Source organism: Rhinoderma darwinii, chromosome 1 (genome assembly GCF_050947455.1).
Source record: "Rhinoderma darwinii isolate aRhiDar2 chromosome 1, aRhiDar2.hap1, whole genome shotgun sequence".
In the NCBI taxonomy this organism is placed as follows: domain Eukaryota; kingdom Metazoa; phylum Chordata; class Amphibia; order Anura; family Rhinodermatidae; genus Rhinoderma; species Rhinoderma darwinii.
The window spans coordinates 303,297,395-303,441,573 of NC_134687.1; the positions used below are offsets into that span (position 1 = coordinate 303,297,395).

The following is a 144,179-nucleotide window of genomic DNA, read 5'->3' on the forward strand; positions in this document are numbered from 1 at the left end:
ATAATAACATCCCCTTCCCTATGTACAAATACGTCCAAGCCCCCACTTAAGGTTAGGTTATATAAATAAAGATTTATGTTCTGACCTTATATTCTGCATTACCTACACAAGTCTTATTTATATGCTGAGTGCAATGACATGAAATGATCGCCCTTTGTAAAGCTGCATATTTCCTCTTAGGCCTCAGAAAATCAGTTATGATTGTTGAATCCATAAACAGCATTTGTTATTGTGACGGCAGGTATTGAAAAACCAATCAAAACCTGTTTTTTTTCTCCATTTTTAACGTTGCATGGGCTACTGGATTGTTACTGATATGTCAATATTATGACCCTACACATAGTCACACCCCACATTTGCAACCATTTTTTTTATTGCTCTAAAGCCTCTTAAATATAAAAAAAAATGAAAAATAAATTTAAAAAAAGCAACTTTGCAAATAATCCTTATTAAAAATATTGCACCTTTTGTGTATACGGTGTATGATTTTATGATTAGATTCTACAAACAAACCCTGTGTAGTCTGATCCTGTAGACATACTCCCTTGCTTCTCTCCCCAAGTACTGGTTAACGTACATTGGTTAGGCTAATAAGAAGTAGGGGACAGTCCGAAGGGAGTATGACTGTACTATGTAAGTATGGGGACGCATGAGTTTACATAGGAGCTGTAGACACAAAGCGATAGGACATGTTTATTTAAGGCTATTAGTAAAGTTGCTTTATGTTTTGTGTTTGATGCATTAGAGCAATAAAAAAATGGTTGCAAAGTTGAATAACAAATCAGATTATTCTGGAACTGATTGTTACTTTTTTCATTCTTTTGCTATCACATTCTTTTGCTAAAGACAATTGACAGTTTCATGCAACTCCTATATAACTGACAAACCCGTATATTGCTGGAGTGCAGGGTGAAACCACATTAAAAAAAACATGAAAACACAAATGCGGTTTTACCGCGATTTGCGGTGGTTTTCGATGTTGCTGTTTTTACAGGTGAAACACATTTAACATGTTTCACTTGCAACTGCATTGAAAAATGCAGTAAAACCACTTGTGTTTTTTATACTTTTTTACGTTTTTTTTTATATGGCATGTCTTAATCCCCCCTTATAAAACTTATTGCATATCCTAAAGATATGCCATAAACATCTGATAGATGCGATCCCAACTCTAGGGTCACCTCTCTATTTGTTTTTTCCACTTAAATGTGGTGGACAGAGGCCACATCGCCACGCGGGTTCGGAGTTTAGTGACCCCTGCTCATGAGATACCTATCACACATTTTTGGATCATCCCATGGATAGGAATAACCCTTTCAGTCATATGACACAGGGGAAGTAATCACGCTTTAATTTGGAGGAACTTTCTATTAAAATATATGTAAGAGCACTTGAGAATTAGGGTATGTTCACACGCACTGTTTTCAGACGTAATTCGGGCGTTTTACACCTCGAATTACGCCTGAAAAAACGTCTCCATTACACCTACAAACATCTGCCCATTGCTTGCAATGGGTTTGACGATGTTCTGTTCCCACGAGGTGTAATTTTAAGCGTCGCTGTCAAAAGACGGCGCGTAAAAGGACGCCCGCGAAAAAGAAGTGCATGTCACTTCTTGGGACGTTTTTGGAGCTGTTTTTCATTGACTCCATTGAAAAACAGCTCCAATAACGTCCATAAAATACGCAGCGAAAAACATGAGTAGTTACAAAAATGTCTGAAAATCAGGAGCTGTTTTCAGGCAGATACAGCTCCGTCATTTCAGACGTATTTTGCTACTGCGTGTGAACATACCCTTATGGTTGTGTGTGCATATATAATTTACATATCGTCCAACAGCAGTGTAGGGAAAAAAATTATTGACAGAAAGTTCACAGGTAAACATAAATTTCCACTCTGAATAATAGTCTGAAATAATATTCATGTAAACAAGGTAAAGCAAAAAAAGAAATATTCATGCAAATGGATATCCATGCGTAAAATAATTGATATTTACAACTCCATTTATAATTGTACATAATGACATGCGATATTATTATTAGGTTATTAATGGGTATTCAAGCCACCTCTCAATAATAGCTTCTAGCAATATGTGGGGATTGTATTAGAAAAAGCGAAGGTAAAATAATTCAGATAATCATTGGGAAGGTAAAATTGCTTCAGCGATCACATGGAATAAAACTACGTCATCTCAGGAGGCTTGGCTGGAGGTCTCCTGAGATGACGTCATTTTGTCTCATGGGGTAGCTGCAGCTTGTGATTGGTAGGCCAGGGTAGAGTGAGTATGGTATTTTTTATTTTAGGGGAGGGTTTGCAAGTACCCCGATTGCCGTGTCTGACTCTCTGATGTCTTTTAGGACTGTATCAAACTTGGATACAGTCCTAGAAATATTAGAGAGTCAGACAAGACAATTGGAGTTTTGCGATTTGCGGCTTATTTATTTGTACTAAATTGAATTTCAGGGCCAACTCGATAGATCTTTAGAAAGGTCCCTAAGATGAGAATTGGGAGATTTTTTTTTTTTAACAAGGCCAATTTACAGAAAGATTGGACACACTTAGGCCTCATTAAGATGGGAGTGTTGTAATTACGTTTAACTGTCTGTATTCCAGATGTCACAACCAATTCTCACAGTTCTACTGAACTAAACTTACAGCAACATAGGGATCTTTAGGACTGTAAGTCCAGTTGAGTGGAACTGTGGCGGGGTCAAGAAATTACATCTGGACTATGAACGGTTAAACATGAGCTCAATAGGCCCTGTAAATGAGGCCTAAGGCCCCATGCACACGAACGTGCTTTTGCGGCCGCAATTCCCCCGAAAATCCACGGGAGAATTGTGGCCCCATTCATTCCTATGGGGCTATGCACATGACTGTGGTTTCCATGGTCCGTGCATGGCCCAGGAGCCCGGACCGCAGAAAGAACGGGCATGTCTTATTACGGCCGTGTTTTGCGGTCCAGGCTCATAGCAAATAATGGCCGCGGCCATGTGCGCGACCAGCGATTTGCGGGCGGCTCGCGGGTGACACTCCACTGCCGGCCGACCCGAAAATCACGGCCGTGCACATGGCTACGGTCGTGTGCATGAGGCCTAAGGCTAGGTTCCCACATAGTGTAAAGTCCGCAGCATTTACAGTAGCAACAAAGTCAATGAGATTTGAACAAATCTCATGCACATGCTGCAGAAAAATTCTGAATCTAAAATGTTCATAAATTGACCCGCAGTGCGGAATTTAAATCTGCAGCATGTCAACTTATGAAGTGGATATGTTGCTCTTCTGTTGTGGGTTTCCCCTATGAATTTAATGGGGATGTAAAAGCTGAAAAAATAGCTAAATATTTTGACTTTTGCGGCAGAAACACTGTGATTTCGCCACAAAAATCACAAATAAGAAATAAAATAAAACCTTTTTTTGTATAAAATAAATTTAAAAACATTTCTTTTCCAAGCGCTGGTTTCCGCAGCGGAGATTTTGGTGCGTTTTATCGGTTGACCCATGAGAACCCAGCCTTACACTGAGATTCTGTAGCCTGCTTTAAGTCTGAATTGCCTAAAACCCCCATATAATTAAATTTCGATTTTTCTCCTGGAATAAAATTATTTACAAATTCCAATTTGTGTAAATGAATGATTATGTCTAATCACACTAACTAAGCCTCTTGACATCCAGCCATTGGGTTTGAATGTGAAAAATCAACATCCAAACATTTAACCATACAAATTGAATACAAAATAATTTATTTGGTCATTTTCACATGTAAACAGGAACTAGAAGTTCAGAGTAACCCATATGTAGCTCAAAATATGCAATAATGATACTTTGGATACGGTGGGTCATACACAAACTGGAAAAATGTAAAACCGTAGACTTTTGCGATACCTAGGAACTATCTTGATAAACTGTACCAATTTATACTCAACCTGCACAATCTTTTCCACTGAGGTCCTGCAGAACAGATGCCATACTTATAATGAGTTACACTATACACCTCTAGTAGTACCTCAACAGGAACGTGTAGTACTAAGTGCATGTCAAACTTTATAGAAAACAAACAAAAGATAGTAGTACAAAATGGCGAACAGTAAAATACCGACCACAATAGTAGGTGAAGATGGGTGAGTACAAAATGAACTTATTCCTTCTCCTCTCTAATGAAATCCTTATAAAGGCAACTTGAGACGTCAGCAACAGATCCTGAAATGCGTTGTATTATCCTACAATATATACATTTCTGTAGATCAAGATTGCTTTCAGGATTATATTACTATTTAGGGCTACATAATACTGAGGAGGTTGTATAAACTGTATGAAAGCAATGTCAGTATTAATAGATGGGATAGATGTTACTCTAGTATTATAAGTGACTCTCCAGCTGGTGGCAGCTGTAAGTCTCTGTTCGCACTAGCAATAATGGGTCCGTAGAGGAGTCTGATATTTTGGGCGGCAAGAACAGTTTAGTTTGTATCCTTATTTTTTTTCATCCAAAGTACTAGAATCCGGAAGGAACATTAATGGACCCCATCAAAATCAATGGGCTTCTCCAGTATTCGCTGATATCTTCCAAAAATTGGATTCAGCATAGCTGTCATGGCTATATGTCACTAGAACTTAGTCATATCTTTAATAGACATTTTTTCTTTAAATATCCACTGTGGCTTAACACCACTTTATATTTTAATACGGCTTACTAAGGTGAGCACCATTTTATGTGACTGCACAGGTATAACAGTACTATTGCATTTGAGCAAAGTTCCCAGTTACATCAAGAATAAAACGAATCAAATCCTATTTGTAAAAAAAATCACTGAAAAAAAAAGAACTATATTTATTTAGAATTACTGAAAATGGCCATACTTACTCATACAAGGGCAGGTACAAAGACCATTTCCCAGCAGGATGCAGACAAACCACGAGGCTACATAGAGGGAGATTGCTCAGGTGTAATATACTGATAAACAGCCACTCTCACGCCTACTATTCATGAGGGAGTGGTTGCTTAGTATAATCATTGCACACAGATATAGCTTCTATAAGTGTGCCAGTCACACGGTTATTTGTAGTACACCATGCTGGCATACAGACTATTAGTTACACCCATACTATTAGATCAGGCGGGCTGCCCAGCAATTTCCCTCTATGTAGCATTGGGGTTTGTCTGCATCCTGTTGGGAACTGGTGTTTGTACCTGCCCTTGTATAAGTAAGTATGGCCTTTTTCAATCCTATTTTAGGAAATAATTGAAGAGTTTTGACTATTGTGCAAGCTTAAGATGAAAATGGCAACAAGACTGAACCTCATAAAATGGTACAAAGAGAGCGTGCTAGGCATATGACAGCTTGTATTGTTTAATCTATGCAAAATTTGTATTAAGTCATCTGTTGGTCGGGACATTGCTTGGGCTACAGCTACATAGGAAATCTGTGATGATTTGAAGCAGTTTACTCATCTGTATTTACTAGAGTGACTGTTGATAGCAGCCGTCATCCCAGAATACAGCTTTTTGTAACTGCCATAGTTCTTAGAAAGTATTTCCCAAACTATTTCACTGCAGTCAGCTTGGTTCACTATAACTATCAATTACTGAAGGGAATGCTCAATTATCAGAAGTGACAGCCCCATGGCACACTGCCACCTCTCAAAGTACCGTTTTCAGAACATATTAATCCTGGGTTCGATAAAAGACTTTCACAGATTCATCAAATCAGAAAACTGCCTGGGAATTATTTCTTACTAACAAAAGTGATATTTGTTAGAACATTTTTAAAGGTTTGGTAATAACTAGTAATTTATTGCAGTTTATAATAAAGATCCTGTGACAATTGTTTGAAGTACTTGTAAAAAATAACAAAAAACAACCTGGACCCTGTAGAATACAGGGAAAAAAAACATTGTTGTATACTTTCGATCAGAATTCTTCTGTCTGGTATCTCTTCATCTGATGTGATGAGTAGGACGCAGTGATGTTTTTATCTATAATGTGACATGAGAAATGTAATCCGATGGCTTCACTATAGACAAAACGAGACTGTGATCACGATAGACAGAGGCATACCATCAGTAGGTGATTCTCACAGTAAGTATGATACAAAGATTTTTTTTTTTCAATATTCTACAAGATTTGTTAAAAATATCGGAAACCTGGTTAACCCCTTTGAGGTCACCAACCTTTTGTAGGTCGCAAGTCACTTTCAAATTTGACAGGTGATGTTGAGCCACACTGAAAAAGTCTGTTAAAGATATGACCAAGTAGCATGATTTCTTGGACAGGTTATTGAGATTGTGATTATCCTCATGTTACAGACCCCAATAAATGCTGATAATATGTTAATTTCACTATTCTATCCTATGGAGATATATGCTTATTATGTTTAGCATTAATTTTTGGTTTTCCAATGATCTGTAAAAATTTAGTCTGTCCATACATGATGAGGAAAAACAAAAAAGGAGGTTGGCAACACTGTAGGGCTCTTACCGAAAAGTTAACTGCCTGTGGTTTTGACCCTAATGATAAGCTGCAGTAAAATGCTATGATCCCCCTGTTGCTATCTGCAGTTGTCAATAGCTAAGGAGTCACCTGCAGGGAGTCCGAGAGCCACATGTACCTCCTAGGGGTCAGGTTGGAGAAGACTGAGCTAGATTATAGTTAAAGTACTGGAAAAAAGTCCCCTGAGAGGAAGCACTTTGTAAATGTTCTGTATGACTGTTTTCACATTATGTTGTGTGAACACATTCCGCATACAGCAAATGTAACCATAGGCCCCCATTCACCCGACAGAGGCCAAAAGAGTGTAGTCTTTTTAAAAAAAAATTTGCATAGCCCTACTATTATAAGTTAAATGGGTTGTCCAGAATTCCCATTTACTTGAATGGGATGAGCTGCAATACCAGACACAGCCTCATAGACAGATATGGCACTGTTTCTGTAAAAAAAAAAAAAAAGGTGACCCCTTTTTTTTATCCTAGAGAACCCCTTTAATCATGCAAGAATGAAAATTGGAATTGTGATCAATGAATGTGCAATATTTTTCTGTAGCTTACTCCAGTAATAATGAACAGAAATTCACTTTCCTATCAATGCACTATTTCAAACAGTAGGATGGCGAGAGGCAAAATAAAGACTGTATCAACTAGAAGTTTGATAACGCCAGTAAAAAAGCTAAATATCCACCATTATGTTAGCCTAAAACATAGCTACTTGCTGAAAGTAAAAAGTGTTAGGGTATGTTCACACGACAAATGAAAAACGGACGTAAAATACGGAGCTGTTGTCAGGGCAAAACAGCCTCTGATTTTCACCCGTTTTTGAGGTATCAATCGTTTTTTTATGCGCTTTTTACGGCCGTTTTTGGAGCTGTTTTTCTATGAAAACGGCTTTTTTACGGGGCATTTTTTTTACGCGCTGTTTTTACAAACGGCCATGTAAAAAAACGCCTTGTGGCAACAAAATGCCATTTTTCCCATTGAAATCAATGGGCAAATGTTTGGAGGCGTTCAGCCTCCGTATTTTCAGACGTTTTTCGTGGCGTTTATGGCCCGAAAAACGGTTGAAAATAAGCCGTGTGAACATACCCTTATACTTAAAATCTTAAAAGCCACAATCTCAATCCTTTGAAGTTTTATTGACATTACGATATGTAATCTCAATATGTGAGTCCACCATTTCATCCTGTTTTTCGACCTACGTCAATGTGGAACATACTTAAGTAACATAACAATTCCATAAACAAGGAATGACAAGGAGTCAATAAATAATATGACAACACTTAAATTTTTTCATATTTGTACATGACCCCAGCAGAGCCAAGTCCTTTACTTAATAGTCACTCACCTATGCTCTTTATTTCAAATAAAAATGAGTTAAAGGCTGTGGTGCTGTAAGGGTTAATCAGTCTTTATGAGTCTCATTTCGCATTCATTTACCCATATGGGAATGTCTAACCTTTTGTATACACCATCTGCACAATAAGTGTGTATGTTGTAAATACTCACACTGCATCTTCTCAATTTCTAGGTGTGAAGGAGAAAGTACACATTAGAGCGAACATTTCTATCTGTGTGGGAGGGCTTGAAATAACCAGGATCTTAAAGGAAAGCCGATAGTTTATGTAACCGGTAGGAGCAATTGCTTAGAGGAAGAAGAGATCGCTGGGTCTTCTGTCCATCCAGATGCGGGAAAAGCACGTCAGTTTGAGAATCCTGGAGAATCCTGCTTTACACGTTGCCGAACACAAATAATCTAGTCAGTTGTCAGAAAACTGCCTTTTTGATAGGTCCATAGTAGAAAGCTATAAGAGTGGTCCTGTCCTATTGGATGTGATCCAATACAATAGCTGGTGCTTGTCAATCTCTGGCTAACTGATGTTGCATTGGAGTCTCTGTTTTCGCACGTTAGCTACTGCTAAGATACCAAATATAAAAATAACGAATATTATATAACCCGAGACAAAGCTGACAATTTATGCAGTTAAAAGTAGAATCATATAAAGTACATGGGGTGTATGCCTACCGTTGCTATGTAAGCGTGCAGAATGTACATAAACTCACGCAGCCATACAACACATGGTTTTCATATGTGCACATATGGCAGCAATAACAAGAGGTTATTTTTTACTAATCTTCTTTGTCTAGAAGATGATCGTCGGGTTTCGCCCGTAAGAACTTATTGTAAGTGCAAATTGTGTTTGCACAGCCAGTAGATACTGAATCTGTAGGCTTTTGATTTATAGCGCTCAGGGCAATGCACAGTGTTCTGTAGATAAATTATTAATGTTTCCTCATCATTCGAGTTTACTTATGTTAATTCTCTTTAGAACGCTCTATGAAACTGGAATGATTAGTCAAAACATGAAAGCTTGAAGTCGCTGCTTTAATTTACAGTGCTCTGCAGTTCCCTAGCGCAGTGGAAGCTCAACACTCTTCATTTTCTGAATGAAGGCATGCAAGGTTTTGTAGCCATGGAAGTACTATCCTCTGCGTTCTAGCTGTCAAGTGCAATGCTTTGCTCCGTCATGCACAGGATATGATCTGACTTGGTAGCTACTAAGTAAATACATTCACCACTACAGAGCAGCGCTCTCACACACACATCATGCACTCTATCATAGCTGCTCCATTCTCAAAGAAAGGGCAAAAGTGAGGTCAGTGGGATCTCCTTTTCTCCAAGGAGAGTGTCTCTTTTAAGGCTGCTTCCCTTGTTCAGCACCTTTAGTTTAAGTGACATCTTTTTAGCACTTCCAGCCACCAATCCATCAAAGAAGAAATCTTCATTAAAGACTGGGTTTCGGCTATTCTTAATAATAGTGCTTCTCTGACGGTGAACTTTACCAGGATTCAAGTAGAGAACCACACAGCAGTTTACTCCCTTCAGGTCACAAAGCTTGTCAAAGAGATGCTCTGCTGCTATTAACCGTACTCTGAGACGGGCATTAGATGGGTCATATTCTGCTGATAGTCTCATACTACCTCCTTTACTGAGACACACATTGTGTTCCTTCTGTAGAAGGTCCAAAGGTAGCACTCCTTGTTGCCCAGAACCTATACCAGCTCCCTTGGCACCTCTTACTCTTCTTCTAGGCATGCTGGGACTAGTGTCAGCAGAACTACACTCATCTGTAGATAGTGAACTGTTTCGAGCTACTGAGTGCTTGAGTTTGATGAGTTTAGATTGTGTGTCTGGTGTGAATATTTTCAGCAGAGAGACTGAACGGGAAAGTAATGGTGAGCTGAATGGTGAAGACTCAGCTGAAGAGCAGGTATCACTTTCACCACCACTAAAATATCGGTATGGATTCATCAAAGACATTCCAAAATCTGAAGTGTTTAGCTGGGATCCTCCTTCTGTTCCACTTCGTCTCTGAGAACTAGGTGAACTAGATTGGGATGGACATGGGGAAAGAGAACCCTGGTCAGTGTGAAAGAGAGACTCCTTACGTCGGGTATGTGGACTTTCCATCAGAGTCACAAAACCATATGATGTCTGGGCCTTTGGAACATATGAAAGAGACATGGCAGATTGAGATTGTGGGTCTGCATTTGTACCCAAGTCTTCCTCTGATGCCCACTCATCAGCACTTTCAATCTGAATGATGTGCCGGTTTGCAGCTTTCACAAGGTTTCTGCTCTCTGAAGCTGCTTTGGTTGGTAGACGAGGGCTGCGTTGTGGACGTCTACCTGACAAGTTTTGCTCAGAAGCAGAAGTGCCTATATTAGGTTTGGACTGTACTCCTTCACCTGCTGCAGAACCTTCAGCTCCTGCTTCTGCTGGTACACTACTAAGCTTTGGTGGGATGAAAAAATCAGGAATCTTGTCTGGAGTCAGCACATTGCTGTATGATCCACCTTTGGACTGTTTGTCACCGGATTCTCCTGCCTGTCGACCACTGCTGTGTTCCACTGTGCCTCGGATCCTTTCCAGTAGCCACATTCTGTGTCTTATATGGTGTGAAATTGAAATTGTGTTGTCACTGGATACTGATTCAACTGCCTGAAAAAAGAAAATAGTTTCAAGTTTTATTTTAGAAATTATGAATTTACAGTAAGACCATCCACTTCTGTTTGGTGACGGTGATCTTAAATAGACCCTGAAGGTAAGTTGGGAGTTGACTCTGAAACTGACCAACTAAGGATCCCATTGACTCTATATTCAGGCTCCATGCTATAATTGGATCAATCCTTTCTGCCTTTTTCCACCAAAACCAGGAAGAGATTCCAAAAGAGAGAACAGGAAAAAAGCTACTCAAAGATGACCTTGGGTTACTTTTCCCATTATTATCTCTTGTGGGTCTTTTTGTGTTTTAGGTAAATAAAAGTGGAAGTGGATATTGAGCCCTCCAACATTAGTGCGAATGTCGCCTTAAAGCCAAATTATGCAACAAAAACTCCCCTTTTTACAAAATCCCTAGTAATATGCACATTACTAATGTCTTTCATTAGCCCATGACTGGGAGTCATCTTCCATCACTGCTTGTGGCTCTATCAGAAGAGCCTCCCTGTCCTCTTCTCCTCCACTATTTGAATAATTATTGTCTGTGACCACAACTGTTCAGTCTGTTAGGAGACTTCGTGGTCACTGAGAGAGGAAGTGATGTCATTCGAGTGACAGGAAGTGAGCATTTTGAGCAGGCCACTACAGCATTTATGTTATCTATTCCGTTAACAGGTTTGTCTCATCATTACAACCCCTTTTAATACTGAAGCTGGCTTGAATCCCAGCTGAATCTCGGGCTGGCCAAAATTTTAATGTATTATACTCACAGTAATTGATATAAATGGCCGCCATATAAAACATGGATAGTCCGTCTCCGCCACAGTAGGAGTCACTGTCTGCAGTGGCTCTCCACTCTGGCTAATAGACGGCAGTCTCCTCAATGACGTCCATATGCCCTTTTGATAAGGCAAACTATTAAAGTCAAATGTTGTTTTGTCACTAAGCCTCACATATAAGCAAACAACTGGGAACCTGTGCACTAAATTAGGCACTAATGTGCTTTTTATTTCACATATTGAAAATTACTATTATTATTACTATGATTTCAGTTCAATAAGGAAAATTATTTCATTACATATGTAGGAAGGGAACACAGTGATATTCAAAAACGGCATTAAAGACATGTCTATAAAGTTCACATGAGCGAACATTAAATCTGCGTGCCAAAATATATGTAATTTTACTGTTGTGTAAGGAGTTAAGACGTGTACTGTTGTCAATTGGATTATTTATTGTGCTGTTACCTGGCACAAGGAGGCATTATATTCTGCTCTACTGGTCACATGCTTCCTGGTTCTTTACACGGTCTGCTGGACTGGCACACACCCACTTTCTCCATATACAGTACATGCTTTATGTGAGTGCTCCAAATTTAAAGGAAGGCGGTTAATTTTTTTATTATTATTATTATTATTATCTATTAGATACAAGAGCAAGTAAAAGATTCTTTATGTTGTATTAGCAAATCATCAAAACTTGAAGGAAAACTTAAGCAACATGATCAACTTATTTTTTACTGTTCATATCCTAAATGAGAGATGAGGATAAACCCTTTACATTTAACTCTAAACGCTCTAATAAAACTAAACTCTCAGACTTCTGCTGCGGGGTATGCCATGAATGTACTGCGGGTGTGCAACAGTTTCGGCACAAGGATCAACACTTATTGCTAATCCACCATGCAGAAAAAGTTGAATGCTTCTTATTTTCACATTGGATTTTTTTCTGCAGTGAGGACAAGAATTTGCGTAGAAATTTTCCATAGCTTGTGAATGGCATTGCGGAAACAGCATTTACATGCATGGGTTGCCGATTGTTGTCGGATTTGACATAGTTACATAGTTAGTTGGACTGAAAAAAGACATAATATGTTCAGTACAGTGAGTTCAGCCAAAGAGTAATCCGTGCCGAAATCCATATCTAATCTGACACGTGTGAACAAAGCCTAATCCTTTCTCTACTACCCAGCTACACAACCTCATCTTCCACAACACAGCACCATCTCTCCATCTACAACACCATACCACCACATCACCACAAATCCCCTCTCCTCCTACATCTACGTCTCAGCCTGCAGCACTATATCTCCCCCTTACCCTTGCAGCACTACATCTCCCTCTACCAACACCACGTTAGCATCATTCCCTCCCCTGTGAAATAGTCCCACTACTGGTATCTCTGCTACCTTTTTCTTCCCTTCTTGAATGAGTTGCAAAAGCCGTCAGCAGCTCTTACCCAGCAGCTCTTGCTAAGCTCCCCAAAAACTTTCCAGTAGGGAATTTAGATTGTGAGCCTAAGGACAGTAAGTAAATATTGCCACTGTACAGCGCTGCAGAATATGTTGGCACTTTATAAATAACAGAAATAAATAAATACCTCTGATAGCTCTGCAGGTTACCAGCAATAACATGGAGAGGAAAGTCACCATTTCCTCTCACATGTAATGAAGTGCAGGGGCCATCAGAGCTGTTTGGTAAGAGAAGGATGTCCTAAGCAGCTGTTACCCGGTGGCTCTGACGTCTCCTGTGTTTCCTATTGTTCCCCATTTTATCTGTAGCAGGAGCTGTCAGCAGCTCTTACCCCCTGCAACCCGCAAGGGGAAGTGAAGGAATATTAAGTTGCCAGCAGGGTAAGGAAGGTTTAGATAACATGTGATGTGTGGGGGGCCCCTAGCAGCTCACTACTCTGGTGGTGATGGGGCCCCTTTTACTGGGGAGGGGTGATACACCCTGTGCAGTCGCACAGGTCTCACATCCCTAAAGGCTGGCCCTGCTGGTGAGGCCCTAGTAAAAAAAAAGATTGAGAAGCCCTGTTCTAGACTATTCTAGGAGATTGGGCAAATAATGTATTAACAGTTAAATGGGAGGCACATGCGTGCTGCGCTCATGGTGGGCGTGTGATCCCAGAGCTTCGCACTACCCTGGGCTAAAAGCAGCTATTACTTGCGATTGCTCACCGTTAACCTGATCATCCTCTGACTACAGGTTCCCTAAACAGCATAAAGCTGCCAGACGGCTAAAGGTAACGCCAAGGGGAGTGATCATGAGAGCAGCAGCCACTGGCACACAGGACCAGTCTGATCAACAGGTACAGACCATAGTCCCACTTCTATCAAGTGAAAACTCGATGAATGCGCTCCACTCTCCACAGCGATCAGACTTTTCGCATGCTTTGGGAGATATTACCCCTGAGAACTGGAGCCCCAGCCTTCTGATCTAATTGGGGAGGCATCCTCCACTGCTTTCCCCATAGACAAAGCTATGGCAGACAATCAGTTCAGCCAAGAGAACATAGAGGGACACTTCCAAGAAGTGACTGGACAGGATGAGGCCCATGAGGTAACCTCTGATGTATTCAGGGGATAAAGATTAAAGTTTTTCCTAGCTGCTCCAGCAGGAATTAGAGAAGAACTGCAAACAGATTAAGTCAGAATTAAAAATTGACTTCTATGCTTTGAGCTCTCGTATTGAGTCAATTCAGTGCAAATGGATGATACTGTTTCTAAAGTCAACCAACACACTAACGGAATCAAAGCTGTTTATTCACAATTAGAGGAGGTACACTGTTAAATAGAGGATCTAGAGAACTAATCCCAAAAGGAAAATTGCAGGATCAGGGGGCTCCCTGAATCCATCACAGATTTAGGGAATGTGGTTCATGACCTTTATAAAGGCCTATTGCCAGACCTCTCGGCTCAATACTACTATATTGATAGATATCATAGAGCTCTTACTGCACCAAGAGCTGAAGGACTGCCTAGAGACATTTGGTGAAACCTCATTATTATTCTGTCAGAAAACGTGTTATGAAAGCCTCAAGGTCATGTGATCATCTAAAACTGCGCAATTAAGACATCCAAATTTTTGCAGATTCGGCTCCTCGTAGTATTCAAAGAAGAAGGGGTCTTTAACCATTGCCCAAAAAAAAGAACATTAGGTACCATTAGGCATTCCCATTTGTACTTATGTTTTCTTAACAGTTAAATTATACTGTTACACTATATCCACAGTGCTCCATAACAGTAGAAGCTACTGTTTCCCCCACAACAAAGCCTTCCACATTGCCTGGGCTGTCTTTACACTACATTTTGGCGTAGTTGCTTACGGTCTTGAATCTGCCATTTATTCTTTTTTTGACTAATCCCAGCAAATATTTGTCCTGGGTGCTGTTTTAGGGCCGACAATATTTTTTTTTGCTTTAAATCAGCCATTACCTATTGGATTAATCACATAGGTAATGGCTGATATTAATTACTCACCTCTCCTCGATCTAGGCTCCTCCTGTGTCATGCACCGCTACACACAACCTCCTGGTGCTGGCCAGCATCATGACAAAATGTGCGCCAGCACCCGGAGCCTAAGAGAAGCATAGCTTGCAGAAGAGGAGCGGTAAATTATTAAAAGTGTCTGGTCTGGATTCTGAATTATGAGGTCTTGTCTGGGGTCTGAATATTGAGGTCTGGGGTATGGCATGAGGTCAGAATATTGGGGTCTATATAATGGGGTCTGAATTATGAAGTATGGTCTGGGATATAAATATTGGGGCCTGGGGTCTGAATTATGGGGTCTGGGGTCTAAATATTGGGGGCCTGGTCTAGGATCTCTCTCAATTATGAGATCAGGGCTGGGGTTTGAATATTGTAGTCTGGGGTATGGTCTGAGATCAGAATATTGGGACTGGTATGGGGGTCTGTATTCTGGGCTCTGAATATTGGGGTCTGTTCTGGGGTCTCAATTATGGGTCTGGGATCTAAATAATAGGGTCTTGTCTGGGGTCTGAGTTTTGGCGTTTGGTGTGAGGTATGGTCTGAGGTCTGAATATTGGGGTCTGAATATTATGGGATCTGGTCTTGAGTCTAAATATTAAGGTTGGTCTAGGGTGTGGTCTGAATATTGGGGTCTTTATTATGGGGTCTTAATTAAGGGGAGTGCATTTTTTTGTCTGGTCTGGGTGGTCTTAATTTTGGGGTCTGGGATAATTTTGGGGTCTGATCTGGAAATAAAGGGGTTATTCAGACTTTAGAAAAACTGTAACCAAATGGTGTGTGAGATTACTGTTGTTTGCAATACCCACCCTCTATACTGTCCTCACTGTTTAGTCCTTATAGTGATGACAATATACAGGAAATATTCAGAAGAAAATTTAAATTCAGGCAAACCCTGCCCAGTGGCCAGTCATTCTCCAACAAGCCCCCCGAAAAATGTTTCAAATGTTGCCAACTATGCATTTGGGAGAGATCTGCTCTTGTATCAAAATGTTTTCAGCAACTGCAAAATAGGGAAACATTTCCTTTGGGAAGGTTTCCCTTCTCCTTTGTATTAAGATCCATTCCAGAACATAATATAAAGGCAGCCTTATAAAAGAACTGTGATTGACTATTATAGGGGCACTGAGTGAGGCTGTATTATTGGGACACTACAGCCGTACAGAGCCTGTCACAGTGGCCCCCTAACAGAGAAAGTAACACTGCCCCCATAACACTGACAGACACAGCACACAAGAAATGGTACCAGCGAACATGTTTAAGGTGAAAAAAAATGCAGCAAATGCATGTGAAACTGGGACTAATATGCAAAAATGTGTACATGAATTATACTATGGACTGATCATTGCTGTAGCCAGATCAGAAGGTCGGTGGGGACAACAACCAGACACTGGAGAGGCTTGTGTGGCTGCAGGATCTTGAATATTGCAAATTGTAGGGAATCAGCTGCTTTCGACAGTACATTTAGACTTTTCAGTTTAATGCTAAATAAAATTATAATGTTGCTTTGAGTAAAGTATTAGGATGTTGCTGTAGTTCACATATCTGGAAATGGATAAAAGGCTATTTCTACACTTGTACATAAGTGAGTAATAGCTGGATATATTGTAGCTTCCCCAGTTTGGTGAGGCTATGAGTACATTTTTTATATCCGTATTCTACAAGCTTATCGGGCACTAGATATAATCACTGATGGTATTTGAGATCATCACGTCAGAAGACTGCACCATTTTCCTCTGTATTAGATAATTTATCACAAAGTAGCACATGGTGATATATATATATGAGGGAATAGCTTATGAACCTCTGACTGGTAGGTGAAACTGGTTCAATTTTAGTTCTAGTCATTTATTGGAACCAGAGAATTACCCGGTTCACCAATGTCAGATGAGCACCATAGGATTTAAATGGAACATATCAACTGCCAGGTTTATGATATCTGTAAAATACCCCAAAAACAGTAAACTACTACATAGTCATAGTGTTCAAAAGTTCTCTGCTTTTAGTACTTCCATGGATTAAAAGCAGCTATTACTAGCGATTACTCGCCACTTACCCGCTCACATGCCAACTACAGCTTCTCTAAACACCAAAAATCTGCCCGACGGCTAAAGGTAACGCCAAGGGGAGTGGTCACGAGAACACCAGCCGCTGGCACACAGGACCAATCCGATCAACAGGTACATTCCAAAGCCCAGCAAGTGAAAACACAGATGGACGCTCTCCACTCACCACAGCGATCGGACTTTTCACATGCTTTGGGAGATATTACCCCTGAGAACGGGAGCCCCAGTCCAGCCTTTTGATCTAATTGGGGAGGAATCCTCCAGTGTTTTCTCCATCACAGACAAAGCTATGGCGGATGTTCAGTTCAGCCAAGAGAACATAGAGGGACACTTCCAAGAAGTGACTGGGCAGGATGAGGCCCATGAGGTAACCTCCGATGTATTTAGGGGATAAAGATGAAAGTTTTTCCTAACTGCTCCAGCAGGAATTATAGAAGACCTGCAAAAAGATTACGCCAGAACTAAAACCTGACTTCCATGCTTTGGGCTCTTGTACTGTGCCTATTGAGTGCAAATGGATGATACTGTTTCTATAGTCAACCAACACACTAACGGAATCAAAGCGGTTTATTCACAATTAGAGGATCTAGAGAACCGCCAAAGACAGATTAAAGAGGCTCTGTCACCAGATTATAAGTGCCCTATCGCCTACATAATGTAGATAACAACAGTGGTTTTTATGTTGAAAAACTATCATTTTTGAGCAAGTTATGAGCTATTTTAGATTTATGCTAATTAGTTTCTTAATAGACAACTGGGCATGTTTTTACTTTTTACCAACTGGGCGTTGTACAGAGGAGTGTATGACGCTGACCAATCAGTGACCAACCAGCGTCATACACTTCTCATTGTTCCAGCCGATTGTGCACAGCGTGATTGTGCAGTGAAACAAGCTGGGCTGGAACAATGAGAAGTGTATGACGCTGATTGGTCAGCGTCATGTCCATGACAAGTATGTCCACAGTACGCTCAGGCCATGGCCCCGCTGGCCATGTCGTGCGTCTGTGTCCCCAGAAGCCAAAAAACTCCAACGCCTAGGATTGGTTGGGGAGACAACCCTGGGAGACACAGCATTTGACAGAGAACTCTCCCCAAAGCTGTCCATCCCTGTGACTATTGTCGCTGGACCCACCTGGCCTCTGCCTATCTGGACTCTGCAGCCAATTTTATACACGGAGACCTTGTGGATCTTCTTCACTTGCCCACTACCCTTCTGGAGAAGCCGTTGATCGTTGCCTCAGTAGATGGACTGCCGCTGCCCGACCCAATATTGTCTGTGACCAAACCACTGAGGCTTCAAATGGAAGCCCTTTATTCTGAGCTCATCTCCTTTTTTGTCCTGCACAAGGCCGTCAATCCCGTGCTGCTGGGTTTTTCTTGGCTCCGTCTACATGCCTCTGTCCTGGATTGGAACTCCGGAGAGGTTCTCCAGTGGGGTCACAAGTGCCTCAACCGCTGTCTGGGGCATATCCATCCGCTTCAGCCTCCTCCGCATCAGTCATTGGCAGGGTTGTCCTCTAGTTACTCTAAGTTCTCGGATGTCTTCAACAAGAAGGAGGCAGAGACGTTGCCGCCACACCGGGCGTATGATTGTCCTATTGACTTGGTCCCTGATTCGTCTCTCTCCTTACCTGAGACCCAGTCGATGTCTGCCTATATCAAGGAGAATTTAGAGAGGTGCTTCATACGCAAATCCTCATCTCCGGCCGGGGCCGGGTTTTTCTTTGTTAAAAAGAAGGACGGATCCCTCCGACCCAGCATTGACTACCGTGGCCTCAACCAGATCACGGTAAAGAACAGATACCCATTGCCTTTAATCTCTGAACTGTTTGATCGCATACGGGGAGCAACATTTTTTTCACAATTAGACCTACGGGGGGCCTACAATCTAATCCAGATTCGTCAGGGGGACGAATGGAAGACGGCATTTTATACACATGATGGGCACTACGAATACCTGGTTATGCCCTTCGGCCTGTGTAACGCCCCTGCAGTCTTTCAATTGTTCATCAATGACATCTTCTGTGATCTCCTCTATGTCTGTGTTGTGGTGTATCTCGATGACATTTTGATTTTCTCCCCAGATCCAGCGACTCATCAGAGACATGTCCGCCAAGTCTTGCTTAGATTAAGGGAGAATCACCTATATGCCAAGCTGGAGAAGTGCGTGTTCGAGAGAAAGTCTCTACTCTTCCTGGGCTACATCATCTCCGATCAGGGCCTCAAAATGGATCCTAAAAAGGTAAAGGCTGTGTTGGAATGGCCACGCCTTCAAGGCTTAAGGGCCATACAGCGCTTCCTGGGATTCGCCAACTTCTACCAGCTGTTCATCCCCAACTTCTCCTCACTGACAGCTCCCATCTCTGCCATCACCAAAAAGGCCATGAACGCCAAGGTGTGGACTCCGGAAGCAGAGGCCGCATTCAAGAGCTTAAAGAAGGCCTTCACGTCAGCCTCAATCCTCCATCACCCTGAAGTGTCTCTACAGTTTTCATTGGAGGTGGACATCTCCGCTGTTGGTGCTGGCGCACCTCTGTTCCAGAGAGGCTCCAAAGGCAAAACTGTGGTATGTGGCTACTACTCTAAGCTGTTTTCTCCCGCAGAGCGCGACTACTCGATTGGGGATCGGGAGTTACTGGCCATCAAGCTGGCTTTGCAGGATTGGAGACACCTACTAGAGGGCGCAGCTCATCTAATCCTGGTATTCACGGATCACAAGAACCTCACCTATCTCCAGACGGCCCAACGGCTGAACCCTCGTCAGGCCAGGTGGGCGCTGTTCTTCGCTCGGTTCCAGTTTGAGCTCCACTACAGCCGTGCCAACAAAAATGTGAGGGCCGATGCCTTGTCTAGGTTGTTCAAGACAGAAGACACTGTGGAGTCCCCACAGAATATCATTGACCCTTCCTGCATCATCTCTGTCAACCCTCTGCAAGTTAGAGACATTCCCCAGGGGAGGACCTTTGTGCGTCTGGCAGACAGAAGAAGAATCCCCCGCTGGGGACACCGTTCCAAGCTGGCAGGTCACACTGGTGTCCCTAAGACCCGATACCCAATTGCCCGTTCTGGTACCCCACGCTGCCCAAAGACGTCACGGATTTTGTCTCCTCTTGCACGGTGTGCGCAGCAAATAAAGTTGCCCACTCCAGACCAGCTGGTCTGCTCCAGCCGCTGGCTGTGCCCGATGCTCCCTGGCAGCATATTGCTATGGACTTTGTCACCGACCTGCCTCCCTCTGCTGGAAGCAGTACGGTCTGGGTGGTAGTGGATCGATTCTCCAAAATGTCTCATTTTGTTTCACTGACTGGTCTGCCTTCTGCTTTCAGACTGGCCGGCCTCTTCATCCAACACATCTTCTGTCTGCATGGCTTGCCTCTGCATATTGTCTCGGATCGGGGGGGTTCAGTTCACCTCAAAGTTCTGGAGAGCCCTCTGCGGTCTCCTCGGTGTGAAGTTGGACTTTTCCTCAGCCTACCATCCCCAGTCCAATGGTCAAGTCGAGAGGATTAATCAGATTATGGAGAACTATCTGCGGCACTTTATCTCCAGGCAGCATGATGAGTTGGTGCAGCTGCTTCCTTGGGCTGAGTTCTCCTACAACAACCATAATAGTGAGCCCACCACCTCCAGCCCATTCTTCATTGTCTACGGCCAACATCCACGAATACCTCTTTCTGTTTCCACTATGTCCCAGGTGCCTGAAGCTGACTCTACTTTCAGGGGCTTTCTACAGATATGGCAGTGGTATACACAAAAAGGCTCAGGCAAGCAATTACGATAATAGGCTAGGAGCTAAATAGGTAAAGCATCCTCCTTAAATGTAAAGAATAGGCAACTCCCATATATTGAATATAAACAGAAGAACGAAAAAAGGGAGCTAAGATAGCCAAAGATCATTTAAATAGATATCTTTATTAACATATAAATACAAATATTAAAAAGTTTGCAACAGGACATGAAGACACTGTAATAACCACTACAACACGACAGAACAGACTCAACGTAATGATCCAGGGTAAGTCTAACACTGGTATAGGTATGTGGCGGAAGAGATATGGCATGGAGCTAACAGGTTACTAAGATCCGTAAAGCCCTAGTGCTAAGCACAATGTGTGGGTGACACAGGAAAAGAACCAATGTTACCGACAAGTAAGAATATATAGCAAGAAATGCCCACTCATCTAAACTTAGAAGAGCTTACCCATAGTGTCGGGACCAGGAGAGTCGATCAAGCGTGTTGGTGAACCCCGACGCGCGTTTCGCCGTATGCTTCCTCTGGGGGTGTTGATATGGCAGTGGCCCCGATCTTCTATTCTGATAGCGGTCGACCGCATGAAGAGAAAGGCAGACACACGAAGACGAGAGCCTCCTCAGTTTCTTCCAGGCACTAAGGTCTGGCTGTCCTCTAAGAATATCCGGCTGAGGGTGCCATCTTGCAAATTTGCTCCCAGGTTCCTCGGACCCTTCGAGATTCTGCTGCAGATAAATCCTGTCTTCTACAAGCTTTGGCTGCCTCCCACCCTCAAGATCCAAAACTCCTTTCACATCTCTCTGCTGAAGCCTGTGGTCCTGAACCGCTACTCCAAGACTCCTAGTTCCGCAGTGGCTCCTAGCGGTTCATCGGGGACATTCGAGGTGAGGAAGATATTGGACTCCAAGAGAGAAGGAGGAAGAACGTTTTATTTGGTGGATTGGAGGCAGGGGTGTAACTAGGAAAGACTGGGCACCATAGCAAACTTTTGACTGGGGGCCCCCCCTCCCCTGAGTGTCACACAACCCCCCTCCTTGTAGATAGTGCCTTTTTTACAGCCCCCCTGTAGATAACGCCATACAGCCTCCCCTGTAGATAACGCCATACAGCCCCCCCCCCTGTAGATAACGCCATACAGCCCCCTTTGTAGATATCTACAGAGGGGGCTGTATGGCGTTATCTACAGGGGGGGCTGTATGGCGTTATCTACAGAGGGGGCTGTATGGCGTTATCTGCAGGGGGCTGTATGGCGCTATCTGCAGGAGGGCTGTATGGCGCTATCTACAGGGGGGATGTATGGCACTATCTACAGGGGGCTGTATGGCGCTATCTGCAGGAGGGCTGTATGGCGCTATCTACAGGGGGGATGTATGGCACTATCTACAGGGGGCTGTATGGCGCTATCTACAGGGGGGCTGTATGGCGCTATCTACAGGGGGGCTGTATGGCGTTACCTACAGGGGGCTGTATGGCGTTATCTACAGGGGGCTGTATGGCGTTATCTGCAGGGGGGCTGTATGCCGCTATCTGCAAGGGGGCTGTATGGCGCTATCTACAGGGGGGCTGTATGGTGCTATCTACAGGGGGGCTGTATGGCGTTACCTACAGGGGGCTGTATAGCGCTACCTACAGGGGGGGCTGTATGGCATTATCTACAGGGGGCTGTATGGCGTTATCTGCAGAGGGGGCTGTATGGCGTTATCTACAGGGGGGCTGTATGGCGCAATCTACAGAGGGGGCTGTATGGCGTTATCTACAGAGGGGGCTGTATGGTGTTATCTACAGGGGGGCTGTATGGCGTTATCTGCAGGCGGGCTGTATGGCGACACGGGCCCCCTCATGCCGCGGGCCCCGTAGCAGCCGCTATGGCTGCTACGGCGGTAGTTATGCCACTGATTGGAGGGGATATGGTCCAGAGGAGAGGTCCTGGGAGCCAAAGGAGAACATCAATGTTTCTGCCCTCATGAAGAAATTTCTCTCTTGCTCTGGTCCCAAGAAAAGGCAGCGTAAGAGGGGGGAAACTGTAACGTCTATGGCCGCGGACTGTTGTCCTGAATTACTCTATGACGGCCGCGACCATGGACAAGCGAGTTCCCGGCGGCATCTCCTTCCTGGGAGTGCACTCACTTCTCAGTCCGGACACTGTCTCCCGCAGGGTGCGTGCGCCTGCGCGTGCTTGGCCTTAAAGGGCCAGTATGCGTACATTTGCAGAATGCTGCAATTAGCCCAGAATGCCTCTGGACTATAAAAGGAGCTCTGCCCTCTCAATCATTGCCTGAGCGTTGTCGTGTTACATTAAGTTTGTCTTTGCGAATGGTCTCCTAGTGTTTTCCAGTTCCCAGTGTTTCCTGTTCCTGTGGCCTGTACCCTGTATCCCGTGCTACTGTGCCTCTGTGTCTTCAAGAGTTGGAGTCGTGTTGTGCCCTCCGCTGAATCTATTGTGTCGCACCCCGTCGGATGTCTGTCTACTGTCGGAGCCTCATCTTAGCCTGAAACCACAGCTACTGTCTACATTGCCTCAGGTACCCTTTCAGAACTAGACATTGCATTATACCTGTTTGGCCAGCTGCTATCCTGATACGCGGTATGGCCCAGTGGGTCCACACCTCGCACCGTGACAACTTGCTATATGATATATACAGTCGATCTGTCTAGCCTCTGCTTACCAACCACACTTTCCAACATTAAATGTGCAATGATCTTCAGTGTATCTATGTAATAATGGTCTGCAGGTCGCAGCAAACAATGGTTACAATGCAACGTAGAAATCTGTCAAGTGTGCAGTCCTTGTACTTATTGTGTTTCACACGTCTTTCTCTGTAAACCTGATATATGCTGTCTGCTATAAATAGTGGGTTTCTTTAAGAAGTAAATGAACTGGCATCTTATAAACATTTACTGATATATCTATTGCTGTATTGTGCACATTACATTAAAGTGAAGCCTGTAAGAGGAGCTGCTAATATCAGTCACAAACATTTAAGTAATGTTACTGGAGGTTCTCAGAACTGGAGATATGTGACATAAATTAGCGATCATAATAATACTTTTTTCTTGGCCTCCTGTAAGTCACCCCACTTAAGAACGCTACAGTCAGCTTCTCTCCAATCTGAAATGATTGTTTACTTACAACAGTAGATAATATTCACCGCCACATAAAATGTAGATAAGACGAAGGGTTAAGTACCTTTAAAGCAGACTGGATCTCACTATTTCTATTCCTAACCTATGTGTATGTATGTTGTTCTAATACATTTGTACAGATTTTTGTTTTTTGCTGTCTTCCTAGGTCGCTAGAATGCTATAGCAACAATAAATGGATTACACCAGAGCAAAAGGGCCTCTTTCTATGTTGGCATTGCTCTATAGTCTTGGTGCCCTGTGTGAGGGCATATCATAGTTCTATGAGATTTACAGTAAAAAGCCAAGTTTAGAGAACAATATTCTGGGTTCTAGCCCCATCTTGAAAGGTACTGGAGCAAGTAGACTCAGTGGAGTTGGTGACCCATCTTTTCCCCTGACCCCCAGTAACCATAAGGGCCTGTGCACATCATGTTTTGGCCCTAGGTTTAACGTATATGACGGGTAAAGCTTGAGACATGTACATTAAACGTAAGTTGTGACGGATGCCTGAATTGCAGCATTTGTCACCATAGAGTTTAATGGTGTACATTTAATGTATAGATGAAAAGCTATTGAAAAAGCCCATGACGCATATATCTTAATTCTGTACTTGTGATGTATCCCATACAGTGGCATACGTCACCCATAGGCTCCCATGTTAAAGGGTATATTTTTTTTGCAGGATTCAGCAGGATGGATTAGCGTAGTCTACTAACTACTTCATCCTCAAAAAAAAAGGTGTACTGTTGTATACCAGACCGACGGAGGCCAAAAGGATACACTTTTTGCCTGCGTTGGACTACTGGAGCCCTATGGACACATTTAGCGTGTACATCGGAAGTTTTTCCGATATACACGCTATACGTAGGGCAAATACCTGATGTGCACAGGCCCTAACATGGCTTGTTCCAGAGGTGACTAATGTCGATAAGTATCGATTTAGGATTTTATGCATTATTTCTCGGATTAACGGTTGAAGGCTTATTTGCTTCTCTTTTTTGGTATTGTAACATATGAAATGGTTTGTTTTTATGTTTGAGTTACAGCTGGCAGTCGCTGTTGGCATGGCTCGTAAACTAATGAGTTTTTAAGAGAAAAGTCTGTTCACAACAGTGGTTGGTTTACTACTGGCTTTTTTACATGGGCCAATGATTTGGCAATTGAGCATTCATAAAAAAGCCCGTTCCCGATCATTGACCTGTTTACTCGTTCATTGGCTAATCGGATCTTTTATGCGGCCAAATAAATGTTCGCCAGTCGGCAGCACATCTCTCTATGTAAACAGGGAGATGTGTTGCCGACATGATGCAAATACATGGGGACGAACGATCATAGTTACCCCATATATTAGCGATCGTTGCTCCCTGTGAAAGGAGCTAATGACGTGCTGTATTTTTAATCGGCACTTGTTTTTCCGGCCAGTATCAGACATTGTTAAAGGACCTAAAGTTACAAAGCTGTGACCAACTCTTACCTACGTAAAAAAAAATCTGTGCTCACGTATGGTTATTTATGGGGCATGTGATAATGTACTGATTGTAATATGTTCAAAGAAACAGCAGGACCCCAGGTGTAGTATACGCTGTTACATGAATATATGCTTCCTGCAGTCTCTCGGACAAGAACCCATAGTCCCAGGTGGTGGCCTAGTCTAAAGCACTATAAGTACATAAAAAAGAAGTAGCATGGTAGATAACTCTTAAGATGTAAGCATGTCTATTCATGAGGAACAGGGGCATAGCTATAAGGATTGCAGAGGTAGCAGACCCACCCGGGCTCTAGTACCTGGGGGGGGGGGGGGGGCCAAGAGCCGCTGTGCCACATAAGAAGACACAAGTATTATACACTATATAGCACATGATGGGTGAAGGCCCTGTTTACAAATTTTTCATTGGAACCCAGAAGCTTCAAGTTATACCTCTGATGATCAAATAGTATGTACTTATGTTATGTAAGCCAGAAATGTTAGCTGTTGTGTGCTTGTACCGAATTTCAAAGCGTTTACAGGTGTTTCTATAAAAGAGACCTAAGATGTTCTAAAGATAAGAATTTTTTTCTAGTGCCAGATGTAGCTCTTCAATCCTTTTATGTCCATCCTGTACCTTTATAATCTTTACAATATGCCATTTATGTTTTGTTTGTGTTTTTTTTATATACAGTACAGTCGGAGTAGGTAAAATACATGCAATTATATCAAGCATAAGAAGTGATAAAACAGTAGATAAATAGATAGATAGACAGACAGACAGATAAATATGAGATAGACAGACAGACAGACAGACAGACAGACAGATAGATAGATAGATAGATAGATAGATAGATAGATAGATAGATAGATAGATAGATAGATAGATAGATAGATGGATGGATGGACGGATGGACGAATAGATCGATAGATAGATAGATAGATAGATAGATAGATAGATAGATAGATAGATAGATAGATAGATAGATAGATAGATAGATAGATAGATAGATAGACGGATGGACGAATAGATAGATAGATAGATAGATAGATAGATAGATAGATAGATAGATAGATAGATAGATAGATAGATAGATAGATAGATAGATAGATGGATGGATGGATGGATGGATGGATGGATGGATGGATGGATGGATGGATGGATGGATGGATGGATGGACGAATAGATAGATAGATAGATAGATAGATAGATAGATAGATAGATAGATAGATAGATAGATAGATAGATAGATAGATAGATAGATAGATAGATAGATAGATAGATAGATAGATAGATAGATAGATAGACGGATGGACGAATAGATAGATAGATAGATAGATAGATAGATAGATAGATAGATAGATAGATAGATAGATAGATAGATAGATAGATAGATAGATAGATAGATAGATGATAGATAGATAGATAGATAGATAGATAGATAGATAGATAGATAGATAGATAGATAGATAGATAGATAGATAGATAGATAGATAGATAGATAGACGGATGGACGAATAGATAGATAGATAGATAGATAGATAGATAGATAGATAGATAGATAGATAGATAGATAGATAGATAGATAGATATTTTGAATTGTTTTTTCTTGTATGCCTTTATGCCTTGTATACCGTGTCTTCATAACTCTCCATTTGAAAGCAGTGAGGCAAATATCAGCCATTCCCAAACAATATTTGTTAATGGATGTCTACAGATTTTGGAAACCCTTTAGCGTAGCTCTGATATTTATATACCCATTAAAAAAAAAAGGATCAAAATGTTTTGTCCACTATGCAGAAATTATCCCAAATATCTGAATTACCATCAGAGAGATTATTAGGGAGTATTACACTAGCCATAAACAGAGATTTTTTTTGGCGTATATGAATTATAAAGATTATCATATAATAATTATAATCATTAGTGATTGTTGGATCTATGCTATCAAAACGATTGTACGTGTAAATTAACATGTTTTCCTCATTCAAGAATTTTCCATATGTGGCATTCTCATTGCAGCAATATACCATTACTAGTGTACCCTCTTGGCTATGAATGTTCCGATAATGAAATCAGAACGCTGATAGGGGACAAATCATTACGTCTAAGGACAGCTATAAGGTGATGAACTTATATACTATTATATGCAGCCCAGTGGCTGTAACCAATTCTTTATTCATATGGAATGGATAGGTAGCCCAGGCTGACACTGCTAACAGCCCCATCGCTCTTCCCCCTCCCTGCCTGCCACCTGTCCACTATATCAGCCTTCTACTTTGTCCACCTGTCACTTACAGGTCACAGGACCACAGCAGCACAGCCATTATGGAGGGCTAATGATGGCTTGTCAACCAGGCTCACTAATAGACAATGGAAAACTTTAATCAATGTTACTCCAGAATTTTCTCCTCGGCTGCTGTCAATGATGTGATTATAGATGTAGCAGAGCTGCGTTTTGAAATTAACTCTTTGAGACTGCATTGTCTGCGCATTGTTATAATTCTCTCAGTGGTACCCATTTTCACGTACCAATTATCATGAAAAATGGATCATAAGGGGTGAAAGTAACAATAATTTTCCAGTGTATAGGGAGAATGCCTTCATAAATGAACTGTGTGAACATATCCATTGTGTGCATACAAACTTACGGTTAATTCAGGCTCATGTTCACCTATAGACAATCACTATGCATAAATGGGGTGTAAGATAATGCAATAGGTTTACCTGCAGCCCTATGTAAAACCAGTCAACAAAAGATGTCATAATGAGTTGTGCCAAATGATCAACTCAGCTCTGCTGCACTGTGAGCATTGCACATCGTCATAGCACAGAGCATATAGTAAGTAGTAGAAATGCAAGATGATCTAACAATAGGCAAATGGATGAAGATTATAAGAGGTGACTACTGCAAGATGTCACAGCCCCAAATATACAATCACCAGAGGGTTAGTACTGCCACCCCTGACTGTCTACATATATAGAAGATGGGTGAAGTCTGTCATTGGAAAGTCATGTAAACCACGATGACATTATCCCAGGCTGCCAGTGATTGCCCATCTAGGACTATAGTGAAGCAGGAGGGGGCACAGGATGGCGCTGGTGTCTGTACCCACCTGTAGCTCCTGATCCGGGATGGGCAGTGCCGATCTGCTGCTTTGTGTAGCTGCTCCTGGTATGCTGGTTGCTATCTCTGGGCATTTACTTTTCTATATCAGAGTCCCGTCTGGCATCTATAGATTTTGGTGCAGCTGTGCGATCGTCATGTAGCTTGTCTGTATGTGTCCGGGACTGTGCTGTGTTATATAGACACAGCTCCCAGCCCTGCCAGCCAACCATACGTATGCCTCCTCACACACACCTCCCAGCACTGGGAGGCACCACAGCCAGCCCTCACCTACATGGGTCCTGGAGAGTAACAAGTGTGCCCGCAGTATGTGCCAACAGCATCCACCTTGTGCCCTGATCCCTAGTCAGTTTGTATGACACTATATACTGTGTAACAAGGCTTAATGTTTTATTACCACGTTATTATCTGTATCCTGCAGGGTTTATTATAGTTTGGAAAGAATTTAACAATAATATTTACTTTACCTTTGTCACTGTGTGTGTGTACACACACACACACACACACACACACACACACACACACACACACACACACACACACACACACACACACACACACACACACACACACACACACACACACACACACACACACACACAGTCCTCTCTATTCTACTTTTTGACTGTATATATTACATGTACATATTCACTATGTCTTTTACAAGCAATACAATTTCAGTCATATATTTCTTTTCAGACATTTTGAGGTATTCCAGTAGATTTTTTTTATATCATTGCTGTGGTGATGATTTCATTTTTATGGTCATTTAATAAAGTTACCATCCAATAAACAACCGTTAAATCTTCGTTACATGGGTAAATGAATGCTACAGACGCTCCTTATTGTTCACATTGGACCAATAATCACTCTGTGTTAATAGACCTTCAGGGATCCTTTGCACAGAGACATTTGTGTTTCATTCTTTCCTATTCTCAGATCCAATTTGAATTTTAGTATAATAAGAATGGGAAGAGAGACGATAAATACGGCCATAGAAATGAGCCCTGATGTAGATTTGGTGAACAAAAGGTGAATCTATTCTCGCTCCCCATTAATAAAGCAGGAACATGGCAGGGAGGACAAATTCCCAATGGCTTCTCGCAGACTCAGGCTATTTTACAACAGTTTTATGACAGCCTACATCTGCTACACCATCTGCTTTAAAGCACATCTACAAGTGTGATTATTGAAAGAAGAGAACAATATGTCAAACTTGATATCTCACTGGGCTGCTGTTTGGTCTTGCGTTCTCCCATCATCTATGTTCCATGATGTTCCCTACTGTCAGTGTGAGTGCCTTTCCATTGTCAAGCATCCCATTGGGTGAAATAAAACATGTAGAGCTTCTACATGAACCCAGAGAGAGAGAAAAGCAGAGCCCATTCTGTGCAGGACCATACCGAGATAGTTCCTGTAACCATATCTGCAAAAATTAATACTGTTAAGGTGAAGGAAACCTCCAGTGAGTCCTCACCTCTGGCTAATAGAGAGGAGAATTCTACTACATCTATAAGCCCTAATAGGGCAAATAGATAGGGGATGTCTAAAACAGAAAACCCCTTTAAAAACACTATATACATATATATATATATATATATATATATATATATATATATATATATATATATACACAGATTTTTCTATATATATATACTGATAACAATAGAAAAACTGACAGGTGAAGTGAATAACATTGATGATCTTGTTACAATGGCAGCTATCAAGGGGTGGGATATATTATGGCTATAATAGATAGAAAGGTGTTAGAACACAAAGTGCATCACAGCTTGCTGCGTTTGTGACTACGTAGCCACAGACCAGTCAAGGTGCCCATGCTGACCCCTGCCCACTGCTGAAATTGCCTACAATGGGCACGTGAGCATTAGAACTAGACCATAAAGCAATAGAAGAAGGTGGCCTGGTCTGATGAATCACAGTTTTTTTGGTATATCGCGTGGACAGTCGGGTACATGTGCTTCACTTAACTGGGGAAGAGATGGCACCAGGTTACATTGTGGAAAGAAGAAAAAGCTGGTTGACGCAGTGTGATGCTCTGGACAATGTTCTGCTGGGAAACCTCGGGTCCTGGAATTCACGTGGACAATATTTTGACACTTAGCACCTACCTAATTGTTGTAAACCAAGTACATCCCTACATGGCAACGGTATTCTCTAATGGCAGTGGCCTTTTTCAGCAGAATAATGCACTCTGCCACACTGCAGAAATTGTTAAGTAATGGTTTGAGGAACATGACAAATAGTTCAAGGTGTTGGCTTCCAAATTCCCCAGATCTGTAAAAAAAAAGTCTGATCCATGGAGGCCCCAGCTCCTAACTTACTGGAGCCAGGTACAACAGGACACCTCCAGAGGTCTTGTGGAGTCCATGTCTTGACAGGTTCTGGTGGCACAAGTGGGACCCACACAATATAAGGCAAGTGGTTATAATGTTGTGGCTGATCGGTGCATGTTTTAATATATATATATATATATATATATACATATATATATATATATATATATATATATATATATATATATATATATATATATATATATAAAAGCACAGGTTTACTTTATGTTCGCTGACCATGAACCTAAGCTTTAAACTTTATTTTATTTTGTTACCGTAGGTGTGGCATTTGGATGTATACACTTTCATTGCTACCTTTTGTTGATTTATAATAAGAGTGTTATATGACTTGCATGACAATAACATATGCAGCATTGTTCCGCTTTGTTATACGCTGTGTAATATGAATGCACTTTGCACGTCAGCTTGTTTGTATAGGACATAATGTTGGGTGGCCACGTCACTTTATGCACTGTGACACAGAGACAGCTATATCAACGTGATTGCGCTGTATTATGCAGTATAATTGTCGCTGTATCTGTTTTGTCCTCAGGAAATTCCTGTCTTGAAGTTGAAGCAGCAGTAGTTACCGTAGTCATCAGAGTAGAGGCCGTCTTCTCTATTCTTCTACATGCCGCTTTATATCTGATTTCAGGAAGACATGTTCAGTGCAGCTAAGCAAGAGGGATGATGTGGAGCAACCACAGAGTAAATACAGCCTGCAATATATAATTGTGTCATTTTTTTAATATATGGATATATATATATATATATATATATATATATGTGTGTATGTATATATATATATATATATATATATATATATATATATATATATATATGTATATATATATATATATATTTATATATATAAATTAGACAAGAATTAGCTATAGATATAAGTATGACTTTTACATGATGATAGGCATGTTGTATTTTATATTTTCAATTTTATGTACTTGAGATTCCATTATTTTTACATATTAGTTATACTTTACAAGCTATTAAATCTTCTAAATACTTTGGACTTGTGGCTAAACTGTGCAACCTGTTTGTTATTGGATACATCCTGCAAAGCTTTGGTGGCTGCAGTTGTACCCATGAAACAGCCCCATGAATTCATGATTAGGGGAAGCCAAGACTATAGATAAAAATCAGGGCTTTATATTAAAGATCTCTGCCATGTGATCCCTCTGAGCCAATGAATAAAGAGTAAATATCTATTTAGTTTGTAGCACATGCTTTCCCACTAGTCTTGATTTGGACTTCATGGGGGCTATTACATCTATGCAAAATAACCCAGTAGTATTAGGGCACCTTATAGTCATTCTGATTTAGAGAGAATTGTCACCTTGACTGATCCTCGGAAACTGTTGCTTAGTTTTCAAGGACATTTAAAAATGGATGCACCTGTAACTCACCTAGCCTGGTTCTAGCGGCGCATCTCCCCAAGTGGACACGGACCAGCCAGCAGCCTCATCCAGTTGCTAGGTAACCAGACAGCTTTTATCTTCAGGTCCTCCAACTCTGCCTGTCCAGTAGCGTCAGGTTGGCACGGCTGGTTGATGTCAGTCCTTGCAGCCTATTTAAAGGAGACCCCAGCATTCATTCCTTACCTGCAGATTAAGGTACATCCATTGTTTGACAATTGTTCCTATTAACTCTATTCCTGACTCTGATCTTGTCCTTGGCCTTGTCCCTGGATTACATTTCTGTCTCGTGCTTTGGATTTGTCACTTGGTTCCTGTGGTTCTTCTCCTGGTATCATCTCCTGACCTGACTTCTGACTATGCTCTGTCTCATTCTCTAGCTTGTTACTTTGTGACTTCAAATCCGTTGATCACCCCTGGCAACTTTCACTACAGTACACCCCCCACCAATCAGTGACTAATCTGGGGACTGTGACCAGGGAATTCAACAGAAAGGGAGATTACTTAGACCTTACCCTAGTCTAGTCAGTCCCTAAGCTGATTGGACCTTAAAGTATTTACTTCTCTGCTGAGAGTCCTAATAGCATCTGCAAGCCATGGATCCCAAATGTGCAGCAATGTCTACACCTCTACCAGGAGACATCTATGAACTTGCCAACCAATTCACACAGCAAGGAAATTGCCAATAAGAGATTGTCCCTGAACTCCAGGGAATAATAGCTTGCTTATATGTTTTACATCACGCACCTCTGGCAAAATCACAGAATCCGTGTTTCAGCAGACAGCCGTGGTAACTGCTCCTCTTGTGCCTGCCATCTCGATACCAGCACTGCATCTACCTGCTCCTTTCTGGTTTAATGGTGACCCTAACGACTCCTGTAATTTTATCTACCAGTGCACCATCATTTTGAACTTTGTAATCAGCAATTCTACTTGGACCGAGTAAAAGTGGTCAACATCACTTCCTGCTTGCTGGAGAGACTCTGGTATGGGCTCCCCCCCCCCCCCATATTAACGTGCTGTCATCCCTGTTCACCTTTTTCTGGCTTCCTTACGGTGGGTCTTCAAAAATCTGGTCATACTTCTTCTGTTGCCTATGTTCTTCTGTGCCTCAAGCAATGTGCTTCCACCATCGACCAATATGCTGTCAAAAATCGTATTCTGGCATCTGAATTAGAGGGGTACTGTAATGACGGGGCGGGGAGATAGACAGGTGAGCCCTAATCTACCCTCCACTCAGTCCCTGCCTACTTGCACGACCCGTCCTAGGCGACGGCGTACAACTGGGCAACGGTCCCTACGCTCAGTAGGTGCACGACAGACAAACAGACAAGGGTACACAGAAGCTAAGGGAAATGGGGCAGTTGCACACGGCAACACCGTAAGCAACAAGAGTAGTGATCGAGCCGAGTCAAACCAGGAGTGTACGAGGTACCAAACGCAGAGCAGGAGCGTAGTCAGTAAAGCCAGGGTCAATATGAGCAGAGGTCAATAGTAATAGCTGGAACAGCAGAGCCAGGAAACGAGAGAATCACAGGCAAAGACAAGAAGCAAATGGAGGTATACATAGACCGAGGGCGGGAGCTAGAACCGTCTGGCCAGGCTGTGATAGGTTCTCCCACTCCTCAGCCTAAAAGCCTGAGTGGCAGCAGATCGAGTCACTCTATCAGACCTAGGAGCAGATGCAGACTGATTAACCACGGGCGTCGACACAGAAGCTGTGTCTGGCAGATCCTTTACAGGTACAATGAAGTTTATTTAGCCATATCAAAGATGAACTGGCGGGTCGTAGCATTCCTTCTGCGTTGGATGATTTGATTTCCCTGGCTCCATGAGTGGGAATTCTAGTTCCAGGAGAAGTCTCAAGAAAAGGATCATACTCAACATTTCCCTCGTCTATTAATAATCCACCAGTTGCTGCTCCAGACAAGCCCAGGCAAATGGGTCGTACAGTGTTGTCAGCAGAGGAACAAAGACACCATATGACTTTAGTCACATGCCTCGTTCCAAAAAAGTAATCTCTGTGTCAATTGTCCTGTTTGTCTTGTGCAGCCGGAAAAGCACCAAGGCCTAGGTGAAAGAGAGGGGAGATCACCTTAGGCCAGACACTTCCTTTCCCCGATGATAAAATTCTATTTTTTGGAACCATGACTTCCCATGCTCGTTAAAAGGCCAGTATGACCTTCCTGGACTCAGGTGCAGTCCAGAGACTTAAAGTTCTTCTCGTGAGTCTTCAGAAGCCCATACATTTAACTTTGGTTAATCTGAAAGCGAGCAAAAAACGGGGATTGGCCAGTTTATGCAATTCAAGTCTTCTGCCATCTCAAGACATGACTTTCTTGGGCTTTGGTTCTCTATTATCTTTATCCAAATAAGCTGTTCTTCTTGGAGGTTGATGCTTGCTCAATCGGAGTAAGAGCATTTCTCTTTCAGCACTCCAAGGCTAAAAATCACAGTCCATGTGGCTTTTTCTCTTAGAATCTCTGTTCTGCTGAAAAAAAAATACCTATTTTATTGTAGACTGGGGATTGCTGGCAGGGAAACTTGCCCTGGAGGGATGGCCTAAGGTTTGTGGCACAAGACACTTTTATCTGTGGCTAAACATTTTTGAAGACCAGGACACAGCGAAGAACATATGAAAGTTGTTATAGTAAAAGACCATTTCAAATCTTAAAGAGAAAGAATGTTCTGGGAATACAAATTTAAGACAGTCTTTGATACACTTAACACAGGAGTGAATTTGTCACAAGGATTTATGTCATGTTGCAACATCTAAGGTATCTGCTCTGGAGATAGCGGGGGCATCAGCTCTCTGATCCAACATCAATTTAGAGACCTTAAAGGGAACCTGTCACCAGCATTTTAGCTGTAAAGCCAGCAATACCTGGTGAAAGTGGGTGAAAAATCATTGTCATCTAAGCTATAAATATGTTCTAAGTAGACTCTGTACCTTTAGTATTCCGTTTTTCAGTGGTCCCACGCCGTATGCAAATGATCAGAAAAGAGTCAAATCTTCATCTGAAAAGAGTCAGATTTTCATTCCTCCAGCGTCTCAGAGTGGACTTTTTGATTGACAGCTCCTTAACCAGTCAGGGCCGGACAGGTGGCGGCGGTGGGCGGGGTTAAGAAGCTGTGTCCCAGAGGGAAAAATAATTACCATAAAAGGCGGGAAGAGTTTAAACGACTACATTTACCGACAGAGGAGGACTTCAGGAAAGAAGAGAACAGGAGCGAACTCTGGACAGCTGCGGCCATTGAGGGGTCAGGCGAGATTGACAGGTAAGATGTTGATGACAAGATCCCTTTAAAACGTTCACATTGCTTACATGATAAACAATTAAGGACTTTAAGGCCTTCTTACACCGGCTGATTAGCGGCCGATGCGCCGATCAACGAGACATCCTGTCACACGGAGCTATGGATGGGGATGAGCGGTCGTTACTCCGATCACTCGTCCCCATACATTATTATGATGTCGGCAGCGCATCTCCCTGTTTACACAGGGACATGTGCTGCCAACAACGATAATCTTTTACTTTTTCAAAACGATACGAACAGCAGATGATCCAGCGTTTGCTCGTTCATCTGCTGATCGTTACCCTGTTTACACAGGGCAATTATCGGCAACGAGCGTTCTATGGACGCTCGTCTGGCCGATAATCGACCTTTGTAAAACCCCCTTTACCCTCCAAGCTAATTCTGTTGAAATCTTGGTTTTTTAATGACCATTAATTACACTGGGTCTCTGCTATGTTGTCTATATATATATATATATATGTGTTTCTTCAGATGTTTTATTATACCATGCCTAATGAAGAGACCTATTGTAACGTCTATGGCCACGGGCCGTCGTTCTGACTTACCCCTCGACGGCCGTGGCCATGGACCCCTGACTTCTGTGCAGCGTCATCCTCCCGTGAAGAGCCGACACTCACTTCCGGATAATGAGACTGTCTCCGGAGGGCGCGCGCGTCCGCGCATGCACGCTCTTAAAGGGCCAGTGCGCGCATATTGCAGGAAGTCTGCAATCTAGCACAGGATGCTTTGGGCTATAAAAAGGGCTCTGCCCCCTTGCTCTTTGCCAGAGCGTTGTTTGTTACCCGAAGTTTGTTGTGCTAATGGTCTCCTAGTGTCTTCCAGTTTCCTTGTGTACCCTGTTCCTGTATCCTGTATCCTGTTTCCGTGCTTCCCTGTTCTAAGTGCCGTGCCGAGTTGTTGCCAGATTGGACTACGTTCCACGCCTGTTTCGCTACACCACAGCTGACTTCCACCCGCTGCCTGGTCCCAGTTGTGCCTGCCTTTCTACTGTCTACGTTGCCTCAGGTATCCTCTCTGAACTATTGACTCTGTACTTTACCTGTTTGGCCAGCTGCCGGCCTGCTACGCGGTACGGCCCAGTGGGTCCACACCCCCCATTGTGACACCTATGTAGTCTCGAAAGCTTGCTGTTTGAAATAATTTATTTTTGTTAGCCATTAAAAGGTATCACACCTGCAAGACTTCTATTTTGTTTCTCTGAGGCCGGATTTACACGAGCGTGTGCGTTTTGCGCGCACAAAAAATGTGGCGTTTTGCACGCGCAAAAGGTACTTAACAGTTCCGTGTGTCAGCCGCGTATGATGCGTGGCTGCGTGATTTTCGCGCAGCCGCCATCATTATGACACTCTGTTTGTATGTTTTTAAACAGAAAAGCATGTGGTGCTTTTCTGTTTTCACTCATACTTTTTACTGCTGTTGCGCGAATCACGCGCGTCCCACGGAAGTGCTTCCGTGTGCTGCGCGTGATTTTCACGCACCCATTGACTTCAATGGGTGCGTGATGCACGAACAACGCACAAATATAGGACATGTCGTGAGTTTTACGCAGCGGACAAACGCTGCGTGAAATTCACGGACAGTCTGCACGGCCCCATAGACTAACATAGGTTCGTGCGAGGCGCGTGAAAATTACGCGCGTTGCACGGACGCATTACACGTTCGTCTAAATAAGCCCTTACTGAGAACAGAGCCTCCAATGCAGATGTGAACAAGCGTTAGTTAAGCTGTTCTACTTAGCCAAAAAAATTGTACCTAATGAATATGCCAGATTAAAATATCTATATACCTTGGGTACGCAATACATTTCCAATCAATTGATCAACATTTTGTAAGCAGACAATTATATGTGAAATAGAAATTGGTTTGTGTGTGATGACCTATTATAGGCTTTTTTTTGTCTATGTACAGTATTACGCAGCACATAGGTAATTAGATTTTAACACTAAATCTAACCATCACAGTTCAATGGGAAGTGTATGGAAGTAGTTATACAATACCTATTATATGCTTTCATAGAATTAAAATAACATTATGCTGGCATGGATTAGGTCATGTTGGTCGATCAGGTGTAGCCTACCGCTTTTAAGAACGTCATTTATGCAGTAATGCATTTGGGTTATATCAAAATCTAGAAAAAGTACAGTTAGGGGAGTGCTTTGTGAAACAGCACATGTAGTACTAGACTTTGTAAGATACTGTCCATGGCGGAGGAGAGAGCGTGTACATGCTAGACACTTTTTTCTCTTCCTTTTACCAAGTCGCTATACATATATACTGTGTATATACAAGAAAAGGTATGCTTTATAATGCTTTTCTTTTCCTTGGCTGGAATGCTGTGATCTTTACATATATAGAAATTCCCACTGTACAGTCACTTTTCCAATTGTACTATTCAATTTGTACCTGATTTCTTTAAAATAATATCCCCTGTAATATGTAACCAGGCTGTTTACATTTACATTATATAGACCTTTCATTATTTATACATACAATCCTTGTCACTATTTAGCATTTTGTTGCTCATGACTCTCTCTCTCTCTCTCTCTCTCTCTCACTCTCTCTTTTCTTGCCTTTCAATTCTTCCTACCTAATTACTACAGTTTACAACCCTAATCTGCCATTCAAAGCTGAAAACCAGGCTTGCTGTTCTTTTCCATCAGTTACCATACATCTGTGCAACTCACTCTGTTTGACATAGCCCCAAATTTTAACATCAACTGGCTATTATCGACTTATGCATTGTATAGGCATTGCAAAACCACGGGTTGCCTGTTAGGGTATGTTCACATGAAAAGTAAAAAATGGTTGTAAATGATGCAGCTGTTTTCAGAGAAAACAGACTCTGATTTTTAGCCATTTTTGAAGCTAAAAACGTTTTTTCCAGGCATTTTTTGGAGCTGTTTTTCTATTCACACAATGAAAAACAGCTCCAAAAACGGCTCACGAAGTGACATGCTCCTTTTATGCAGCGTTTTATTACGCACCGTTTTTAAAAACGGCGGCGTAAAAAAAGCCACCCCGTCTGAACGAAAAGCCGTTTTTCCCATTGAAATCAATGGGCAGATGTTTGTAGGCGTTCAGCTGCCGTTTATACCCCGAAATACACCTGAAAATACAGCGTGTGAACATACCCTATTCTAGCAATGCATTGTGTATTACACAGACTTAGGTGTGAAACCTTGATTAGTATTTACACAGAATCTATGTTGCCTTGCATCACTGGCCTAAGTTCAAATGCATTCAGGGACAAATTTACATGTAGTTTGCATGTTATATCCATGTTTGCAAGGGATTCCCCCACATTTAAAAAAAAAAATTCTACACCTCAAAAACATACTGATAGATTAATTGGCATTCTATGAAATTGGCCCGTGTGTGCGTGTGTGAGAAAGGGGAGCAGGATCTCCTCTTCTCACTATATGCAGCGTATGGGAGACATAATAGCAGCTAGTCTCTGCCTCCTCTGGATCTGAGTTTAGGAACAAATAGAAATTAGAAATAGAGCGTCCTGATTATTGCAGAATGAAACTCATATAATGGGCAGAAATAGTGTAATACCTCAAATACACACACATGACAGCTTAGTCTGAAAAGTCACCTGAAATGTGTCCTAAATAGTGTATACACACTGGTAGATTTAGTTTTGTAGATTGCCATTTAAAACCACTTAACACATGACAGCATCACATGCAATACGCGCATTTCCATTCGAAAATAGAACAAATGATGACTTTTGTCCCAGGGACTTTTTTTTAAACATTTTTTATTAAAAGCAATGAGTAGAGATTAAGTTAGACACCTTCTTTGAAGTGCCCCGTCCAATCACTGTACTGTACCCCACCACTAAAAAGTGCACCATGTCACTCAAACAGACATTTCCATAGGTGCTGATTGTCAGATTTCCCAGTGACAACTACTGTAGAAGAAGCACATATTTTATCATTAGCAGATTATAAAGTTCATTCCATAGGACTGAAGTCACCAGTAGCAAAAGTAAATATTGCAGAAACTGAACTTCCTGCTGCAATTGTTTTACATCACTTCTCCGTGAAATTACCAAAATGACCATGCCCATGAACATGCCCATAGGGTACTGGCATTCACCTGGCTATTCTTAGACAGTAAGCATTAGCAATTAAAAACCCGTGTAATCTTATTTTCTAACCTTATCTGTATACGACAACAATATAATAAGATTATCTATTCTGTTTCATTTTTTAATGTAGTGCAGCGACCCAGCCTAGAGGGTGTGTGGTGAAGCATTTTATGTGCTAACTTTTACTTTATGTTCATAAAATGTAAGAAATGCATACATATACATCATAAAGATCAAGGAAGAGTGACATTATTCCCACCTTATATGTTGTAGACTCAGATTTAATGCTGCATTGCATGTCAGCCATGCTTGGAAGACTCAACTCTTAAATATATCAGTTAGGATCCATTTTTTTTCAGCAGGAAGGTCAAACAGACTGAATGAAATACATTGGCTTGATGTTAAAATAGTTCAGGCTGTTAAATGCATATTTGTATATATAGTTATCATTGCTGCTCCTTGATGGGTTACATTGTGTCCCACTTGTACTTGCTCCATAGGCTGGATAATCTCTCAAAAAACCTGGCAACAGTTTTGTGTTAACCGTATAGTCGGTGTTATGAGTGATCCTCTTCTTCAAGCACAGTGGGCTCAGCTACTCCCACTGGTGGTCAAATGTACAATAGTAGAGCTATACATAAATGCAAGACGTAGTCTCTGGGAGAAGAGTACTCAATGGGTCACTTATTGATGTTCCTTATGGTGGTTTTCACCTTTGCGACCTGTTTCAGGGGCAGTTCCTCTGTGCTCCCCTCTTGATAAATGTTCATCTCCAAGCAAGGGGTGAGCCTGAATGATATATATAGCATACAAACAGGTTATATATTGCACCGTAACTTAACAAGGACAAAGATTGACATGAGCTGAATATATCGGTAACAAATCTCTTTCCCATCCTGATAGTTTGCTACAATGTATCAGTGTATCAGTGTAGAAAGATCTCTCATCTGTGAGAAGTATTAGGTTTGTATACTAAGGTATACTAAGGAATTACTGTTTATATAGTTTCTGATATATTCTCTAACGTGTAGCTTCAGTTATTTAGGACGCAAGTTTAGAACGGACGTTAGGAGACGCCAAAGCCTCAACTACACCAGAGCTTTGCAGGTGAGGTTTCAGTGTTCAACGGTCGCCTTATCAACCGGTCTGTCCATCTTGCCTTCCCTTCAACATCTTCCTACATCAGTTTTTAACTTTAGCGGGGGGAAGAGCTGGCATTCTAAGTAACTGGAATGAGATTGAAAACCAGAACTTCACAGTAATGTGACAGTCAGTTGTATTATTCTTTATCCCTTAAAGGGGTTTCCGAGTTATTTACAAAATTGTCCAATGTAGGAGGGATGCAGAAGAAGAGCCATTACTTACTTCACAGATCCACGTCGTTCAAGCACCGCTGCTCCATCTTCCCCGCCGCTGTATACCCACATGATCGCTGCAGCCAAGCACTGGCCTCAGCGATCCCGTGCCGTATACCCAATTTTTAAAATAACTTGGAAAACCCCTTTAATGCCCACCAGACAACAATTATATAGTACCAGCAGTGGTGCAGTGCAGTAGTTTTTCCAGTGCAGTTTTATGATCTAGGCTCATTTATGCACAATAATCCATAATCTCTTCACATTTCAGGATTTGGTTATTAGGTTGAATTCTTTTATTGAAAGCCTCTTGGTTTTCTATTTCTAGGCACCAGTTTATATTTTCTTACCTAAGATGCTACTCTTCGTGTAATCACCTGCCGCAGGTGAAGTTCACTCTCCGCTGCCACAATTGGCTGCTGGTTATGCAGATGGTAGGAGATGAGATGACTTATGCTCTCAAACAGCACATCTTTTGTTCTGACCTGAAGCAAAGCAGAAGAAGACTTGGATCATGTATTAGCAATGCCCCACTTGAGAAGGCTGTAGGCAGGTAGGGTGGCCAGGATCACATATTATGTGAGGCTGAACGTTGTGAACATATACAGTTAGGTCCAGAATTATTTGGACAGTGACACAAGTTTTGGCATTTTAGCCAAAACATATTAAATATACAGTTATATAATCAATATGGGCTTAAAGTGCAGACTCTCAGCTTTAATTTGAGGGTATTTACATCCTAATTTGAGGAAGGGTTTAGGGATTACAGCTCCTTAAAGAGACTCTGTCACCACATTATAAGTGCCCTATCTCCTACATAAGGAGATCGGCGCTGTAATGCAGGTGACAGTAATGCTTTTTATTTAAAAAAACGATCTTTTTTCACAAAGTTAGGAGCGATTTAAGTTTATGCTAATGAGCTTTCTTAATGCCCGAGTGGGCATACTTTTACTTTCGACCAAGTGGGCGTTGTACAGAGGAGTGCATGACGCTGACCAATCAGCATCATGCACTCCTCTCCATTAATTTACACTGCACTAGCGATATAGATATATCGCTATGTGCAGCCTCATACACAAGCCCTAACATTACTACAGTGTCCTGATAATGAATACACATGACCATCCAGCCTGGACGTCATGTGTATTCATTATCAGGACACTGTAGTAATGTTAGGGTTTGTGTATGTGGCTGCACATAGCGAAATATCTATATCGCTAGTGCAGTGTAAATTAATGGAGAGGAGTGCATGATGCCGATTGGTCAGCGTCATGCACTCCTCTGTACAACGCCCACTTGGTCGAAAGTAAAAGTATGCCCACTTGGGCATTAAGAAAGCTCATTAGCATAAACCAAAATCGCTTTTTAAGTAAAAAGCATTACTGTCACCTACATTACAGCGCCCATCTCCTTATGTAGGAGATAGGGCACTTATAATGTGGTGACAGAGTCTCTTTAATATGTAGCTGCCTCTTTTTCAATGGACCAAAGGTAATTAGACAATTATCTCAAAAGCTATTTAGTGGGCTGCATGGGCTATTTCCTCATTAATCCTTCATCAATTAAGTAGGTAAAAGGTCTGGAGTTGATTCCAGGCGTGGCATTTGCATTTTGAAGCTGTTGCGTGAACCCACAACATGAGGTCAAAGGAGCTCTCAATGCAAGTGAAACAGACCATCATTAGGCTGAAATAAATGAAGAAATCCATCAGAGCAAATGTTAAGAGTGGCCAAATCAACAGTTTGGTACGTTCTTCAAAAAAAAGAGTGCATTGGTGATCTCGTGAACTCCAAAAGCCCTGGACGTCCACGGAAGGCAACAGTGGTGGATGATGGCAGAATCCTTTCCATGGTGAAGAAAAACCCCTTCACAACATCTACCCAAGTGAAGATCACTCTCCTGGAAGTAGGTGTATCAGTATCTAAGTCTACCATAAAGAGAAGACTTCATGAGAGCAAATACAGAGGGTTCACAACAAGGTGCAAACCATTAATCAGCCTCAAAGATAGAAAGGCTAGATTAGACTTTGCCAAACAACATGTAAAGAAGCCGGCCCAGTTCTGGAACAGCATTCTTTGGACAGATGAAACTAAGATCAACCTGTACCAGAATGATGGGAGGAAGAAAGTCTGGAGAAGGCTTGGAATGGCTCATAATCCAAAGCACACCACATCCTCTGTAAAATATGGCGGAGGCAGTGTGATGGCATGGGCATGCATGGCTGCCAAAGGCACTGGGTCACTATTGTTTATTGATGTGACTGAAGGAAGAAGCAGCCGGATGAATTCTGAAGTGTTTCAGTGATATACTTTCTGCTCAGATTCAACCAAATGCAGCAAAGTTGATTTGGACGTCGCTTCATGGTACAGATGGACAATGACCCAAAACATACTGCGAAAGCAACCCAGGAGTTTTTTAAGTCAAAGAAGTGGAATATTTTGCAATGACCAAGTCAATCACCAGATCTCAACCCGATTGATCATGCATTTCACTTGCTTAACCTCTTAATGACGAAGGACGGATATATCCGTCCTGTGCAGGTGCTAGTTCCCGCAAAAGGACGGATATATTACATAGTTACATAGTTACATAGTTCGTACGGCTGAAAAAAGACACATGTCCATCAAGTTCAACCAAGGGACGGGAAAAGGGAAGGAAAAATTTCTACACATGGGAGCTAATATTTTTTTGTTCTAGGAAATTATCTAACCCTTTTTTAAAGCCATCTACTGTCCCTGCTGTGACCAGCTCCTGCGGTAGGCTATTCCATAGATTCACAGTTCTCACGGTAAAGAAGCCTTGTCGCCTCTGCAGCTTGAACCTTTTTTTCTCCAGACGGAGGGAGTGCCCCCTTGTTTTTTGAGGGGGTTTTACAAGGAACAGGATTTCACCATATTTTTTGTATGTGCCATTAATATATTTATATAAGTTAATAATGTCCCCCCTTAGTCGTCTTTTTTCAAGGCTAAATAGGTTTAATTCTTTCAATCTTTCCTCATAACTTAAATTCTCCATGCCCCTAATTAGCTTCGTTGCTCTTCTTTGTATTTTTTCCAACTCCAGGGCATCCTTTCTATGAACTGGAGCCCAGAACTGGACTGCATATTCTAGATGAGGCCTCACTAATGCTTTGTAAAGTGGCAATATTACATCCCTGTCCCGTGAGTCCATGCCTCTTTTAATACACGACAATATCCTGCTGGCCTTTGAAGCAGCTGATTGACACTGCATGCTGTTATTGAGTTTATGATTTACAAGAACACCCAGATCCTTCTCAACAAGTGAATCCGCCAGTGTAGCTCCCCCTAGGACATATGATGCATGCAGGTTGTTGGTACCCAGATGCATAACTTTACATTTATCTACATTAAACTTCATCTGCCAAGTGGACGCCCAAACACTTAGTTTGTTTAAATCTGCCTGCAATTCATGAACATCTTCCATAGACTGAACTATATTACATAGCTTGGTGTCATCTGCAAAAATAGAAATAGTGCTATTAATCCCATCTTCTATATCATTAATAAATAAGTTGAATAATAGTGGTCCCAGCACTGAACCCTGGGGTACACCGCTTATTACCGGGGACCATTCAGAGTAGGAATCATTGACCACAACTCTCTGGATACGGTCCTTGAGCCAATTCTCAATCCAATTACAAACTATATTTTCTAAACCTATAGTCCTTAATTTACCCATTAGGCGTCTATGGGGGACAGTGTCAAATGCCTTTGCAAAGTCCAAAAACACTAAATCCACAGCGGCCCCTCTGTCTAGACTTCTGCTCACCTCTTCATAAAAACAGATTAGGTTAGTTTGACAACTTCTGTCCTTAGTAAAACCGTGTTGGCTGTCACTTATAATGCTATTTATTGTCACATAATCCTGTATATAGTCCCTCAAACATTTTCCCCACGATGGATGTTAAGCTTACTGGTCTATAATTACCCGGGGAAGACCTAGAGCCCTTTTTGAAAATAGGCACCACATTTGTGCTGCGCCAGTCCCTTGGCACTATACCAGTCACTAGAGATTCTCTGAATATTATGAAAAGGGGGACAGAAATAACTGAACTAAGCTCTTTAAGAATTCTAGGGTGTAACCCATCTAGTCCCGGGGCCTTGTGCACATTTATTTTATTTAATTTAGCTTGGACCATATCTATATTCATCCAATTCAGTATATCAACTGATATATTAACAGCACTGGCACCGGCTACATCAGCTGCTCTTTCTTCTGTTGTATATACAGAGCTAAAGAACCCATTTAGTAACTCTGCCTTCTCTTGATCCCCTGTGATCAACTCCCCATTAACATTATCTAGGGGGTCCTACTTGTTCAGACCTTGGCTTTTTAGCATTTATATACTTGAAGAAGTTTTTGGGATTTGTTTTACTATCCTTGGCCACCTGCCTTTCATTTTGTATTTTTGCTAATTTTATTACATTTTTACAGATTTTATTAAGCTCTTTATATTTTACAAAGGCTACAGCTGTACCCTCAGATTTGTATTTTTTAAATGCCCTTTTTTTTGTCGTGTATTGCCCCTTTCACAGAAGGTGTAAGCCATGTGGGGTTTAATTTGAGTTGTTTATACTTGTTACCTATAGGAATAAATTTTGCACTATAATAACTCAAAGTAGATTTGAAAATCTCCCATTTATCATTTGTTCCATTATTTGACATTAGTTCTTCCCAGTCCATATCCTGAATTGCAGCCCTCATCCTGGGGAAATTGGCTTTCTTAAAATTAAATGTTTTTGCCCTCCCAGCCTGCGTTTGTTTTTTACAGTATAGGTAAAATGTAACTATATTATGATCACTGTTACCAAGGTTTTCACGAACATTGACATTCCCAACAAGATCTGCATTATTAGAAATGACCAGATCCAACAGAGCTTCACCTCTAGTCGGGTCTTCCACAAACTGGCCCATAAAATTTTCCTGCAACAGGTTGAGGAAATGTCTCCCCTTTGCAGTTGAAGCTGAACCATGACACCAATTAATATCCCGGAAATTAAAATCTCCCATTATCACTACAGTACCCGCCTGTGCAGCCTGCTCCATCTGTTTATATAGCTGAACTTCCATCTCCTCAGTTATATTGGGGGGTCTATAGATTACACCAAAAGTAATTTTTTCAGTGTTTACCTCCCTTTCTAGTTCCACCCACAAGGTTTCAACCTCCTCACAGTATTCACCCACTATTGTCTCTTTCACACTCGCCTTCATATCATTTCTCACATACGGACATACACCACCACCTTTCCTATTTCTCCTGTCTTTCCGAAAAAGTGTAAAACCCTGTAGATTTACAGCCCAGTCATGTGAAGAGTCCAGCCATGTTTCAGCAACACCAACTATATCTATATTTTCTTCCAGTATCAAGGCCTGCAGCTCCCCCATTTTGCTTGCTAGACTTCTGGCATTTGTGAACATACACTTTAACTTGCCTGTCAGTTTTTCACTTTTATTATCAGAAATGTGATTTGACATTAATTGGGCCTTTTTATTTACACTGATGTTTTGTAACGGAAGGATCTCCTTATCTTGTTGTCTAGTCCTCTCCCCACATTTTGTTTCTCCCCCCACCAATATAGTCTGACCCCTCTCTAACCTGGCTACCCCTTTTTTTTCTACATTGACCTCCCTCCTCAGCCCTAGTTTAAATACTCCGCCACCCCAGCTAGAATTCTCTCCCCCTGCACAGCGGACCCCCTTCCATTTAGGTGCAAATCATCTGCAGAATACAGTTTGCACCCCAATGAAAAGTCAGCCCAGTGCTCTAGGAACCCAAATCCTTCTCCTCTACACCAAGACTTCAGCCATGCATTTAACTCCCTGAGCTCCCGCTGTCTTTCCTGTGATGCGCATGGCACAGGCAGTATTCCTGAGAATACTACTTTGGAGGTCCTTCCCTTCAGCTTGTAGCCTAGTTCTTTAAAATTATTCTTAAGGCTCCTCCACCTACCATTTATTCTGTCGTTGGTACCGACATGGACCACGACAGCTGGATCATCACCAGCCCCTCCCAGCAATTTGTCCACCCGTTCCACCACATGCCGAACCCTGGCACCAGGGAGACAGCAAACCATTCGGTTGAGGTGGTCTTGGCGACAAATTATTCTATCCGTCTTCCTGATTATAGAATATCCGTCCTATGATCGCGTGGGTACTGCCAGTGTACTCACATGATCAGCGTCAGGAGCACATCTGTTATACACAGCCTGGCTCCTGTCCCAACTGCCGGAATTGAAGCGTACTCCAATTCTGGCAGTTTAAACCATTAGATACCGCTGTCAATATCGACGGCGACATCTAATGTGTTTGACAGAGGGAGGGAGCTCCCTCTGTCACCCCCATCGGCGCCCCTGCAAAGATATCACGGGGCACCGTTGGGTTTCCATGGCAGCAACTGCCTAGAGGCATGGCCCGATAGATTGTGTGTCAGTTTTACACTGACAGGCAATAATGCTTTGGTATACTAAGTATACCAAAGCATTGTATAAGCGATCAGCAGATCGCATGGTGAATTCCCCTGATGGGACTAAAAAAACTAAATGTAAAGCAGTTAAATAAAGTTTATGAAAAAACAAAAACATATTACAGTCAAAATAAAATAAAACCACTTTTTTCCCCAAAAAGTGGTTTTATTTAGTAAAAGGGTCAAAACAAATTTACACATACATATATGGGGTATCCCCACGATCGTAACGACTCGAACAATAAAATTAATGCATTAATTAAACTGCTGGATGAACGCCGTCCAAAAAAAACGCAAAAAAACAACGGAAAAATTATTTCTCTTCTCCCATTCCCCCCATACAAATAAAATAAAAGATCATCTATAAGTCCTCTGTACCCAAAAATAATACTAATAAAAACTACACCTTGGCCCGCAATAATCAAGACCACATACGGCCACATTGACGGAAAAATCTTGGAATACGGCGATGCAAAAACAAGTAATTTTTTTCTAAAAGGGTTTTTATTGTGCAAACGTAGGAAAACATATAAAACCTATACATATTTGGTATCCCCGTAACCATGCCGACCCATAGAATAAAGGTAACATGTTATTTACGCTGCATAGATAACAGCGTAAATTTATAACGTGAAAATGAATGCTGGAATAGCTGCTTATTTTAAATTCTCTCCTAAAATAAAGTTAATAAAAGTTAATCGATATATTATATGCATCCAAAAATGGTGGAATTGCAAAATACAACTCGTCCCGCAAAAAAACAAACCATTATATGGCTATGTCGACGGAAAAAAAATAGTTGCGACTGTTGGAATGCGACCGTGAGAAAACAAAATATAATCCTTGATCATTAACGTGCAAAATGGCCTGGTCATTAAGGGGTTAAGACAAAACTTAATGCAGAAAGACCCACAAACAAGCAACAACTGAAGACAGCTGTAGTAAAGGCCGGGCAAAGCATCACAAAGGAGGAAACCCAGCGTTTGGTAATGTCCATGGGTTACAGACTTCAGGCCGTCATTGCCTGCAAAGGATTCTCTACAAAATATTTAAAAAAAACACATTTTATTTATGGTAATGTTCATTTGTCCAATTACTTTTGAGCCCCTGAAATGAGGAGGCTGTGTAGAAAAATGGTTGTAACTCCTAAATGTTTCACAGGATATTTTTGTTCAACCCCTTGAATTAAACCTGAAAGTCTACACTTCAATTGACTCTTGGTTGTTTCATTTTAAATCCAATGTGGTGGCAAAAAGAGCCCAAATCATGAAGATTGTGTCACTGTCCAAATAATTCTGGCCTCAACTGTATCTGCCTCAATGTGGATTTTATTTATAGCAGCTATAATTGGAACTGAACCACAATGTTACAAGTGAGACCCCATACATGTCACGTAGCAGGAGAAGAATGGTGGGAATGGATGATCTAGTGGCAACTAGGAGAGGTGAAGTCTTGCTAGGAGGAGACCAGACAGGAGTCCTTTGCAGTAGTTCAGTAGTATATGAATAATGAATTGTTTACTCTACAAAAATATTTCCAGAAGGCCATGTTAACATATTTTCTGCACTGTATATGGCCTGCAAATTCACCGTAACATCTACATGTGTGACGTGTATTTTGGTGGGGATTTGCCATGGACTTCACTTTTTGCACTGCAATGTGTGAAATCTGCAAGAAATCTATTCCTTCAAATCCCCCTGGATTTTTCCACAGAATGTGAGGATTTTGTAAAGCCCTATTCAGATAGATTGTACTGTGCTGTAAGCTTGAACATAACCTTGTCAAAGTCTTATTTTCTCATTCTCATTCTATCTTAACCTAAAACCATTTTTTTTTTTTTTTGCTGAAAAAAATTTGTTTCATTAGAATATGATTGTGGTTGATATGTATTATATTTCTCTAGGACACCATCTCATATTCTATAATAAAAATTCTGCAATGAAGACTGCCTTTTAACTTGAATCATGTAAATGTTGAGCAACCGATATTGAAGTATGTGAATAGTGAACGGGTAATTACTTCATACGATTCTAGAATCTCAAAGTCGTTTCAGTAATAGAATACAGTGCATGTTATTGAGGTTCTACGGGATAAGGCTTCGTTCACATCTGTGTTGGGACTCCGTTCATGGGTTCCGTCTGAGCTTTCCGTCAGGGGAACTCATGAATGAAATTCAAACTGAAACAAATGGAAACAATAGGTTTCCGTTTGCATCAGTTTTCATTTCAATGGTGACGGATCCGGTACAAATGGTTTCCGTTTGTCCCCGTTGTGTAAGGGTTCCATCATTTTCGACTGCGCTATTCATTCCGTCAAAACGACGGAACCCTTACACAACGGGGACAAATGGAAAACATTTGCACCGGATCTGTCACCATTGAAAACAATGGTGATGCAAACAAAAACCTATAGTTCATGGGTTCCCCTGACAGAAAGCTCAGACGGAATCGATGAACGGAGTCCCGACGCAGATGTGAAAGAAGGCTAAAGAAGTGATTGTCATTTGCATCGCGTACAATCACAAAGATAAATGACATATAGACAAAAGGGTAAGCACATTCTATCTTTTAGTAACTATAATTTATAGTGACTGCATTTCAGATATAGATAGATAGATTAGATACATATATGTAGAAATGACGGCAGCACTCCAAAAGTTGATGTCAAACAAAGATGTGGTTTATTCCATGTTTCAGAGACAAACTACGTTTCAGTCCTCTCACAGGACCTTTATCAAGCTCGAGCTTGAAAAAGGTCCTGTGAGAGGACTGAAACGTAGCTTGTCTCCGAAACATGGAATAATAAACCACATCTTTGTTTGACATCAACTTTTGGAGTGCTGTGGTCATTTCTACATATATCTATAGGACCGTTGGATCGAGGTCGGGATCGCATAGCACCAACATATACAAATAGAAGTGCTGTTTTTTTCTTCTACCTTTCTATAGATTAGATAGATAGATTAGATAGATAGATAGATAGATAGATAGATAGATAGATAGATAGATAGATAGATAGATAGATAGATAGATAGATAGATAGATAGATAGATAGATAGGATGTTCCTTACCACTCCTTCTGGATCTACCAACAGGAGATGCTTGGGTTGTCCTCTGTGCATGCCAGTTAGTACATACTGGCCTGGGTTAGTAATACTGTCTCTCACCAAGAAGTCACCATCTCTCTGCAGAAGCTTCTCTGCTTCCCTCCTGTTCATTTTACCCTGATACCATGGTTCTCCTTTGAGTTGTTCTTCTGTGGGGGCAACTGGAGCTCTTCTAGTTGGCGGACTTGGCCACTGATCTTCCCGTCTTTGAGACCCTGATTGACCAGATTCATGCAGTTTTAAAGCATCTTCAAATGGTCCTAGTAAAGGAACGGTATTCTGTTAAAGTAACATCTTTTTTGCTTAATTGGTTTACTTTATTTTCCATACCTAATCTATTAATGCATCTCTATACAGCAATGAAAAACAAAATGACAGCAACATATATACATAGAACATGTTTTTGGGCCAAAGTTTTATTTTTTTTAAAAATCTCACGTTTCCAGAGCTAAGTAAGCAAGTAATGTTATACATTAGACACATGAGAATGAATAAAAGTTCTAACTAATAAGGCCATATAACGGAAGAGCCACAGATTTTCAGTGTAGACTCGGCACCAAATGTCTGCGCCAATTTACAGTACAATATATGTGGATGGGTTTTCAAAACCCTATCCACATTTAGGGTAGGAACACACTAGGCGGATACGTGTCGTAAAAGTACACAGCGTATCCGTCCTGGAAGCTGCATGTAATTCTGTTAGAAAAACCGCTGCTAAAACCTTGCAGCAATAATTAAAAAAAAGTTTATACTTACCCTGGCCATAGCCCGGCCTCCTGGGATGACACTGTAGTCCATGTGACCACTATAGCCTTTGATTGGCTGCAGCAGTGACATGGGATGAAACGACAAGGGGTAAGTATAAACTTTTTTATTAATTTCAAATAAAAAAATTGGGTTTTTTTATCACTTTTCCGCCGCAAAAGTCGCAACATATAGCTCTTTGTTGCGGGTTTTACCTCCCATTTAATTAAATAGGGAAAACCCGCAACAGAAGAGCAACGATTCCACAGCATAAATTGACATTCTGCGGCTCTAAAAAACGCACCGCAGGTCAATTTATGAACTTTTTTTTCTGCAGATTTTTCTGTACTATGCTGCAGATTTTGCGCAATGAAATCTGTTGTGGAAAATCTGCAGTGTTTACACCTAGTGTGTTCCTACCCATAGCAGAAAAAAATCAGCGTGGAATTTAGAGCATGCTGCGAATATCTTGCAGAATTTCAAAGCAGACATCACCCTTTGCAATCCATAGGGTGAAATCTGCGATAAAATCTGCATGTTACACTTGTGAATTATGCCACGGATTTGCAGTGAGATCCACGATGAAAAACGTCCGCTACATGTGGATAGAGGCAAAAATTTTGCATGGCCAATCTGCAAAGGTTAAACAGATCATTTTAGTGCTTAGCAGATAATAGTTAGGGTTGACACATTAAGGCTATATTCACACGCTTAACAAAAAACGTGTGTAAATACGGAGCTGTTTTCAAGGGAAAAGAAACCCTGATTTTCAGCTGTTTTTTAAGCAACTAGCGTTTTTTGCTGCATTTTATACAGCCGTTTTTGCAGCTATTTTTCTATTGAGTCAATGAAAAACGGCTCCAAAAATGGCTCAAGAAGTGACATGCACTTCTTTTTACGAGGTACTTTTTTACACGGCAATTTTTAAAAATGGGCACGTAAAAAAAACCCTCGTGGGAACGGAATGCCGTTTTTTCCCATTGAAATCAATGAGCAGATGTTTGGAGGCGTTTAGCCCCCGTATTTTTAGCCATTTTTCGGGCCGTAAATGGCTCAATATAGGTCGTGTGAGCATACCCTAACACCAATTTTGGCACTGATTTGTTTACTTTTAACTAACTCCTCATCGTTATTGAAAAGTCACAAGTATCCAAAGCCAGTGCTGCAAGAAAACAAGCCCTAACACAGCTTCCTCGAGGCAAAATGAAAAAAAATTATGGCACTTAGAAAATGGCGACACAAAAACATGATTTTTTAATAAAGTATTTTTTGTGAAAAAGTTGCAAAACATAAAAAACTATATAAATTTAGTATTGCTGTAATCTTACCGACCCACAGAAAAAAATTAACATGTCATTTATATTGCACGATAAATGGCATATTTAAAAAATATATATATGTCAGAATTTTTTATTTGATCACCTTGCCTCCACCTTGCCTCCCAAAAACTGGAATAAAAAGTGATCAAAAATTCACATGTATATGGTACTAATAAAAACGACAGCTTGCCCCGCAAAAAAGTTCCTTTTATGGCTATGTCAACGAAAAACGGCTCTCGTAAAGTGGGGATGAAAAAAACATCCCGATGGGCAGGCCAGAGGGGAATATTTCTTCTGTTTCAAGAGGCGATTATCAAGGCCAGGGTCGGCTCCAGGTTTATGTGGGCCCTTGGATGACACAGACTAAGGAGACCCCTTTGTGGGGTAACTCACGGCGTCAGTAAAATGGCAGAAAACCTCACTTTGTGCTCCCATGTAGACGTTAAGCCCAGTTTATGCCCCGATATAGAAGTTAGGCCCCCAGTTTGTACCGCCATGAATTTAGTGCCCTCTGTAGATAGTGCCACACAGCCACCCTCCCAGGTAGTACCACACAGCTCCCGCTCTCAGGTAGTGTCACGCAGCCCCCTCCTCCCAGATAGTGCCACACAGCCCCCCTATGTAGTGCCACACAACCCACCTTCCTGGTAGTGACACACAGCCCCCCTCCCTGGTAGTGCCATACAGCCCCCTCTCAGGTAGTGACACACAGCCCACCTCCCAGGTAGTGCCACACAGAGCGGTACTACCACTCTGCCTGGGACACTGTTCTGCTCCCGACAACACTGTCTATATATGGACAGTGATGTCAAGGGCTTCCCCAGAGCCAAAGTCCCGGGCAGAGCACTACTAACACTCTGCCTGGGACACTGCTCTGCTCCTGACATCACTGTCCATATATGAACGGTGATGTCAGGGGTTTCCCCAGAGCCAAAGTCCTGGGCAGAGCACTACTAGCACTCTGCCTGGGACACTGCTCTGCTCCTGACAACACTGTTCATATATGGACAGTGATGTCAGGGGTTTTCCCCAGAGATGGAGTCCCGGAGCAGTACCGCTTCTAGCGCTCTGCCTGGGACGCCTTCTCTCCTCCTGAGATCACTGTCTATATATGGACAGTGATGTCAGGGGGAGAGAAGTCCCAGGCAGAGCGCTAGAAGGAGCTCTGTTCCGGGACTCTGTGTCTGGGGAAGCCCCTGACAGTCAGGACTTCCCCAGAGACGGAGTCCCGGAACAGAGCCGCCTTTAGTGCTCTGCCTGGGACTTCTTATCTCCTCCTGACATCACTGTCCATAAATGGACAGTGATGCCATGACGACGGCAGCGTCAGCAACCGGCGGCTCCCCGAGGTGCTGACGCCGGCCCTGATCAAGGCCCTAATATTTGGAAACCAGGAAGGGGAGGGCCCAAATGCATCTGCTGGAAGCGAGGGTGCCCGTATTATACCAGGTCAACACTTTCCCGGCGAAATTCATAAAACTAAGGGATAAAAAAAAGACATTATTTATAAGTGCCAAATTAATTCTGTCTTAAGGAAGGACACCTACTCTAATAGAGATAGACATACTAAGCCTAAAATAATCTCTTTTTTGTCAAACTACAATCCCCTTAGTGGTAGAATCTCATACGTAGTGAGTGGGGCTTGCTAATGCGGACCCCTGGAGAGAGGTTGGTCGAATTCAGTAATCCACCTGTGATGACAGACAGGAGGAATAAGAATATAAAAAAAACTGTGATATATTCGGATATAGGTAACAAAATGAAAGATTCTCAAACATATCTGTTTCCCCCAAAAATGGCTACTTACCCATGCTTACATTGTTGCAACTGCAACAATCTAATCAAGGGCAATATGTTTGTCAGGTAAAAAATACACTATAAAAGAAAGATACACATGTAGTTCAAGGTACGTGCCACTTTGCACCTATCTAGCTGAAGGTCGGTTGCGTAGGAAGCGAAGATACCTGTATGTCCTGTATCCCCTGTTTCTAATATGGGTTAGAGATAGGAATTATTATGAAGACTGCAAGAGATGCACCATTGTAGCTCCATTATCTGTTCGACTTGGTGTGTTTGGAGGATGATTGTTTTTAGCGACGGATCAGATGAGAATTGACATGCACAGTGGCTTTGTTTACAAACCGCCATGGTGAGGACACAGGGACCCATCTCTGACTACCCAGCCCACATTCATGCTGGAGATGAATTCCGATATTTAACACTTGATGAAATATGTATGTATTGAAGTAGATATAAATGCCTGGGGGATGTAGTTTTTAAAAAATGGTGTAATTTCTTGTGGGTTTTCACTGTACTGGTAGCTCATAGTCTCTGCATATGCGAGATGGCACCCAGAAACCAATCCAACAAAATCTGTGCTCCAAAAGCGCTTTTTTTTCCTTCTGAGTCCTGTCATGTGCCTAAACAGCAGTTTGCAATCACATATGGGGTATTTCCGTGCTTGTGAGAAATTGTGGAACAAATTTTGGGGTGCTTTTTCTCCAGCGCTCCTTGTGAAAATAAAAAAATGTCAAGTAAAACTACATCTTCTTGGGAAAAAAAAGTTTTTTTCATTTTCACGGCCCAATTCTAATAAAATCTATGAAACACTCGTGTGATATATAAGCTTACTACACCCCTAGATTAATTACTTGAGGGGTGTAGTTTACTAAATGGTGTCACCATGCCAGACAATGATTGTAATTTCCTTTTAACCACTTAAGGACGCAGCCTAGTTTGGGCCTTAAGGCTCAGAGCCCGTTTTTTGAATATTATTTTATTTTTCTTGGACGTTACAAGGCTTAGAACATAAACAGCAATTTCTCATATTTTTAAGAAAATTTCAAAAGCCTTTTTTTTAAGGTACCAGTTCAGTTCTGAAGTGGCTTTGAGGGGCCTATGTATTAGAAACCCTGAAAAAACACCCCATTTTAAAAACTAGACCCCTCAAAGTATTCAAAACAGCATTTAGAATTTTTTTGAACCCTTCAGGCATTTCACAGGAATTAAAGCAATGTGGAGGTGAAATTTGCAAATTTCATTTTTCTTGCTGAATTTCAATTTTATTCAATTTTTTTGGTGTAACACAGAAGGTTTTACCAGAGAAACACTACTAAATATGTATTGTCCAGATTCTGCAGTTTTTAGAAATGTCCCACATGTGGCTCGTGGACTAAAACACAAGCCCCAGAAGCAAAGAAGCACCTAGTGGATTTTGAGGCCACTTTTTTATTAGAATATATTTTAGGCAGCATGCCAGGTTTGAAGAGGTGTTGAGGTGCCAAAACAGTAGCAATCCCCCAATAGTGACCCCATTTTGGAAACTATACCCCTCAAGGAGTTCATTTATGGTGGTTGTTATCAATTTGACCACACAGTTTTTTCACAGCACCTATTTTAATTGGGCTGTGAAATTTAAAAAATGAAATTTTTTCCAATAAGATGTAATTTGTGATCAAAATTTCCTATTTTCACAGGGAACAAAATACCCCATTTTGTTGCCCAATTTCTCCTGAGTGCGGCAATACCCCATTTGTGGTGATAAACTGCCGTTTGGGCCCATGGGAGGGCTCAGAAGGAAAGGAGCGCCATGTGTTTGTTGGAGTCCAGATTTTGCTGGATTGGTTTTCGGGTGCCATGTCACATTTGCAGAGCCCCAGAGGTATCAAAGCAATGGAAACCCACCAGAAGTGACCCCATTTTGGAAACTACACCCTTCAAAAAATTCATTTATGGGTAATGTGACTATTTAGACCCCATAGTTTCTTCACAGAACTTATTTGAATTGGGCTGGGAATTTAAAAAAAAAAAACTTTTTTCCAATAATATGTAGTTTTAGCTCAAAATTTCTTATTTTCACAAGAAATAAAATAATCCATGTTGTTGCCCAATTTGTCTTGAGTGCAGCAATACCCCATTTTTGGTGATAAACTGCCGTTTGGGCCCATGGGAAGGCTCAGAAAGAAAGGAGCGCTATTTGTTCTTTGGAGTCCAGATTTTGCTGGATTGGCTTTCGGGTGCCATGTCGCATTTGCAGAGCCCCAGATGTATCAAAGCAATGGAAACCCACCAGAAGTGACCCCATTTTGGAAACTACACCCCTCAAGGAATTAATTTATGGGTGTTGTGACCATTATGACCCCACAGTTTTTTCCCAGAACTTATTTGAATTGGGCTGGGAATTAAAACAAAATTATTTTTTTCCAATAATATGTAGTTTTGGCTGAAAATTTCTTATTTTCACAAGAAATAAAATACCCCATTCTGTTGCCCAATTTGTCCTCAGTGCGCCAGTACCCCATTTGTGGTGATAAACTGCCGTTTGGGCCCATGGGAGGGTTCAGAAGGAAAGGCCCACCATTTGGCCTTCTGGGGATTTTTTGGTGCGAAGTCATGTATGCAGAAGCCCCTGAGGTACCAGTACAGTTGAAACCCCAAGAAGTGACCCCATTTTAAAAACTACCCCCTTGAGGCATTCATCTAGAGGTGTAGTAAGCATTTTGAATGGATACATACACCCCATAAACTGCAATGTGGGTTCTCAGGGGTACGCCAATATCCTCAATGTGGCTGTTATCAGCTGCCTAGGCACGCAGCAGGGCTCAGAAGGGAAAGACGAGGGGGGATAAGCTGTGCGGAGTGCATCAGGGTAAGTAAAACTGAGGTAAATTAAAAATCAAGGGATGTATGATACATTTTGAAGCACTCTTTCATACGGAGCCTTAGTTTCTCGGGACATGTATCACATTGATATATTGTGTCCTTCCTTATCCCCCTCTTATAGCAGACTTTGTACCTCTTTTGACTTTTTCCCTTCTTGCCAGTTTGGGGAACTTCTCCTGGAAAGTGTTGCCCTGGTACGATGCGTGTGGCCCCGCTTCCAGAAGTACTGGGTGCCCCCCCATCTTGGTCCCTAAAAATTTGTTTCTTGATAACCACCTCTTGAAATTCCAGGAAAGTTCCCGTCTGGCATGCACATCGACGTAGCACGTACGCGTTGTACAATGCCATCTGTATGATGTGCCCGGCCAGCTTCTTATACCACACCGCATGGCACTGTAGGGCTTCAGGACTTGATCTGACAAGTCCACCCCTCCCATGTACCTATTATAGTCCAGGATGCAGTCTGGTTTGGGGGTCTCTGTACTGGTACTGGTGTGGCATCTCCCTTGTCTTTGTACGTGACACACAATATGTTGCTGCTAGATTGTGCCCTGCTCTCACCCATTCAGAGTGTTTGCCCAAGCAGTGTCTTAGGGAGGCCTCTCAGATTTTTTCTAGCAGTGCCGCATGACTTCTGGAAGCGAGGCAGTTGAAGAGTGGGACGCTGGTATAAAAATTATCCAGGTAGAGGTGGTAACCCTGGTCCAGCAGTGGGTGCACCAAATCCCACACAATTTTTGCATCAACTCCCAGTAAGGGGGGGTCATTCTGGGGGCTGAATACTGGTGTCCATCCCTTCATATATCCTAAATTTGTAGGTATAGCCTGATGCACTCTCGCACAGCTTATACATCTTCACGCCATACCTTGCCCTCTTACCCGGCAGGTACTGGCGGAATTGAACCCTCCCTTTAAAATCTACTAAGGACACATCAATAGAAATACACTTCTCAGGGGGTATATGCTTGGGAAAACCGGGCACTGAAACGGTCTAATAGGGGTCTCCATTTATACAAACGGTCAAAACTGGGGTCATCTCGGGGTGGGCACGGCTCATTATCAGTATAATGTAAGAAGCGAAGTATTGCCTAATTTATTTATTTTTTTAGGTTCCAGTTCAGTTCTGAAGTTGCTTTGAGGGGCCTATATATTAGAAATCCCTATGAAACACCACATTTTAGAAACTAGACCCCTCAAAGTATTCACAACAGCATTTAGAAAGTTTATGAACCCTTTAGGTGTTTCACGGGAATTTAGAGCAAAGTAGAGGTGAAACTTACATTTTTTTTTTGTCAGAAAAACCTTTTTATACCAATTTTTTTTTATAACACAAAAGGTTTTACCAGAGAACCGCAACTTAATATTTATTGCCCAGATTTTTCAGTTTTGAGAAATATCCCACATGTGGCCCTAGTGCGGTAATGGACTGAAGCACCAGCCTCCGAAGCAAAGGAGCACCTAGTGGATTTTGAGCCCTCCGTTTTATTAGGCACCATGTCCGGTTTGAAGAGGTCTTGTGGTGCCAAAACAGTGGAAACCCCACAAAAGTGACCCCATTTTGGAAACTAGACACCTTGAGGAATTCATTGTAGTTTTCATGGGGTGCATTCCACTGGCGTAGCTATAGGGGTCACAGCAGTCGCAATTGCGACCGGGCCCCGAAGCCAGGGGGGCCCACAGCCCCCCGCACCACATCAATAAAAAGTTACTATAGTAACTCGGGCCGCGGGCCCCTGTTACTATAGTAACAGACTGTACTTACCTTCCTGGTTCCGGATCGCAGCGGAGGTACTAACGTCAAGCGCTGTGCGCAGCGCAAGACGTCACAGCGCTATGCGCCGCGCACAACATCGAGAGGACAGAACTTCCGCCGTGGCTGAAGAGGAAGGTAAGATTAGTAGCCCTGACTGGCGGGGTCCGACTCCCGGGAGCCGGTCAATCAGCTGTTTTGAAGGGGCCGCAGCACCCGGAATGGTCACACTGTGAATCGGTGTCGGCGATTCACAGTGTGAGCGAGTGAGTGAAATGAAGGGGAAGCAGCTCTCGTACGAGTGTGAGCCCCTTCAAAACAGCTGATTGGCGGGTCCCGGGAGACGGACCCCGACACATCAGCTATTGATGGCCTATCCTGAGGATAGGCCATCAATGTTTAGGGGCTGCACAACCCCTTTAAGCCTTGTGGTAGGCTTAGATACAGGGTCCCACAGACAATATCACACATGGGCCCTGTATCTAAGCCTAACACCTGTTACTAATCTTTTTTTTTGTGTGTTTTCTTACAGGTTTGGTCGTTGGACTACGTCAGATGCCAGGACTACTTCGATGACGGCTTTTTTTTAATCAATAAAATGGCTAATGAGGGTTGTGTGTTTTTTTTTTCATTTCAATAAAATATTTTTTCTATGTCTTTGTGTTTTTTTTGAAACTATATTACTAAAGCCTTAGTAATGGCCGCCGGCTGATTGACAGCATCCATTGCTAAGGCAGGGCTTAGTGTTAGCCGGTGCAGAGGCTAACACTAACCCCCTTTATTACTCCGGTACCCACCGCCACCAGGGGTGCTGGGAAGAGCCGGGTACCATCCAGTACTTGACCATCTATAGTGATGGTCGGCCACTGGGGCAGCCGCAGGCTGGTATTATCAGGAGGGGAAAGGCCAAAAACAGTGGCCCTTCCCACCCTGGTAATGCTAGGCTTCTGCTGCTTTATTGTATCTGGCTGGTTATGAAAAATGGGGGGGACCCCACGTCATTTAAAAAAAATAAAATAAAATAAAAAATTATTGGAAAGAACGATGTGGGGTCCCCCCCCCCAATTTTCATAACCAGACAGATACAACACAGCAGCAGCAGGCAGCATTACCAGGGTGGTAGGTGCCACTGTTTTTGGCCTTCCTCAGCCTAATACTACCAGCCTGCGGCCACCCCGGTGCCTGACCGTCACTACAGATGGTCGGGTACTGGTTCGTACCCGGCTCTTCCCGGCACCCCTGGTGGCGGGGGGTACCGGGGTAATAATGGGGGTTAATGTTAGCCTCTGCACCGGCTAACATTAAGCCCCGCCTTAGTAATGGAGGTTGTCAATCAGCCAGCGGCCATTACTAAGGCGGTGATAATAACGTTTAAAAAAATACAAGCACATAGAAAAAATATTTTATTGAAATAAAAAAACACAACCCTCATTAACCATTTTATTGAGAATAAAAAAATGCCGTCATTGAAGTCCTCGAATCCAACGTAGTCCAACAACCGAACTTGTAAATAAACACAAACACACAAAAATAATCAGTAACACATAAAGAAGCAAAATTATTATTTTTATCTTTCCTGGGTCCAGCGCTGGAGCCGCAATGTCAGCGAGCTGAGTCCTGTATCTAATCCTATCATGTGTGATACTGTCTGCTAAGTCATTGTATCTAATCCTATCATGTGTGATACTGTCTGCTGGGCCACTGCATCTAATCCTATCATGTGTGATACTGTCTGCTGAGCCACTGTATCTAATCATATCATGTGTGATACTGTTTGCTGAGCCACTGTATCTAATTCTATCATGTGTGATACTGTCTGCTGAGCCACTGTATCTAATCCTTTCATGTATGATACTGTCTGCTGAGTCATTGTATCTAATCCTATCATGTGTGATACTGTCTGCTGAGTCATTGTATCTAATCCTATCATGTGTGATACTGTCTGCTGAGCCACTGTATCTAATCCTATCATGTGTGATACTGTCTTCTGAGCCATTGTATCTAATCCTATCATGTGTGATACTGTTTGCTAAGCCACTGTATCTAATTCTATCATGTGTGATACCGTCTTCTGAGCCACTGTATCTAATCCTATCATGTGTGATACCGTCTGCTGAGCCACTGTATCTAATCCTATCATGTGTGATACTGTCTGCTGAGCCACTTTAGCTAATCCTATCATGTGTGATACCGTCTGCTGAGCCACTGTATCTAATCCAATCATGTGTGATACTGTCTGCTGAGTCACTGTATCTAATCCTATCATGTGTGATACTGTCTGCTGAGCCACTGTATCTAATCCTATCATGTGTGATACTGTCTGCTGAGTCATTGTATCTAATCCTATCATGTGTGATGCTGTCTGCTGGGCCACTGCATCTAATCCTATCATGTGTGATACTGTCTGCTCAGCCACTGTATCTAATCCTATCATGTGTGATACTGTCTGCTGAGCCAATGTATCTAATTCTATCCATAGTTTATAGGGACGTAGTGCTATAGCTATGCTATGCTGTCTCCTATACACACATTTCTATTGGGCGGACACATATGTATTGGGGCTATTTCCCCTGACATTTTACGTCCTTAGTGACGCCCCTGGCTGCTAGTGCTGCATTGTTGGGTCACTTAGGAGACCCAGCGATGCAGCTGAGAGCTGCGGACCGTCAGCCATGAGAAGTTTGCGGGGGGGGGCCAATAAGAACTTTTGCATCGGGGCCCATGAGCCTTTAGCTACGCCCCTGGTGCATGCGACTTTTTGATCAGTTTTTATTCTATTTTGAAGTGGCTAAAAAACAGCAATTCTACTATTGTTTTTGTAATAATTTTTTTTTTACAGCGTTCACCGTGCGCTGTAAATGATGTAGTCACTTTATTCTGCGGGGCGATACAATTACGGCGATACCAGATGTTTATAGTTTTTTTATGTCTTATGGCGTTTGCACAATAGAATAAGTTTTGTAAAAAATCATTTACTTTTTGTGTTACCTTATTCTAAGAGCCATAACTTTTTTATTTTTCCATCAATATAGCCGTGCGAGGACTTATTTTTTGCGTAACTAACTGTAGTTTCGATCAGTACCATTTTTAGGTACATGCGACTTTTTGATCTCTTTTTATTCCATTTTTTAAGAGGTGAAGTGACCAAACAATTGTGATTCTGGTACGGTTTATTATTATTTTCTTTTACCGTGTTCACCGCACAGGATAAATAACTAAATAATTTTGTAGTTCAGGCCGTTACGGACGCGGCGATACCAATTATGTATAGTTTATTTGTTTGTTTATATATTTTTATTAATAATAAAGGACTGATAAGGGAAAAGGGGGGATTTTGACTTTTATTACTTTTAAAACTTTTATTTTCTTATTTTTACACATCTTTTTTTAACTATTTTTTTACTTTATTACTTTGTCCCACTAGGGGACTTGAGGGCAGGAGGCCCTGATCGCTATTCTAATACACTGCACTACATGCGTAGTGCAGTGTATTAAAGCTGTCAGCTACTTACTGACAGCAAGCATAGTGATAGTGATAGTGACAGCAAGCACTAGGCTTCCGTCAATGGCATAGCCGGACGCCATTGTTTGGTGTCCGGTTGCCATAGTTACAATCACCGGCCGCTATCGTGTAGCAGGCTGGCGATTGTAGCTTAACCCATAAAAAGCCGTGATCGCTATTGAACACGGCTTTTCAGGGGTTAATCAGCGGGGACACAGCGATCGGTCCCTGCTGTAGGAGCTGCGGCAGCTGCTGTACGAGACAGCAGCTGTCACAGCTCCTGCATGTGTCGGGAGGAGGGCCGAAATGGCCGTTACTCCCGCGACGTACTATTCCGTCGCTGAGCGCGAACGTATTGGTTAGCGCGACGTAATAGTACGTCGCTGAGAGCGAAGGGGTTAAGGCCCTCTTACAAAGGCTGATCAAGGAATGAGCGCACTTTCTAACTCTTGTTCCCGATCATTGGCAGTGAACAGTTGACAAATGAGCAAACGATCATTTGTCGGCTGATCGAATCTTTTATGATGCCTAAAAAATGATTGTTTGTCAGCAGCACATCACCCTGTGTAAACAGGGGATACGCTGCAGACAAGATGCCTGCTGTATGGGGAAGAACTATCGTATTAACGATCGTTCGTCTCCATACTCCCAATCATTGCTCCGTGTAAATGGAGAAAACAAGAGAAGATCGACATGTTATGATCGTCGATCGACACTCATTAATGGAAATCTGCCCATGTAAAACCACCTTTAGGAGGAAGGAGAAGTTTGCAGCTGAGGTTTAATGGGAAAGGATTTATAAACATACTGTACAGATATACACAAAAAACACAAAAAAGGCCATACTTACAAAAGGACACAGACAGGTCAGAAACGCTGATGAAGGAGAGTGAACAGGTGCATTCAATAATAATAGCCACTCCCATTAGCCTTGAGGGGAGTGGCGTGTGGTGCATGGGATGTGTAGTAAAAAATAAATGAATTGTGTATAATGTGCAAGTAGTAATAATAAGTGTGAAATATAGGGGGCAGTACTGAGTATAGTGCATAAATTAAAATAAATGAATTGTGAATAATGTGCAAGTGGTGAATAACGTGTAAAATATGTAAAATATAGGGGGCAGTACTGAGTATAGTGCATAGGGGTCAGGAATGTGAGTGGTACATGAAGTGTGGGTGCAGTGTGTGAAACATGGAGGGATAATGTGTAAGTCATGAGGCGTAGCGTATATAGCCAGGTAGCAGCCTATTTGTAATGCCATGATAATACATAGAACGGGCTGCCCTGCTTGCTATAGCAAACAACAACACACCATGCTCTCCCAGCATTGAAGACCCGGCTGAGTCCAAAAAGAAGTATATATAATGCAAGTAACCATGGAAAATACATGGGGTATTGGTAGTAATTTTGGCCAAAAGAACGCAAGCTCGCAATCCTGTACTGTACAGATGTAGCAAGAAACGTTTACTTGACTTTTTTAATGGCTTTAGTTGTGCGATATCACAGTGCAGCAAGTTAAACTTTGCTACATCTGTACATGAATACCTGTGAGATTTTTATTGCTCACTTAAGTTACGCTTTAACTTTGGACATCCTGAGAGGATGCAGCGTTTCACTCTAAAATTAACAATATAGTATGACTCTCCAAGTTGTAACCTTATTTCAAACTAAATAAATATTCAGTTGTTTCTTATATATGTTTAGTTATTCTCCAGGAAATGGCTCCTATTACAGCTTCTTGTCACAGAGCTTTCACAGACTAGTGTGTCTAGTTATACAGCAATACAGTACATCCTCTGCTCCCATATCTATATATAACTAGGCACATTTACCAATAGGAAAATATTGAAGCATTAATTGCAGCTATTTCCTAATGTTAATTTTGGAATGTGGAGAGTTGATCAGTTGGGAATGGCAATTTAAAGGGAAGGTGTCATGAATTTTTTTTTTTTTTTATTATATTGCTTTTAATAAAATATAAACAAAAAATGTATTTATTAGTGTTGTGACTTTAAACTTTTTACTGTGTTCTTACTTTTACTTCTCTATGGGGGATGCCATTTTTTTTTCCATCTCTGTATGTGTCGATTAACGACACATACAGAGATGGAATACGGCACACACATCCCCATAGAGAATGCGAACAGGAGCCGTTCCATTTTCGGAAGCGTACACTGTCTGTGTGGGAATGGCACATACGCTGTTCCCACACAGACCAAAACGAAGAGCGAAATGCGTTTGTATAGCGAAATCTGGCGCCATTTTCATGTGGACCGGAAGCCGCTGCCGGACAGTGAGATGACGACTTCCGTCCACGGCTTCCGGCCATATGTTCAACGAAGCGAAGGCGCGAAGAGCGTAGACCAGCGGAGGCGGCGGCGGCAGGAGCAGGTAATTTATGTTTGTGTATTTGATGTGTGGCGGCACACAGTGTAGGAGGTTTCAAGACCTTCAAACCCCTCCTTCTACTGGCACTAGCCAGAATAAGGGAGGAGGGATTGTGTGAGGACACTAGAGGAGAGTGTGTCCACCCCAAATTTGCAGCATAAATCAATGAGGTTTTACCACAGTGACCATGCTGCAATTTTGGGAACTGCTCGCTCTAGTGCCCAGCACATGGAAATGTTATAAATTAGAATCTAATTTATAATATTTCCTGACTTGTGAAAAAATTAAAAAAATTAAAACAATGTATAATCACTCAGATACTAATTGTTTAACTGAAAAAAAAAAAATAAATTTCTAGCGACACATTCCCTTTAAGGACCTAAGGCCCCCACACACATTATATTAATGTTGGCTGAACCCACCGATTTCGACGGGACCGGTTGACCATCTAATGTGTACAGGGGGCCTCCCGACAGATGATAAACAGGAAAAGAAGGATTGCGCATGTTGACTTTCAATTCCCGATCCTTTTGTTTTCAGGGGAGATATGCCGTCGCTAGAGCCTACTCCCTTCTCCCCCTTGAAAACACATCCTTGTTCAGGCAAACCAAGCGTGCATATGTACGGGGAATACGTTAGGAATAGCTGTCAGTGTATGGTCAACATTGTACTAATATACACTTTTTTTTATTTGAGGTGAAATGCTCTTGACTATGAGACATTTGTTAACTACTATTAATTATTTTGATACTCCTATATTTGGCAGTACAGCTCAGTCACTCTATGTACACTAGTGCTAATACTGTTTGGTCAGTTCTGTCTCTTACACACTCTACCTCCGTTCTGGTGCTTTTGATGTGTATTGTTCCACATATCTCAAACCGTTTCAGTTCCTTTTCAAAGGGGCCACTCCCTGTGTCTACATATACATATCAGTCATTACTGATAATGGCCAAACTAATTACACATTAACTGAGCACAGTGTGAAAAGAGAAAATATTATAAATTCTACTGACTGGCTTTTGTGAACTTTTCATATTTTAATAAGAAATTCATTGTAAAGGTTTCTGGATTTTTAAATCTATGTGATACCAACCATAGGAAAAACTATAAACAGCCAGGACTGGTTACTGTATTATTGCTCTCTGAATTAAATAATAATAATACCACAGTAGAAGTCCGCTAAGGATCTGCTGTGATTAATTCTGTAATGATTTCTTTCCTGTTTTTTTAAAACATTTATTTTTATTGGATTCAAATAGTAATACATACAGTCAGCAATAAGATAGTTGCAGTAATACATTGACCTATTACAAGGGGATTACAGAAAATAAAAGTAACAATAATAAACGTATAAATTAACAAACAATTGTGACACAGTGAGAAAAATTTCCAATGCATACAGGAAGTATAGTGCATATATGTAAGCAATTATATAAGATCAGTGTTGGGGAGAGTAGTAATACACCGAAATGTTCAATAATATACATGGTATTTATACTAACAATAGTTCTGAATAGAAACTTTATTATATTTAGAGTGTAGCCAAATATCCCAATTTTGAAAGAACCGTGGAAACCTGCCCAGACTAAGAGCAATTGTTTTTTCAGACGTCCAATTGTCATTTACCAAACTGATGATTTCTGCCAAAGAAGGAATGTCTGGGTTTTTCCAATATTTTGCAATTTTTAGTTTAGTTGCTACTAATATATGAAAAATTACTTTAAAGAGGTTGCCAGCACCAACGGCATACAGATGATTTTGTTGGAGAGGGCGCTCTCTGTTCTGGATCAAACAGGTAGGTTCCCAAACAGGGGACCTCCTCTATGACATTCATATGCCCTAACAGGGCATATGGACAGGGGTTGCCTTCACGAGAATCCTTTAATGAATCCTGATAAATGCCATTAACCTACAATGGGTCTGTCAGGTTTCCTTCAGCTTTCTTTTTTTTTTTGTACTGGATGAGATAGAGTAATAGAGATAGTTAAAGAGAGATTTAATCATATAGGCACTTACTCATATCAAAAATATCCTTCTTTGGGCTATCCTCTGGGATCATATAGGGCTCTTTTTCTGTATTTATCCAATCAAGGGTCTGTGTGTTTACATACATGTGTTCCTCATAGTCTCTTAGTCCTAAAGCACGACCATTGCTTCCATGGAATATGTCATTTGTTGGCCCTGATAAAGGAACATCATAACAATCAGAAAATTGACGTTTCACATTTTCAGCCCAAAGATAACCATAGACATAATGATTATTGTTAACGATCCAGACAATTGTACGATTTTTAACGATAGTACGTCTATGGTCCCGCAAAGATACTGAGCTATGCAAATCAGTCAGAGCACTTATCGTTCACGGCTTAACATTTTTCGGGGGTTGTAAGTGGTAAATTCTAAGATTGTAGCGTTTACTACTATTGTCTGCGTAAAGTGCATGTGGGGAATGCAAAGGAAAAATATTTTCTACAAACCAACAGTTTCCATAGAAGAAATCATTCATATCATGGAAATATCTGTTTTTATATGCCCCTTTCTGACAAACACTCGATTGGAAAAGAAAGAAAAAACAGAATGTTTGTCATACTTTGAGAAAAGTTGTATGTCTAGGCCAATCTTTAGAAAGGATTTGGGAGAAAGACTGGCAAAAAACTTATCTTTACTACTAGTAATCTTACCATGGTCTTCCAATTCCCACTGTGATTCAGAGTGTGTTACTGGTGCTCGTCTGGCTGGAGATCCTACCTACAGAGAGATATGAGATGAAGCAGTGAGAAATTTAGAAATGTAGACACATGCATAGACGTGATCCAAAGTCATTTCATCCTGCTTACTTACAGACGCTAGATTTGCACGATTGTCTATGTATTTATTGTCTCACGTGCAAGAATCATTACAGGAGATAGATCATATAAATAACTATGTTAGTAAAAGTATTGTTAAAAAGAGCAGTATTTAAATATGAAGTAGAGGATTATAATACCTGTTTCCACTGCCCATTACTTATTATCTGTGTGCTGGGCTGTTTTTTTGCGCCTGGATCCCTAACCCTGCAGTCTTGTACTCCTCCTAGAGGTGGTTCCTTGCCAGGTATACTATTATAATAGTTATGTTCTGAGTTCTGATCCTCCTCAGCTGTCCATGCCAGTTCCTCGCTCCCAACCACTACCCTTCAGAGACAAATGACACAAAAGAAAATAATCACATATGTCCTCTTCATGTCACTGTACTGTATGGGTCTGGATAAAAGTTGAGTTGGTACTTAAAGAACACAAGCCGTATACTTGTAGATTCGATTGTCTATGTGCACTATTTCTATATGGCTTTGTTAGTGGAATTATCCAAGCAAGCACGTGAGTATTATAAATTGGTACCATTTAAATGAAATTGTTAAATAAAAGTAAAAAAACCAAAAAATTCTACAAAGTCCCAACTAGTCGGTATATTAACAATTATGTAATAAACATATAGAAAGTCTTACCTACTCTGTGTTAGACCCAAGACGCATTTTATCTTGAAAATAGGAAATTAATTGAAGCTAAAGGCTGAAAAACGTGGATTAAACTGGGTTTCCATCGTACCTGTCTGGGGGTGCTGCCACTTTGGGGGGACTGTGCAGGAACTGTTTGAACCTCAACTCAAAGGCTTGTCCTACAGTGCTGATCACACTTTGAGCCAACCCATCACAGCACTCCAGAATGTGACAGGCTGCGAATGATTTAGGGACACAAGGGGACAGATGGGAGGACAGGGATGGTATAAAGTAGGACAGTAGGGGTGGTTCGAGAGACAAAAACACACATTAACACCAAGATGAAATAAACAGAAGGTCTGAGGTATGAAACAAGGAAAGAAAATTATGGACAGGTGTTTACATGTTGCCCATAATGTGCCACACTATCACCTTGGCTTGCTGAAACAATTATTTTCCCTACTAACACCAACTTTCTCACCACTTTTGCAGTAATTTCCTAATTTACCTTCTAGTAGCTGAGCATTTCTTTCACTAACAAAAGACAAAGTCATAGGGAGCTGCAGTGAGAATCAGTAGGGATGATGTATCAAAACTGGTGCAAGGAAACGGGGATCGGTTCCCCATAGCCACCAATTACATTGCTTCTTTTATTTCCCATTAGGCCTCTGAACAATGAGGGGAAACTGCTCCACCAATTTTGATAAATCTCACCTACTGTCTACCATGCCAACTTCTATAAATCGCTGATGTTTCATTACTCATCATCTGGAGTTTGTAAGACACAAGATACTTCTGAAAATCGATATATGTTGGATTTATCCACCTCTGGGACCCGCACCTATCTCTAGGACGGGGCCCCCTAAACCCTGTTCTAGCTTTCTGTGCTCACGCTGACTCCCAGCCACTTTGTGATTACATGGTCGGGAGTTACGGAAACAGCATAACTCGTTGAATAGTAGTTACGGAAACAGAGTAGCTCACATGCTACGCTGCTTCCATAAGTGCCATTCACTACTATGGGAGTTACAGAAACAGTGTAGCTCAGCGAGTTACTCCCGACCCTGTAGTCAGGAAGTGGCCGGGAGGCAGCGTGAGCACAAAAAGCTAGAGCAGAGTTTAGGGGGCCCCGTTCTAGAGATAGGTGTGGGTCCCAGAGGTGGGACCCACATCTATCTGACATTTATGAAATTTCCTGTGGATATGTCATAAATGTCCTTCATGGAAAACCCCTTTAATTCTTTGATATAAGAAGGGATTAGATATGAGCTAGATTTTAGTTGATGTTCTAGGTACAATATGAGATTCCCTTTTGGTGAATCGATTCTTCTATTTTAAATAACGGAGTGGTAAATCTACAAATCGACAAACCCAGCAAAACAACTAGCTCATCTCTAAAGCTACCATAGTGTGTAGTCAGTAAGTAAAATTTCAGTTCTGCTTTTCAATGATTCAATGTTGATTACTTCTAACATTGAACAATGTCTCAAGGTCAGGTAAGAAATTTGTAGCTAAGCAGTAAGATTCTTACTTTGCCTGCAGTGGGGTATGCCCTGGAAGTAGCCAAAAGCCCAAACCCTGGTTCGAGTGAGATTACTTGGTGTGCCGCATGTCGATGTTTGATACACTTTTACTTCTTTTATACTTTGTGAGTATAGAATAAATTGTGTGCTGTAAAGCCAACTTTGCAGTGTTGGACCATTTTCCATCTATTTTTAAGGTGTTCCTTTCTGACACTTGGAAAATCCAGCATCCATAGAATGGCGCGTTGCGGAACTACTAGGCCCAGGAGAACTAAGTGCGACGCTGGGATTAATTGTCTATCACTTATGTGCTGGCAGAAGTGATCCTCTGAAGACTCGATGACTGTTACTAAGTACCGTTTGAGCGGTGATATTTGTTTTATTGTATTGTATTGGGTGCTGTGGATCTCTCCCTATGACCCGCTCCGTTCTAGCTTGATTTAGAAGTGTGCGGCGGTTAAAAGACATATTTTTGTAAAGTGAGAATCAGCTCCCTGTCTACCTCATCCTTAACTTGCCCTAGTTAGTGCTGACACTAGTCTAATGTAGACTTTTATGGCGTTCGAAAATTGAGGTTTAGTCGTAATTCAACAAAGAAAGTTAAGCAGTATGTAATATTTTACAAAAACGATGTGTCTGACCAATTCACATACATCTCCACATCGATGATCGGGCGAACGAATGATTGTCCCCGATCATCGCCCATGTAAACATGGCAACAATCAGTCGACGCACGAGTAAAGGCTCATTCGTTGTCTGATCGAATCTCTTATGCTGCTTAAAAAATTATTGTTTGTCAGCAGCACATCATCCCGTGTAAACAGGGGATATGCCGCGGACAATATGAAAACTATATGGGGACGAGCGGTCATACTAACGATCGTTCATCCCCATACGTCCCCATTTACTAATTCAAATAAAGCAAACAATTGCCGATCGACATGCTGCCCATGTAAAACCACCTTAAAGAGGCTCTGTCACCAGATTTTGCAACCCCTATCTTCTATTGCAGCAGATCGGCGCTGCAATGTAGATAAGAGTAACGCTTTTATTTTTTAAAAACGAGCATTTTTGGCCAAGTTATGACCATTTTTGTATTTATGCAAATGAGGCTTGCTAAAGTCCAACTGGGTGTGTTTAAAGTAAACTGGGCGTGTATTATGTGTGTTACATCTGGGCGTGTTTACTACTTTTACTAGCTGGGCGTTCTGACGAGAAGTATCATCCACTTCTCTTCAGAACGCCCAGCTTCTGGCAGTGCAGACACAGCGTGTTCTCGAGAGATCACGCTGTGTCGTCACTCACTTCCTGCCCCAGGTCCTGCATCGTGTCGGACGAGCGAGGACACATCGGCACCAGAGGCTACAGTTGATTCTGCAGCAGCATCGGCGTTTGCAGGTAAGTCGATGTAGCTACTTACCTGCAAACGCTGATGCTGCTGCAGAATCAACTGTAGCCTCTGGTGCCAATGTGGCCGACACGATGCAGGACCTGGGGCAGGAAGTGAGTGACGTCACAGCGTGATCTCTCGAGAACACGCTGTGTGTCTGCACTGCCAGAAGCTGGGTGTTAACGAACAGAAGTGGATGATGCTGATTCGTCAGCATCATACACTCCCATTCCTAACGCCCAGCTAGTAAAAGAAGTAAAAACGCCCCGATGTACGCACATAATACACGCCCAGTTGTACTTTTACTGTAAACATGCCCAGTTGTACTTTTGCAAGCCTCATTTGCATAAATACAAAAATGGTCATAACTTGGCCAAAAATGCTCGTTTTTTTTAAATAAAAACGTTACTGTAATCTACATTGCAGCGCCTAACTGCTGCAATAGCAGATAGGGGTTGCAAAATCTGGTGACAGAGCCTCTTTAAGGATATGGATCACAAAGGAAAGCAATGTTTAAAAAATATATTGTAATTATTCGGTTATGGGTCTTTCACACTTCCTAATGACTAATTCTTTAGATGCACTTTACAATATGTTTTGACTGCTGATTAGTAAGAGGCAGCGGTGACACTTTTGGATTACCATAGACCTGTCACTCAAATTGGGTATTAGTATTGGTGGTGCATATTCACATGGGCTGGCAGTCAAAGAAAAAACATGGCAGTCGGGACATAGTGCTGGATTTTGGCATATTTTGTATTTATGATATTGAGACTAAAGAGGGGAGAAGGGACTACAAATTCTGGATATTATATTAGAGTAAGGACGCATGCACACGGCCCACATATTATGGCTCCGTTTTGTTCAGTGTCATAATAGGGATGCCATAGAGATCCATGAGCGCTCTACTGTACCACAGTATGCCTCCAATTTTTATACGGATGCATACGGAGGGTTTTTTTTCTGTCAGATTCTATATAAAATCCGACAGGAAAAAAAAGATGGAATGCATCATCAAATGCTGTATGTATACAGGGTGCCTTTTGGGTATTCTCTCTGCTGCTTTTTTAAGGCAATTTCATGAAATTCCTTTAGCATATTAGAGTCGTTTTGCTGTAGTTTTACAGCAATCTACCTTTCTTTAATATTTCTTTTTTTGGCTTTTTCTCCTCATGACTTTAATGGCAGACAATTACAACCATGTGGTTTTCTATAGATTCTAAGACGATTGTGTAGAATTTGCATCATGTGCAGATGATAATAGCATTTGCATTGCTGTGATTTATTTACATGTAATTGACAAAGAAAATCCTTAAAGCGATCTTTCAACATCAATACCCTTTTTAAAGTTTATATATATTGTGAGACAGTGACAGGTAAAGTCATTGAGGGAAGGTACGTTTCCCCTAGAATCCTGTCATATGTATCCTAGGCTCCAGGGAATGAGTATTTTTGCAATAGAAAGCTCTAGCTTTCCAATCTCGGCTTAAAGGGAATGTGTTGCCAGAAAAACATGTTTTGTTTTTTTTAATTAAACATTTAGTGTGTAGGTGATTAAACATTGTTCAAATTTTTTTAATTTTTTTCACGAGTCAGGAAATATTATAAATTAGATTCTAATTTATAATATTTCCCATTGCTGGTCACTAGATGGAGCTATTCCCAAAATTGCAGCATTGCAAAATTGGGTAAAAAGCCCTCGCTCTAGTGAGCTCTCAGCATCCCCCCCTCCTTTATCCGGGCTAGTGCCGGGATAAACGAGGGGTTTGAACGGTCTAACCTCCTACACTGTGTGTCGCCATTTTTTGAGCTAACACACAGTGTAGTAGGTTTACATACAGTAGTAAACATACACAAACACGAACATACATTGAAATCTCTTACCTGCTCCTGCTGCCGCGGCTCCCTCCGGCCCGTCCGCTCCGTCTGCTGCCGCTAGTCCAAGTGCACAAGTCCGGAAGCCGCGACCGGAAGTAGTAATCTTACTGTCCGGCCGCGACTTCCGGTCCACAGGAAAATGGCGCCGGACGGCGCCAATTTCAAATTGGACTGTGTGGGAGCGGCGCATGCGCAGTTCCCACACAGACGGCGTACACAGAAGTGGATGGGACGGGAGCCGTTCGCAGTCCCTATGGGACTGTGGCTGCCGTATTCCATGTCTGTATGTGTCGTTAATCGACACATACAGAAATGGAACAAAAAATGGCAGCCCCCATAGGGAAGAAAAAGTGTAAAAATAAGAAAAAGTAAAACACAAACACACAAATAAATATAAACGTTTTTAATAAAGCACTAACATCTTTAACATATGAAAAAAAAAATTGTGATGACACTGTTCCTTTAAGGAAAAGCCGGGAAAAGGGCCTGGTGTTGGATTGGGGAAGAGCAGGGCGGGTTCCCCAATCCCTAGTCCATCTCTGTTTGTAGGACAAGGCTGCTGCTCAATTAGCTGCACCTGCAGCCTGTGTATAAAAAGGTGCAGACACAGTGTGTGTCAGTCTCAGCCCTGACTCAGACCGGAGACTACTAAGTCTGGAGTAGCCTGTATTCTATGTGAGTAAAGACCTGTGTTACTTTGTGTCCAGTGCCTGGTAGGAAGGCACTTGGTATAGTTAGATAATATCTTGTTTAGTTAGTGCTCAGTCGAGCAGGATTTATTTTGTATTTTGTCTTGTTGTACAAGAGGCTGTTTCTTTGACAAGAATAAAACACAGGCAAAGCCCTGTTATAAACTTTAATGCACGGTGTCCCTGTCTCTGGCTACTAAGAAACCGCTGTACCAACCTCTCCTGATGCTAAACCCTCACATATGGTGGCCGATGCGGGCACGGTCTTAAAGAGACATACACCTATTTAAAAGGACTTTTGCTGCTCCAAGCGGAAAATCGTTGCTAGGGGCAACAACACCATTTTTTTTTTCCACCGAGAGTGCTTGGAAGCGTATGTCTTGGGTAAAGGCGGCAACAGGGCTAGAAAAAGAGACTGTTAAAATGGATGAAATACTTAAACAGCTGATTCAGGCTAATATCAACAAGGGGAAGATAAGCACAGCTCTGCAAGAAGCCAGCGCGACTCAGCGAATGGTGCATGAGGAAGCCATGCGTGCACAGGCTGAAACCAGTATTTTGCTGGGTGAAGCCCACAGACTGGCCTTAAAAGAACAGCAGCAAATTAATCGCCATTTGCAAGACCAAATTCAGGCCTCAGTGGAGAGGTCAGTGGGGCCTCATGGTTTGCGCCAAACCACTTGTGCAGCGGTACAGACATCTCTGCAGAAGATGACACCCACCGACGACGTTGAGGCCTATCTCATGGTGTTTGAGCGAGTGGCAGAACGAGAGAAGTTATCTTCAGATCAGTGGGCAGCAGTGGTGGCACCTTTCCTAACCGGAGAGCCGCAAAAGGCGTACTTTGATCTCAATGAGCAGGATGCCAAGGATTACTCCAAGCTGAAGGGTGAGATCCTTGCCCGTCTGGGTGTTAATATGAATGTGCGTGCTCGACGTGTGCACAACTGGACTTTTGTGGAACACCTACCTGCCCGATCACAAATGTATGATCTTGTCCATCTTGCAAGGAAATGGCTACAGCCAGAGGAATCAACCCCTGCGCAGATCATGGAGAGAGTGGTGCTTGACAAATACATCCGCTCCTTACCACCAAAGGTTCAGCGTTGGGTCGGTCAAGGAGATCCTACAGATGCGGAACAGCTGGTGAACCTGATTGAAAGGTACAGAGCTACTCAGGATCTACTGCAAGAAGTACCGCCTGGATGTTCTAACCCCAGGAACAGCAAATCGTGTGGAGCACCCGGTAAGACTGTTCCATTTATTAGAGGATTGAGAAATATCTTTAAGCGAGGTGGCTCAGAAGGGGAGCAGACGGAGGGAAGAAATCCCAGAGAGACACTGAAGGCCAGACCAGGGTCTCAAGTTGGGGACCGGGGCCGCATACATTGCTGGCGGTGTTATGGACCTGGGCATATTGCTGCCAATTGTCCCCTGACTACTGAGCCAATGGAGTGTGATGCAGCAAGGCGAATATCCTTGTTTGCACGTCCTGTTTGTTCTGCTGAGACGGTTTATGAGACTGAACAACAAATGTGTGTCGTAAAATTGGAAGGGTGTACTGTGCATGCCTTGCTGGATTCTGGGAGTCTGGTTACCCTGGTGCATGCCAGCCTGATAGACCCTGGAACATTCAGAGGACATAGTATAGGGGCCCTGTGCATTCATGGGGACACTAAAGAATACCCCACCGCTTTCGTCACTCTAGAGACTTCCTGTGGAACCGCTTGCCATGAAGTGGGTGTGGTCAAGTCCCTGATGCACAGTGTGATCCTGGAGAGAGACTTCCCAGTGTTCTGGGACTTGTGGAGGAAGAAAGATGTAACCTCCACAGTAAATGTTAATGATGGTATTAATGTGTGAACTGTGATTAGCCCAGAACCCTTTAACGAGGATGCTGAGGTGCCAGCAGTAGGGGTGACCACTGAGCCTGATCAATTTCCTCTGGCTGTTTTTGCTGGTGAAACAGATGAGCAGGAGGAAATTTCTGATATACCAGAGTTAAATGTATCACGTAACAATTTTGGGACTGCTCAACTTAGCGATCCCACATTGGTAAAAGCCAGGGAAAATACTAAGGTATTAAATGGAGTGCCTCAACATCCAGGGGCTGATAAGGTGTTTCCACACATGGCGGTTAACCAGGATTTCCTGTATCGGATAGATAACGTACGTGGGGAGGTTGTTGAACAGCTGGTGATACCCCAACCGTATCGTAGAACGGTGTTGGACCTGGCTCATAAACACGTGCTGGGTGGACATCTAGGTTGCGAAAAGACCAGAGAGCGTATTTACAACGATTCTTCTGGCCGGGGGTATATACGTAAGTTCAGAGGTATTGCGAGTCCTGCCCGGAGTGTCAGATAATGGCTCCTATGCCACATTTTAGGAGTCTGCTGGTGCCTTTGCCTATCATTGGGATCCCTTTTGAAAAAATTGCCATGGATCTGGTCGGCCCTTTAGTCAAATCCTCTAGAGGACATCAATATATCCTAGTGGTGTTGGACTATGCCACACGCTACCCTGAGGCAGTCCCTTTGCGAAATTCCTCTTCAAAAGCCATTGCAAGAGAGTTGTTTTACATGTTTTCCCGTACTGGTTTACCTAAGGAAATCCTTACCGATCAGGGAACTCCCTTTATGTCCAAAATCACCAAGGAATTATGTAAACTGCTGAAAATTAAACACCTGCGTACCTCTATATATCACCCTCAAACTGATGGTCTTGTCGAAAGATTCAATAAGACATTAAAAGGCATGTTGAGGAAGGTGGTTAGTAAGGATGGGAAGGATTGGGACTGCCTTCTGCCCTATTTGATGTTCGCTGTACGTGAAGTTCCTCAATCATTCACAGCGTTTTCTCCTTTTGAACTTGTATACGGCAGACAACCCCGTGGTCTCCTGGACATAGCCAAGGAAACCTGGGAGCAAGAGTCCACACCTTATAGGAGTGTAATTGAGCATGTCACGTTGATGCAAGACCGAATCGCTGCGGTCATGCCGATAGTTAAGGAACACTTGGAGCAAGCTCAGGATGCTCAGAGCAGGGTGTATAACCGAACTGCTAAAGTTAGAAATTTAAACTCTGGTGATCGAGTGTTGGTCTTAGTGCCAACCGTACAAAGCAAATTTCTTGCTAGATGGCAAGGGCCGTATGAGATAATTGAAAAGGTGGGGGATGTAAATGATAAAGTTTACCAACCAGGTAAAAGGAAGACAGTGCAGTTATACCATGTAAACTTAATTGAGCCATGGAAAGAGAGACCCTCGTGGCAGTAAGTACCCCCCTATAGTCTTAAGCCAGATGTGTATGTGTCAGAATCCCTCGCAAAGCCACAGAAACAGGAGACAAAAGAGTTTGTGCAGAGAAACACAGACGTGTTTTCAGAACTGCCAGGACAGACTAGTATAATAAAACATGACATTGTGACCGAGCCTCAGGTTCGGGTCCACTTGAAACCATACAGAGTCCCTGAAGCTCGCAGACAAGCCATATCTGAGGAGGTCAAGAAAATGCTAGACCTTGGGATTATTGAAGAGTCAAAAAGTGAGTGGTCAAGTCCCATTGTATTGATTCCAAAACCAGATGGGACTGTAAAGGATCTGCCAGGCACTGCGGGGTTAACTCCCAGAACTAATCAGTCAGCACCTGAGAATACATCCCTGAGACTGACTCCTGCTTCCACCATTCAGGCTGGCAGGCTTAGGAGTGGGAGAGCCTATCGTAACCTGGCCAGACTCAGCTAGCTCCCGCCCTCGGTCTATTTAAGCCTGCACTTCCTGTCCCTCGGTGCTTGTTATTGCTTTTGTTTCCTTCCTTGTGGTTCCTGGCCCAGCTACAGCTCCTGCTATTTTTGATCCTGCTCCATACCGACCCTGGCTTACCGACTACTCTTCTGCTTTTCGTTTTGTACCTCGCACACTCCTGGCTTGACTCGGCTCGTTCACCACTCTGGTTGCTCACGGTGTTGCCGTGGGCAACGGCCCCTTTTCCTTGCTTGTGTTCCTTGTATGTTTGTCGTGTTTGTTGTGCACTTACTGAGCGCAGGGACCGCCGCCCAGTTGTACCCCGTCGCCTAGGGCGGGTCGTTGCAAGTAGGCAGGGACAGAGTGGCGGGTAGATTAGGGCTCACTTGTCCGTCTCCCTACCCCCTGCCGTTACATAATAACAAGCCCATACCTAGTCTACCCCTGGTCCCTGACACCACTATGGATCCCCGTGAGACCCTGGCTCAGCAAATGCAGGGTCTCTCCCTACAGGTCCAGGCCCTGGCTCAGAGGATCAACCAGCCTGATGCTACCCTGGTAGTTCCCCGCACTGCACCTCTTGAACCCCACCTCAAGTTGCCCGACCGGTTCTCAGGGGACCGGAGGACTTTTCTCTCCTTTCGGGAGAGTTGTAGGCTTTACTTTCGTTTAAAGCCTCATTCCTCAGGTTCTGAGAGCCAGCGGGTGGGTATAATTATGTCCCGGCTCCAGGAAGGGCCCCAAGAGTGGGCCTTCTCCTTGGCTCCTGACGCCCCTGAACTTTCCTCCGTTGATTGTTTCTTTTCTGCTCTCGGACTTATTTATGACGAGACTGACAGGACTGCCTTTGCCGAGAGTCAGCTGGTGACCTTAAGTCAGGGTAAGAGACCTGTTGAGGAGTATTGCTCTGACTTTCGGAAGTGGTGCGTAACTTGTCGGTGGAATGACCCTGCCTTAAGGTGCCAGTTTAGGTTGGGTCTGTCGAATGCCCTGAAAGACCTGCTAGTTAGCTATCCCTCTTCTGACTCCCTAGACCAGGTTATGGCTTTAGCGATACGACTTGACCGACGTCTCAGGGAACGACAACGTGAACGTTTATGTGTTTTCTCCTCCGACTCCCCCATGATGCCTCCCGAAGCTCCGTTGCTTCGTTCCTCCCCGAAAGATTCAGAGATACCTATGCAACTCGGGGCCTCCGTGTCCCCCCAACAACGTAGAGAATTCCGCAGGAAGAATGGTCTCTGCTTCTACTGTGGGGACGACAAGCATCAAGTGAACAACTGTCCTAAGCGTAAGGTTGCAGCCAGAGAACTTCCGCGTCTAAGTGATCATCGGGGAGGTCACTTGGGCGCACAGGTATTTCCCGTAAATATGAAACGTACTAAGATCTTGCTTCCCTTTCAGGTCTCTTTTGGTGGTAGGTCTGCTACCGGCAGTGCTTTCGTGGATTCAGGGTCCTCTACTAATATCATGTCTGTGGAATTTGCTATGTCCCTTGCTATGCCTCTTATTGATTTGCCTAAACCTGTCCCGGTAGTGGGTATCGACGCCACTCCTCTTGCTAATGGTTATTTTACACAGCATACCCCTGTTTTTGAACTCCTTGTTGGCTCCATGCATTTGGAGCAATGCTCTGTACTGTTGATGCAGGGATTATCGTACGATTTTGTGCTAGGTCTTCCCTGGTTGCAGTTGCATAATCCTACGTTTGACTGGAATACTGGGGAGCTAACCAAATGGGGTAATGAATGTTGTACGTCATGTTTTTCTGTTAATTCTATTTCTCCCCCTAAGGAGGCGAATACGCTACCCGAGTTTGTTCAGGACTTCGCTGATGTTTTCTCTAGGGAGGCCTCCGAAGTGTTACCTCCTCATAGAGAATACGATTGCGCTATCGAATTGGTACCAGGAGCTAAGCTTCCTAAGGGTAGGATATTTAATCTTTCTTGTCCCGAACGTGAAGCTATGAGAGTGTATATCCAGGAATCCCTGGCCAAGGGTTACATTCGTCCCTCTTCTTCTCCGGTAGGTGCTGGCTTCTTCTTCGTGGGGAAGAAGGATGGTGGTCTTAGGCCATGCATTGACTACCGTAGCCTGAATAAGGTCACGGTAAGGAACCAGTATCCCCTTCCTTTGATTCCTGATCTCTTTAATCAGGTTCAGGGGGCCCAATGGTTTTCTAAATTGGATCTACGGGGGGCGTATAACCTTATTCGCATCAAAGAGGGGGATGAGTGGAAGACTGCGTTTAACACGCCCGAAGGCCATTTCGAATACCTCGTCATGCCCTTTGGGTTGTGTAATGCCCCTGCGGTCTTCCAGAATTTCATAAATGAGATTTTGAGAAATTACCTGGGGATTTTTCTGGTAGTGTACCTTGATGACATACTGGTGTTTTCCAAGGACTGGTCCTCCCACGTGGAGCATGTCAGGAAGGTGCTCCAGGTCCTTCGGGAAAATAAACTGTTTGCCAAAACCGAAAAATGTGTGTTTGGGGTACAGGAGATTCCATTTTTGGGTCAAATCCTCACTCCTCATGAATTCCGCATGGACCCCGCCAAGGTTCAGGCTGTGGCGGAATGGGTCCAACCTGCCTCCCTGAAGGCGTTACAGTGTTTTTTGGGGTTTGCTAATTATTACAGGAGATTTATTGCTAACTTCTCGGTCATCGCTAAGCCCCTTACGGACCTTACTCGCAAAGGTGCTGATCTCCTCCACTGGCCTCCTGAGGCTGTCCAGGCTTTTGAGGTCCTTAAGAAGTGCTTTGTCTCGGCCCCGGTGCTGGTTCAGCCCAACCAAATGGAGCCATTTATCGTGGAAGTTGACGCATCTGAGGTGGGAGTGGGGGCTGTCTTGTCCCAGGGTACCAGGTCCCTCACCCATCTCCGCCCCTGTGCCTACTTCTCCAGGAAGTTTTCGCCAACTGAAAGTAACTATGATATTGGCAACCGCGAACTCTTAGCCATTAAATGGGCATTTGAAGAGTGGCGCCACTTCCTGGAGGGGGCTAGGCACCAGGTAACGGTCCTTACCGACCACAAGAATCTGGTGTTCCTAGAATCTGCCCGGAGGCTAAACCCGAGACAAGCTCGATGGGCGTTATTTTTTACCAGATTCAATTTTTTGGTTACCTATAGGGCTGGGTCTAAAAATATTAAGGCTGATGCACTGTCGCGTAGCTTCATGGCCAGCCCTCCTTCGGAGGAAGATCCTGCTTGTATTTTGCCTCCAGGTATAATAATTTCCTCGATCGATTCTGATTTAGTCTCTGAAATTGCTGCTGATCAAGGTGCAGCTCCCGGGAACCTTCCTGAGAACAAGCTGTTTGTTCCCCTGCAATTCCGGCTAAGGGTACTTAGGGAAAATCATGACTCCGCACTATCTGGCCATCCAGGCATCCTGGGTACCAAACACCTCATTACCAGAAATTATTGGTGGCCTGGGTTGCCTAAAGACGTTAAGGCCTACGTCGCCGCTTGTGAGGTTTGTGCTAGGTCCAAGACTCCCAGGTCCCGACCAGCGGGCTTACTGCGTTCGTTGCCCATTCCCCAGAGACCTTGGACACATATCTCCATGGATTTTATCACCGATTTGCCTCCATCCCAAGGCAAGTCGGTGGTGTGGGTGGTGGTGGACCGCTTCAGTAAGATGTGCCACTTTGTGCCCCTCAAGAAACTACCCAACGCCAAAACGTTGGCTACCTTGTTTGTCAAACACATCCTGCGTCTCCATGGGGTCCCTGTCAATATTGTTTCGGACAGAGGGGTACAATTTGTTTCATTGTTTTGGAGAGCCTTCTGTATGAAGTTGGGGATTGATCTGTCCTTCTCCTCTGCCTTCCATCCTGAAACCAATGGCCAAACGGAGAGGACTAATCAGTCTCTAGAACAATACTTAAGGTGTTTTGTCTCTGACTGTCAATTTGATTGGGTCTCTTTCATTCCCCTCGCCGAATTTTCCCTTAATAACCGGGTCAGTAACTCGTCTGGGGTCTCTCCTTTTTTTTGTAATTTTGGGTTTAATCCACGGTTCTCCTCCGTTTCACCTGGTAGTTCCAACAATCCTGAGGTAGAGGTCGTTCATCGGGAACTGTGCACAGTCTGGGCCCAGGTTCAGAAAAACCTAGAGGTGTCCCAGAGCGTACAAAAAACTCAGGCTGATAAAAAACGTTCTGCTAACCCCCTGTTTATGGTCGGGGATCTGGTGTGGTTGTCGTCTAGGAACTTGCGTCTCAAGGTTCCGTCCAAGAAGTTTGCTCCCCGGTTTATTGGGCCGTATAAGGTCATTGAGGTCCTCAATCCTGTCTCCTTCCGGCTGGAGTTACCCCCGTCTTTTCGGATACACGACGTGTTTCATGCCTCCCTCCTCAAACGCTGCTCCCCGTCCTTGGCTCCCTCGAGGAGACCTCCTGTTCCCATCCTCACCCCGGAGGGGGTGGAATTCGAGGTGGCCAGGATTGTGGACAGCAAGATGGTCCAAGGCTCCCTCCAGTACCTGGTCCATTGGAGAGGATACGGGCCCGAGGAGAGGACTTGGGTACCCGCCCGGGATGTTCACGCTGGGGTATTGGTCAGGAGGTTCCACCTGCGTTTCCCCAGTAAGCCAGGTCCACTTAGAAAGGGTCCGGTGGCCCCTCATAAAAGGGGGGGTACTGTAAAGGATCTGCCAGGCACTGCGGGGTTAACTCCCAGAACTAATCAGTCAGCACCTGAGAATACATCCCTGAGACTGACTCCTGCTTCCACCATTCAGGCTGGCAGGCTTAGGAGTGGGAGAGCCTATCGTAACCTGGCCAGACTCAGCTAGCTCCCGCCCTCGGTCTATTTAAGCCTGCACTTCCTGTCCCTCGGTGCTTGTTATTGCTTTTGTTTCCTTCCTTGTGGTTCCTGGCCCAGCTACAGCTCCTGCTATTTTTGATCCTGCTCCATACCGACCCTGGCTTACCGACTACTCTTCTGCTTTTCGTTTTGTACCTCGCACACTCCTGGCTTGACTCGGCTCGTTCACCACTCTGGTTGCTCACGGTGTTGCCGTGGGCAACGGCCCCTTTTCCTTGCTTGTGTTCCTTGTATGTTTGTCGTGTTTGTTGTGCACTTACTGAGCGCAGGGACCGCCGCCCAGTTGTACCCCGTCGCCTAGGGCGGGTCGTTGCAAGTAGGCAGGGACAGAGTGGCGGGTAGATTAGGGCTCACTTGTCCGTCTCCCTACCCCCTGCCGTTACAGGGTCATTACGTTTCTGTAACGACTTCCGCAAGTTAAATGAGATGTCAAAGTTTGACACATACCCAATGCCAAGAGTTGACGAGTTAATAGAGAGACTGGGCTATTCAAGGTATTTTTCAACACTTGATTTAACCAAAGGCTATTGGCAAGTACCCCTCACGGAGGGCGCCAAAGAGAAAACTGCGTTCATCACCCCGGATGGTCTGTTTCAATATATTTGTTTACCATTTGGGCTACATGGGGCTCCAGCGACCTTTAAAAGGTTAATGGACATAGTCCTCAAACCCCATCGTCGGTATGCTTCGGCATATCTGGACGACATTATAATCTTTAGTGATGACTGGGAAAGCCACTTACCAAAAGTACAAGCAGTACTAAACTCCCTCAGAGCCGCGGGGTTAACAGCAAACCCAAAGAAATGTTCCTTAGGCTTGGAGGAAGCACGGTATCTGGGGTACATAATTGGGAGAGGGGTGATAAAGCCACAGGTCAACAAAGTTGAGGCTATCCAAAACTGGCCCCAGCCCTCAACCAAAAAGCAGGTCAGAGCTTTTCTAGGAATTGTAGGTTATTACCGCAGGTTCATTCCAAACTTTGCCAGCACAGCAGCGCCCCTGACAGATCTTACCAAGGGAAGTAAGTCTGTCATGGTCAAGTGGGACACGAAGGCTGAAAGCGCCTTTCAAGAGTTGAAACTGGCCCTGTGTAACCAACCAGTCTTAGTCACTCCTGACTTCAAAAAGGTTGTCCAAACTGATGCTTCTGATGTGGGGCTCGGAGCAGTTCTGTCACAAGAGGTGGGTGATGAGGAACATCCTGTGACCTATTTGAGCAGAAAGCTTACCCCGGCTGAGAAAAACTATAGCATAGTTGAACGGGAGTGCTTGGCAATTAAGTGGGCACTTGAGTCCCTGAGATATTATTTATTGGGTCGTTGGTTTAGGTTGGTTACAGACCACTCTCCTCTTACGTGGATGTGTCAAGCTAAAGAGAGAAATTCAAGAGTTACACGGTGGTTTCTTACTTTGCAGAACTTCAAATATACTGTGGAACACAGAGCAGGAAAACTGCAGGGCAATGCTGACGCTTTGTCTAGGACACACTGCCTTGTAGCTAAATGTGTCCGATCCCACGGGCTCGAACAGAGGAAGAGGGTATGTGAGACAGTGACAGGTAAAGTCATTAAGGGAAGGTACGTTTCCCCTATAATCCTGTCATATGTATCCTAGACTCCAGGGAATGAGTATTTTTGCAATAGAAAGCTCTAGCTTTCAAATCTCGGCTTAAGGAAAAGCCGGGAAAAGGGCCTGGAGTTGAATTGGGGAAGAGCAGGGCAGGTTCCCCAATCCCTAGTCCATCTCTGTTTGTAGGACAAGGCTGCTGCTCAATTAGCTGCACCTGCAGCCTGTATATAAAAAGGTGCAGACACAGTGTGTGAGAGTCTCACCCCTGACTCAGACCGGAGACTACTAAGTCTGGAGTAGCCTGTATTCTATGTGAGTAAAGACCTGTGTTACTTTGTGTCCAGTGCCTGGTAGGAAGGCACTTGGTATAGTTAGATAATATCTTGTTTAGTTAGTGCTCAGCCGAGCAGGATTTATTTTGTATTTTGCCTTGTTGTACAAGAGGCTGTTTCTTTGACAAGAATAAAACACAGGCAAAGCCCTGTTATAAACTTTAATGCACGGTGTCCCTGTCTCTGGCTACTAAGAAACTGCTGTACCAACCTCTCCTGATGCTAAACCCTCACAATATATATATATATACACTACCGTTCAAAAGTTTGGGGTCACCCAGACAATTTTGTGTTTTCCATGAAAACTCACACTTATATTTATCAAATGAGTTGCAAAATAACTAGAAAATATAGTCAAGACATTGACAAGGTTAGAAATAATGATTTTTATTTGATATAATAATTTTCTCCTTCAAACTTTGCTTTCGTCAAAGAATGTTCCATTTGCAGCAATTACAGCATTGCAGACCTTTGGCATTCTAGCTGTTAATTTGCTGAGGTAATCGGGAGAAATTTCACCCCATGCTTCCAGAAGGCCCTCCCACAAGTTGGATTGGCTTGATGGGCACTTCTTGCGTACCATACGGTCAAGCTGCTCCCACAACAGCTCTATGGGGTTGAGATCTTGTGACTGCACTGGCCATTCCATTACAGATAGAATACCAGCTGCCTGCTTCTTCCCTAAATAGTTCTTGCATTAGGTGCGCTTTGGGTCATTGTCCTGTTGTAGGATGAAATTGGCTCCAATCAAGCGCCGTCCACAGGGTATGGCATGGCGTTGCAAAATGGAGTGATAGCCTTCATTGTTCAAAATCCCTTTTACCTTGTACAAATCTCCCACTTTACCAGCACCAAAGCAACCCCAGACCATCACATTACCTCCACCATGCTTGACAGATGGCGTCAGGCACTCTTCCAGCATCTTTTCAGTTGTTCTGCGTCTCACAAATGTTCTTCTGTGTGATCCAAACACCTCAAACTTCGATTCGTCTGTCCATAACACTTTTTTCCAATCTTCCTCTGTCCAATGTCTGTGTGCTTTTGCCCATATTAATCTTTTCCTTTTATTAGCCAGTCTCAGATATGACTTTTTCTTTGCCACTCTGCCCTGAAGGCCAGCATCCCGGAGTCGCCTCTTCACTGTAGACATTGACACTGGCGTTTTGCGGGTACTATTTAATGAAGCTGCCAGTTGTGGACCTGTGAGGCGTCTATTTCTCAAACTAGAGACTCAAATGTACTTGTCTTGTTGCTCAGTTGTGCAGCGGGGCCTCCAACTTCTCTTTCTACTCTGGTTAGAGCCTGTGTGTGCTGTCCTCTGAAGGGAGTAGTACACACTGTTGTAGGAAATCTTCAGTTTCTTGGCAATTTCTCGCATGGAATAGCCTTCATTTCTAAGAATAGACTGTCGAGTTTCACATGAAAGCTCTCTTTTTCTAGCCATTTAGAGAGTTTAATCGAACCCACAAATGTAATGCTCCAGATTCTCAACTAGCTCAGTCAGTTTTATAGCTCCTCTAAACAGCAAAACTGTTTACAGCGGTGCTAACATAATTGCACAAGGGTTTTCAAGTGTTTTCTAATCATCCATTAGCCTTCTAACACAGTTAGCAAACACAATGTACAATTAGAACACTGGAGTGATGGTTGCTGGAAATGGGCCTCTATACACCTATGTAGATATTGCATAAAAAACCAGACGTTTGCAGCTAGAATAGTCATTTAGCACATTAACAATGTATAGAGTGTATTTCTGATTAATTTAATGTTATCTTCATTGAAAAAAACTATGCTTCTCTTGCAAAAATAAGGACATTTCTAAGTGACCCTAAACTTTTGAACGGTAGTATATATATATATATATATATATATATATATATATATATATATATATATATATATATAAAAGTTGAGTAGTTTTGTACATACATTAAATAGCTTTTCTAGTACTGATCCTGGGTTACAGCCTATATTATAACCCATCCTAATCCAGAACTAGATTCACAATTCTCCAGGCTACTGTGTTGAAATCTATTAGCTTTTTCTGCTTGTTCAGTGTCTGTACCTATACAAATTCACTAAGTTTGCATTAGTTTTTGAACAACAATCAGTTTATGGTTGTTTATAAAGTTGTTATTCTTATTTTCATGATAAAACAAATAAATCAAAAAAAGGCCCCGGTATAAAATCTAAACCTTCTTCCTGGCTATAACTTTATGTGTCTCACATGTGATATGTATAAACCGTACCGCACTATATAGGTATGTTCATACAAGGCAGATGTGCTGTTTAAAAGGTAAAAGTACACAGCGTATCCCCCCTGGCGGACGCTGGGTGTTCCAGCCGAAAGACCACACCAAATTGTGGTGCAGTTTTTCGGCAAGAATGTCCCCTGCAAAAAACTGCACCTAAAAAAAAAAAGTTTCATACTTACCTGTAGCCATGGCGACACGTCCCTCTGCCGTCCAGCAGTGCGGACTCCTTGGTTGACGTTTCATCCCATGAGACCCCTGCAGCAGGCACATGGGATTAAATGTCTTCCCTGAAGGACAGGCTAGACGCAGGAACAGAGAATTCTGAGTGAGGGTGTGTTCACATGCAGTGGTTTCAGATGTAATTCGGGCCGTTTCAGCCTCGAATTACGCCTGAAAAAACGGCACCATTACGCCTCCAAACATTTGCCCATTGCTTGCAATAGAATTTACGGTGTTCTGTTCCCACGAGGCTTAATTTTACGTGTCGCTGTCAAAATACGGCACTTAAAAGACGACCGCGAAAAAGAAGTACAGGACACTACTTGGGACGTTTTTGGAGCTGTTTTTCATTGACTCCATTGAAAAATAGCTCCAATAACGGCCGTAAAATACGCCACGAAAAACAGCTACAAAAACATCTGAAAATCAGGAGCTGTTTTTGCTTGAAAACAGCTCCTGATTTTCAGAAGTTTTTTAAGCCACTTGCGATTTTCGCTGCTTTTTTTGCTGGGTTTTTTACGGACGTTTTTGGAGCTTATTTCAATAGAGTGTATGAAAAATAGCTCCAAAAACGTCCCAAGAAGTGTCCTGCACTTCTTTTTCGGGGCTGTTTTTTTGGAGGCGTTCTGCTTCCGATTTTTCGGCAGTTTACAGCCCGAAAAATGGCCGAAAATAGGCCGTGTGAACATACCCTTAAGGTATGTTCACACGCAAACGCAAAATACGTCGGAAATTACTGAATTTCAGACGTTTTTGCAAGTACTCACGTTTTTCGCGGCGTCTATTACGGACGTAATTGGAGCTGTTTTTCAATGGAGTCACTGAAAAACGCCTCCAAAAATGTCCCAAGAAGTGTCCTGCACTTCTTTTGACGAGCTATCATTTTACGCGCCGTATTTTGACAGCGACGCGTAAAATAAAGGCTCGTGGGAACAGAACATCGTAATTCCCATTGAAAGCAACGGGCAGATGTTTGTAGGCGTATTAGGGAAGTTTTTTCAGGCGTAATTGGAGGTGTAAAACGCCGGAATTACGTCTTAAAACACTGCGTGTGAACATACCCTAAGTATAATCTTGCAGAATCGCATCTTCTCCACTGCAAAAATCGCAACAACTGCTATTTGTTGCGGGTTTTACCTCTCTATTGAATTAATTTGGGGAAAACCCGCAAAAAAATAAGAAACGATTACGCAAATACAATTGACATGCTTCGGATTAAAAAACCGCAGCGTTTGGATGAAAATCTGCAGTATTTACGCTACGTGTGAACCTGGCCTTACCCGTAGCCATGGTGACGTGTCCCACTGCCATCCTGGAGCCTGGCCTCCTGGGTTGACGTTTCATCCCATGGGACCACTGAAGCCTGTGATTGGCTGCAGCGGTCACATGGGATGAAACGTCAAACGTCATGAATTCAATGGGGAAAACCTGCAACAAATATTACAATTTACATTCTGCGGATTAAAAAAACGCACCGCAGGTCAATTTCAGAGTGTTTTTTCCGCTTATCATTTACGCAGCGTGTCACATCCATTCTACTGCTACTGCATTATGCTGCAGATTTTCCACAACGAAATCTGTTGCAGAAAATCTGCAGTATTTGACACTACCTGTGAACCTAGCCTTTTTGCATAATCACTGCTTTTTTGTTGCGGGTTTTCCCCATTGAATTCCATGGGAGGTAAAAATCCACAACAAATAGCAGTTGTTGCGATTTTTGTTGCAGGAAAGCTGCAATTTAAATGCAAAAATCGTAACTCTGAAAAAAAGAAAACATACTTACCCAGAATTCTTTGCTCCTGTGTCCAGCCCAGCGTCCAGGGATGATGTTTCATCCCATGTGACTGCTGCAGCCAATCACAGGCTGCAGCGGTCACGTGGGACGAAATGTAATCCCAGGGGGCCCCGGCTGCAGGACAGTAGTGGGACGCGTTGCCATGGCTACGGGTAAGTAGGAATCTTTTTTCTTTTACGTGCAGTTTTCTGCAGCGGACATTCCGGTCAAAAAACGTAATCACAATTTTTGGTGCAGCTTTTCAGCTGGAATTCCCTGCGGCCGCCAGGGCGGATAAGCTGTGTACTTTTACCCAGCGTATCTGCCCTGTGTGAACCACTCAAATAAATTATGGATAGATATATTATCGAAACTGTTCATTAACCTAATTTGCTGATATACACAATCTATAAATGCTTATATTCTGAAAATTACTGTGTCACCACATATCTTTTTGTTTTGTTTTTAGACTGGCATTTGTGAACATGGCATATAATAGCTATATTAGAATTAGGGGCATTTTACATCTTCAATACTGTCCCAAGGGCTGTAACATCTTTTTTTTTTTTTTTTTAAACATTTTGTTGTTGAAGCCTATGTAAGCCTTTAAAAGTGTTTTGTTTTTTTAAGAAAAATTTCTGTCAGTGTGTTTGGTGCAACTTTCAAATGAATTTTTATTAAAAATTCTTACTTTTTGAAATACAGCTGCTCTGTATCCTGTATACAGAGCAGCTGTATCGTTCACTGAATGCACTAAGACCTGAATCCGTCAGGTCCGCGGGACTGATGGTCTTAGGGTATGTTCACATGGCTTATTTACGGACGTAATTCGGGCGTATATTTACGCGTCGCTGTCAAAAGACAGTGCGTAAATAGACGCCCGCGGCAAAGAAGTGTCATGTCATTTCTTCAGACGTAAATGGAGCCGTTTTCTATGGACTCCATGGAAAACCAGCTCCAGTTACATCCCTAAGGGACGCGGCGTTCAAGCGCCTGCACATACCGTTACGGCTGAAATGACGGGGCTGTTTTCTCCTGGTTCTCGGTAAGTACGAACCTCTTTTTTTTTTTGAACAGGTTGCTAGATATGGTGATCGGAATTCACTGTCGAGGGTGCTGAAAGAGTTACTGCCGATCAGTTAACTCTTTCAGCACCTTGGACAGTGACTGACGTCGGCTAGAATCAGCTCTATGGCGGCTGCGCGAAAATCACGCAGCCGCGCATCATACACGGATGACACACGGAGCTGGCAAGTGATTTTTGCGCGCGCAAAACGCAGCGTTTTTGCGTCCGCAAAAACGCCACGTTTGTGTGAATCCAGCCTCAGTGTCAGCAGGATCCACCTGTAATCTATCACATAGGATCCACCTGTTATCCATTACTTCTAAGTTCATAATTTAGATGTGATAGATTATAGGTGGATCCCACTGAATCCATCAATCCCGCTAACCTGACGGGAACAGGATTTAGCACTAGATACAGCTGCTTTGTATAGAGAATACAGAGCAGCTTTATCTAAAAAAGTAAAAAGAATTTGTAATAAAAACAAATTTGAAAGTTGCAACAAACACACCAAAAAACAATCACTTTCGAAGGTGTGCATAGCCTTTCAATTATATCAGCAGAAGATATCAAATACTTGCAAACAAAAACAGCAGCTGCAGTGGGAGGTGAGGGGAGCTGCAGGCTGTCAGGTATGAATGTTTACATGTAGGAAAGAGAGGCAGCACTAGGCCTGTAGCGTACAAAAGACATCAGCCAATCAACAACAGTTTTGCTGCAGAGTGGGAGGCCGATGTCAATTGCATGCTGCAGGCCCGAAGATGAATATATAATTCAGCTAATGTTTCTGTATAAGGGAATGGCATATTTCATAACCGAGCATTTTTGATAATGAAATCATTTCCTGATGGATAGGAGTAGGGCATAAGCCTGTGAAAACAATATGACGGCAGCGTCAGTCTGTCCTTAGGACAGCACAAACTGTTAATACAGCCTTAGACATGGATCTTGGAGTAATAGAGCAAAAACCGCAACTTTTCATTTGCAAAGATGACAATAACACGACTGAATACTATGACAAAGTTGCAAGAAACTCTTTTTCAAGCAACAAAAGCACTATGTACCTCTCTGGTTGATAGGGTCCTTGGCCACATATGCCACATAATCCGTTGTGTCCTAGCAGAGAAAAGGAAATTGTCAGTGTCTTAGTTCATTTCCTTTACCTAGGAATACAGTGGACTTATTATAAAGAAAGATCTCTTACCACATCCCCTCCTGATGCAAAGGAGATTGCCTGCATGTGATGATTGGCAATAACCTGCAAAGAAAACACATCTGTTTGAGTAGAAGTTATTCATAGTCTCTATCTGCATTGTCAGAGAGCAATATACACTAATATGTCTCCATGGAGTAACTAGGGGAAAGCTGCCCGGGCACAGAATGTTGAGGGGGTGCAGCATGGACCTCCTCAACATTTTAAAGCACCCGGAGTTGAAGAAAAGCCAGGATTGAAGAGTGTAAGTATATGTTCTGATGTCAAGTCTTATTTTTTTGGTCTGATCTGGTGTCTGAATTAAGATGGGCGTCTGGGGTCTGATTATCTTAGGGGTCTGGTCTTGGGCTTGATTAATTTATGTGGTTTGGTCTGAGATCTGAATTAACTTAAGGGTATGGGGTCTGAATTAATTTTGGGGTCAGATTTAAAGTTTAGATGTTTTTTGGGGTCTGGTCTAAAGTCTGGATGTATTTTAGGGTCTGGTATGAAGTATTAGTTTTGGAATCTAGTTTGTTATCTCAATTTATTGTGGGGTCTGATATAGTGGCACTATTTATGTGCACAGTATAGCGGTACTATTTAACTTATTAATACGAATGTACCACCATTTATGTGTTACTGTCAATTCAAATTGTAACAATAGTCTTGCCTTTATAAATAGAAAAAAATAAAAAAGACAGTCCTGCAGCACTCCAATAGCATGTAGAAAAAACTGTGATTTATTCAACCAACATCAGACAAGCTTGAGAAAGGTGCTATTGCAGGACTGAAACGTTGCATTGTCTGATGTTGGTTGAATAAATCACCGTTTTCTACATTCTATTGGAGTGCTGCAGGACTTTCTTTTTCTATATTATACAGTCCATTGATCAGGACTAGTTGCTTGGCACCCATTCATCATTTTTTTCACTGTGAGTGCTGCTGCTTTCCATTTTGCCTATATATACATACATATATATATATATATATATCTATATATCTATATATATATATATATATATATATATATATATATATATATATATATATATACATATATATAGTCATAAGAAAAACAAAGTACACCCTATTTAAATTCTATGGTTTGACGTATCAGAGCATAATAAAATAAATCTGGTCCTTAGAAGGTCTTAAAATTAGGTAAATACAACCTCAGATGAACAACAACAAATTACAAATTTAACTTTCATTATTTATTTAACAAAAACTAGGCCAAAATGGAAAAACCATGTGTGAAAAACTAAGGGTATGTGCACACGTAGTGACCAAAAACGTCTGAAAATACAGAGCTGTTTTCAAGGGAAAACAGCCCCTGATTTTCAGACGTTTTTTGAGCAACTCGTGTTTTTCTCTGCGTTTTCGCAGCCTTTTTTACGTCCGTTTTTGGAGCTGTTTTCATTGGAGTCTATGAGAAAACGGCTCCAAAAACGTCCAAAGAAGTGTCCTGCACTTCTTTGACGAGGCAGTCATTTTACGCGTCGTCGTTTGACAGCTGTCAAACGACGACGCGTAAATTACAGGTCGTCGGCACAGTACGTCGGCAAACCCATTCAAATGAATGGGCAGATGTTTGCCGACGTATTGGAGCTGTATTTTCAGGCGTAAATCGAGGCATAATAAGCCTCGTTTACGCCTGAAAATAGGTCGTGTGAACCCAGCCTTAGTACACCCTTACTGCTTCTATACGAATTCAGAGGGTACGTAGCAGCCAGGTGCTGCTAATCAAAAGCCGTTGATTCATTGATCATCAGCAAGTGTGACCACCACTAGAAAGGCAGAAGTTTTGTCAGTTTGCTGATCTGAAGCATTTAGGCATGTGTTAATACAATGCCAAGGAGGAAAGACATCAGCAATGATCTTAGAGAAGCAATTTTTGCTGCCCATAAATCTGGAAAGGGTTATCAGGCCATTTCCAAACTATTTCAAGTCCATCATTCTACAGTGAGAAAGATTATTCACGAGTGGAAAACATTCAAGACAGTTGACAATCTGTTATGGCAGGAAGGAGGTGAAGGGAACAAGTGAGCCCTAATCTACCCACCGCCCTGTCCCTGCCTACTTGCAACGACCCGCCCTAGTCGACGGGGTACAACTTGGCGGCGGTCCCTACGCTGACTAAGTGCAAGGGGATACAAACAGGGAACAAGCAAGGGAAGGGGCAGTAGCCCACGGAAGACCGTGAGGAAACGGAGTGGTGAACGAGCCAGTCAGGATCAGGATGTAGTGGAGTATACAAACGCAGAGCACGGAGCAGGAAGCAAGCCAGGGGCAGAGCGAAGCAGGATAAGCGGGAACTGAAGCAAGGCAGAAGCACGGCAGAAGCAGGCTGGAGCAAGGCAGCAGTGGGGCCAGGAATCCAAGAAGAATAACAAGCAATGAGGAAGAGAAAACGGCAGGTATAAATGGACAGGGGGCGGAGCTAACTCCGACTGACCAGGCCGCGATAGGCTCTCCCACTCCTGAGCCTGCCACCCTGATTGGTGGGAGCCAGTGTCAGTCTAAGAGGTCTGGCCTCAGGTGTCGACTGATTAACCCTGGGAGTATCCACAGACGTAGTGCCTGGCAGATCCTTTACACAATCTTTCCCAGGATTTGATGTTCCAGCAAATTCACCCCAAGGTCTGACCGTGCAATGCTCAGAGAAATTGTAAAAAAACCCAAGTGCTACATCTTGGACTATACATGCCTCAGTTAGCATGTTAAATGTTTAAGTTCCCGACAGTACTATTAGAAAAAGACTGAACATGCATGGCTTGTCCGAAAGGGTTGCCCGGAGAAAGCCTCTTCTTTCTAAAAAACATGGCAGCACGGCTTAAGTTTGCAAAGTTGCATCTGAACAAACCTCAATACTTCTGGAACAAAGTCCTTTGGGCAGACGAGACCAAAGTGGACATCTTAGGCCCTAATGCCAGGGGCGCAGCTAGGAGAGCAGGCGGGGCATGTGCCCCGGGCGCAACTAAGAAGGAAGGTGGGTGGGGCACCGATGCTCCGGCCGGGTATCTACTCCCAAAGGGAGCCCTTGACGTCCCTGCCATATATGGACAGTGACGTCAGGGACTCCTCCTGAAGCGGAATCCCCAGACAGAGCTGCTCTGGCAGGGGATTCCGCTCCAGGAAAGGCCCATGTTGTTACTGTCCATATATGGACAGGGACGTTAGGGGCTCCCTCTGGGAGCGGAATCCTCGGCCAGAGTCTCTGCATTCTGGCTGGCATTCTGCTTCTAGAGGGAGCCCCTGACGTCCCTGTCCATATATGGACAGTGACGCCAGGGGCTCCTCCAGGAGAGGAATCCCCAGCCAGAGTGTCGGCAACAGTCGGGTTCCACTCCCAGAGGGAGCCCCTGAGGTCCCTGCCACATATGGAGAGTGACGTCATGGGCTCCTCCTGGAGTCTCGGGTGCTGGAGAAACTAGCTAATGCCCATTGCCACGTTTGGAGATAACCAAACACAGCATATTAGCAAAAATACCTCATACCAACTGTCAAGCACGGTGGTATAGGGGTGATGATTTGGGCATGTTTTGCAGCCACAGGACCTGGGCACTTTGCAGTCATTGAGTCGATCATGAACTCAGCTGTATTCCAAAGTATTCTAGTCAAATGTAAGGCCATCTATCCAACAGATAAAGCTTTGCTGAAACTGGGTCATGCAACAGAAAAATGATCTCAAGCACACCAGCAAATCTACAGGGTGGGCCATTTATATGGATACACCTAAATAAAATGGGAATGGTTTGTGATATTAACTTCCTGTTTGTGGCACATTAGTATATGGGAGGGGGGAAACTTTTCAAGCTGGGTGTTGACCATGGCGGCCATTTTGAAGACGGACATTTTGTATCCAACTTTCGTTTTTTCAATGGGAAGAGAGTCATGTGACACATCAAACTTATCGAGAATTTCACAAGAAAAACAATGGTGTGCTTGGTTTTATCGTTACTTTATCGTTACTTCCTGAAAAAGAAAAGAATCAAGGTATGCAATAGCCCAGTCAAAGTCCAGACCTCAACCCAATTGAAATGCTGTGGTGGGACCTTAAGAGAGCTGTGCGTGAACGAATGCCCACAAACCTCAATGAACTGAACGATATAAAGAAAAGTGGAACAAATTTCTTCCAGAACGATGTAAGAAACTGATAAAGTCATATAGAAAACGACTACTTCAAGTTCTTGTTGCTAAAGTTGGTTCTACAAGTTATTAATTCATGGGGTGTACTTAGTTTTCCACTTATGGCTTTTCCATTTTGTCCTAGTTTTTGTTAAATATATAATGACACGTTGTAGTTTGTCATATGTTGTTGTTCATCTGAGGTTGTATTGACCTAATTTTAGGACCTTCTAAGAACCAGATGTATTTTTTATTATGTTCTGATATGTTAAACCATAGAATTCAAAGAGGGTGTACTTTGTTTTCTCACGACTGTACATATAAAGTTATTGTATATTTTATGGGGGGTAGACAGATTAAGTTACGTTCTAGGTGTGCGTGTATGTGTGGGGGAATTAGTGGCGTACGTTTAATGGAGGCAGACCATGCAGCTACTATGGGGCCAGTAGGCCGGGGAGCCGAATCGTCCCACCCCGGTTCTGCCCCATTAATGCCGCCTGGCACCTGCCCCAGTCCTATGCCTCATGTCCTCTGCTGCCACCTATTCATCATGGCTCTGGCCAGAAATATCACAAGATTCAGTTGGTAAATAAGCAGACCGGCTGGTATTCCTTATTGGCCAGCCAAGTCTTCAAACATTTGTGTTCCACCCTTCTGGCGTCGCGGCTCTGCCATTTTGTTGCTGCCTCAGCCTGGAACCTTCACGCCGCACATTCCTCTCTGCTCATTTACTCCAGTCAATACAAGAATAACTGTCTGCTGGAGAATAAGGCTTACGGACAGAGTGTTAAATGTGAGAGACTGTATTTAGTTACTCACTGTGTTGCTGATGTTTTTTTTTTGTATTATTATTATTATTAATGATTGGCTACAGCTGTAATATTCACGAACGGCACGCCATCACTGCAAGATAAGTAAATAAAGACTTGTGGGGACCACCAGAGTGGCGGTGCTGGAGCTGCAGGGGATTGAACAGGTGAGTATTGTTTTTTTTATTTTCTTTTATCCACCTTCCTGCTCTTAGCACATTTTTTTAAGAAACAACCCCTTAAATTGTGTCATACACTAATGGGGCATGAGGAAGTTGGATGGCACCAGTGGCGCACATGTTTTACAACTTGTCTGGACCACCCAAGCCACTTTGGAGAATTGCAGTGGGTGCAGTGAGGAGGAACTGGTACTGGACCACCATTCTTGCGATTGGTGGGGGTCCCAGCAATGGTGCTCCCAGCGATCAGACAATTATCACCTATTCTGTGAATTGTTGATAATTGGTGCAATCCCTTTAACCTAGTGCATACGATACCCATTAAGGGAATATATGTAACACACCACTGGAGGGCAAAGCTGATGAAGCTTTGTGAAACTTGAGCTTTACTGCCCAAGTTCATTTTATAAACTGTCTGAGAATGTAGGCATCAGGAAAAAAATATTCAAATAATATGATATAGGTGGACTGGAATGTGTGTGTGTGTGTGTGTGTGTGTGTGTGTGTTGTGTGTGAGATACTTGCCTTACACACATTGATGATATGCAATGGACTGGAATGTGTGTGTGTGTGTGTGTGTGTGTGTGTGTGTGTGTGTGTGTGTGTGTGTGTGTGTGTGTGCGTGGTGTGGTGTGGTGTGGGTGTGTGTATGTGTGCGTGCTGTGGTGTGGGTGTTGGTGCGGGTGTGTGGTGTGTGTGTGTGTGTGTGTGTGTATGGGCCTTGCCTTACACACATTGATGATATGCAACCTTTTAAGCAGTCGCTAAAAAAGTTGTAAACGAGAAAAAAAGTCACATCTCTACTCCAAACAGACTCTGGTGTAAAAAAAAAGTGACATCATTGTAGCCAGTATGAAAGTTAAATGTAGTAATGTTTGTTGTAAAAAAAATTATCACAAAAGGCACATGTAGTCATGAATTTGTTATAACATATGTCAATAAATTATTTGAGTTTTAACGTAGACATTGGCTACAATTAAGCCACTTTTGATCAACTTAGATTATTGTGTGTATTCTCCTAGTGACTACCAGCAAACATCTGGCTGCAGTGTTTTTAGCAACCAAAACCCACCACAAAAACCTGACCTAAATGATGTGTGTGATTCCAGCTATATATTAACAGGGCCTAATAGGTGCTGAATTATCAAGTATTCCGGATTAACAAGCCATCATAGAAAAGTATATAAAAGCTTCCAGCTAACCAATTCTTAAATTCCAACATAAAATATGCTCTTCTCATATTCTCATAATTTCGAGGATACGGAGATTAGTCAATGGGATTCAAGGGTATTTTTACCTGTCGAGAGGTTGGTATACTGAGATTCAGTCCCTCGACGGATATGTTTACAGCTATACTTATTCCTGCAAAACGAAGATTACTCCGACCCAAGATTGATGCTAGAGATTTATTGGGCGCCTTTAAAGAAGGAACAAAAAATTAAACATGAAAAATATAACATTGCTGATCTAGAGGGTGTTGATAATCCTTTTATTTGTAATCAAATGAGAACAAGTTGTAACACCCACCTTCTTCTTCCAGGTCCCTCTCACACAGGGACAGCCTCATAAAGTCTGAGTTTTGGTTTTTTTTTAACAATATTTTATTATTTTTATTCATTTAAGAAAAAAGAAGAAAAGATCCACATGCTTAATTGTACATAAAATGTACGTTTCTCTACATTGAGAATACAATGAAATAACATGAATCATAGCATTACATTAATTTCCCCCTGCCCTAACCCTCCTTTCTCTATCCCTCCTATCACGACCTTGCCTTTGTTTTATATCCTTTCTTTATATTTAAATTATTTTGGGCATTTCTACTCATACCCCTGAATATACTGTTTCACGAGTTTACTAAATGCATAAATGGCATGGCACATTACCCTCCAATACATTTCCCTCTAATTCTCAAAGGAAATTTCCTTGGTTACTTTTTGTAGGGCCGTTATAATTTTCTCATATATTTCCTTTGTTCCTTGTTGAAGTAGTAGGGCATTTTCCCATTTAAGTCCTATTTGGTTTTTTTATCTCCCCTTTATCTATCGCTATCAACAATTTCTGATAGATGACGGAAATATTGTTATTGCCCATATGCCATATCCATAACCTTTTTATATTCCATATTCACTAAATTACTTTTGGTTTTTTTCCGGGTTAATAATTCTACAAGCTTCCCCTTTACCCTTAGGTATTGAAGAAAAAAAAACCTTTGCTCTAATTTCCCTTCTCCTTTTAACATAGAAAATAATTTTACTTTTCCATTCACATCGGTTATATCCTTGATTTTGATAATCCCTTTCTCTCTACTATTTGTCCACGCTTTCTTGTCCATTACTGGCCCAATAAGTGGACTACATCCCAAATCCAACTCTCTATCAAAATCAAATGAGAACAAGTTGTAACACCCACCTTCTTCTTCCAGGCTCCTCTCACACCAGGGACAGCCTCATGAAGTCTGTTGATGGCCTCTCTGTTACATAAAAGTAAGATGGCATACATTGAAAATCTAGCCATCATAATAAAAAATAATTAAAAAAAACTTTGGATAAACCTTATGATTTTAATTTAGAATTCTTAAGAATTATTTTGTAATAAATAATCGAATAATCAGACATGTTTACACACGGTTGTCATATAGCTTGATTACTAGGTCACTGTGAATCATGGAGGTCATTAGTGGTACTGCAGGCCAGGTACTACCTTTGCAACAAACTTTTTATTGTTGGTTGCATCTAAAAATGTAAGCAAATAGTCTTGATTAAAAATATCCTACAGTTTTGTGTCTACACCTCCTATGCACATCTATGTATCTCCATAGTTACAGACTACAAACAAATCCTGTGTACAATCTGATACTGCAGTCCTGTGTTACTCCTTTCCATCTGTTTCATTATTTTTTTTCTGAGCTACCAACAATAGTAGAGGGCAGTAGAGTAAGGGCTCTATTAACATCTGCATTAGAGCCTTTGTTGCAGATTCTGTCGGATTTGCATGCAGTGCTATTCTTCATGTTAAAAAAACGACAGACACCACGACCGAACCTCACCAACTCCATTATTAGTCAGTGGAGTCCATCGGATGCCGGTGGTATCCATCCTATAACGGATCTGAAAATGTGTTGTGGTTTACCTTAGACATTGAAACCACAACACAGATGTGAACAGAGCCTAAGGCCTCATGCACACGACCGTAGCCATGTGCACGGCCGTGATTTTCGGGTCGGCCGGCCGTAATAAGACAGGTCCGTTCTTTCTGCAGCGCGGGCTCTCGGGCCATGCACGGACCGTAAAAACTAGAAATGAATGGGGCCGCAATTCTCCCTTGGATTTTAGGGGGAATTGCGGCCACAAAAGAACGTTCGTGTGCATGAGGCCTAACCCATGAAGGCAGTATCAGACTACACACAGGGTTTGTGTATAGTCTGACGCCATGGACACAAAAGTCTGCATAGAAGCTGTAAACAAAAAATGGTTTGAGAATTTGCAAAGTTGCTTAATTTTTTTGTTTTAGTTGCATTAGAGCAGTAAAAACAGTGAGTTGCAAAGGTATACATACCATTTAATTTATTATCTTGTCACCACTAATAATTGTACATGTCTATCTTTAAAATGTTTAGATGCTTGTTATTTTTTTTAACCAACCTTGTCACTTGAGTCCTTGTATTAAAATCCAGAGACCTCATCGAACGTAGAACTTCAATGCAGCCCATATACTAAAGGGTTAAACATAAAACAACAGAAAATTATACCATGTTAAGGACATACCAAATTAATATTAAAAAAAGGCCCTTTGTTGTGAATTAAACCAGTTTTTAATATCTTTCTTCCGAGATAGGATAGATCAATTGAAGTTACAGACCAAAGCATCCACTTGAATGAGGTTTAGCTGCAATACCAGACACAGCTATGGATCAACAATAGTGCTGTTTCTGGGGAATAAAAAAGCAAACACATTTTTCTTATCTCATGCAACCATTTTAAGCATAGCTAACCTTTCAGGTGACTTTTCAGAATAAACTGTCATGTGTCTGTACATGAGAAATAACACTATATCTGTCTTTATAGTATTATAATATGACTAATTATAATGACTTTATATGACTAATTTTCAGTTTTCCCTGAGCTATTTGGTAGAGCTGAACTGCTAACATGTCTTCTATACACAGCACACATAGAAGAGGAGAATCCTGCTCTCCTACCTCTAATTATCCAATATATAGAAGCAGTAGCATGAAGGAGGTTATACAGCAGTAATGAGCAGTGTAGCTGAGAATCCAGCACTGGTGTTAGATAAAAACACTTATTATGATCCAGTGGTGGCTTCCAATAGGGGCGGTTCAGGCACCCGTCTGGGGCCCGAGGCCCCTAGGGGGCCTATAGGACCTGGCCGCTTCGCCCCAGGTCTCTCGAACCTGTTGATAAAATTAAAGCCGGTTCTGAGAACCAGGGAGAGGGGACACTCAATTGTATCCGCGTCCTTAGGATGCAGATACAATTGTTTAGGCTAGCGCTGGCAAGGCACAAGAATTATTAGTTCCTTGCCTCGCTATTCGGCGCTTTACAAATAATGCAGGTGGCGCAATGACTTTAGAGCGCCGCCTGCGTCATTCCGCTGGATGAAGCCTGGTCTGGGGCCACTATCTACAGGGCATCTAACCCTATTTTCCACACTACTGACAGAAGGTATTCAATTGTTCTATCCAAGTTATTCAATTGTTCTATTATTTCCTAATAATGAAAATAACCTTTATTAAAGGCACGTAGCCTATATTCTAAAAACAACCCATGTGCCCAGAAACGTTATCACGCATATAGATGTAATGGTCAGTCTCTGCTAACAGCAGTAGAATTATTATACTCTCTATACTAGAGGGAAGTGTCTGCAGACCACTATCCCAGAATTGATTTTGAGCTGACGGTATGTTAAAAAACATTCAACAAAGCCCCCGACATGTTTTGTCGAGATGGCGTCCTCAGGATACAATGGAGCAATGGCGCCAGAAACAGCAAGTCTGAGGCTTATAAAACCCCGTAGAACATCACTAGAGCAGGACCAATGCACAAGAGCCAATCAGGTGACTTGTGTATCGCGGTCATTCAGACACATTTGATAGACAGCAGACTTAGCTAATACACGAAGCTCCTACAAGAGCCAATTGCTTCTTACATACGGAGCATACTCAGTAGCACCAAAACATACAGAGTCTTATTATGGGTTACTGCGGACTGCGATTGCGTCCGAACTTAGTTACATTTATGATATTCATAAAGATGGCGTAAAATTTACCTGCCACCTACTAGGGCAAATATTTAGTTTTTCTTTTATTTTTTGTATATTGTATTAGAACTATCTAAGGGGGCACTATCTACAGAGGACTCTATGTGGGGCACTATCTACATGGTCACTATCTACAAGGGGCACTCTCTACAGGGAACTCTATGGGGTGCACTATCTACAGGGGGCACTATCTACAGGGGGCTTTATTGGGGGCACTTTCTACAGGGGACTCTATGGGGGGGCACTATCTACAGGGGGCTTTATATGGGGCACTATCTACAGGTGGCTCTATGGGGACACTACTTACAAGGGGCGCTATGGGGGCACCATCTACAGGGGACTCTTTGGGGTGCGCTATCTACAGGGGACTCTGTAGAGGGCATTATCTACAGGGGACTCCTTGGGGCACTATCAACAGGGTGCACTATCTACACGGGGCTCTATGGGGGCACTATCTATAGGGCACTCTATTTACCTGCCACCTACTAGGGCAAATATTTAGTTTTTCTTTATTTTTTGTTTATTGTATTAGAACTATCAAAGGGGGCACTATCTACAGAGGACTCTACGGGGGGGCACTATCTACATGGGTCACTATCTGCATAATCTATGTACTTGCTGCTGATTTAACCCCTTTCAGAAGGATGCTATTGATGTTCAGTTGCAGAAAATTTCTGCAAAATCTGCCGTGTTTGACTGCACACTAACTGCTTCCTGCTTTTTCCTTCTCAACCTTCCCTCCAAGATTGGCTAAGTTTCTCCCTTTGTCTAATGCCTGTACCCTCTATCTTTGCCTACTTTAATTAGTGCACAAGAAAAAGGCACTACCAGACACTTGTGAACAGTTTTACGCATGCGCTATTCCTAAGTTTTCTTTAAACTGAAATTGAATTTTTTAATTGCGTCCAACTTGTCAGGCTAGTAATTATTATTTTACAACTGTCTAGACCCATCAGCTCTTTCACGTGTTCTACTACGTCCTCTCTTGTATACACCAGGAGTACTAAACTATTTTTAGTGACGGTCCATTTACCTGGGTCTGCCCTTTGGTGAAGGTCCAAGCTGAGCACCAACATGAAGGCTATATTCATACGGATCAGATTTGCCATAGACCATTCTGACCCATGGATCTGCGGCAGAAGTCCAGGGCTTATCTGCCCCCTCTAGATAATGCCACGCAATGGCGCTTATATAGAGTGCCATACAGTTCCCTCTGTAGATAGTGCCACACATAGTGTCCTTTGTAGATAGTTGCCACACAGTGCCACTGTAGACAATGCCACACAATGCCCCTTTTAGATAGTGCCACAGTGCTCCCTGTAGAAAGTGCCAGACAATGCCCCTTGTAGATAGTACCCTACAGTTCCCCCTTGTAGATAGTGCCACACCAACAGTAGATAGTGACATCATTACGCTGGCCTATACAGGGATCCTGTCTCAGCACTCCACCTGTTGAATGGTGGAGCAGGGAGCCAAAGTATTCAGTTGTATCTGTGTCCTCTATTGAATGTGGCAGTTGCTCGGGGTACCACTCCACAAATCCAGCCTTCTGCGCCAAATGCCCGGTGCTAATGACGCCAATGGTCTGGACAACTGGCATCCGCCAGTTGGGGACCCTGGGATACGCAGTTCTTAATGTGTGCTGTGTATGTATCAATCAAGGAGGCAGAAATTGGTGTTCAACTGTGTTTGTGGTTCACCCCAGAATCGTAGATAGGCTTTTCTTCACCTGGAGCAAAGATTCAGTATGCTGCTCTAGCCCTGTATCTTAATACCCTGGCCCAAAGCAGAGTGACTAGTTTGTGCATGCCACCCAGTACCCGGGAACATGCAACACTAGTTCCCTGCTACTTAGCTATAATGCTGCTTAAAAAAAACACTGTAAAAAGGCATATTGGTAGTCATTAGTGGGTTAAACTAAGAAAGGAGCATCTGTATCACAGCTAATTTCTCTCGGCTCTGCAGATAATCAAATGCCTAAGGGAACAGTCCGAATGTCCACCAATGTCTGCCAACAGGGGAAATGGGGAATGGACATGTTAGATGTCATCTGCCTATTCCTTTGCTTTGATATGCGCCACAGCTGTCTGGCAGTCACTTATCTCCGTCACTTCTTAGAAGTAGCATTCCCTTTGCATTTTTTTATACATCTGGAGTACAGTGACATATACTGAGAATGCAATCAGGTGTATGTACTTTCTAGGAGGAATTTAAGACAATCGAGGTTGAATGTAAGAAAGACAGAGCAAGGTCATTTAATGGGTGGGAACATTTTTATACTGATACTGTATCAGTCCCAAAGCAGTATTCATCTGCTGCTCCACTAAAGCAACTGTAAGAACAATGCCTCCAATACACAAAAATGGCATAGAGAAAAAAATAGCAGACAAAACCAACAATCATCTTTTCTGTCATATATTTCAAATAGACACAATTGGCAGAACTCTGTATTGACACTTCATTGTTTCTTTACATGCATCTCTACATAAACATTTGTGGTAGCGCTGTGAACAACTGCTGCATAAAAATGGATGGGGCTTAGTCAGAGGGGTAAGGGCTACCGTAGCTCGATAAATTTACGCCAGGAAAACGGGCGTAAATTATAGAGCAAATCTACGCCCGCTCAGAGCAGACGTAGATTTGACTTTTTAGTAAACAGACGGCCAGAGATGCACCTAGATTATTAAGAGGCGTGCACCTCTTAATAAATTAGGCATATCTTAATCCAGCATTTTTTTAGATTTAGACCGTTGTAAGAAACGGTTCAGGTTTAACCCCTTAACAACATCCACCATATATGTACAGTGGATAAGCATTTTACAAAGCTGACACCTGCCTGCAACGACCGGGATAGAAGATAACTTTGATCCCAGATGTTTAACCCCTGAGATGCTGCAGTAAATAGCTACAGCGAAATCTGATCAGTTAGAGAGAGGAAGGCAATCTCTCCCGATCACCTCCCTTGGTGCAGAGTGGTTGCCATGGCAGCCGGAGGCTAATGAAGGCCTCCAGGTCTGCCTTCTGTGTCCCACTAGGCACAGAAAAAGACAATACACTGAAATACATAAGTACTGCACTGTATTGCATGATCGTATGGTGACATTCCCTAGGAATAAAAAAGTGTAAACAAATATTGAAATCTATAAAAAAAACAGTTTAAAAAATGTAAACAATAACAATATCGTTGGCCTAAGAATTAACAATTTGCTGTGTTTTGCCACCTTGCTTCCCCCAAAAAAATTTAATAAAAATAAATCAAAAAGTCCTATGTACTGAAAAATTGTACTAATAAGATCTACCGCTTGCCCCGCAAAAAAACAATCCCTCACACAGCTCAATCAACAGAAAAATAAAAAGTTATGTGTCTCAGAATAAGGCAAAACAAAACTAAATTATACATTTTATAAAAGTAATGAAAGATAAAAACTATATAAATTTGGCATTGCCGTAATCGTACTGACCCGCTGAATAAAGTTAACATGCAATTTTTATGGCACAGTGAATGGCATAAAAACTAAACCCAAAAAACTTTCGGACATGTTTCTTTTTTTAAATTCCACCTCACATCTTTTCAATTTTTAAAGTTACTGAATACATGATATGGACATTAAATTGTGCCATTAAACAAATACAACTCTCTCCGCAAAAAACAAGCCCTTATACGATTATGTCGACGAAAAAATAAAAAAGTTATGGCTCTTGGAATGTGAAGATAAAAAACACAGTGTCTTTTCCGGGGCATGGCTTAGCTATGCGACAGTGAGCATACACGCTCGTTAGGAGCTCCACAGCGCCAGTGTTTTTTTTCTGCTTCGGCTACCTCCCGGCTTCCTCCCACTGATCTCTCCTGTAGACTCCTCCCTGCCCGGTGACGCCAGTGAAGCATAGGTGAGGCTTGGCTGGATCCACGCGCCTGCCCTCCCGAACATTGTCACGAGGCCGGGGCTTAGACCGTGGGTCAGACCGCTGCATGGATCATTATCTGGCAGCCTGCTGCAACTCTACATCCTCCAGCACTCTGGCTGCTCCTGCGGCTCCACTGGCTTCAGCGGCTCTAGCAGGCACAATAATGAAACTGACACAGCAGACTTCTCCCTCTAATACTCCTGATTGTGGACCCTATGAACTCGATGGACCTTGTGAACACCTTGGACCCTGTGTACCCTGTGGGACATGGCCTTCTGGGGCCTTATAGTTTAAGAGCGGGAAGGGAAATTAGGGTATTGATGGCACTGGTATTGGGGGCATTAACAGCGGGGATGGTGGCACTGTGGGTGCTGATATTAATGCAGAACACAATAGAAGTAAAATAAACGCAAATGCGGGTTACTTCTGAGGGCATATACACCTCCTCTAAGACAGGAGCATTGGCGGGAGTACCATCAATTTTACCCGCAATACCCACAAGTACACTAGTCGGTACGTCGATAGACGCTCTAGTAGCAAGCCCCTTTGCATTTGAGGCCTCAACCTCAACTCCAACCCCAGCCTCAGCTTCGGCTTCAGCGTTGGCGTCTTCATCCTCCACTAAGGGAAAAAATGTGGGATATATAGATTTACATATATTAAGAGAACTTATCTAGGCCCTTCCTACAAGACAAGACCTAGATACTTTAGTGTCTCGCTTTGAGTTTTCACAACAACAGGCCCTATTGGGGGTTCGTACTGAAGTTGAACACCTGGACACTAGAACGGCCATAATTGAGCAATATGTTTCCTCCCTAGATAATAGAGCTGTTGTCCTTGAGAGGGATGTTTCAGCCTCTAGAGCCCAGATCCAGTCTATGGCTCTTCAATTGGATGACCAAGAGAAAAAGGGGCGTAGAAACAACATACGGCTGAAAGGGTTGCTGGATCTTGGGACTCAAGATGACCTGTTGCACAGAGTTAATATCGTTTTTAATATTGTAACCAGCAGATTAATGGACGCAATCTTTACTAGATCGGGTTCATCGAGTATCCCGTAGTGGGCCTCTGAATCCAAATAATCCAAGAGATGTACTTTGTCACTTATATTACTTCACAGATAAAGACCTTATTGTTAAAGGGGCTTGGGCTAATGGCCCAGTTGCAGTGGAGGAGAAATTGGCTAAGTTCTATCCTGATTTCTCTAATAGAACACTCCATATGATACGTCTTCTGCACCCTCTTCAAGATAGGCTTAAGGCTATTGGTGCTACATACCGCTGGGGCCATCCTTTTCATGTTATTATAAAGAAAGACTCTGTTATTTTCATCCTAAGACATACATTTTTCCAAATAGACCCTGTTCCAGTTCCAAACTGGTTAACCTTCTATCAAGGAATATCATGTAACCCCTAATTTATTTTTTCTTCCTGGTAGTTAATATTATTTTGTGTATATGATTTTTACATGCAGTAGTCATAAGTTGTGTGTTCACTCAATAATGAGAACTAATATAGTACAACTGAGATACGATGTTGAGACACCAGCCTGGTACATTCCTATGAAGAGGGGGATATCGCTTACCCATTCAAACAAACTTCTATGATCTATTAAAATTCTTGCACACTCTCATTTCTGTTGTAGGCCAAGGAAAGGATAATATTTATTTTCAAACTGGCCCCGGAATTTTTCCCTATGGGTCATGTACGCATTTTATAACTACATTGATTACTGTACAATATGGTATGAAGTTCTCTATTTACACATATTAGCTTAAAGTCTGCTGTCAATCATTAATATAAACTCCTGTGGCTCAGCTGTGAAGAGGTTGTACAAATTCTGGTATATTATGAATGGTGGGATACTTGTTTATAGCCCACCTTTTCCACCCCCTCCCCCCATTTTTGTTTGTTTTTTTCCCCTTTGATACTGCTCTAATTGTGGATATTGCTGCACACTCTCACCTGTGCCATATTTCAGGGTAAACATAATGCTTATTTTCAAATTGGTCCTGGAATTTTTTAGTTGGGAACATACTTTATACGTACTCCATTTTTATAGGAATATTTTTGTAGTACAGTGGCCCTCTACAAAAAGTCTCCAAATGAGTTTCCCTTTCAGTTATGGCTATTTTGATATATGACACAAGTAGTTTTTAGTGATTGGGGAGTAGATATATTTACTGTAGTTTGGGTTGGCAGCAGAATGTAATAAAAAATGTTTACAATAGTTTTCCTCTGTAACTGTGCACCCACTATTGAGTATCTCTGAGGAAGCTGATTTGTAGATCAGCGATTAGAATGGGGTTTCATTTGTGGTGCTAGTCTTGACCAGACATCTAGTTCTCATTTATTACCTTTTGATTGCCTTTGTGTTGTTTGTGTGTTGGCCACAATTTGCCTTTCTCCTATGTACATCTCTCTCCGTCTCTATTGGGGCAGGCTTATGTTCCTTTTTTTTTTTTATGGCTTTCTAAATTATATGTATTGACACTTTGTTACTATGCATGAATGCACTTTCTGACATTATATATACATTATTTTATAGCAACATTGCCACTTTTTGTATTTTGGGAGTATAATGTATATTTTGCAGAGAGCATTGGTTATTTGTACTTTTTGTCTGTTCTCACCCGTTATCTTCGTGCATCATCACATAAGGGTCACATTATTGTTTGTGATCCTCGTTAGAATCTATTTTTTCCCCTATTTTTTAATGATGTTTTAATCTGAATTATTTATCCATGTGTATCTAAATACATATTTTTTATATATTTCAAAAAAGTGTTTCTACATTTTCCATTTTTGTTTGCTAAATTAGTCTCTTTGATGCTGATTTTGCACCCCAATGCTCATGTTTTTGTAGTGGTGCCCACCATTTCTCCATGGTTCTATGGCTACATATATATAGTTATGATGTCACAGCTGCTTACGTGACTGAAATCCACCTATGATGTCACAGCTTCTTACCTTACTGAAACACTCTTATAATATCAGTGTCACAGCTTACCCTGCTAAAACTAGTTGTGATTTCACAGCAACTTACCTGATTGATTCTCATATGTGATGTCATAGGATGTTACCTGTCTGAAACCCACTTGTGATGTCACAGCAGTTTGCCTCAAAGAATCACAGTTGTGATGTCAAATAAGCTTATTTGACTAAAACCCACAACTTAGATGTCCTAGTGGCTCACCTGAGTGATACACATTTATGATGTCACAGCATGTTATCTGTCTTAAAGAGGACCAATCACTAAATTTTTTAATAAAAAAAAAGTTAGGTTTGAAAAAATAAATAAATCTTTAAATATAAGCAATTAAAAAAAATGGAAAATTACCATTGTCAATAGCTTGTATATGGCGAGTGCCTTTTATGTAATTGAGGTGACCCTCATTAGTTATTGCGAGATCTTGCAGACTAGGGATATAACAGTGCATTTTCTGTGCTGTATATGGAGAGAAGAGGAGGCTTGATGGAAGCTTTAGTGCTACAGCAGGTGGAGAACATATGTCATCTGTTATGGGTCTCTTGTGGGTAAAGTGCTCTGCCAGACCTTCTAATGGGCAGAAGAGACCTAGAGGACAATACCAGGGTGCTGAGTCTGGCTCTGATCTGCTCTAATGTGCCGACCCTAGGATGACTAGGACTCATTCTGCTTGTATATTAGTGTCAGGCTGCATGGAGCTCTAACACCTCACCACACATCCCGTTCAGTAACTTACCTGACTGAAACCCACTTGTGATGTCACAGCAGCTCACCCAACAGAAACACGGCTGTGATGTCACAGCAGCTTACCTGACTGAAACCTACTTGTAATGTCACAGTAGCTCACCAGACAGAAACACAGTTGTGATGTCACAGCAGCTTACCAGACTGAAACCCACTTGTGATTTCATAGTAGCTTACCTGACTGAATTACAGCTGCAATGTCACATCAGGTAACCTGACTGAGGCCTACTTGTGATGTCACAGCAGTTTATCTGACAAAAATACAGTTGTGATGTCACAGCAGCTTACCTAACCAGAACTCACTTGTGATGTCACAGCAGCTTATCTGACAGAAACATAGTTGTGATATTACAGTAGCTTACCCTGGGGCATACACCAAGAGCAGTTGGCCCATGTGCAAGAACTGTATATGGGCTCCTTGATTTCCAACCGCTAATTTGTTGGCAGCAAGTTGCTAGCCATAGACTACCCATTCATGGCTTTCCAGAAATACCTCACCAATACACTAGTAATTGCGATACATGGATAGGAAGAAGCATAACCCCTTACATGTGATCTAATCGACAGTAGGAGCCCCCTTGACTGCAGGGCCAATATCCAGCTGCGGAGGATGAATATATGGTATGTCCGCCCCATTCATTGTGGCTAATATAAACTAATCATAGTTCACATTTCACTTTGCTGGTGACTTTTAGAAACATTACTCATGCCTTAATTTATTAAAAGAAAATTGTCGTACAGTAAAATCCCAATAACCTGGTATCCTCACAACTGGCAACTTTTAGATGCCTACCGAACGCCTGTTGTACAGATGTAATATGTATTTAACTTCTCCTCAGTAGCTCCTAAAGATCACAATGAAGTTGCTTATGCAGAGTCATATGCGCATAACATAGTCAACTATTTACTATTAACATGACTTAATTGTGATTTTCAGGTGCTGCCAGGTACTGGGGCTATAGTGCCAGCATGTGCACATCAATACTAGCACCAGCATATTTGGGACTGTCTGTGGACGGCCAATGACCTGACACAGACCTTCCATAAATTGCTGAAGACCCACCATGGACCCACGAAGTGCCAGATTATCAGGTAACCTAATGATAATATGGCATAGGACTATTTGGGTAGCTTGTCAGATTATCAGGATTGACTTTTAGGTCCTGAACTAATGCATTACCATGATCGCCCATTAATTAAAGAGTCTTTTTTAGCCTTAGGCTGGATTCATACGAGCATGTTCGGTCCATAAAGGACGGAGCGTATTTCGGCCGCAAGTCAACCGGGCTCCTAGCATCATAGTTATGTACGACGCTAGGAGTCCCTGCCTCTCCGTGGAACTACTGTCACGTACTTAAAACATGATTACAGTACGGGACAGTTGTCCCGCAGCGAGGCAGGGACTCCTAGCTTCATACATAACTATGATGCTAGGAGCCCGGCTCCCTGCAGTGTGTTCGGTCCGGAACTTGCGGCTGAAATACGTTCCGTCCTTTACGGACCAAACATGCTCGTGTGAATCCAGCCTTTTAGGGTATGTTCACACGCAGTAGCAAAATACGTCTGAAATTACGGAGCTATTTTCGCCTGAAAACAGCTCCTGATTTTCAGAAGTTTTTTAACAACTCGCGTTTTTCGCTGCATATTTTACGGACGTTATTGGAGCTGTTTTTCAATGGAGTCAATGAAAAACGGCTCCAAAAACATCCCAAGAAGTGACAAGCACTTCGTTGACGTGGGCGCCTTTTTACGTGCCGTCTTTTGACAGCGACGTGTAAAATTACACCTCGTGGGAACAGAACATCGTAATACCCATTGAAAGCAATGGGCAGATGTTTGTAGGCGTAATGGAGCCGTTTTTTCAGGCGTAATTCGAGGCGTAAAACGCCCGAATTACGTCTGAAAACAGTGCGTGTGAACATACCCTAACAGGGATATGTATTTTATCATTAATGTACACCACGCAATGAACATTTACATGAAATAAGATTTTAAATATTCATTGATCTGATATTCATAAGTCATTGATCTGATAAACAGCAGAAATGCTGATGGAAAATATAATCAGTATATTGGTGAAGGTCTACCACACCACAAGTCCTGGCCTACTAGTAAGTGTATAAAACTCAAGAGGAATAGAATGGGTAATTTACAGTACTACAAAACAGATGTCAATTCATGAGATTTTTCAAGGCAACTTTTCTAGAATTCTCCAGACCTCTATACAAAGAAAGAAGCCTGACTTGCCCCCTTCAGGACAATGATAGACATGTGTAAAACAGATGCGAGTGATAGTGGAGGCCCCATGTGACTTCTAAATGATGTGTGTGTTTGCGTCTCAGAATGATCTCATCCTATTAGATGCCATATATGATATGTACATAAAACATGTGATGACACTTTAGCTTAATATTACATTGGAAAGAATAGTAATTTATGGAGATGGCCGAGTTTGAAGATAGGACATACATTCTACGAGAGGAGATGTGTCAAATGGTTAATGTTATTATGCAAGGCTGAGCAAATGTTATTCTACATCCTATTCTATAATCAAGAAAATTACCGTGCAGCTCATCTTTTATTCCAGCTCATTTTATCTGCCTTATCCTATTGTCCATATTTCTCCATCTTGCTCTCTTCTTGTAATGGAATTAATCTAATTTAGCATCAAGGTAGAAAATCTCCAGAATGAATATCAGAAGGAGAACACCCCTCTGGCTGAGCTCGATGCCCCTGGGAGATATATCAGACAGAATAGATCTGCATTAATGAACCTGTCCATATAAGAAAGAGTCCTAACAGAGGCAATTTAGGGTACGGACATCTCCATGAGTAAGGGGCAGATGTCAGCCAAAATCAGAGATGATGGATTCACCCCTTTAGCAACATTTTACAGACAGGTCCTTGCCCTTTAGCGAATCAGTAAAGCAAACCCAAAGAATGTATAATCAAGATTTACACTTGCATTATCCTATTCATTACATAGGGCGATACAACACGTAGATCTGTCAAGACCAGAAGACATTTAGGATAACATGACTGATAAATGTAAATGTATTACAGGCAGCCTCTGTAAACTGGAAATAAACCAAAAATATCCTAACTTTCAGCAATGTTATAGAATATACTTAATACATTACGAAACAAAAAAAATAGGAAATTTAGGAATTATTAATAATATCAAACATGTTCAGATGACATATCACATTTAATATGACATTCTTGGTTATGTGTTTGATGGTCTTTCAGGACTATGTAAGAAAAATTGTTATAGAATCTAATATGGTTCAATATGATCATCAGCCCTTCCTTTGCTCCTTCAAAACAAAGGAGCCATCGTCCAATCAGTGCACAGCAAAACAAAGGAGAAAAACATTGCATCAGCACTTTTACAAATCAGCACCAGGGAAGGGAAAGCTATCCAATTAGGTAACAGAATATAACACTCTGCGCACGGCTCTTGCAGCGCTAAGACATCAGTTAAAGGGAAATGCTTATATTTGAATGTTGTAGGACTCAATGTGTATCATTTGAAGAGTTTTGTACCTTCAGGATATAATGAGTTAATATGATATTGGCAAAAATAACTGAGTGTTCTTTCTACAGCTGCATATTGATAACACTACTTTTGTCTTGGGCTTAACTTACTGGGTTCAGATGAATGGCCTCCAATCTCCAGACTATTTTTTTTCATCCCTATTTTATTACATTAATGCCTCCTTTTTTTCTCTCAATATGCCACACCCTAAAAGTTAAATGATGTTGCTGAAGCTGTGTTCATTCTAACAACACTTACCCTCACAATATAAGATACTCCAGGTCCTTGCAATCGATCATCAGGATGTAGCCAACCCTGAGCTGGTTTGCTGATAAAAGTCCCTTTACGAGTCCATTCCTCCCCTGGCAATTTATATGTCTCTGTCCGAGAAGTCTTTCTACCTCCTCCTCCTCCTGCTCCCCCTCGCAACCGGTTTATCACCTGCAGAGTACAAGGTGTTGAGCAAACGGGATCACAGGCTCCAAACATTGACCCTAGTCCCCCAGAAGCCCCTGATTTCTCTAGGGACAGATCTTTGCTGGCACCAGATGGGGATCGGCTCAGGAAAGCTGCAGGACTCGAGAATTTCCATTGCCCCATCCTGGGTATCATCATGCAGAATGTGGTAGCCACATCCTGCTCTTCTGGACATTGCGGCTCAGAGAAGGGTTGACCCAGTGATGGTGATGTGCTTGGTGTACCAGGGGCCACTTGTCCACTCATAGCTCCGGCTGGCAGAGTTGTCTGTTCCTCTGCTGAAGTTACAGACTCATTGCGAAAGCGACCATACTTGGAGTCAGCCAGCATGCCGTGTGCTGGGATCCATCCAAAGCTTTTAGAGTGATTGTTTCTCTCTCTCATTCCCTCCTCCTGCTCTCCTCTGCTCCCTCGGGAGGATCCACTCTCACAAGATGATGTAATTCTCATATTACTCATGTGCCCCCACCACATGCAACATCCCAGCTCAGGTCAGCAGAACCTGCCATAGCATCATCACATCCCCCACCCTTTGAAGTAAAGGCATACATAGCATAATTCTTAATAAAAATAAAGGTTACGTAATAAAGCATTTAATGCCTTATGTCATGCAATACAGTATATCCTATATTTATCTTGCAAACGCCTTGTCCTTCGTCTGGAATGTTTCTAAGCAACTAGAATCTCTAGAAAACAAGGTTTTACAAATTCGGTGCTCCCAAAACTGCACACCAGGAAGGATTGTCTAAGATGCTTGTGTACATGACTCAGATTTTATTGTTTAAATTAAAGTAAATGTTCTGTTCTATAAAAGTCACTTGTGGAGTTTATTACAAATAATCTCAGTGCATTATAAAAAGCTAAAATGTATGTGACATGTTTTCTATGTGCTTGCAAATATATCCACAGATTACTAGATATGGTATGTATCAGGGAATATAAAATGTACATTTATCTCGGTATATAAAGATGGGTAAGGGGATATACCATGATAAAGAGATAGTTTAAAATTGAGAAATATGTATTTTAAGACCTATCTGTGTATAAATGAGAAAGGCTCTCAGAGAGATGAAACATTGATTGGGTAAGTAAACACTTGAAATCAAGATCTTCATAATATGTAACCTTTCATACCATGTACAAATTCACTCAAATCTAGGGCTATCTCAGAAAACATTATGACCTTTCCAAATATCAGGACTAGATACATTCTCCTATTACATAAGTCTGTAGAGCACACAAATTTAGGACAAGATACATTGTCGACTGCTCACATGTAATTATCAAATAGCTGTCTATAGTTTCCCATTTCAGAAACCAAAATGTACTTCCATCTTAGAAATGTGGACAGCCATCGCATGAGTTTATGGTGTTGTACAATACAACTGGTACTATACATACCATACGTGATCAAACAATGGGTCTACAGAGGACTAGGAGAGTCATCAACAGCAATGCTCATGGAAAAGTTAGTAGGCGGAACAGAAAACGTAAGCGGAGAGAATGTTAAGAAGGAGCAGACAGCAAGCTGGATTAATGTAGTTAGAACTAGTAGAAATTTGACAAATTGAGTGAAGACGTTGGTGGTACAAGTACAAGAGAGGCAGTTCTGCACAGGACTGCTCCATGTATCAGGGAAAAACAGCCCTTCTAGTAAAAAATGGTAAAAAACAGGTAGACCAAGACAGATGGTGGTCTTAGGAAATTCTATTAACTGGAGACTAATCTCTTAACTAAGATAAATGGAATACTCTGTTGGGCTAGGCTCTACCCATACGTTTTAGTTGACATAATTAGTGGTGGATAAAAGAGAGGAAGTGTGGAAAATCAGAATATAAATGGACGATAGTCCAAGGTAGCCTTCTTTGGGATGCTACCTATGACATGCTCAAAAAAGACAATGCAGACCGAGCTCATGGCTGTGGACTTGATGTAAAGAGGAAGAGAGTTTTGAGTTCTTATAGCTCTTGGCCAATTTTGCATTGAGACACAATCTTTATGTTAATAAGGGAATTACTTCTAAATGGAAGGTGTGTTGTCATAGATGAGAGATTTCTTAGAAAATTGGTGGAGTATTTAAACTAGATCCAAAGCGGAAGGGTGATGTGGAAATTTTTTTGGTCTTAACAGGTCAGAACAGAGGTTAGTGGGAGGTGATGGTTACACCACTTGAAACCTATAATACAATATCTTATTACTTTACAGAAAATGGGGCAAAGAAGACTACTATCATATAATGTTTGTAAATTTATGTTTACAAATGCTGAAAAGTCTGACAAGCAAAATGGGTGGGAGTTTGAGTTGCTGGTTTTTGGGGAACATATTACTTAATAAATGTGTGGTCAAACATGGCTAAATAACACACCGGGCGGGATAATATTCAGGGTCATGCCCTGTTTAGGAGAGAGAGGATAAAATTTGATGGTGTGTAACTGTACGTATGTCATGATCTCAAAATGAGTGTAAATGATAACATGATGAATGGAATCAGTATGGGTGGAGCTCCAAACAGGAATAGACATTGTAATTTTGAATATGTTATAAACCCTCTGCTGAAGATGAAGGGTCGGAGGCTAAGCTAGACAAAAAGAAAAAACTGCACAAAAATGTAGTGTCATCATTTTAGGACGCCTTAACCACCCTGCTGTTGACTGGAAAAATGGTTTTACCAGCATTGCCACACTGACAGCGGCTCATTGCCACTGATTTTGGCAATTAACCCCTTAATTGCGGCGATCGGTTACGATCGCCGCATTTAGGGGGTTTGTAGCACATCGGCAGCCCCCATGCAATCGTGGGGGTTGCCGATGATTGTCATGGGCAACCGGAGGCCAGACAATGTATGGAAGCCTATAGGGACCAGCCTCTGGTCCTCATAGGCTTACTGTCAGAGTGACTGTGACGTCACACTGACAGTTGGAATACATTACACTACTGGGTAGTGTAATGTAGTCTAGCAGTGATCAGAGCTGCAGGTAAAAAAAAAAGTAAAAAAAATTTAATAAAAATGTTTTATAAAAGTGTAAAAATAAAAGTTATAATTTAAAAAAACAAACACTGCTTTTTTTCCTACAATAAGTCTTTTATTATAGGAAAAAAATTAAAATGTTAAAAAAAAGTACACATATTTGGTATCACCGCGTTCGTAATGACAAAAACTATAAAACTGTTATGTTATTTTTCCTGCACGTTGAACACCGCAAAAAAAAAAAAAAAAAAAAACTATGCCAGCTATTTTTTGGTCACTACCCCTCCCAAGATATAGAATAAAAAGTGATCAAGCATAGTACCAATAAAAACTAACACCAAAAAAACAAACTCTTACACAGCTTTTTTGACTAAAAAATAAAAAAAGTTATGGCTCAAGGTGACACAAAAAATTGATTATTTTATAAAAATTAGATTTTATTGTGCAAACGCTGCAAGACATAACAAAACTATATATATATGGTATCGCCGTAATCGTACCGACTTGCAGAATAAAGAAAATTTATTTTATTGCGCATGGTGAATGCCGTAAGAAATAAAGAATTTAAAACCCCAAAATCGCTTTATTTTTTTTTGGTCACCTTAAACCTAAAAAAATGTAATAAAATAGAAATGAAAAAGTTGTATGTACCGTAAAATGGTACCAATAAAAGCTACCGCTCGTCCTGCCAAAAATAAGCCCTCACATCACTCATACAACCAAAAAATAAAAAAAGTTATGGCTCCCAGAATGTGGTGATACAAAACAATTTATTTTTTTAACAAATATTTTTTTTTTGTAAAAGTAGTAAAATATAGAAAAACCTTTATAAATTTGGTATTACCGTAATTTTATTGAGACGCAGAATAAAGTTAAGTTGTCGTTTTCACTGCATGGTGAAAGACGTAAAAACAAAACCCAAAAAAACAATGGAGGAATCACAGTTTTTTTCAATTTCAGCCCGCAAAGAATTTATGTTCAGTTTCCCAGTACATTATATTGTGTGAATAGAATCTACAACTCCCCTCGCAAAAAAATAAGCCCTCACACCACTCTATTGATGGAAAAATAAAAAAGTTATGGCTCTTGGAAGACAGGGAATGAAAAATTAAAATGAAAAAGCAAAAAAGGATCAGTCCTGTAAGGGTTAATTCATTTCTAATAAAAAAAAAACATTTATGACCACATGTGGGGTATTGCCGTACTTGGGACAAATTGTTTTACAAATGTTGGGCGGATTTTTCTCTTTTATTCCTTGTGAAAATTTAAAAAATTTAGTGGACAAAATTGTTGATATTAATTTTCATGGCCTAATTCCACTAAATTCTACAAAAAAACCTGTGGGGTCAAAATGCTAACTATACCCATAGAAAAAATTCCTTGAGGGATGTCGTTTCCAAAATCAGGTCACTTTTGGGGGGTTTCCACTGTTTTGTTCCCTCCAGGGCATTGGAAACGCGACAGGGCACCAAAAACCATTCCAGCAAAATCTGCGCTCTAAAATCCAAAAGGTGCTCCTTCCCTTCTGAACCCTGCTGTGGGTCCAAACAGCAGTTTATGACCACATATGGGGTATTGCCGTAATCGGGAGAAATTACTTTACAAAATTTTGGGGTGCTTTTTCTCCTTTATTCTTTGTAAAAATGAAAAAAATCCATGTTTTAGCAGAAAAAAAGCGGATTTCCATCTTCATAGACTAATTCCACTAAATTCTGCAAAAAACTGTGGGGTCAAAATGCTAACTATACCCCTAGAAAAACTCCTTGAGGGGTGTAGTTTCCAAAATGGGGACACTTTTGGGGGAGTTTCGACTGTTTAGGCACCACAAGACCTCATCAAACCTGACATGGAGATAAAAATTGGCCTTACAGTTGACTCATTGTTGAAACAAGGCGTCCTCAAGAAAACCAATAGTCCTTGTAATTGTTCTATTTACCCCATTAAGAAGCATGGCAATAGTCAAGCATGGAGAATGGTGCAGGATCTGAGAACTATTAATGTAGTCTCTAATCCAGCAACTATATTGATGCAGATCCTTCTGACAGGACTCATTTTCAGTCATTGATTTGTGTTCTGCAATTTTCTCCATCCCCATACACTCTGACTCACAATATCTGTTTGCATTTACTTACAGAGGACAGCAGTACACATGGACACATTTACCTCAGGGTTTTCTAAACTCTCCCACCATTTCAGTTCTGCCCTCAGCAATAATCCTGCTGATCTTCATCTACATGGAGGATCTACTGTATATTGATTCAATGTATAGATGACAATTGCTCTGCTCACCGTCTAAAGAGATTTTTCTTCAGGACACTGAAACTCTTTTACACTTTTGGCAGAGAATGGACACAAAGCAGCAAAGTCCAAAATGCAGTTGTGTCAGACCAAGGTGACGTACATTGGGCATTGCCTAACACAGGGGTACAGACATCTACTCCCAGATAGAGTTTTTCCCATACAACAACTTAAAATCCCACAAAATAAAAAACAGATGAGAATATTTCTGGGAATAGTGAGACAATGGATCTCCAGTTTTTCTTTGTATGTGTAATGGCAGGAAGGAGGTGAAGGGAAAGTGAGCCCTAATCTACCCACCGCCCTGTCCCTGCCTACTTGCAACGACCCGCCCTAGGCGACGAGGTACAACTGGGCGGCGGTCCCTACGCTGTCTAAGTGCACAGGAAAACAAACAGGGAACACGCAAGGGAAGGGGCAGTAGCCACGGAACGCCACGAGGAAACGGAGCGGCGAACGAACAGTCAGGACCAGGACGAAGTGAGTACACCCAAGCGGGCACGGAGACAGAAGCAAGCCAGGGGCAAAGCAAAGCAGGTCAGGCAGAACTGCAGCAAGGCAGAAGCACGGCAGAAGCAGGCTGGAGCAAGCAGCAGTGGGGCCAGGAATCCAAAAGAATTACAAGCGCTGAGGGAGAGAACAGGGCAGGTAATAAAGGACAGGGGGCGGAGCTAACTCCGACAGACCAGGCCGCGATAGGCTCTCCCACTCCGAAGCCTGCCACCCTGGTTGGTGGGAGATGGTGTCAGTCGAACAGGTCTGGCCTCAGGTGTGGATTGATTAATCCCAGGAGTATACCTAGATGAAGTACCTGGCAGATCCCTAACAGTACTCCCCCTTTTATGAGGGGCCACCGGACCCTTACTAAGGGGACCCGGTTTAGTGGAGAAGAGAAGGTGGAACCTCCTGATCAATACCCCAGCGTGAACATCACGGGCAGGTACCCAAGTCCTCTCCTCCGGCCCGTATCCTCTCCAATGGACCAGGTACTGGAGGGAGCCCTGGACCATCCTACTGTCCATAATCTTGGCCACCTCGAATTCCACCCCCTCAGGGGTGAGAACGGGAACAGGAGGTATCCTCGAGGGGGACCAGGACGGGGAGCAGCGTTTAAGGAGGGAGGCATGGAAGACGTCATGTATGCGAAAGGATGGGGGGAGCTCCAGACGGAAGGATACAGGGTTGAGGACTTCAATGATCTTATAAGGTCCAATAAATCGGGGAGCAAACTTCCTGGACGGGACCTTAAGGCGCAAGTTCCTGGACGACAACCAGACCAAATCCCCGACGACAAACCGGGGGTTAGCAGAACGTCTACTATCCGCCTGAATCTTTTGTGCGCTCTGGGACGCCTCTAGGTTCTTCTGAACCTGGGCCCAGACAGTGCACAGTTCCCGATGAACATCCTCTACCTCAGGATTATTGGAACAACCAGGGGAGACGGAGGAGAACCTTGGGTTAAACCCGAAATTACAGAAAAACGGGGAGACCCCTGACGAGTTACTGACCCGGTTATTCAGGGAAAATTCAGCAAGGGGAAGGAATGAGACCCAATCGAATTGACAGTCAGAGATGAAACACCTTAAATATTGTTCCAGGGATTGGTTGGTCCTTTCCGTTTGGCCATTAGTTTCGGGATGGAAGGCAGAGGAGAAGGACAGATCAATCTCCAACTTTTTACAAAAAGCTCTCCAAAATAAGGAAACAAATTGTACCCCTCTGTCAGAAACGATATTGACTGGGGCCCCATGGAGACGCAGGATGTGTTTCACAAACAAAGAAGCTAACGTCTTGGCGTTAGGTAGCTTCTTAAGGGGCACAAAGTGGCACATCTTGCTGAAGCGGTCGACTACCACCCACACCACCGACTTGCCCTGAGATGGAGGCAAATCGGTGATAAAATCCATGGAGATATGGGTCCAAGGTCTCTGGGGAATGGGCAAGGAACGTAGTAGGCCCGCAGGTCGGGACCTAGGGGATTTGGACCTAGCGCAAACCTCACAAGCGGCGACGTAAGCCCTAACGTCTTTAGGCAACCCAGGCCACCAATAGTTTCTGGTAATGAGGTGTTTGGTGCCCAAGATGCCAGGATGACCAGATAGAGCGGAGTCATGGTTTTCCCTGAGTACCCTCAGCCGGTATTGCAGGGGAACAAACAGTTTGTCCCCAGGGACGTTCCCGGGAGCTGCACCCTGATCAGCCGCGATATCAGAAGCTAAATCAGAATCCGTGGCAGAGACGATTATACCAGGGGGTAAAATACAAGCAGGATCCTTCTCGGAAGGAGGATTGGCCATGAAACTACGTGACAGAGCATCAGCCTTAATATTCTTGGACCCAGCCCTATAGGTAACCAAGAAATTAAATCTGGTAAAGAATAGTGCCCACCGAGCTTGTCTAGGATTAAGCCTCCGGGCCGATTCTAGGAAAACCAGATTCTTGTGATCCGTAAGGACCGTTACCTGGTGTCTGGCCCCCTCCAGGAAGTGCCGCCACTCCTCAAAAGCCCATTTAATGGCTAGAAGTTCGCGGTTGCCAATATCATAGTTACTCTCCGTGGGCGAAAACTTCCTAGAGAAGTAAGCACAGGGGCGGAGATGGGTGAGGGAGCTGGTACCCTGGGACAAGACGGCCCTCACTCCCACCTCGGAAGCGTCAACCTCCACAATAAATGGCTCCTCTTGGTTGGGCTGAATCAGCACGGGGGCCGAGATAAAGCACTTCTTGAGAGTCTCAAAGGCCTGGACGGCCTCAGGGGGCCAATGGAGGACATCAGCACCCTTGCGGGTAAGGTCCGTAAGAGGCTTAGCGACGACCGAGAAGTTGGCAATAAATCTCCTGTAATAGTTGGCGAACCCTAAAAAACACTGTAACGCCTTAAGGGAGGCAGGTTGGACCCATTCCGCCACAGCCTGAACCTTGGCAGGGTCCATGCGGAATTCATGAGGAGTGAGGATTTGCCCTAAAAATGGTATCTCCTGTACCCCAAAGACACATTTTTCAGTCTTAGCAAACAGATTATTCTCCCGAAGGACCTGGAGCACCTTCCTGACATGCTCCACGTGGGAGGACCAGTCCTTGGAAAACACCAGTATGTCATCAAGGTACACAACAAGAAAATTACCCAGGTACTCTCTCAGGATTTCATTAATAAAATTCTGGAAGACAGCAGGGGCATTACACAACCCAAAGGGCATGACCAGGTATTCGAAATGACCCTCGGGTGTGTTGAACGCAGTTTTCCACTCATCCCCCTCTTTGATGCGGATAAGGTTATATGCCCCCCGTAGATCGAACTTAGAAAACCATTGGGCTCCCTGAACCTGATTAAAAAGATCTGGAATCAAAGGAAGTGGGTACTGGTTCCTTACGGTGACCTTATTCAGGTTACGATAATCAATGCACGGCCTAAGACCACCATCCTTCTTCCCCACGAAGAAGAAGCCAGCACCTACAGGAGAAGTCGAGGGGCGAATGAAACCCTTGGCCAGGCATTCTTGGATATACACCCTCATAGCTTCACGTTCAGGACATGAAAGATTAAATATCCTACCCTTAGGAAGCTTGGCACCAGGCACCAAATCGATAGCGCAATCGTAATCTCTATGGGGGGGCAACACCTCGGAGGCCTCCTTAGAAAACACATCGGCGAAGTCCTGAACAAACTCAGGAAGCGTGTTTACCTCCTCCCGGGGAGAAATAGAGTTAACAGAAAGACATGACATAAGACATTCATTACCCCATTTGGTGAGATCCCCAGTATTCCAATCAAACGTGGGATTATGCAACTGCAACCAGGGAAGGCCTAAAACCAGATCAGACGATAATCCCTGCATCACCAGTACAGAGCACTGCTCCAAATGCATGGAGCCAACCAGGAGTTCAAAAACAGGAGTATGCTGAGTAAAATAACCATTAGCAAGGGGAGTTGAGTCGATTCCTACTACAGGGATAGGATAAGGTAAATCAATACAAGGCATCTTTAGAGACATAGCAAATTCCACAGACATGATATTAGCAGATGAGCCAGAATCCACGAAAGCACTGCCCGTGGCAGACCGGCCAGCAAACGAGACCTGAAAGGGAAGCAAAATTTTATTGCGTTTCACATTAACGGGAAATACCTGTGCGCCCAAGTGACCTCCGCGATGATCACTTAGGCGCGGAAGTTTTCCGGCTTCTTATTCTTGCGCCTGGGACAGGTGTTCAGTAGATGCTTGTCGTCCCCACAGTAGAAGCAGAGACCATTCATTCTGCGAAACTCCCTACGTTGTCGAGGGGACATGGAGGCCCCGAGTTGCATAGGTATCTCCGAGTCCTCCGTGGAGGGGCGAGGAGACGGGACCTCGGGGGGGATCGCAGAAAAGTCAGAGGGGAGCACACTGAAGCGTTCTAGCTGACGTTCCCTGAGACGTCGGTCAAGTCGTACTGCTAGGGCCATAACCTGGTCAAGGGAGTCAGACGAGGGGTAGCTAACCAGCAGATCCTTCAGGGCGTCAGATAATCCTAACCTAAACTGGCACCTTAGGGCCGGATCGTTCCACTGAGAAGCTACGCACCACTTCCTAAAATCAGAACAGTATTCCTCAACCGGTCTCCTACCCTGACGTAAGGTCACCAGCTGACTCTCGGCTAAAGCAGTCCTGTCAGTCTCGTCGTAAATGAGTCCGAGGGCAGAGAAAAAACGATCAACAGAGGAAAGTTCAGGGGCGTCAGGAGCCAAGGAGAAGGCCCACTCTTGGGGCCCTTCCTGGAGTCGGGATATGATGATACCCACCCGCTGGTTCTCGGAACCTGAGGAGTGGGGCTTTAGGCGGAAATACAGTCTGCAACTCTCCCGGAAGGAGAGAAACGTCTTACGGTCCCCTGAGAACCGGTCAGGTAACTTGAGGTCGGGTTCTAGAGGTGAGGTGAGGGGTACTACTAAAGCAGCGTCACCCTGATTGACCCTTTGGGCCAGGGCCTGGACCTGTAGGGAGAGGCCCTGCATCTGCTGGGTCAGGGTCTCAAGGGGGTCCATGATAGCGTCAGCGTAGGAGAAATGGTAGACTAGGTAAGGGCTTGTAATTATGTAATGGCAGGAAGGAGGTGAAGGGAAAGTGAGCCCTAATCTACCCACCGCCCTGTCCCTGCCTACTTGCAACGACCCGCCCTAGGCGACGAGGTACAACTGGGCGGCGGTCCCTACGCTGTCTAAGTGCACAGGAAAACAAACAGGGAACACGCAAGGGAAGGGGCAGTAGCCACGGAACGCCACGAGGAAACGGAGCGGCGAACGAACAGTCAGGACCAGGACGAAGTGAGTACACCCAAGCGGGCACGGAGACAGAAGCAAGCCAGGGGCAAAGCAAAGCAGGTCAGGCAGAACTGCAGCAAGGCAGAAGCACGGCAGAAGCAGGCTGGAGTAAGCAGCAGTGGGGCCAGGAATCCAAAAGAATTACAAGCGCTGAGGGAGAGAACAGGGCAGGTAATAAAGGACAGGGGGCGGAGCTAACTCCGACAGACCAGGCCGCGATAGGCTCTCCCACTCCGAAGCCTGCCACCCTGGTTGGTGGGAGATGGTGTCAGTCGAACAGGTCTGGCCTCAGGTGTGGATTGATTAATCCCAGGAGTATACCTAGATGAAGTACCTGGCAGATCCCTAACAGTATGCAACTCTGTTGTATGCTCTCACTAAAGACATAGTGTCTGAACCCACTGATGAAACGCACACAGCTTTTGAAAGCACCTTACATGGGCACGACTGACACGTTCCTTGTGAGACAAGTTTGTCTCAGAGAGAGGAAGGGGAGGATGATGAAGGGGGTTACTTTTTTGATTCTGACACGGATCATGACTGTCTTGGACATACACAGACCCTGACTCTTCCACGAGCTGAACTGAGAGCACTGACAAAAGTTTGTCAATTAGCCGACAAGAAGACTGTTAACGTATACACAGACTCAAGGTATGCTTTTTGGAAGATAAGAAATTTTCTCACTGCAAACGGTTCTCCTGTGAGTCACGCACAGGACATTACAATGCTACTCGAAGCTATACAACTACCTAAAGAAGTAGCAATTATAAAGTGCCAAGTTCACACAACAGGGCATGACCCAGTGACTAAGGGAAATCACCGAGCTGATGTAGCTGCAAAGCAAACAGCCAGTAAAAATTGAGCACATGATGACAATAAGAATAGTTATTGTGACAAATTTACCAGACTTTGAGAAACTTCTAACTATTTCTCAACAGGAAAAGGCCAGATGGAAGGACAAGAAATGCACCCAGAACACTGATGGTCTCTGGCATGATAGTGAAGGTAGGCCTGTAGCACCAATTTCATTGCTGTCAGCATTAGCTGAGGCATCGCATGTTTTAACCCATAGAGGTAAGACTGCAATGCGAGATATGGTTTTGACATACTGGTGTGCCCTGGGTTTCACTGCCATTGCGGTAAAGAAGTGTGCGTCTTGCCTCACCTGCCTTCAACAGAATGCAGGAGGTGCAGTGAAAGCCCGTCCTTCACATCTTCCATCAATAACTGGTCCTTTTCACATTCTCCAAATTGATTACATACAGTGACCAAAGGTAGGAAGGTTACAATATGTGTTGGTATGTGTAGATCAGTTCTCAGGATGGGTTGAAGCCTATCCAACAGCATCAAAAACTGCTGCTGTTACTCCTGCTAAAATTTGCAAAGAGTTTGCTTGTAGATATGCTATACCACAGGTTCTTTCCAGTGATCAAGGGCCGTCTTTTACTGGTAATGTATTTCATATAATCTGCTCTATGCTAGGGATAAAACAACAATTACATACACCCGGAAGCTAGTGGTAAGGTTGTAATCGAACCATTAAAGAAAAGCTAAATGCTGCAAAAAGATCGGTATGAAGTGGTCTTTTTGTGCTCATGGAACTAAGGACCACACCTGGAGGTTAAATGCAATTGTCAACCTTTGAGATACTTTTTGGGAAATTCCTAATCTTCCACTTTCACCCTCAGACACAAACTTGACTGTGCAAAATATTCTGAACACAGACTAGGTGTTACGATTACAGAAGCAACTGAAAGAGATTCATCACCATATTAAATAGCATCAACCGGAAACAACGACCTGTCCTGAAATTGAGCCTGGAGACTTTGTACGAGTGCCCGAGTTAACAAGGTCTGGTTACATAGTTAGTACGGTTGAAAAAAGACACATGTCCATCAAGTTCAACCAAGGGATGGGAAACGGGAGGGTACAAATTTCTACACATAGGAGCTAATATTTGTTTGTTCTAGGAAATTATCTAAGCCCTTTTTAAAGCCATCTACTGTCCCTGCTGTGACCAGCTCCTGCGGTAGACTATTCCATAGATTCACAGTTCTCACAGTAAAGAAGGCCTGTCGCCTCTGCAGGTTGAACCTTTTTTTCTCCAGGCGGAGGGAGTGCCCACTTGTTTTTTGAGGGGGTTTTACATGGAATGGGATTTCACCATATTTTTTATATGTGCCATTAATATATTTATATAAATTAATCATGTCCCCCCTCGTCTTTTTTCAAGGCTAAATTGGTTTAATTCTTTTAATCTTTCCTCCTAACTTAGATTCTCCATGCCCCTTATTAGCTTCATTGCTCTTCTTTGTATTTTTTCCAACTCCAAGGCATCCTTTCTATGAACTGGAGCCCAGAACTGAACTGCATATTCTAGATGAGGCCTCACTAATGCTTTGTAAAATGGTAATATTACATCTCTGTCCCACGAGTCCATGCCTCTTTTAATACACAACAATATCTTGCTGGCCTTTGAAGCAGCTGATTGACATTGCATGCTGTCATTTAGTTTATGATTTACAAGTACACCCAGATCCTTCTCAACAAGTGAATCTCCCAGTGTAGCTCCCCTTAGGACATATAATGCATGCAGGTTGTTGCTACCCAGATGCATAACTTTACATTTACCTACATTAAACTTAATTTGCCAACTGCATGCCCAAACACTTAGTTTGTTTAAATCCGCTTGCAATTCACGAACAATAGACTGAACTATATTACATAGATTGGTGTCATCTGCAAAATAGAAACAGTGCTATTAATCCCATCCTCTATATCATTAATAAATAAGTTGAATAATAGTGGTCCCAGCACTGAACTCTGGGGTACACCACTTATAACCGGGGACCATTCAGAGTAGGAATCATTGACCACAACTCTCTGGATACGGTCCTTGAGCCAATTCTCAATCCAATTACAAACTATACAAGTTAACACGGTTTCAGGAGGGAGACATGGAAGGAGTTGGGAATCTTGAGGGTAGGAGGCAGCCGAAGCTTATAGGCGATAGGGTTGATCAGCTGCAGGATCTCGAAGGGTCCGAGGAACCTGGGAGCAAATTTGTAAGATGGCACCCTCAGTCGGATATTCCAGGAGGACAGCCAGACCTTCGTGCCAAGGAGAAACTGAGGCGGTTCTCTTCTCCTTGTGTCCTCCTTCCGTTTCATGCGGTCGACCACCAGCAGGATGGAGGATCGAGTCTGCTGCCAGATCTGCAAAAAGTCCTTAAAAGCAGAGTCAACAGCTGGTACCTCGAACATATCAGGCACCGGGAGAGGAATTCGTGGGTGTTGGCCATAGACAATATAGAACGGTGTCTTCCTTGTGGACTCCCTGGTATAATTATTGTAAGAAAATTCAGGCCACGGGAGCAACTGCACCCAGTCATCATGCTGGTTGGAGATGAAATGGCGTAGGTAGTTCTCCAAGATCTGATTGATCCTCTCGACCTGACCATTGGACTGAGGATGGTAGGCTGAGAAAAAGTCCAACTGTACACATAGGAGTCCACAGAGGGCTCTCCAGAAATCCAGATCAGACACAATATGCTGCGGCAAGCCATGCAGGCGGAAGATGTGTTGGATGAAAAGCTTGGCCAGTTGAGGAGCAGAAGGAAGACCGGTCAGAGAAACAAAGTGGGCCATATTCGAAAATCGGTCCACCATCACCCAGACAGAGAGAGGCAGGTCAGTGATAAAGTCCATAGCTATATGCTGCCAGGGAGCATCTGGCACAGGAAATGGCTGGAGCAGGCCGGCGGGTCTGGAGTGAGCGACCTTGTTAGCTGCACACACTGAGCAGGAAGACACAAAGTCTATAATATCTTTGGGCAGCGTGGGCCACCAGAAATGAAGGGCAATCAGATCTTGGGTCTTACGGGGACCCGCGTGACCTGCCAGTCTAGAGGACTGTCCCCAATGGAGGATTCTCCCTCCGTCAGCCAGGCGCACAAAAGTCTTCCCTAGAGGAATGTCCCCAACTTGCAGGGGGTTGACAGAGACAATGCAAGACGAATCAATAATGTTCTGTGGAATCTCCATGGTGTCTTCTGTCTCGAAAGACCTGGACAAGGCATCGGCCCTCATATTTTTGTCAGCCGGGCGATAATGGAGCTCAAACTGGAACCTGGTAAAGAACAGTGACAACCTGGCCTGACGAGGATTCAGTCGTTGGGCCGTCTGGAGATAAGTGAGGTTCTTGTGGTCCGTAAAAATTAGGATAGGATGAGCTGCGCCCTCTAGTAGATGTCTCCACTTCTCCAGAGCCAATTTGATGGCCAGTAACTCCCGATCCCGAATCGAGTAGTTGCGTTCTGCGGAAGAGAAGAGCTTAAAGAAATATCCACATACTATTGACTTGCCCTTGGAACCTCTCTGGAACAGGAGTGTGCCAGCACCGACAGAGGATGCGTCGACCTCCAATGAGAACTGTAGGGAAACATCCGGATGATGGAGGATAGAGGCTGTTGTGAAGGCATTCTTCAGGCTATTGAATGCGGACTCTGCCTCAGGAGTCCACACCTTGGCGTTCATGCCCTTCTTGGTGAGGTTAGAGATGGGAGAAGTCAGTGAGAAGTTTGGGATGAACTGTCTGTAAAAATTGGCGAATCCCAGAAAGCTCTGTATGGCCCTCAAGGCTTGAGGGCGTGGCCATTCCAGGACGGACTTTACCTTTTCAGGATCCATCCCGAGACCTCGATTCGAGACGATGTAGCCCAGGAAGGGTAGAGCATCTTTCTCAGACACGCACTTCTCCAATTTGGCGTACAGACGATTCTCCCTTAACCGCAGCAAAACTTGACGGACATGTCTCTGATGAGTGATAGGATCTGGAGAAAAAATCAAGATGTCATCAAGATAGACCACAACACAAACATAGAGGAGGTCACGGAAGATGTCATTAATAAACTCCTGGAAGACAGCGGGAGCATTACACAGGCCCAAGGGCATTACTAGGTACTCATAGTGTCCATCACGGGTGTTAAATGCAGTCTTCCACTAGTCACCCTGGCGAATCCGGCTTAAGTTGTAAGCCCCACGCAGGTCTAGTTTGGAAAAAATCTTGGCACCACGTATACGATCAAACAGTTCTGAGATCAGAGGCAACGGATACTTATTTTTCACCCTTGATCTGGTTGATTTCCAGGTAGTCGATACAGGGACGTAGAGAACCATCCTTTTTCTTTACGAAGAAGAACCCGGCTCCTGCCGGAAAGGAAGATTTCCGTATGAAGCCCCTCTCCAAGTTCTCTTTAACATAGGCAGACATGGACTGAGTCTCTGGTAAGGAGAAAGGATATACCCTACCACGGGGAAGGGATGCACCAGGAATCAGCTCAATAGGGCAGTCATACGCCTGGTGTGGGGGCAGCGTCTCCGCCTCCCTCTTGCTGAAGACATCTGTAAAGGGAAGTGTCCCTATATGTGTATGTGTGTGTGTGTGTATATATGTGTATGTATATATATATGTATGTATATATGTATATATATATATATATATATATGGTATGTATGTGTATGTATAATACATATAATGTCTCATGAGCCAGGGCTGTAGAAACACAGCACTGGTCATGAGTACAGTGGTAAACAAAGCAGGACAATTAGCATTGCCCTGCTTTTTTTGGAAACCATGGAGACAGGAGATAGTTTTATCCCCGTCTCCATTTCAAATCTCCCACACACACACGGACGGTCTCACGTGCGCGGGATTACGCGCGGGCGCGCATGAGTCGGCTGGTGATACATTATCACCATGCCGACTCATGCTAGCCGGGGGGAGTGCCACTCGTCCCCCGCTGCGAGCATACTGGCAGGGTTAAATAGCCCTGCGTCGGTATGCTCAGGAGCTGAAGACCACTCCACCAACGAGGATCAGCTGGGACCTGCCTGCCTCCCACACCACCACGGACCGGCTCATCTCTCCTGTCCTGCCTCTCCCCCATCGACGGCTCCGGCTCCTGCTACTGAAGTTAACCCTTGCTCTCCCTGAGTACTGTAACCCTTGTGTCCCTGAAGTTAATCCTTGCTCTCCCTGAGTACTGTCCCTAAGTTAACCCTTGCTTCCCTGAGTAACACTTGGTGCCCCTGAAGTTAACCCTTGCTGTCCCAGAAGTTAACCCTTGCAGTCCCTGAAGTTAACCCATTACTGCTGTAAAGGATCTGCCAGGCACAGCTTCGGGGTTAACTCCCAGAACTAATCAGTCAGCACCTGAGAATACATCCCTGAGACTGACTCCTGCTTCCACCATTCAGGCTGGCAGGCTTAGGAGTGGGAGAACCTATCGTAACCTGGCCAGACTCAGCTAGCTCCCGCCCTCGGTCTATTTAAGCCTGCACTTCCTGTCCCTCGGTGCTTGTGATTCTTTCCTTGTGGTTTCCTGGCCCAGCTACAGCTCCTGCTATTTTTGATCCTGCTCCATACAGACCCTGGCTTACCGACTACTCTTCTGCTTTTTGTTTTGTACCTCGCACACTCCTGGCTTGACTCGGCTCGTTCACCACTCTGGTTGCTCACGGTGTTGCCGTGGGCAACGGCCCCTTTTTCTTGCTTGTGTTCCTTTGTATGTTTGTCGTGTTTGTCGTGCACTTACTGAGCGCAGGGACCGCCGCCCAGTTGTACCCCGTCGCCTAGGGCGGGTCGTTGCAAGTAGGCAGGGACAGAGTGGCGGGTAGATTAGGGCTCACTTGTCCGTCTCCCTACCCCCTGCCATTACATAATCACAAGCCCCGAGGGACAGGAAGTGCAGGCTTAAATAGACCGAGGGCGGGAGCTAGCTGAGTCTGGCCAGGTTACGATAGGTTCTCCCACTCCTTAGCCTGCCAGCCTGAATCGTGGAAGCAGGAGTCAGTCTCAGGGATGTATTCTCAGGTGCTGACTGATTAGTTCTGGGAGTTAACCCCGAAGCTGTGCCTGGCAGATCCTTTACAACTGCCCTGAGTTAACCCTTACTACCCCTTGTAGTCCCTGAGTTAAACCCTTGCTGAACCCTTGCAGTCCCTGTGAACCCTTGCAGTCCCTGTGAGCCCTTGCTGCCCTAAGTACCCTGCAGTGACCCTTGACCTGCTCATCCCCAGGTACACAGAAACCCATTCCCCTTGTTCCTCCTTATCCCGTATTAACCCTTAGTGTATAGGGAAAGTTATATTAGGAGGGAGTATCACAGAGATAGTGAGCGTGTGAGAATTACAAGTAACTTATGTGTATTGTAACGCAACTGTATTCATATGTATGTTTAGGTAAGTGGGTTGCGGTATAATTAGGAGTGTGATACCGTGTTTATACTGTACTGTCATTAGTTACTGTAATTTATATATGAGTGATTACTGTATGTTAATAAATATTTACCTTTAGTTACTATACGGTCTTTTTCCCATGAGTAGCAGCAAAAGCAATTAGATCGAAGTTAGTATAAGGAAAAGGTAGGGAAACTAGGCATAATCCTAGTGACCCTGATTATAAAGGAGGCAGTAATAGTGGGTGACCCTAACCAGTGAACCCCGCTATTACCCCATCCTCTTTAACATTGGCGAGCCAGCCCAAACTGTTTTCAATTTATTTCTGTCTGTTGTACAATAAAATTGTGTTAAAACGTGAACTGCAGATAGGCGGAGAGGCGTGGACAGGTAACGTATGTACACGGTGTAGTGTTGGGTTATACTGTGCGCCTAGACCTTTTTGAAGTTCAGACGAGTAACACAGTTTTATTTAAGGCTTGATACAGGATATAATTGATCAGCGAACCTATTGTTTTTTGTTTTATTTTCTGAGGTATTAACGTCTTTTATTTTGCTTTGCGGCGTGCTGCTCTACGGCGATGAATCGTCGGGCGAGCGAGTAACTTATACAAAAGAGTTTGCAGAAGTATCAACATCGGTATTCTTTCGGTGAAGTCCAGCTGATCGGGAAAAGGCGTTCCGGAAGAAAAGGACCTTTTTCATAACAGCGGGGGACAAGGTGGACAACGCAGACGGAGATGACTACCGGAACAGTGAGTATGGACTTCACCTCGACAAAAACAGTAAATTTAATCCAGTAAGACCTACAACATATAAGTCAGTAGAACTGCTGTGGTCCACTTTATTAAGTTATGCATTAGCAAAAGGAGCGTTTTTAACAAAACCTTCAAACGACTCCAAATGTTGGCAAAGTTAGTGTATACTTTTGAGGACACCATTTGGAAGCCAGAACACGCCGAGACTAAAGCTGGCACAAGAGTGGCAGGTGAAGTGGCCACAGGCAGCTTCCACTGCCATTGTTGTGTCGAAAACATCAAACAAGTATACACACTGGAAAATCAGCTACATGAAGAAGCTCAGTGTACAGCCCAGAGAGGCAAGAAGATCTGCATGTTAGAGGATAAGCTCTCGGAGAAAGAGACTTATTTTTCCTACATGGATACAGAGCTTCTCAGATTGTACACTGAGATAAATCATCACAAACATAGGACTGCATCCATGGATGCAATGATAGAGACACTCAGGGGTGATTTAGCTGCAAAGTTGCAAATCATTGCGAGTTTGCAGCAGACCATCACTCAGCTGTCTTGGCCTAGTACTAACGGCATGGGACCCTTGCCCACAAAAAACAGGTTTGCGTTTCGGGAACGGCACAGGGGGAGACAGTGGCAACAGCGCCATTGTCTTGTGAGGATCACAGATCCAATAATCCGGGTTCAGATACTTGGAGTGCTTTGGGTTTGTTCTATAAATCTATAGTGCGGGTTCCCAAACCCGAACCTATACAGCACCAACAAAGAGTCAATTTGGAGTGCATCCTTACATATTTTGTCATAGAAAATAAAAAACCAGGACACAAAGATCATGCTTGACACTGGTGCGGAAATTTAAATTACCAATGTCAAACATGATCTACAACGAGACAGCCCTCAATGTGTTGTGATCGGATTTGATCACCAACAAAAGGGGGTGAGAGCCCACGGGATAGATGAAGTTGTGGTTCAGATTGCCAAATACGTGACCCTAAAAATCCCAATGCGGTATTACCACGGCTCCGACAATATCATCGGAACCAATGTAATGACACAGAACGGATGTATCATTGACCTGGCAAACTGCATTGTGTGGAGGGGCCCCAGACAATCAAAGGTATGTGTCATACAACGGCATTGTCTGGGACCACCCCTGCCCATGGTTGGCAACACAACTGACATCCTGGAACACAAATGGCCAGAGGTTTCACACAATGCAGACCTCGAACCTATTGTGTACGAGCACCCAGACCTTTGGGCTCAGGGCAAGAATGACTGTGGGAGAATGATTGGCGTTCAGGTGTACATACAAGAGCCAGACCCACCACCTCAGCAACAATACGACTTTCCACCCGAAGCCACACAGTCAATAATGGATACAGTCCAGGACTTGGAGACAAGGGGAGTGGTCATAGAGGGCAATTCAAGATGCAATAACCCTTCATGGCCAGTTAAGAAAAAGGACACCAATGCATGGAGACTAACGATAGACCTCCGGGTCCTTAATAAATATACCCCTATGTCTACACCCGTGGTTGCACAGACTCCTCACATAATGGCGAGGATAAGTGGCAGAAGTCGCATATTCTCGACCATTGATGTTGCAAATGGGTTTTTCTCTATTGAGATAACTGAGAGTTGTAGGTACAAGTTTGCTTTCACGGTGTGGAACAAGCAGTACATGTTTTGTGTACTCCCCCAGGGGTTCCATAGTAGCCCTACATATTTTCACCAGGCATTGGCAGCCATACTGAGTGTGTTCTCACGGCCAGGATGCCTGCTGAAATATATAGACGACTTGCTCCTTCATACAGAAACCATGGAAAAACACTTGGCTCTGTTGAGGGAACTGTTGGGACTCCTGGCCCGGGCGGGGCTCAAACCGAGCCCTCACAAGGCAAACCTTGCTAGGACAGAAGTGACCTTTCTTGGTGTCCAGATCTCTCATGGAGCCAAAGGCATCATGGCGGCCCGTGTGGAAGCCATGGTGAAATTACCCAGACCAGGCACTCTACAGGACTTATGCAAGTTCCTAGGAGTAGCAAATTTCATGAGAGAGTTCATAGAGGATTTTGCTGCTAAAGTAAAACCCTTATATGAACTTCTCAGAGGGGAAGAACCTTCCCTGAGGGACTGGTCTGAGACACAGGAGGAGGCATTTTCTACTCTGAAGAGAGAGCTCTCTTCTGCCCCAGTCCTGGCCACCCCTCACCCTGAGAGGGAAATGGCCATTCAAGCCCATGCTGGTACAGAGTCTATCTCGGCGGTCCTCCTACAACTGGTAGGATCTGAGAACAGGCCTCTGGGATACTTCTCCAGGCTTCTTTCACCTGTTGAGAGAGGCTTAGATGAGTGTGCCAAACAACTGGCAGCCATACATTATGCGGTCAAGCCGACTGAGCATATTGTAGCCTTCAGGCCCCTCACTATACAGACTCCGCACTCTCCATTGGTCCTCCTACTCAGGGACACACTACCTGGAGTTTCTTAACAGAGATTCGGTAGGTGGATAATGGACCTGAGTAGACGAAATCTGACAGTGAGTCACACGGCAAAGTATGTTCTTTCCCAGCTGTTAAATACGACCGGAACTGAAAATGACTGTGGTCAACTCACGTTGACCACTGCCTCACAACTGTTCAGGACGAATACACATCCAGATGACAGAATCATCTTTGTTGATGGCTCTCGCTTTAATCTGGATGGTACTTATGTGACAGGGTTTGCTGTTCTGGATGAGACCACAGGTACCCAGAGTCTTGTCCGGCTGCCAGGTCACCTGTCAGCACAACTGGCTGAACTGGAGGCTGTACAAGAAGCCCTTCTCCTTAAGCCCCCAGGGAATCGAACCATATATAGCGATAGCTCATATGTGGTCCGATCCCTCACACTTCATCTAGAAACCTGGAAGAGACGAGGGTTTGTGGATAGCCAGAACAAACCACTAGCCCATGTCACTGTCCTGAAAGAATTGTGGGAATGGGGCATGGCACATTCTGGGGAGTCAGCTATCCTAAAAATCCCAGCACATCAGAAAGGGGATAATCCTGGTAAACAACAAGGCAGATGAATCTGCCAAATTGGCTGCAGTGTCTGGGGTCCTCCGAGAACCAGGCACCGAAGATGTTCCCGCATATCAAATTGCAGTGCGCAGTAGTAACTTTAAGCATGGTCCTGTGTCATTTGAGGAGGAGCAATCCACAGATCCTCTTCTATTGACACACATCACTGCACCACAGGATCCTTGGTCAATCAGAAAGGGTATCCTGTGCTATGGCAGGAGTACTAACACATTTCCCCTACCAGTAGTCCCGCAGCATCTTCAAGCAGAATTGACGAGGCTCAACCATCAGCTGTTAGGACACCCTTGTCGGGATAAACTATTGTCCCTCTTAAAGGACAAATTATACTGGCAAGGAATGTCCAAAACAGTAGAGGAAGTGACACAACAATGCCTGGTGTGTGCCCAAGTTAACCCAAGAACCCCAGCTCCAAAGCCGGTATTGCAGCGGGTTCCTCCACCAGAGGAACCATGGTCTGCAATACAAATCGATTGCATAGGACTATTACCGGCAGGTAGCCGTAATTGTCGCTATGCACTGGTGGTTGTGTGTGTCTTCTCCAAATGGGTGGAAGCCATCCCAACACCAAATGATACAGCTGCCACTACTGCTCGAGTTCTTTGGGAGCAGGTTCTATCACGATGGGGAGTGCCCAGAGTGATAGAATCAGACCGGGGAACTCACTTCACTGGTAAGGTAATGAAAGCACTTTGTGGATTATTGGACATAAAGCAAAGATTTCATGTACCTTACCATCCCCAGTCCGCAGGTATAGTGGAGCGAATGAACCGCACCATCAAAACACGGCTTTCTAAAGCACTGCTGGAAAAAGGTACCTCGTGTATGACCTCCCTCCCAGCTGTGCGTATGGGTATCCGAGCCACAGAGGCATCTTCAACAGGCATCACCCCATTTTAAATCATGACGGGTCGCAAGATGCCGCTCTGTTTTCCAAACAAGCCTCAGATATCTGAACCCATGAAGGATGTCATTGCCAGGGATGTGTATCTCCAACAGGTTCAGCGGAACCTGAAGGAATTGCTGCCTCACGCAGCAATCCGGATGCACAGACCGTATATACAGGGGGAGACTCCCTTGCCCTCTGTAGGTGATTTGGTAATGGTAAAGGTGTTCCGCAGAGCTTGTCCCTGGGATGCAAACTGGGAAGGACCCTACCAGGTCCTGGAAGTAATGGGTGAGACCATTCTAAAAGTACGGAGGCCAAAAACATCCAAGAAAAGGTCAAATAGACGACAAACAGTTTATTGGAACAATATTGACCAAGCAAAAGCCACCCAAGCCTGCCCATCTCAATAGTATATCGGAGTTGGGTGAGGGGGGGATGGTAGGTCGAAGGTGGATACAAAACACACTACATATACATTTGAAGCTGATAAGGGGAGGCATGTTAAACACATTATCCCTTAGCAGATCTCAGGACGAAGGAACATCGCTGAACCGAGTATCGTGAGTGGTAGTTACCACATGAAAAGGTTATTGTCTCCAGTTTGTGATGCTAGTGGTAAGCATGATTTTGGCGGATACTGGTTCTTCTGGGGATAGTCTTGAACCCACATTAGATACAGATGGCAGATTACTTGGGTTACCAAGTCTGCTCACAGTAGAATGTTTGGAAGGTAGAGTGCTGGAACCATACAAAAACCTTACATTTGAGCCAGGGCAGTGGTATTTGTATGGGTTCCAGAGAAAGGGTTTTACCAATGGTGTAGTTCAACACTATACTCCGGTGGAGAACGTCTCTGCCATACAACATGACTTACATGCTCTATGCCTCAAGGAATATAGACATTTTCGGGACTTAGACATGACGCCCACTAAATCCCTAAGATGGGTATCAAAGAATCCACATCTGCATCCTTACAGGCATGCGATGCCTAATACAACAAAGGTGTTGTGCACTAGGGAAGGAGTTTTGAGTCCTGAAGATGTCACTGAGGCAGAGTATAGTGGGTGGTATATTCTTAAAGCCATTTTCCTGAGTACTAGTAGTCAGGATGGCCTGAGAGTAAGGACATATTTTGACAGACCCATACCTGTAATAGGCACCCTGAAGGCGTACTGTATGTTAACGGCTTCTTATATGGTCATGAATAGGAAACCAAAATATGCACATGGACATGTTTCCACTGACTATTTAAGGACCAGTGTAATGATGTTGAAGCTAAACTGCAGTAACTCTGGGCAAGTAATATGGAATGATCAGGACGGTCAGGTAAAACTGGAAGGCTTGTACAGAGCAACTGTTTTAGGAGTACGGACTGATGCCAAAGATCATAGGTATACTCAGGTAGAGGGATCCCCATTGATACGATCTTTCATGATTACTATAATGAGAGATGGCTGTGTACCGGAGGTGACAGGACATTATTTTGTCACCTATGCCCACTGGGAACCAGATACACAGATGGTGATGTCCGATACTAACCCCTGGAGATGGGATATAGTATGTAATGGGGTAGACGCCCCAATGATTGATGTATGGATGGATGGGGCCCCTATGACTGAGGAATACCGGAATAGATACGTATCTTCCAATTGGAAGGACCCCAAAGGCAGGGATATTAACTTCAACATCAATATAGATGGCTCCTTTAAATGGCCATTTTGTGAGGCAGTCGACGAAGGGTGCTGGACATTTACACAGTGGGCCTATGTTTCCAAAATTAAACCCATCCGGAACCTAGTATTACAGGCTGGAGACAGTGATCAATGGTATCCCTTTAAAGGAAGAGGTCAGGTATGTGTGACGGTGGTGCGAATTCCTTACGAGTCAGAAGGTCTCCAGCCAGTGAAACCTCATTCAGACTCTTGTAACGTCCCTACCCATAGATTAGCAGATCCCATTACTCCTTAGTTATCATCTCCCTGGAGAATTATCACTGATACCAAATTTGTGCTATACACATGGAGAGTTTCGGTAGATTATTTCAGGGTAGATCACTGGGATCATAGATGTGAGGAGTACGTGAGGAACCGAATTGACAAGATAAGAGGATGGGTGGAGGCAGGACAAGAGGTAAGAAAGGAAAATAGACTCTGGAGTAACAGGAAACGACGGGATCTGGTAGCCATGGGCCTAGGAGGAGGTGCGTTGGGAGTAGGAGCTATGAACACTATTGATCTGAAAATCCTGAGGAGTAAACTTGGGAATCTGGGGAGACATGCCAGCGAAGGTTTTAAGACCCAGCTTGATGTAAACCATGTCCTTGAGGGTTTGCAGCATGCGCACATAGTTGCCACTACCTCGCTATCTTCTGCTCTACGAGAGAAGTTTAGAAGGTTAGTTGTTGGTCTCCTGGAGGAGCAAGATAGAACACAACTCGCTCTGGCATGTACACAGATTCAGGGGGAACTCTCGGGCAACTTGAAACATATTGTGTCTTCACTGTATAGCGGCCACTACCCATTTAACCTCTGACAAAGGGTAAGTCCTCTGATATCTTCGTTTGCAATTAATCATACCAACTGGTGAGTAGTTCAGTGGCATGGGTGTTGGAATCTAACGTGTACCGCCTCATCCTTAGCACCCGTATCGGGCACTGTAAGACTGGGATATAGTGCCACAAACCTGGGTGTTGTCATGCAGAACATGGTGCTTCATCCCCAGCTCCGCTCGGATATCCTAACCTATGAGGGCAGCCATCCATATCTGTTTGAAACAGATGGATGTTGGAAGAAGGAGGATGCTATCCTCTGCCAAGGTAATTACGACCAGGTGCTTAGACATCAGTGTTGGGATACCGAGGGGTCCTGTGAAATGAAGGCCAACCCAATACCCTCTTCAAACTTAAAATACATAAGTCAAGGATATTGGTGCTGGTATCAAAGACAGAACGTTTCATATACTATCCACGCGACTAACTTCACCGAAAGAGGCATACTCCTCCGAGGAGCATACTGTACCCTTAATCCTGTATTTGGCGTTGATGTGGCGGATCAGAAGGGAAAAACTCCTGTGACCCCTGAAAAAAGGCTCGACATCCGTCCAGACACCCCTGTGAGACTCCAGACGATTCCTCTTGGGCTTGGCATCGAACTAAGAAATCTCCTGCTAGACTTCAATGAGGAAGAGGATGTCGTGGAGAAACTGAAAGATTCCCAACACCAAGCCACTATTTAGTTGGAACATGACACTAAAAAGATCACAGGAATTGTGAACAACCTTGAGGCGGACTCGGAAGTGTCTTGGTGGGAGAGCTTGTTCGGCTATAGTCCCAAGGCCACTTCCTTCTTCAACTTGCTCATCCACCCAGTGATAATCCTTTTCACTCTTGTGGCGATTATGTACGTTGGACTGTTCTGCGTGTACCGACGAATAAAAGGACTGGTTGACCAAATACAATCAGGTCTAGCAGAAAGCCACAAATACATTCGTAGATGGGGTCTAAGGACATAATGATACAGTCCTGCGACCTAGAGTTGTTTATTATTGTATGTGTATATATATTTGTAAAGTGTAAATCTGAATGAATGGGTCGTACAAAAATTTTCAAGGTGTACATATAGACATTCTAGGTGTTGATATGTGTTCGCAGCATAGGCATACTCAGTGAGGACGTGCCCGTCCCACAGCGAGTGAGTGTGTACATGTAGGCGGGCATATATTTACAGCCTGTAGTCACCCATTTACAGGTGTACCTCTCACGTGTTTATGGAGGAGTAGTGAGAGATGCTGTTTGAGCATGAATCTCTATATGTACATATACCTATGGTTTGTGGGGGAATATTTTTGTATGTTTGGTTATTTTTCACTTTGTTTGTATGATTGGGTAGTGTGTATGAACCCTTAGGGACAGGTTAGGTTTTTCACACACCCTTGTAGGTATTTGCCACCTCAACCTGAGAACTGGTATGGTCAATACGATGATGGATTGAATGTCAGAGGGGAAATGGAAGGCGATGCTCCACCCCACAGTAGATTCCTGGGTACTGAGACATCACCTCCTCCTCGGGGATGATAACCTGCCATGATAAAGACCTGGATTTCGGCTCACAAAGATTGTTTCGTCTTCAATCAAGATGCTGGGAAAAGTTGGAAAAGTAATGGATCACGTACAAAAGGTTCTTGAAAGGCGGGCTAAGCCATTCCAAGGCTGACCGTGTGGGAGCACAAGTAGCCTTACACGGGTCGGCATGCTAAAATTGGATTGGCCACTGGAAAGACCTGCTGACGCCTCTCAAGAGGAAGAAATTCCAAGCAAGAAAGAACAAGAAATCTGCGGTTCATAGACTTTGAGGCTTCGTTATATGGACTGTGAGTTTTATTTCAACCTCGTTCTATGGACTTTGAGGCTTTGTTCTATGGACTATGATGGTTTCATTTCAACTTCGTTTGATGAGCTTCGAGGCTTCGTTCTATGGACTGTGAGTTTTATTTCAACTTCGTTCTATGGACTTTGAGGCTTTGTTCTATGGACTAGGAGATTTAATTTTATCTTCATTCTGTGAACTTTGAGGTTTCATTTCTTTGGACACTAGACTCCAGAGTCTGAGGACTGGCAGGAAGGTGTCCTTGAGTAGATAGCTGATGTTGAGTATCTAGGTCCAATAGTATACTTCCTTCCATCTCAGACCATTACCAGTAACCAGGGAGGTTGAGGGGGGTAAATAGAACCCCACAAACACTTCCCCAAATTGCATTGTCGAGTCCCCGACAACAGGGGGATTGTAAAGGGAAGTGTCCCCATATGTGTATATATGTGTATGTGTATATATATGTGTATGTGTATATATATATATGTATATATATATATATATATATATATGTATGTATATGTGTATATATGTGTATGTATATATATATATATATATATATATATATATATATGTGTGTATATATATATATATATATATATATATATATGGTATGTATGTGTATGTATAATACATATAATGTCTCATGAGCCAGGGCTGTAGAAACACAGCCCTGGTCATGAGTACAGTGGTAAACAAAGCAGGACAATTAGCATTGTCCTGCTTTGTTTGGAAACCATGGAGACAGGAGATAGTTTTATCCCCTGTCTCCATTTCAAATCTCCCGCACGTACGGACGGTCTCGTGCGCGCGGGATTACGCACGGGCGCTCATGAGTCGGCTGGTCATACATTATCACCACGCTGACCCATGCTAGCCGGGGGCGAGCGGCACTCGTCCCCCGCTGCGAGCGTACCGGCAGGGTTAAATAGCCCTGCGTCAGTACGCTCAGGAGCTGAAGACCACTCCACCAACGAGGAGCAGCTGGGACCTGCCTGCCTCCCACACCACCACGGACCAGCTCATCTCTCCTGTCCTGCCTCTCCTCCATCGACGGCTCCTGCTCCTGCTACTCTCCTGCTTCTGCTCCACCAACGACACGCTAAGTATCAAGTGCAGCAACAGCTACACTTAACCCTCTCTCTCCCTGTCTCCTCCTGCTGTCCCTGATGTTATCAACAAAAATGTATCATGAGCATAGATCATACCATAAGATATAACTATCAGTAATCAAAGATCCAAAAATATACCTGATGCGCAAATAATATCAAATAGACAGCAAAAATGACAAATATAAACCCTACACTTAACCCTCTCTTTCTCCCTGTCTCCTCCTGCTGTCCCTGATGTTAACCCTTGCTCTCCCTGAGTACTGTAACCCTTGCGTCCCTGAAGTTAACCCTTGCTCTCCCTGAGTACTGTCCCTAAGTTAACCCTTGCTTCCCTGAGTAACCCTTGGTGCCCCTGAAGTTAACCCTTGCTGTCCTTGAAGTTAACCCTTGCTGTCCCTGAAGTTAACCCTTGCTCTCCCTGAGTACTGTCCCTAAGTTAAATCTTGCTTCCCTGAGTAACACTTGGTGCCCCTGAAGTTAACCCTTGCTGTCCCTGAAGTTAACCCTTGCAATCCCCGAAGTTAACCCTTGCTGTCCCTGAAGTTAACCCATTACTGCCCTGAGTTAACCCTTACTACCCCTTGCAGTCCCTGAGTTAACCCCTTGCTGAACCCTTGCAGTCCCTGTGAGCCCTTGCTGCCCTAAGTACCCTGCAGTGACCCTTGACCTGCACATCCTCAGGTACACAGAAACCCATTCCCCTTGTTCCTCCTTATCCTGTATTAGCCCTTAGTGTATAGGGAAAGCTATATTAGGAGGGAGTAGGACAGAGATAGTAAGAGTGTGAGAATTACAAGTAACTTATGTGTATTGTATTGTAACGTAACTGTATTCATATGTATGTTTAGGTAAGTGGGTGGCGGTATAATTAGGATTGTGATACCGTGTTTATACTGTACTGTCATTAGTTACTGTAATTTATATATGAGTGATTACTATGTTAATGATATGTTAATAAATATTACCTTTGTTTACTATACGGTCTTATTCCCATGAGTAGCAGCAAAAGCAATTAGATCGACGTTAGTATAAGGAAAAGGTAGGGGAACTGTAAAGGATCTGCCAGGCACAGCTACTGTGTCAACGCCCATAGGTAATCAGTCTGCACCTGCTTCTATGTCTGTGAGACTGACTCCATCTTCCACCACTCAGGATGGCAGGCTTAGGAGTGGGAGAGCCTATCACAGCCTGGCCAGACGGAGCTAGCTCCCGCCCTCTGTCTATTTATACCTGCCTTTCCTGTTCCTCCTTGCTTGTGATTCTTCTCGTTTGGTTTCCTGGCCCTGCTGCAGCTTCTGAACTATTTGACCCTGCTTCATACTGACCCTGGCTTACTGACTACTCTCCTGCTCTGCATTTGGTACCTTGTACACTCCTGGTTTGACTCAGCTTGTTCACTACTCTCCTGCTCTGCGTTTGGTACCTCGTACACTCCTGGTTTGACTCGGCTCGTTCACCACTCTTGTTGCTCACGGTGTTGCCGTGGGCAACTGCCCCATTTCCCTTAGCTTCTGTGTACCCTTGTCTGTTTGTCTGTCGTGCACTTACTGAGCGTAGGAACCGTCGCCCAGTTGTACCCCGTCGCCTAGGGCGGGTCGTTGCAAGTAGGCAGGGACTGAGTGGCGGGTAGATTAGGGCTCACTTGTCTGTTTCCCTACCCCCATCATTACAGGAACTAGGCATAACCTTAGTGACCCTGATTATAAAGGAGGTAGTAATAGTGGGTGACACAAGTAGGTGAAACCCGCTATTACCCCACCCCCTTTAACAACATCCAAAAATGCAGAATAATGACCAGGCAATCCTGCCAATGACTGGGACAGAGGAGGCTGAGCCGAACAAATCTGTCCCAGGCAATGGTTGTGACACTCGGGGCCCCACTGGAGAACCTCTCCAGAGTTCCTGTGCAGGACTGGGGCATATAATCTGAGCCAAGGCAGGCCCAGCAGCACGGGGTTAACGGCCTTGGACAAGACAAAGAATGATAACAGCTCGGAGTGGAGAGCTCCCACTTGGAGCCTCAGCGGCTTGGTCACAGCAATAACTGGATCTGGCAGAGGTAGTCCATTCACAGATGCAACCTTCAACGGCCTCTCCAGAGGAATAGTGGCAGTGCAGGACCTTCCATGAGGCGAAGTAAGCCGACAGACTCAAGCGGCGCCACCTAGCCGAAAATGGCGGCGGTATTTTGAACCACGGACGGACTGGACCGGGGGGAGGGGGCATGCCTTATTTTACTTACCTGACGTGCCGCTTTCATGGGCACGTCTGTAAGAACACTCCTCCTCCTCTCTGACGCTGTATGCAGCACGCAGCACGCGCTGCCAGCGAGGAGCAGGTCTGCAGAAGGAGCGGTCGAGAAGAGAAGTGATGAGATGCACGAGGTGAGCGTGGCCTGTATTAAAAACCAAGCACCACTTACAGTGCTTACGCTCCTGCCTTCACTAATTCAAAAGGTGTCGGCCGTAGCTGGGGGACCGGGACCCGGGAGTATACTGCAAGGGAGGTCTGGCCATTTTACTAGCAGCCAAGGGCTCTATGGGGGGGAATAATCCACCCCATAGAGCGCTCACGTTACTATAATGGAAGGATAGGGGGATGCAGGGGGGCGGTCTGACGGTCTGACTTACTGCAGGGGGGGACTCAGACCCCCCTAACCTTTCAGTATAGTAACTAGTGAGGGCTCTATGACTTCAGCTCAGCACGACACTTAACCAGGATATCACGGGATACAGGATACAGGTACAGGAACTGGGAAACACTAGGAGACCATTTGCTTAGACAAACTTTGGGTACGACAACAACGCTCAGGCATTGCAGGAAGGGGCTGGGCTCTTCTTATAGTCCAGGGTGCTCATGGGCTTATTTAGTACTAATTTCAGGATGGGACTCGGCTGGGAGAAACGGAAGTGAGCACTGGCGTCTCCTGAGGAGGAGATGGGGACCAGCGCTCACAGTTCCATGGCTCCGGGCGTCAGGAGGTGATTGAACCTGACGTCGTGTAGGAAACAGGGTTGATTTGTTGCAAAATCTCGAAGGTTCCAAGGAACCTGGGAGCAAACTTGTACGATGGCACCCTCAGCCAAATATTCCTAGAGGACAGCCAGACCTCAGTACCTGGAAGGAACTGGGGAGGCTCTCGTCTTCTTGTGTCTGCCTTTCTCTTCATGCGGTCGACCGCCAGCAGAATAGAAGATCGAGTCTGCTGCCAGATCTGTAGAAATCCCTGAATGCAGAGTCAGCTACAGGCACCTGGGACCCGGGACCCGGCCGGGAGAAGTGGAAGTGAGCACTGGCATCTCCTGAGGAGGAGATGGGGACCAGCGCTCACAGTTCCATGGCTGCGGGCATCAGGAGGTGAGTGAACCTGACAGCCCGCG

The 144,179-nt window shown here is 43.2% G+C and overlaps 2 protein-coding genes across 2 annotated transcripts; both read right to left on the reverse strand.

The window, feature by feature from the left end:
• Positions 1-8,853: 8,853 nt before the first annotated feature.
• Positions 8,854-28,503, reverse strand: C2CD4C (C2 calcium dependent domain containing 4C). Its single transcript, XM_075825452.1, has 2 exons — positions 28,279-28,503; positions 8,854-10,489 (listed from the first exon to the last, which is right to left on the reverse strand). The coding sequence occupies exon 2, from the start codon at positions 10,427-10,429 to the stop codon at positions 9,122-9,124; it is 1,308 nt and encodes a 435-aa protein (XP_075681567.1). The 5' UTR covers positions 10,430-10,489; positions 28,279-28,503; the 3' UTR covers positions 8,854-9,121.
• Positions 28,504-39,170: 10,667 nt separating this feature from the next.
• SHC2 (SHC adaptor protein 2) lies at positions 39,171-113,270 on the reverse strand. Its single transcript, XM_075851127.1, has 13 exons — positions 112,578-113,270; positions 99,508-99,578; positions 98,276-98,336; positions 97,161-97,280; positions 90,757-90,810; positions 90,617-90,668; positions 68,386-68,512; positions 67,788-67,974; positions 67,483-67,549; positions 66,818-66,982; positions 50,397-50,692; positions 41,193-41,327; positions 39,171-40,276 (listed from the first exon to the last, which is right to left on the reverse strand). The coding sequence occupies exons 1-12, from the start codon at positions 113,268-113,270 to the stop codon at positions 41,193-41,195; spliced, it is 2,028 nt and encodes a 675-aa protein (XP_075707242.1). The 3' UTR covers positions 39,171-40,276.
• Positions 113,271-144,179: the final 30,909 nt, after the last annotated feature.

Coding starts and splice junctions, on each gene's coding strand:
- SHC2 (XM_075851127.1), bottom strand. CDS start 113,270: ATGTGGTGGGGGCACATGAGTAATATGAGAATTACATCATCTTGTGAG. Junction 67,550..67,787: donor GTAATGGGCAGTGGAAACAG/GTATTATAATCC, acceptor ATCTCTCTGTAG/GTAGGATCTCCAGCCAGACG. Junction 50,693..66,817: donor GAAGGATATTTTTGATATGA/GTAAGTGCCTAT, acceptor TTCCTTTACTAG/GACCATTTGAAGATGCTTTA.
- C2CD4C (XM_075825452.1), bottom strand. CDS start 10,429: ATGTGGCTACTGGAAAGGATCCGAGGCACAGTGGAACACAGCAGTGGT.